The sequence below is a fragment of the Lacerta agilis genome, chromosome 5 (genome assembly GCF_009819535.1).
Source record: "Lacerta agilis isolate rLacAgi1 chromosome 5, rLacAgi1.pri, whole genome shotgun sequence".
Classification (NCBI taxonomy): domain Eukaryota; kingdom Metazoa; phylum Chordata; class Lepidosauria; order Squamata; family Lacertidae; genus Lacerta; species Lacerta agilis.
Genome location: NC_046316.1, coordinates 32536423 through 32661108, shown reverse-complemented (window position 1 = coordinate 32661108; position 124686 = coordinate 32536423). Strand labels below are relative to the sequence as shown.

Genomic DNA, 124686 nt, shown 5'->3' with positions numbered 1-124686 from the left:
CATGCGGTGCTCTGGTTCGCCAGAAGCAGCTTTGTCATTCTGGCCACATGACCCGGAAGCTGTACGCCGGCTCCCTCGGCCAGTAACACGAGATGAGCGCCACAACCCCAGAGTCTTCCGCAACTGGACCTAATGGTCAGGGGTCCCTTTACCTTTACCTTTATGTCACAGTTACTGAAAGACTGGCACCTTGAGACTAAGCACAACTGGAAATAATTTTTGAAATACACATTGATATGAACCCCTACTTGTTGGAATGCAGGATTTGTGCATGTATTAGAATGCTGCCCTCCATGGTAGAACACCTGCTTCATACCTAGGAGGCTCCATGTTCTGCCTGTAGCATCTCCAGGTGGGATCAGGAAAGAGCCCATTGTGAAACCCTGGAGAACATCTGCCAGTCAGTGCAGAGTAGTGGCGGGGAAGTGGATGTGATCAGCAGGCTTGGGCCTTATCTTCACCAACTGTCAGTCACCTGATGTCACAATGATGTGAGGTGATCCAGCGGACTGTCATGGCTTGCAAAGCTCTGTGTGTAGCACTATGCCAATTCCAGCAACCAGCTGATGGCGAGGCTTCCCAAAGAGTGCCAATCTCTGCTAATCTCTTTGTTCTAGCACTGTCTGAACATGTGTACCGGTACATCTTAGGGTGTTAACTTTATTAGAGTAATATTCTCAAGACTGAAATGGTGTGAATAGTTTTCCTTTACTTGTACTGCAGAACTAACTTATGGGAAACCACTTTTTGTAACTTCACAGATCTACATGTTTGCAACTTGTACATTGTTCATACATGTTATTTTCCCTGCACTTGATAGTGCAGTGCATAGACTGACGGATTAGCAGTGAAGTTCTATCAATTGTGTTGCGCCCATGCTCTGATTTTGTCATTTTCCCAACTGCTGCACTGAAATGAAATTTGCAGCTGGAAATGGAGATCATGCAAGCCAGAATGTTTCATAATTCATGAATTAAAAACCATTAAAAACCGTTTTACTCTGCGGTGTGATTTTTTAAAACCATTCCGGTTATTTCTTTTCCCATGAGGAATTCTGTTAATACTCAGGATATACCCATCATCTGTCACCACTTCATATGTCTCACTGGGATACCCTCTGAAGGAAATTATTTCACCCTTGGTGGAAGGGGGAAAAAGAAAGGGCAGAGCTCGGTTGGGACTGTAAAACTCCTGGACACTTCTTTTCCACAGAAGACTATATCTTTAATAGCAATGGTTCCCAAACTCCACCCAATACCTATGGATCAATTGAAAATTGCTGAAGGTCTTTAGGGACCACTTAATGATTTTTTAAAATGCTGTTGAACAATAATAATGTGCAGGGAAATATGCTAAACTTGCTACTGCTGGTACCTAAATGAAGCTCACAGAACGCTGGGGTTACATGAAGCAGATATTGGGAGCTACTTTGGGAATGATTAAAAAACAACAACTCTGCAAGCTGCCCTGGGCAATGATGTATCGAGAGGGCAGGGTACATATCTTAAAATCATCATCATCATCATCATCATCATCATCATCATCATTATTTTGTTGCCCCCTGCAATCCCAGCATTCCATGGAAAACAAACTTTAGGTATGTGGAATATAGCAAAAATAAGCAGCACTAAAAACCAAAGATGCCTTGAGTTAAGCAAATAAAAGAATAAAAGATAGATGGCTTACAACATTCATAGTAGCCTCTGGGTGTGCAGTTCTTCTTTTCATAAATATTCCTGAAGTAACAAGGACTTGAACCAATCCTGCCCCCATTGTGAAAAGCCACATCCTTGATGTGAATGGAAGCAAATCCATCTTTCAGTGTGGTGTACAAGACTGGGCTCCACAAAGCTAGATTAACATTACTGTAAAGAACATGTGCTTAAACCTATATCATGTATTGGAGAATAAATTGGCAGATAGTCCGGGTTAAATAGCTTGCCACTCTTCACCAAGAACAAACAACACGTTCCTGGAAGGATAAGGAACATCCTGTCCTGTTGATATCATTGGTTCAGTCTTGCCCAACTCCCAATATCACCTTACGCAAACTTCTCAAAAGGTATTTTAACTGAGTTCCGTGTGGCAACTTTCAAGTCAAGTCGTCAAAGGACTGCAGTCAAGGTGTAACAGTTCATTTAGTACAGCAGTTAAGAGTACAATGATCAATCTGCAGGTAGCTGATTCAAATCTCATCTGTGTGGCCTGAGGAACATTAATTTTCACATGGAGTTAATAGGTAAAGATAAAGGCAAAAGACCCCTGGACAGTTAAGTCCACTCAAAGGCGACTATGGGGTATGGCACTCATCTTGCTTTTCAGGCCAAGGGAGCCGTCTTTTGTCCACAGAAAGCTTTTGTGGGTCACATGGCCAGCATAACCAAACCAATATTGGCACACAGAGGACAAGTGAAAGAGCACAAGAAACCACCCTTTACCTTCCCGTTGCAGTGGTACCTATTTATCTACTTGCGCTGGTATGCCTTCAAACTGCTAGGTTGGCAGGAGCTGGGACAGAGCAACAGGAGCTCACCCCATTGCGTGGATTCGAACTGCTGACCTTCTGATCAGCAAGCCCAAGAGGCTCAGTGGTTGAAACCAAAGTGCCACCCGCGTCCCAGACATATGGAGCTAATGTTGGATTGATGAAAAATAACACTTTGCAAATGTGGTTGACATGCACAACGGACCTTCTGAGAAAGCTGATCACATGGCAAAAGCAACCACACCGAGAGGCAGCCACCTCCCAATCACTTCATGGGGTGAATCTGCTTCTAGAATTTTCCAGAGAGTTATGGAGGTCACTGGTTCTCCACAGGACTGTAACCAATACAGCAACTACTGGTAACCTCGTGTATATTGCATAATGTATAACTCAAAACTACCCAAGAGCAGTGTTTTTAAAAAAGTCATTTACCATTAATAAATCAGGATATGCACAAGCCGAACTTACCCATATATATGCCCTTTCCTTTTGCTGCTGCTGTGCCCTTTAGCACGTAAAAGATGCCAGGATCCAGCCCTTAATGATGCCTTTCAATTACATGCACACCCACAAACTACATGCAATCAATGGAGGAGGAAGCTGCTTGAGCATCTGGGGCGTCGCGCCCAGGGGCAGGGCGCACCGGAGGACCTCCGGAGTCTGCCTTCCTCCTCCCATTCAGCCACCCTACAGCCGTGAGCGGACTGTTTGGGCAGCGTGAAGGCTGTGCACACCCAAGCCACTGCATCTCTCTCAGGAGAGATGTGCGGCTGGATGTACTGCAGGCCCCATGGTGAGTGCCACCCGCCATTTTGTCACCCGGGGTGGGCCACAGTGATGACACCCGGGGTGGGCCACATCTACCGCACCCCCCTTCCTCTGCCCCTGCATGCAATGGCTTCATTTAATGAAAGAATTCAAAGCCATGCTCCTCTATTGCCCCATATCTTCTGACTTATATTAAGTCACCTTTTAAAAAGAATATAATGGCATGATACCATTTCACTACCGTATTTTAAAAGTCATTTCATTGATACTAGCAGATGGTGAAAAAGAGAAGAATGGATTTACAAAAAGTGTTAAGGTTTATTAATTTTTATTTTAACAAAGAATCTTGTAATTATCATTCCCACTAATAGCTGCCTCAGCTGGTGAATGCCAGCAGGATTCAGAGTCCACATGGGGCAACTGAGAAGAAGAGAAGAAGAAGAAGAAGAAGAAGAGTTTTTGATTTGATATCCTGCTTTATCACTACCCGAAGGAGTCTCAAAGCGGCTAACATTCTCCTTTCCCTTCCTCCCCCACAACAAACACTTTGTGAGGTGAGCGGGGCTGAGAGACTTCAAAGAAGTGTGACTAGCCCAAGGTCACCCAGCAGCTGCAAGTGGAGGAGCGGAGACGCGAACCGGGTTCACCAGTTTACGAGTATACCGCTCTTAACCACTACACCATGCTGCAAGAAGCATGTGGGTGGATGAAACATGGCTTCCAAAAGAACACAAAAGCTTTAGAATAGGGCAGTTGATGAGCTTTGTTGTTTTTTGGGGAGGATTCAGCAGCATTCCCATGGTGATGATTGTCAACAGGCAGTGCATGTGTGTCTGTTCTGATATATTTCTTTTTTTTTTTTTAAAGAAAGGTCTCCTGGTACCCGATTCTGATCTAGAAATGGTCATAACTCTGCCAATACTGTAGCAGCAAAATCAGCAATTGCAAACTTTTAGAAGAAAACCACAGCATTGTTTATATAACAATGGCTTGATGAAATATGAAAAATTGTAATGTTTTTAAAACTCACATTTTGAAGGGTAAAAATGGAGATTGTGCCTATTAGTGGTCCTTATTTATTATGGCGTGGAATGACACATATTTGAGGAATAAGAATAAGAATAGATATAATTTAGCTATATTGTTAAACAGATATGAGTGGTTAAGATAATTATCTATATAATATTTTTCTCTTTGTTGTAGTTTGTTATTAGTTGTTTCTTTATCCTTCTTTTCTTTCTTTTTATATTGTGAGTATTTATTATCAAAGTATTATGGTGTAAATGGTTAAAATAATAAAGATACTTGGAAGCAGAAATAAATTTGAATTATTTTCTGATAATGAAATGAGAACCAGATTTTATTTGTACTGCACAGCCTCTTTCATGGCATAGACTCTTGTTATGATTTTTACCTTAGTTCCTTTAAGGTTCCACAGGACCACCTTTCTGGAAATTCTTCAAGTTTGAAAGTGAATACACAGGGAAGGTAATTGATTTCTGAATATCTGCTGGTGACTGATGTATGCATGCAATAGATGTGTTTTTAAGTAGTTACTTGCAGCTCAGAGTATCACTTGACATGCAGACTGAACTTCTGCACCAGGCAAAATAGAAATGAAACAAACCCTCTTGAGCCTGGCAAGCAGGAACATCAGGACCAGGTGTCCTGGCTTGTCCACCGACCTGTTGCAGGTCAGCGACTAATGGAAGATGGTCATAATAGGCCGTGAGCTGATGTTGCAACTCTACAAGCGACCAGACTCACTTCAAATGGCTGCCTCCAAGAGAAGAACTATCCATTTTTCTGGCAAGGAGAGCGTCCAGAAGAACTACATATTCAAAGAGCAGGCTTTGCAGTGAGGCAGTCCCTTCTGTCTACAATAGAACCACTGGCTGAGGGCTCAGAATGTTTGCTTTCCCTCCACCTCTCAGCCACCTTCAGCCCAGTTCATATCCTGAGCATCTACACTCCCACCATGTCACTCCCACTATGTGCTCCGACGTACAAACCAAGGACCAGTTCTATGAGGAACCAGACCAAACTGTCAGGAGGGTCCTACACTGTGAACACCTATTTCTTCTGGGAGACTTCAATGCCAGAGTTGGGAACAATCATCACACATGGAACAACTGCATAGGCCACTTTGGTACTGGCAGCATGAATGAGAATGGTCAAAGGCTGCTTGAGCTGTGCTCGTATCACAGCCTCTGCATCAAGACATGCTTTGGGGTGACAGAGAGAAGGCAGAACTGCTTCGACTCTGTCTTTAACCCAAAGTCAAAACAAAATTAAAAAAAAAAAAATCCTTCCAGTAGCACCTTAGAGACCAACTAAGTTTGTTCTTAGTTGGTCTCTAAGGTGCTACTGGAAGGAATTGTTTTATTTTTTATTTTGTTTTGACTATGGCAGACCAACATGGCTACCTACCTGTAACTTTAACCCAAAGGAAAGGGATGCCCAACCTGGGATGATGACCTAATGAATGATGTAAGGAGGTAGCTGCAGCCCAAGATAGGAAAAGAGGTGGTGAGGAAACACCTAGCTACTTTATTTTTTTATTTTTTAAAAAATATTTTTATTCATTTTATAAGAGAAACAAACAAAACAGATACAAAAACAAACCACACACAAATGAATCTTATATGATCTTAACATTTTTTCACTATCATCTTAGGGTGACTTCCCCCGATCCCTCCTTCTGAATTTCATTTCCAGTCTTCATTGGCAGTTTCATACATTAACAGATCATCCATTATTATTTACTTAATTATTAACAAATCATCCATTGTTATTTACTTAAAACATTTTAATTTATATCTCACCTACACCCTACTTATTACCAAAAACTTATAACCACTTCCCTAGGGAATATAAAATTTAAACATTACAATATTTTTTCAAATAAATTTTAAATTTCTTCTAATCTTCCTGCACTGTATCCTCATCTTGGTCAGGTAGTCTCACTGTCAGCTCGGCAAGTTCCATATAGTCTATCATCTTCATTTGCTATTCGTCTACAGTAGGCATCGCTTGAGTCTTCCAGTTCTTAGCTATTAATATCCTTGCTGCTGTCATGGCATACAAAAAGAAAGTAATATCCTTTTTGGGGATTTTTTCCTCTATGATTCCCAATAGAAAGGCTTCTGGTTTCTTAATAAAGGTGTCTTTCAACACTTTTTTCATTTCATTATAAATCCTTTCCCAGAAGTCCTTAATCTTGGGGCACGTCCACCACATGTGATAAAAAGTACCTTCTTTCTCTTTACATTTCCAACATTTGTTATCTGATGTATGATACAATTTTGCAAATTTTACCAGTGTTAAATACCATCTATACATCATTTTCATAATATTTTCCCTTAACGCTGTACATGCAGTAAACTTGTAACCTTTTTTTCCACAACCTCTCCCAATCTTTAAGCATAATATTGTGTCCCACATCCTTAGCTCAGTCAATCATTACCGACTTGTTCATTTTTTGTATGCCACTCCAGTAATAAGTTGTACATTCTGGAAAGTTTCTTACAGTTAGGCTCCAACAATTCCATTTCCAATCCTGATTTGTCTGTCTGAAAACCTGCATTTTTGTTATCAGCTTTGAACATTTCATTAATCTGGTGATACTGTAACCAATCATTTAACTTATCTTTAAGTTATTCATATGACTTTAATTTAAATTTATTGTCATCTTCCAACAGCAAGTCACTATATTTCAACCACTTAGTTTCCATATTTAGCTTTTTGTAAGCCTTAGCTTCCAATGGTGAAATCCACCTAGGTGTTTTCCTTTCTAACAGATCCTTATATCTTATCCAAACATTGAACAATGATTTTCTAATTTTATGGTTCTTAAATCCTCTGTGGGCCTTTACCTTATCATACCATATGTAAGCATGTCAGATAAACTTGGACAATACCTTTTGCCGTTCTTTGAAGCAATTCACATTATCAATGATAGGCAATACTTGAAACAAAAATAACATCTTTGGCAATACACTCATTTTCACTGCAGAAATTCGGCCCAACTTTAGATTTGACCATATCTCCAAATCTCTCTTAATTTCATTCCACAACTTATAATAATTATCTTTATATAAATTCAGATTTTTCAGAGTCAAATTCACACCAAGATACTTCACCTTTTTAACAAAATTCAAACCAGTGGTATCTCTAGTCTGGTTACCTCATCTGTTGAAAAATTTGTACACAGAACTTTGGTTTTACTCTTATTCAATTTCAGGCCTGCAAATTGTCTGACTTCTTGTATCAAATCCAGCACTTTACTAGCACTGGTTTCTGGATCCTGAAGTGTCAGCACCAAATCATCCACGAAGGCTTTTAACTTATACTGTATAGACTGTACTACAATACCTTTTACTTCACCACTCTTCCTTAACATATTCAAAAGTACCTCCAGGACAGAAATAAAAAGCGGGGGGGGGGGGGGGGAGGGCACCCTTGCCTGGTTCCTTTTTCAATTCTAAGTTCCTCTGAAACCGCATTGTTAACAATAATTTTTGCTTGTTGCTCAGAATATATCGCATCTATACCACTTAAAAAAGATTTGTCTGACCTCCATATTACGCAAATTCATCTTCATGAAACTTCAGGAAACATTATTGAAGGCCTTCTCCGCATTAATAAACATCAAAATAGCTTTACGGTCCTTTTTTATTCTAGCATTTCCAAAATATCAATAACATTTCTAACATTATCTTTCATATGTCTCCCAGGTAGAAAACCTGCCTGGTCTTTGTTTATGTATTCCTTGAGGACTAACTTCAACCTTCTAGCCAGAATATTTGCAAAAAAATTGTAATCCACATTCAATAATGAAATTGGTCGATAATTTTTGACTTGCGATCTATCTGTGTCTGGTTTAGGAATTAGAGTAATAAAAGCATCTTTCCAGGTCTCAGGTGCTTGGCTCCCCCTCAGTATCTTATTGCACACATCTATCAATGGTTGAATCAGCCAATCCTTCAATGTCTTATAATACTTGGATGTTAGCCCATCAGGTCCTGGGGCCTTACCAATTTCCATCTGGCTTATAGCCATTTCAACCTCTTGTCTCGATATCAGATCATTGAGTAGGGTCTTTTTCTCTGTGGGAATTTTCTGCAAACCTTTAGAGTTCAAAAACTGTTGTAACTTAGCATTATCTTCATTTTCCTTCTTATATAGCTGTTTGTAATATTTCTGAAAATTTTTCCTGATCTCTGCAGGATTCTCAATGGATTTCCCATCAACTACAATATGTTTAACTGTGTTTTCTTTCTGTCTCTTCTTGAGTTGCCAAGCCAGCAATTTGCCACATTTATTTGCAGATTCAAAGGTCTTTTGTTTCATCAATTTTATCTTCCATTCAATCTCCTAATTAATAATTTGTGAATACTGATTGTAAAACTTTAATCTCCTTTTGAATCTGTTGGTTTTGGGGGTTACATCTAAGTATTTTCTCTTTCTCCTTCAATTGAGACAGAATCTTTTCCTTTTTCTCATTCTGGGCCTTCTTCCAAATTGAATTTTGTTGGATTAGGAAACCTCTCGTAACTGCTTTACTTGCACCCCAAACGACCCTCAAGTCTGTAACCTTATTCATATTTAAATCAAAATTGTATTTTAAGGTCTTTTGGGCCTTCTTAACAATCTGTTCATTCCTAAATAAAGCATTATTCATTCTCCATCTGAAGGATCCCTGCAGAGATAGTATTAATTCCAAAAAGACAGCATTATGATCAGAACAAGTCTTTGGAAGTATTTCAGCTTTGGTTGTCCTTAGAACAAGATTTTTGGTAACCCAAATGTAGGCCAGGCGACTAAAAGATTAGTTTGGCTCTGAGAAATACGTAAAGTCCTTTTCTGTTGGATATTTTAATCTCCAAATATCCAACAAATCTAGATTGTCCACTATATCAAAAAAGGTTTTAGGTAGTCTTCCATCATTAGAAATCTTTTGTCTCTGAGTTCTGTCCATCAAAGTGGAGACTACTCCATTTAAGTCTCCCCGCAAAATTATTTTGTAATCCAAACAGTCCAGCAACCTTGTTTCAAGGTTCTTGAAAAAGCCAGCTTTACCAACATTGGGTGCATAAATTCCCACCACTAAAAGATTTTCACCTTGCGCTGTGATTTCCACTGCAATATATCTTCCTTCCTCATCCTTGAAAGTCAATTTTGGAGCAAATTTCTCTTTAACATAGATCACCACACCTCTTTTCTTCACCGTGTCTGAAGATATAAATTCTTGTTGCAACCTTTTATTTTGTAAAATTTTCCTGTGACTTCTTATAACATGAGTCTCTTGTAAACAGATCACATCCAATTTCTGTTTCAACAAGACATGACCTATTCGGTTCCTTTTAGGACATAAATTGAGTCATTTCACATTCCAAGAAAGCACTCTCAGCGCCATCTTGGTAAAGTCAATAACAAAGGAATATATAAAAGCTTACTCTGCTGCTCCTGCTCCTGCTCCCAATTCTGGTCCTGGCAACTTGAATTCTAATTCAAAGTCTTTCACGTTTTTCTCAATGAATTTTCTTTTTTCTTCAGGTCTCCTGATTCTTTGTTTTCTTCCCAAATATTTGAAGGAGAGGCCTTAAGGATATTCCCAGTGAAAGAAGATGTTCTTCCTTTTAAGTGCGTCAGCAAGGTCTGAGTATTGTTTTCGCAATTCCAAAAACTGTTTAGGAATTTCTTTAAAAACGATTGGGTGGTCTTGAATTTTAAGACTCTTGGTGTAAAGGAGACTAAGGATTTTATCTCTTTGTTCCTTCATATTGAAGATCACCTTGCAGTCATTTACAAATTTAGGCTCCTTTTTCTTCTAGCTCCAAACCTGAAAGCACTCACAATCCAGGAGGCCAACTCCTCCTCTTGAAGTTTCCAATAAGTAGCCAATTCTTTAATCAAGCAGTCCTTCATATTATCACTTTCAATTTCAGGCACAGCTCTCAATCTCAAATGTGTCTCCTTTTGTCTCATTTGCAGAAAAGCAATATCATTCAATGATGCTTCCTGTATTCTGTCCATATCCAGTACTCTCACGTCTTCAAGAACCTTTACCCTTGTGTCCACCTCTTTTACTCCAGTTTTGCCTCAAGAACCTCCTTTTTCAAAGTTCCTAATTCCTTTTTAAAGTCCTCCAAATTTGCATTAGTTTTTTTTTCAGCCCTTCTGTATTTGCTCACACTCCCTGCCTTATTTCAGAAAGCAAATTCAAAACTGCCTCCTCAAAGGAGGGTGCTTTAGATCCTCTTCTCTCTTGTCCTTTCATAACTAGCAGATAACTTTCAAGGTCATAGCTGTGCCTCTTTGTAAAGCAGGAAATTGCAGAGTAAACAACTCCTATCCTGAACAGATGCCTGTTGAAACAATTGACCTTTTAAAGTCTCTAAAGTTCTTTAGACAAAGTTTCTAAAAGAACTTCTTCAAAATGAGGAATGTGGAAGGAATGAGGAAGGAAACTGATTATTTAAATGGTGCTGAAAGTCTCTCAATTCAGGCAATTGCAGCAACCTTGTAACCTTGTAGCTCCAGACATAGAAAATGAAAGTACAAAGTATCCAGTCTGATTGTTACGCAACAATGGAGTCTCACTGCTGCTGACTATTGAGCCCACTTCCAAGGTGAGGATGGGCTTCAAAGCAATTTTCCAGCTCTTCACAGGGGTTTCAGATTGTCAAATATATCCCCCCTTACCCTGCCTAACAGGGTGGTTTGCAGGTGTGCCCTAGGGAAGTTTAAAAGGCACTTTGACAGTCTTTTGGCTTTGGCTCAATGGTGACTGCCATCCGATTTTTTTCAGAGGATGACCTCCTCTGAAAAAATGACCTCCATTTTTAAGTCCCTTCCGTGGCCGGATTATATCAATTAAAGTCCAAATCTTGGTTACTCACGGTTTCAAAATAATCCTTTTGTAATGGAGAATTGGCTGTTAGCATCCAAAGGACTAAAGAGCTGGGAAGGAAACGTTGAAATCCACGGCGCCCACGTCTCCAACCGCTCTCACTCTCAGCACACTCGTAAAAGCTTTACTGGGGAGAGGGGGAGTCGCGACAGGCACCCGCTGGATCACCAGGTCCCCAAAACACTCGATTTGGGGTTTTTTCCAGGGGTCAGCAGCACTCTTGCAGTTTCCCCTTCCTTCAAAGCGCTGGGATTCCCTCAGCCGAGGAAATTCCCATCCTTAAATGGTGGTGCAACCAACCAGAAGTAAAAACACATAGCTACTTAAAATGAATTCAGATCTCCAGGGCCTGATGAGCTGGAAGTGACACCAATACCAATAAAGGTCCTAGAACAGATAATTCAACTGTTGGACTGTGAGCACTAAGAAAAGGCTTTTGTGATTACTAAGACACAGCATGTGTTTCTCAAAAATAAGTCGTGCCAAACAAATCTAATTTCTTTTTCTGATGGAGTTTTTGATGGAGTTACAAGCTTGATGGAACAAAAGAATACTATGGACATTGTGCAAGGTATCTGATCAAAGCCCCCCATTGATATTCTTGCAGAGAATCTGGTAAAATGAGTACAGTTGTACCTTGGTTTTCAAACAGCCTAGTTCTCAAAGGTTTTGGCTCCTAATCGCCGTAAACCTGAAAGTGACTGTTCTGATTTGTGAACTATTTTTGGAAGCCGAACATCTGACAGGGCTTCCATGGCTTCTGGTTGATTCCAGGAGCTTCCTGCAGCCAATTAGAAGCTGCGCTTTGGTTTCTGAACATTTTGGAAGTTGAACAGACTTCCAGAACAGATTCCGTTTGACTTCCAAGGTACAGCTGTACTGAAAAAGGTTGCTGTTAGGCGATTTTGTAGCTGGTTGACTGACCAAACCCAAAGAGTGCTCACTAACAGTTCCTTATAATCCTGGAAAAAAGTGATCAGTCGGGTGCTGTACCGTGCTGTCCAGGGACCATTGTTATTCAACATCTTTATAAATGACTTGGATGATGGTACTGAGGGGATGTTTATCAAATTTGAAGATGGCACCAAACTGGAAGGGGTATCCAATGCCACTAAAGACAGAATTGGGATTTGAGTTGCTATTAACAGATTGGAAAACTGGCCAAAACTAATGAAATGAATTTCAGTAGGGGCAAATGTCATGTCCTGCACAAATATAAAACAGAGAAAACCTGGCTTACCAGTAGTACGTATGAGAAGGATTTAGGAGACATAGTATGCCATGTGTTGAACATGAGTCAATAGTGTGATGCAGTAACAAAAAAAGCTGAGGCTATTCTAGTCTGCATCGACAGAAGTACAGTGTCCAGGTCAAGGGAAATAATAGTCCAGCTCTATTATGCCTTGGTCAGAGTACACCTGAAATACTGTGTCCAGTTCTGGGCACCACAATTTAAGAAAGATATTGACAAATGCTTTGGAGGGTAGGACCTGAACCAATGGCTTCAAGTTACAAGAAAGGAGATTCCAGCTAAACCCCAGGAAGATCTTTCTGATGGAAAGAGCTGTTTGGCAGTGGAATGGACTCCTTTGGAAGGTGGTGGACCTTCCTTGCAGGTTTTTAAGTAAGGATTGGATGGCCATCTATTGTGGATTCCTTACTTGAGATTCTTGCATTGCAGAGGGTTGAACTAGATGAGGGTTGGACTCTATTATTCTGTGTGTGCACCTTGACATATCTAAAGGGTGTCCCATGGATGATGGAGCAAGCAAAAGGATTCAAATTATTAGAAAGGAGATTCCAACTAAACATCAAGAAGAACTTTCTGACCGTAAGAGCTGTTCAACAGTGGAACAGAGTCCCACGAGATGTGGTGGATTATCCTTCCTTGGAGATTGTTAAGCAGAGGTTGGATGGGCATTTGTCATGGATTCATGCGTTGCAGGGGATTGGACTAGTTGACTCTTGGGGTTCCTTCAACTCTACAAATATAATAATTATATATGCGCTTCAGCCATCTAGAGTGAGTCATTGCCTGATTTTTTTAAAAGGAGGGAGCTACCAGGGTAGGTGTAGACCATGGGTAGGCATACTAAGGCATGGGGGCTAGATCTGGCCCAATCGCCTTCTAAATCCGGTCCGCGGATGGTCTGGGAATCAGTGTGTTTTTACATAAGTAGAAATATGTGCTTTTATTTAAAATGCATATCTGAATTATTTGTGGGGCATAGGAATTTGTTCATCCCCCCTCCCCCAAAATAGTCCGGCTCCCCATAAGGTCTGAGGGACAGTGGATCAGCCCCCTGCTGAAAAAGTTTGCTGACCCTTGATATAGACACTGCCAGCTCAATTCCCCAATGTAATTATGTGTGTTGTCTGCAGCTTTTCCTTGGCGGAGGAGTTCAGTCTGATGAAATGTGGTAGGAGAACCTGAAGGCATTGCATTTGTTAAGCTTGATTAAAGGATGATCTGATAACTGAGCAGCAAAGGTGGTGCAATGAAGATAGGGCAGAACTGCTTCCAGTGCCAAGCTCCATTATAAGGTTTGAAGAGAAAGCAGCTAATTATTTCAGCTTAATCAACACTCTAATTGATACTTTAACAAGCACTGCTACCTACATCTAGCCTACACAGTTGAGCTATTGACATGATACTAGATAGATGAAAGCAATCATTCACAATATTAAGGCTGGTGTACTGATTCGCCGTACTTGTAAATCAAATGTGAGAAATACCGAACTCATGATTTATGTTGGTTCTTAAAAATACTTCTACCTTGCTTTACATATTGCATTTACGTATCTGGTATGCAGGCTGAGACCCTACCTGCCTACGGACTGTCTCACCAGAGTGGTGTATGCTCTGGTTATCTCCCGCTTGCAATGCGCTCTACGCGGGACTACCTTTGAAGGTGACTTGGAACGTCCAACTAATCCAGAATGTGGCAGCTAGACTGGTGACTGGGAGCGGCCACCGAGACCACATAAAACTGGTCTTGAAAGACCTACATTGGCTCCCAGTACGAGCTCAATTCAAAGTGTTGGTGTTGACCTTTAAAGGCTCCATGGAGGAGATGATCTCTGAACTGCCAGATCCAATTCTGTTCTTGTATTGCACTGGGCAGAGAACAGGGCATTTTAGGCTTTCACAATGGAGAGCCCACTGCATATACATGTCTGTTAAACACAGGCTGTTCCTTTTTCTTTGCACTTTTGATGAAATGGCTAAGTACGACCTTTCTGCTTCAAAACTGGCCAGGAGAAAATATGTTATGTTGGTCATTCTGAGGGCAGCACAATGGGTATGTTAGCAGGATTCTTAAACACATGTTGGCAATGCCAATACATACATATTTATTTGTACAGTTGCTGTTGTATATTAAATTCAAGAGACATCTTGCTTATAGTACAGTGATGTTCCATGGAACCTATGGACACCTATGGAGAAGCATCTTGAAAAACAATCCCTGCATTTGGGTTCCTGCATTGCAAAATCCTGGATTGCAAACCAGGATCAAGCCTAGTTTGCAGTCAGAGTTTAGGTTCAGTTTCTCAGTCTGGATGTAACAGGAAGCTATAGTTTAACAACCCTGGGATGTAATGTCTTAAGGCCCCTCAGACAAGAGGAGAAGAGAACTTGTTGGCTGAACACTCCTTCTTTGTCTGATAAATCATAGTTCTATAACCAAAACAGTTTGAAATTCACCTCACCTCTGACTGTCACTTTATGTTTTATTGGTTCTTAGTACAGCCCAGAGTCACAGACTGTGTTACTCAAGTGAATTTATGATTATTACACCATTGAGGAAATATATGCAGCACTAGAAAGCTTTAAGTAGGTCAGAAACAAGGCAGGGCCTTTTCTGTTGTCTTGTGCAGATTATAATGCACCATCCCCAGTAGGGTTGCCAGGTCAAGATAATCCCAGATCCTGAGATTTCAGGGCCCAAACCTGAGACCCAGTGGAGTTGTTATAGGCGTGGCCCTTGTTGTGTCACAGAGATGGACCCCAGTGATCTCATGAAACATAGCACATTAATCATGGTCTCTGAGAGCATGTCATTCATTTAAAAAGCAAACAGTCTAACAAATGAGAAAGTATGACACTGGTTGGAAATCAAGACAGAAACCTTAACTGAAGGGGGTGTTCCCAGCTACTGCTGCTCCACGAAGTACTAAAGATGCTTGCTATGAAGGGGTTGAATAAGAGCGGTACTGGAGAAGTAAGTATAAGGTGCATTTTCAGCTCTGCGGCTGGCAACGCAATTCAATTGCTTTTTGTCTCAATTTGCTCAGTACAAACAGCTGAAAGTCTGTAAATTTTGATAACAGCCCTGATTTGCAATGGGCATTGAAAAATTTCAATTGCAACTGTATTTCTGTCTTTAATTCAGATTTTAGTTTGGAAAAATCCTCCATTTCTTTAAACACTCTGCTCCCTCTTCCATCATGGCATTGATTTCTATATCCGAAAGGATTTATTGGTGATTTCTCTGCTTCAGATTAAACAAACTAAATAATAAACACCTCCTTTAGTCAAGACCAGGGGTAGTCAACCTTATGCTGGAAATGTAGGGATAGGGAGGGCACTTGATTTCATGTGTGGTGGTTATGTACTGTAAAGGGCTTCTGGGATATGGTATAGAATGTTTAAGATAACGTTTCCTTAAAAAAAAAAAAAAAAAAAAAAAAAAAAAAAAGCCTTCCTGCTAGGCTTAACAGCAGAAGAGACCTAAGACACCTAAAAAGACTATGTATGCAAAAACAACTGCAAAAATGTTGTTAGCCCAGATGTGGAAGGAAGAGAATGTCCCAACAAAAGAAGAGAGGATTAACAAACTGATGGACTATGCCAAAATGGCAAAGGTGACCATGAAGATCAGACACCAAGATGACAAAAAAATTAATCAAGAAAGGGAAAAATTTGTAAATACCTTAAAAACTACTGTATTTAATTAGGAATATGAGCAGGATTGATATAACATTTATGAAGTAAAATGAACTAAAGTAGTAAATAAGGAGATGAAATAGAATGGGTAAATATAATTACATGCAAGAAATGAGAGTAAAATATGTGGACAGGGGGGGCCGGCGAAGTCTGAGGGGTTTGTATAATCTCAGTACTGTATATATGAAAAATGTTTGGAGTGTATGGAAACAATGCTAACATAAAAAAGTGTGTGTGTGTGTGGAATCAAATCTGATCTTCCCAAATTCTGTCATGAAGAGTTGGGTTGTTAAAGCCTTGCTAACATCTGTGGTGTTGACAACATGAAATATGCTTTTAGGAAGCTTTTAAGAAACAAGATATTGGGTAGTAGTCAACTAGGCATTATTCAGAGTAGACTCATTGGCATTAATGAACACGACCAAGCTGGATGCTACCCCGCTCCCCATAACAGAGTTAGGAAGACCAGCTCTAATTCACAATGTGTCACACTTACTTATAAATTGGCACCTTGAGACTAAACACCATTTACTGTGAAATGATTTTTGAAATTTGCATTGATGTAGTCCCTAGTTGTTGGAATGCAAGATTCGACCTTGTATTAGAATGTTGTCCTTGGTGGACCAGAGCTGAAGTTTCCACTCACCATAACTGCAAAGAGAAGCATGGAAGCAATAAGGAAGACAAAGGGGGCACACAATTCTTCTGCAGTGCTGCCACAGTCAGTTTAAGTGAAAATTTAAAAGTGACACCCACTCCCACCCTCCTTCTCTTCTACAGCCCTTCCTTTAAACCCCCTCAGCCATTTACCACAAGCACAATTGCTCTTGAGAACCTTCCTCCAACCTATATTCCCCATCTTTCCTCCCAATGCCTTATCTTTATTCTCTTCAGTGCTAAAAACACCACCTTCCAGATGTACTTGACCCCTCTCAATTCCTCCTCATTTTACTCATTCCCTCAATCCCATTTTACTCTGGGGTGTACTTATTCTAACTGTTTATCTTATGAAACTCTTTCCTTGAATCTATGCACTCTTTTCAATTGCCATTGCAATTCATCTTCTGACATGGTGAGTAAAGCATAGTACTCCAAAGACTTCCAAGAAAGCTCAGCAGTCGCAGAATAGGAGGAGAGGTCCTCTTGTGGATTAGTAACTATTAAGAAACAGGAAGTAGAAAGTAGGAATAAATGGATTCAAAAGGATCTCTCCAAACCAACAGAAAATGGAAAATGCAATTCAATCCAAGCAAGTATAAACTGATACACACTGGGGCAGATAAAATCTTAATTTCACATAGTGTATAGGCTCATGAGGTCTGTACTGGCAGTGATTGACCAGGAATCAGATCATGGGGTCATAGTAGAGAGCTTGACAAAGATGTTGTGGCTGCTGTGGAAAAGGTGAATTCCATGCTGGGAATCATTAGCAAAGGGGCTGTAGATAAAGCTCCAATATTATAATTATCTAAGAAGGCATTGAGGTGTTAGACCAATGCTTGGAGGCAGTGGCAGGCTGGATGTGGATCAATTTTTAAAACTAACTTCCGAAAGAACATAAATGTTATGTGTTTCAAGTTCTCCTGTCTGTTGTTGTTGTTCAGTCGTTCAGTCGTGTCCGACTCTTTGTGACCCCATGGACCAGAGCACGCCAGGCACGCCTATCCTTCACTGCCTCTCGAAGTTTGGCCAAACTCATGTTAGTAGCTTCGAGAACACTGTCCAACCATCTCATCCTCTGTCGTCCCCTTCTCCTTGTGCCCTCCATCTTTCCCAACATCAGGGTCTTTTCTAGGGAGTCTTCTCTTCTCATGAGGTGGCCAAAGTACTGGAGCCTCAACTTCAGGATCTGTCCTTCTAGTGAGCACTCAGGGCTGATTTCTTTCAGAATGGATAGGTTTGATCTTCTTGCAGTCCATGGGACTCTCAAGAGTCTCCTCCAGCACCATAATTCAAAAGCATCAATTCTTCGGCGATCAGCCTTCTTGATGGTCCAGCTCTCACTTCCGTACATTACTACTGGGAAGACCATAGCTTTAACTATACGGACCTTTGTTGGCAAGGTGATGTCTTTGCTTTTTAAGATGCTGTCTAGGTTTGTCATTGCTTTTCTCCCAAGAAGCAGGCGTCTTCTAATTTCGTGACTGCTGTCACCATCTGCAGTGATCATGGAACCCAAGAAAGTGAAATCTCTCACTGCCTCCATTTCTTCCCCTTCTATTTGCCAGGAGGTGATGGGACCAGTGGCCATGATCTTAGTTTTTTTGATGTTGAGCTTCAGACCATATCTTGCGCTTTCCTCTTTCACCCTCATTAAAAGGTTCTTTAATTCCTCCTCACTTTCTGCCATCAAGGTAGTATCATCAGCATATCTGAGGTTGTTGATATTTTTTCCGGCAATCTTAATTCCGGTTTGGGATTCATCCAGTCCAGCCTTTCGCATGATGAATTCTGCATATAAGTTAAATAAGCAGGGAGACAATATACAGCCTTGTCGTACTCCTTTCCCAATTTTGAACCAATCAGTTGTTCCATATCCAGTTCTAACTGTAGCTTCTTGTCCCCCATAGAGATTTCTCAGGAGACAAATGAGGTGATCCGGCACTCCCATTTCTTTAAGAACTTGCCATAGTTTGCTGTGGTCAACACAGTCAAATGCTTTTGCGTAGTCAATGAAGCAGAAGTAGATGTTTTTCTGGAACTCTCTAGCTTTCTCCATGATCCAGCGCATGTTTGCAATTTGGTCTCTGGTTCCTCTGCCCCTTCGAAATCCAGCTTGCACTTCTGGGAGTTCTCGGTCCACATACTGCTTAAGCCTGCCTTGTAGAATTTTAAGCATAACCTTGCTAGCATGTGAAATGAGTGCAATTGTGCGGTAGTTGGAGCATTCTTTGGCACTGCCCTTCTTTGGGATTGGGATGTAGACTGATCTTCTCCAATCCTCTGGCCACTGCTGAGTTTTCCAAACTTGTTGGCATATTGAGTGTAGCACCTTAACAGCATCATCTTTTAAAATTTTAAATAGTTCAGCTGGAATATCATCACTTCCACTGGCCTTGTTGTTAGCGAGGCTTTCTAAGGCCCATTTGACTTCACTCTCCAGGATTTCTGGCTCAAGGTCAGCAACCACATTACCTGGGGTGTATGAGATCTCCATATCTTTCTGGTATAATTCTTCTGTGTATTCTTGCCACCTCTTCTTGATGTCTTCTGCTTCTGTTAGGTCCTTTCCACTTTTGTCCTTAATTGTGGTAATCTTTGTACGAAATGTTCCTTTCATATCTCCAATTTTCTTGAACAAATCTCTGGTTTTTCCCATTCTGTTATTTTCCTCTATTTTTTTGCATTGCTCGTTTAGAAAGGCCCTCTTATCTCTCCTTGCTATTCTTTGGAAATCTGCATTCAATTTCCTGTATCTTTCACGATCTCCCTCGCATTTTGCTTGCCTTCTCTCCCCCGCTATTTGTAAGGCCTCATTGGACAGCCACTTTGCTTTCTTGCATTTCTTTTTCATTGGGATGGTTTTCGTTGCTGTCTCCTGTATAATGTTACGAGCCTCCATCCACAGTTCTTCAGGCACTCTATCCACCAAATCTAAATCCTTAAACCTGTTCTTCACTTCAACTGTGTATTCATAAGGAATTTGATTTAGATTGTATCTTACTGGCCCAGTGGTTTTTCCTACTTTCTTCAGTTTAAGCTGGAATTTTGCTATAAGAAGCTGATGATCTGAGCCACAGTCAGCTCCAGGTCTTGTTTTTGCTGAGTGTATAGAGCTTCTCCATCTTTGGCTGCAGAGAATATAATCAATCTGATTTCGATGTTGCCCATCTGGTGATGTCCATGTGTAGAGTCGTCTCTTGTGTTGTTGGAAAAGAGTGTTTGTGATGACCAGCTTGTTCTCTTGACAGAACTCTATTAGCCTTTGCCCTGCTTCATTTTGAACTCCAAGGCCAAACTTGCCAGTTGTTCCTTTTATCTCTTGACTCCCTACTTTAGCATTCCAATCCCCTATAATGAGAAGAACATCCTTCTTTGGTGTCATTTCTATAAGGTGTTGTAAGTCTTCATAGAATTGATCAATTTCAGTTTCTTCAGCACTGGTAGTTGGTGCATAAACTTGGATTACTGTGATGTTAAAAGGTCTGCCTTGGATTCGCATCGAGATCATTCTATCATTTTTGAAATTACATCCCAGTACAGCTTTCGCCACTCTTTTGTTGACTATGAGGGCCACTCCATTTCTTTTACGGGATTCCTGCCCACAGTAGTAGATATGATAGTCATCCGAACTGAATTCGCCCATTCCTGTCCATTTTAGTTCACTGATGCCTAGGATGTCAATGTTTATTCTTGCCATCTCACTTTTTACCACATCCAGCTTACCAAGGTTCATGGTTCTTACATTCCAGGTTCCTATGCAATACTTTTCTTTACAGCATTGGACTTTCCTTTCGCTTCCAGGCATATCCGCAACCAGGCGTCCTTTCGGCTTTGGCCCAGCCGCTTCATCAGCTCTGGATCTACTTGTACTTGTCCTCCGCTCTTCCCCAGTAGCATGTTGGACGCCTTCCGACCTGAGGGGCTCATCTTCCAGCGTCATATCTTTTATATGCCTGTTGTCTTTGTCCATGGAGTTTTCTTGGCAGGGATACTGGAGTGGGTTGCCAGTTCCTACTCCAGGTGGATCACGTTTGGTCCAAACTCTCTACTATGACCTGTCCATCTTGACCTGTCCATAGCTTCCCTGAGTAATTCAAGCCCCTTCGCCACGACAAGGCAGTGATCCATGAAGGGTCCTGTCTAGAAAGTGCAAAAATGTACTACCATTCCTACCATTTAGGCGAAAAGTGAAATGGGCAACTTGCAAGATGAATTATGAGGTGGCTCGCAACTTTAATTGTAACTATACAGTATGTGCAAAATCTTTTACTTAGGAGGATCCTAGACAGGGAAGTTCCTGTTGCCTTTTGAATCTTAACAGTAATGCTGCCTTCTGCTTTAGTTTGGATACATTTCCGCACTTCAAGCCTCAAGCAAGTTGATGCTATCTGATGCCACAAGATGGAGCTGTGGCCCTTATGAGTGATAATTTGTAACTCATTTTTAACATCTTTAGCTGGGAGATGCTGTTCTTGCAACATAAAGAGTAAGTGAAAGAAACCATGCCTCCTTTTAAGTACAGTGGTACCTCGGGTTACAGATGCTTCAGGTTACAGACTCTGCTAACCCAGAAATAGTACCTCAGGTTAAGAACTTTGCTTCAGGATGAGAACAGAAATCGCTCGGCGGCAGTGGGAGGCCGCATTAGCTAAAGTGGTACCTCAGGTTAAGAACAGTTTCAGGTTAAGAACGGACCTTCAGAACGAATTAAGTTCTTAACCCGAGGTACCACTGTACTGTATCTTAAAACAAGATTCCCAGTATCTAGCCTGCCCTGCAACTTCGCTTCCTTTGCAGCAATAATTTTGTTTGCTTAAGGAAAAGACCTTGTGGGTTCCTGTGTGAAGATGCAGAAACATACATTTACAGTGGTACCTTGGTTCTCAAATGCCTTGGTACTCAAACAACTTGGAACCCAAAAACTGCAGAAGTGTTCCGGTTTGTGAACTTTTTTCAAAAGCTGAACATGCTCTGTTTTGAGTGTTACACTTCTGATTTGAGTGTCACACTTCCATTGTGAGTGCCACACAGTGTTATGCTGAGGTTTGTCTGTTTTTGCTATTTATTCTGCATTTTTGTTTTTTGCATCTCTTTTTTGTTTGGTTTTTGTGACTATGTGGAACTCAGCTCAGCTACTGATTGATTGATTGATTGATTGTGTGACTGCACTGTCAGCATCCAGAGGGAGTTGGGAGGCCAGCTGGCTAGCCCGCAGCTGGATCATGCCCTTCCAGCCGACATGCTGGATGATCCCCAATCTCTGGTGCAACATAAGGCAGCTACCCAAACTTCAAAAGCCTGGGCACACTATATTAGTAGAGCTTGCTGCACAACAGAAGTGGCATAATGAGGCTTGTGAAAGCATATTTACAAGCAGATTTATTGAGCATAAATCAGGACAAGGAAAAACATGTTGTCCCTCCTTCATCTCCTCAGAGAGAGTCTCAAAAGCAAAAGCAAAAGCTATACACAGCAGAAGTTCCCAGCAATCTGGGCTGGTGTGTAAACAGACATGTGACACACAGCAGTTCCATGTCTGCAACTTAAGGTGGAATGGAATTTCCTAACATACACTACATTGTTTATTGCTTTCATTTTATGGATCAATGGTCTCATTAGATAGTAAAATTCATGTTAAATTGGTGTTTTGGGGATTGTTTTTTAAAAGTCTGGAATCGGTTAATCCATTTTGCATTATTTTCTATGGGAATGTGTGCCTTGGTTTTGGAACACTTTGGTTTTGGAACAGACTTCTGGAATGGATTAAGTTTCAGAACCAAGGTACCACCGTACCAGACATAGTAGCTACCACCAGTACAGCAAGCATTTTTCACAGGAAGCCTTTTGAAAAGCAAGTTTTAAGACTTCAGCCTCATTCAGGCCTGCTGGCATAGTGTAATCATTTAGGGCACACCTGATAGTTGACAGCTGAACATATGAAGCCTATGAGGAGTCATTTGAGAAACACTGAGATAGTATGGTTCCCCACCTCCCCAGGCAGAACTTCCATATGTGGTGGCAAATTTGCATGTTATGCTTGGCAAGGCAGTCTCTTCACCCATCCCTCAACAGGACCATATTTGCACCACTCACTTCCATTGTGACACAGCTAGGCCCATATGCCTTACTTTCCAGAGGACACTCCTCTGTTTGAAAAGCTGCCTGGGCCAAGTCCAGTTTAAAGATTAAGAATAGACAGTAGGAGTCTTGGCATCATGCCCCATCAACGCATAGCATGTGGACAGGAGAATGAGCAGGCCCATGGTTCTGTCTTCCCTACTATGGTGACATAGATTTCTATTTAGATTAAGAACAGAAGTAGAGCCTGCTGGATCAGGCCAGGGGCTCATCTAAGGCAAGCACCATCTTTTTACAGTGGCCAACCAGATGCCCATAGGAAACCCCAAAGAAGGATCTCAGCACAACAGCAATCACCAGCACTGAATATAATATAATTATATAGGTGCACCAATAGCTCTAAATATAGTAATTATTTCAAGATTTTCATGTAGACACATGGGCAAGTACTTGCAAACTGGAATTCTCTTTGGATCTTTTTTGGTGATGAGTAAATGGCCACTTGTTGCTTGCTTCCCATAAGCATTCTGCAGCCAGTTTAAAAATGGCCATTTTTGGAATGCTATAACTAGAGTTTATACTAAGGTATCTTAGTATAAACTCTAGTTTATACTAAGGTATCTGAAGAAGTGTGCATGCACACGAAAGCTCATACCAAGAACAAACTCAGTTGGTCTCTAAGGTGCTACTGGAAAGAATTTCCTATTTTGTTTCGACTATGGCAGACCAACACGGCTACCCACCTGTAACTAGAGTTTATACTAGTTACACTAGAGTTTGAGAACCAAGTATACTAGAGCCAGTATTACCACAAACTCCAGTCTTACGGGCTGTAGCTGCCTCTTCAATCTTCTCCTCTTGCTGGTTTATTTTTTGCAATGAAAATTAACATTGTCCCAAAATATAGAGCTGCAGTAACAACATGCCCAAGCCTTGCCTTATTTTGCTTTTAATAGCAGTTGTTATCTTTTAGCAAGCATTCTTTATTTCAGAATATCCATTTTTACCTGCCTGACCTCTTACAGGTTAAGTGCTTGGTCACAATGTCTTAAAGCAAAGCTGTGTTGCACTGATTTTTAGCTACTACAAATAACAACAAAGTGTAAAATGAAAATGAAACATACTTTAAAGCCAATGGAAGGAAGATCATTGTTGCAGTTAATATCCCAACAAACTGTAGAACCTTGAAGAAGAAGAAAAACTACAGACACTTGCTTTTTCCACTGCAGAGATTACATAACACACGCACACACACACACACACACACAGAGAGAGAGAGAGAGAAAGAGTCACTGAGCTCAGCACAGAGCGTCCCTTGACATGACACTCCTCAGGCCAGCTCTGTTCATACATGCATTAATGATACATATTATATCTCATCTTTTTTTCTATGTTGGAGCTTGAGATGTGTATGTGGTTATCTCATCCAGGTTCTGACCTGGTTGTTGCATCACACACCTTCATGCACCTTGTGAGCACAAGTTGACAAGCATCATTTGTAATCTGCTCCCACCCATCTTTTTCATTTTTCTACTTTTATTAAGAGTCCTTCTGGTTTAAAGTGATGGTCCATCTAGTCTAGTATTATGTTTCCACTGTGGGTAAGTCAGATGCTTCTGGCGACTTTACAATTGGGAAATGAAGGAATCAGGTCCCTCCCTCCCTCCCTCTGGGAGATAGATTCTAAGTATGAATATTCCAATTTCATTAACGTGACTACTAACTCTGTGAAGTTGTTGAACATCATTTTCAAAATCATCTCTGTGCTAGAGATGCAGGATGCAAACTGTTGCACTAATGGATCCACTACCAACCGCATAATCTGCTCTGGATGGCTGGAGGGCCTTCCAGAAGGAAGAGAGAGAAAAAAGAGAGAGAACAAATGCTTGGGGAGAATCTGCCTTTAACTACAGTTTTAGGTTTTACATAATCATTTAAATTATATCACTAGTAGCTAATTGATTTGAATATGTTGTCTGATCATCTGTGGCAAAATAGCATGGCTTGTGATTCCAGATATGTAGATATTTCTGTTTGTTCTGAGTTAAAGTGGTACCTCAGGTTAAGAACAGTTTCAGGTTAAGAACGGGCCTCTGAAACGAATTAAGTTCATAACCAGAGGTACCACTGTATTGAAGTAGAAAGACAAAGAGTTGTAGCCAACACTGCACAAATGGAGTTCCACTCATGCAAAACGTCTTGCCTTGACTTACCTATTCCCACCAAATCAGTTCCAGATGGTCCTGCAACACTCTGGAGCAGCTTTTGAGGGTGCACAGGAGGCTGCAGGAAGAAGGAGAGGACATGGAATTCCATTTTGCAAGTAGAGGTCTGTTGCATGATGTAAACGTGGTGTTTCCCCTTCGCAGTAACACCCGGCAAAATCAGTGTGGTATTTACCGTCTTTATTACACATATATACAAGCAGGGGCGTGGCAAGGGGGGGCATAGGGGGCGGTCCGCCCCAGGTTCCATAGTCGAGGGGGTGACAAATTATCAAGGAACAATTACTGCCCTACTAGGGTGGTTCATAAAAAACTTTTTTTTTTAAATGCCTGCTCCAAAGGTCTTATCTTACTATACTAGGGATTATATAGCTATATATGAAATTTCATGCATATCGGTTAATATCTTGACCCCCTCCACCAAAATAGCTGTTTACTTGGCTGTTTTCCTGTGTCATGAAGGCTGAAATTTCAGTTCAGTGGAGCACTTCCTGTTTCCAACCCTAACCCTGTGGAAAGCCATCTAATTAGACTTTATTTTGATTTTGAGATTTTTTAGGAGGTAATGTAATTATTGTTTGATTTTATACCAATGCTATGTACCTGATGTTAGCCACCCTGAGCCCGACTTCGGCCAGGGAGGGCGGGATATAAATAATAGTTTTTTATTATCATTACTTGTTATTATTCCTTTGTAAGAAAATATGAAATAATGTAAAACCATTTTTGCAAGGGGGGAGACAAGAATTTTTTTGCACTGGGTACCATCTGACCTTCCTATTCCTCTGGGGGGGTGGTGACAATTTTTTTTTGGCCCCGGGTACCTTGCTACGCACCTGTAAACAAGAAACAGCTACAGTTCAGAATTATGCGTCCAAACCCGTTGAGTCAGATTCGGGGAGTGGCTTCCTACAATTCCTGCGCCAACAAAGTAGGCATGGGAATCGCGCGAGATGTCTTTGATCCTTATGTTTCATTATCCTCCTTGCCTGTGCTGATTTGAAAGCCCCCTTCCATCCTGAGTCTGAGCTTCCTTCCTGAGCTTCTGGGTGGATGCAAGGCTCTTCAGCATCCCTGAGCCCCTGCTCTCCCTGGCTACTCTCTGCCCCCTCTTCCGCTTCCTCTGTTTCTGGTCGGTTGCAAGGCTCTCCAGCATCCCTGAGCCCCTGTTCCACCTCCTCTGTTCATTGCTCTTCCGAATCCTCCCTGACACATGATTGGAACAGCAATGTTGGATGCAAACTAAAGTCTTCCTAATGTTTCTTTGGGGTATTGTATTTCCTTCTAATTGGTGAATAAGTAGCAACCTGTCACTTACATAAGTGGCTGTTGAAAGGTGGTTGTTGTTGCTGCTATAATGATAGCCACATCCCAAATTTTCAAAGGGCCATGAGCTAAAAAGTGTTGCCTAAACCATTTGTGCTTCAATAACCTTTTGTGCCTATCTCTCGGATGGTGTTTTTGGAGCATAATTACAGTTGCAGGAAAACAGTTTATATGACTTGCCACAAGGTGTGTGCAATTCTAATGTGCATGTTTTAACAAACATTTATAGAGAACTAAGGTAAAAACCATAACAGGAGTCTATGTCATGACAGAGCTTGAATTGGAAGATGGAAGGAAATCCACTTAATAGTCTGTATTCCATTAGTTCCCTACTCCTCACCCAGCCCCCGTACATTAAAAAAGCCAACAGTATATAATTGCTGACTCTTCCCATAATCTCATAAATAAATGTTCAGATATTCAAACTGGCTCTCTGAACCAATCTCTGATTAAAACACCAACATTTTGAAGAACACTTTCTCTCCCTTAGAACAGCAGAACATAAGCAATGGAAGCAAATCTGTAGAATTACAAAGAGAAAAATGAAACAGTAATGGGATCACCCCAATCAGCCATAAGGAATTTAAACCGGAAGTTCATACTCTGCACCATTTCCAATAGATCCTCCACAGGGTCCAAGTTGGCATCATTTACTCAGATGCAGAGACAGGTGTGCTGGGACTCTGAGAGAAAGAAAGCAACTCCCTCTCCAGAGGGCAATTTGACTTATGACATCTGTGCAGTACAAATACAATCAGGTTCTCATTTCATTATGAGAAAATAATTCATTTTTATTTCTGCTTCCAAGTATCTTTATTATTTTAGCCATTTAAACCATACTTTGATAATAAATACTCACAATATAAAAAGGAAGAAAAGGATGGGAAAGAAACAAATAATAACAAACTACATCAAAGAGGAAAACATTACATAGATAATTATCTTAACCACTCATATCTGTTTAACAATATAGCTAAATCACACCTATTCTTATTCGCCAAATACGTGTCATTCCAAGCCATGATAAATAAGGACAGCTACTAATAGGCACAGCCTCCTCTCTTTTACAAAATGTGAGTTCTAAAAACGTTACGATTTTTCATATTTCATACAATGCTGTAGTTTTCTTCTAAGAGTTTGCAATTGCTGATTTTGCTGCTATTGGCAGAGTTAGGACCATTTCCAGATCAGAATCAGGTACCAGGAGACCTTTCTTTTTTTAAAAAAGAAATAGATCAGAACAGACACAAACGCACTGCCTGTTGACCATCATCACCACAGCAAATGCTGCTGCATGTGTGTTGAGCTGCAGTTTTTTTCTGTGGAAAGTAGGAGTGTTGGGATTCACTATTCCATTTTCACTCCTCTTCTTCAGTTTTCCAGCCTTCTCTGTACAACAAACACTCCACATGCTGTGGCTGTATTCCCTCCTCATTTGGCTGGTATTTTTTTTTTTTTTGAGGGGGTGGGGGCTATTTCCCCTACTTGTGCTCCCCTATTCTAAAGCTTTTGTGTTCTTTTGGAAGCCACGTTTTCCCCACCCACATGCTTCTATCTTCTCAGTTGCCCCATGTGGACTACAAATACTGTTGGTACTCACAAAAAGGTGACTTAATATCAGTCAGAAGGTATGCGGAAATAGAGGAGCATAGCTTCCGATTCTTGCATTAAATGAAGCCATTGCATGTAGTTTCTGGGTGTGCACATAATTGAAAAGCATTGTTAAGTGCTGGATCCTGGAATCTTTTGCATGCTGAACAGGAAAGGACATATATATGGGTAACTTTGGCTTGTGCATATCCTGATTTATTAATTAATGGTAAGTGACTTAAAAAAACCAAAAAAACCACCTCTCTTGGGTAGTTTTGAGTTATACATTATACACAAGGTTACCAGTAGCTGCTGTATTGATTACAGTCCTGTGGAGAACCAGTGACCTCCATAACTCTTTGGAAAATTCTAGAAGCAGATTCACCCCATGGAGTGATTGGGAGGTGGCTGCCTCTCGGTGTGGTTGCTTTTGCCATGTGATCAGCTTTCTCAGAAGGTCCATTGTGCATGCCAACCACAGCTGCAAAGTGTTATTTTTCATCAATCCAACATTAACTCCATATGTCTGGGATGCGGGTGGTACTGTGATCTAAACCACTGAGCCTCTTGGGCTTGCTGATCAGAAGGTCAGCAGTTTGAATCTGCACAGTGGGGTGAGCTCCCATTGCTCTGTCCCACCTCCTGCCAACCTAGCAGTTTGAAAGCATACCAGCGCAAGTAGATAAATAGGTACCACTAGGTAAATGATGTTTCCATGTGCTCTGGAGCTTGTCCTCCGTGCACCAGTAGCAGTTTAGTCATGCTGGCTACATGACCCAGAAAGCTTTCTGTGGACAAAAGACAGCTCCCTCGACCTGAAAAGCGAGATGAGCCTTTGACTGGACTTAACTGTCCAGGGGTCCTTTGCCTTTACCTTTATGTTAACTCCATATGTTTACAGTGTGAAAAATAATGTTCCTCAGTCCACCCAGCCACCTGCAGGTTGATCATTGTACTCTTAACTGCTGTACTAAATGATCTGTTACACCTTGACTAATCTTTTGTTGAAATGAGACTGCAGTCCTATGCCCACTTGCCTTGAAAGATGCCACACAGAACTCAGTGGAAATACCTTTTGAGAAGTTTGTGTAAGGTGATATTGGGAGTTGGGCAAGACTGAACCAATGATATCAATTAGACAGGATGTTCCTTATCCTTCCAGGATTGCATTGTCTGTTCTTGGTGAAGAGTGGCAAGCTATTTGAGCCGCATGACCTGCCAATTTATTCTCCAGTACATTATATAGGTTTAAGCACATGTTCAGTCTTGTACACCACACTGAAAGATGGATTTGCTTCCATTCACATCAAGGATGTGGCTTTTCATAATAAAGTTACTGCAACTATTTATCAAGAAGAATGCTACATTCTGGAGGAGAGGAAGATACAACTGAAGGAAATAACAGAAGGAAAAGAAGTTTAACTGAACATAAAGGAGATAATAGAAGAAGAAGAAACTGGACTGGGGGAATGTTGGGGGGGGAGACCTGTGGGGGATGGGAAAGGTAATGGGAAGGGTGATAATGGACAGGAGGGGGTGGGGTAAAGTATGAATTAAGAGGGATACTATAAAGGCTGACCACGGCACTCCGACACCATAGGGAAAACAGTTTATGAGAATGGAAGAAATATTTAGGTATTTGTTAAGATGTGTTGTTTTTTATATATATATTTGAAATTGGAATCAGAAGAAATATAGGCTACAGCATAACAAAGTTAAGGGAAGAAAGGAGAAAAAAGTTGAGATGTGGAACTTGATGTTTTATTTGATAAGAATAAGATTTAAAATTTAAGATATGTTGATTATGTTTGTTAAACTAAGATTAGATGTAAGAAAGTAGATTTTACAATGTTACAAAGTTACTAAAGAAGATTAGAAATGAACGCAAAAGAGAGGATGTGAGGAAGTCCCAAGCGTAGGTTTATAAAGAGGATAAGGATGAGTAAATAATTGTTTTGTTTGTGTGTATTTTGTGTAGTTTTTGTAGTGTATGTATTTGTATTTTGTGTATTTTTATTATTAAAATCCAATAAATTCTTATTTAAAAAAGAAAAGAAAAGAAAGCATACCAGCGCAAGTAGATAAATAGGTACCACTGTGACGGGAAGGTAAAGGGTGGTTCCTTGTGCTCTGTCACTTGTCCTCTGTGTGCCAATATTGGTTTGGTTATGCTGGCCACCCAGAAAGCTTTCTGTGGACAAAAGACAGTTCCCTCGGCCTGAAAAGCAAATGATTGCTGCACCCCTAAAACCGAAGGTGAAAAGGCGGGGGAAGTCAAGCGTCAAGATTCAGAAGTAGAATTTTTTTTTTTTGTAAGATATACAAATAAGAAGAAGAATCCTGACATTATGTGTATTTGTATTTGTTTTTGTATTTGTAGGTGTGGGGTTGGGTTTGTGTTATATTATGAAAATGCTAATAAATTCTGTTTAAAAAAAAAAAAATGATTGCTGCACCCCATAGTTGCCTTTGACTGGACTTAACTGTCCAGGGGTCCTTTACATTTTTGTTGTTGTTGTTCAGTCATTCACTCATGTCCGACTCTTCGTGACCCCATGGACCAGAGCACACCAGGCATCCCTATCCTCCACAGCCTCCCGCAGTTTGGCCAAACTCATGCCAGTCGCTTAGAGAACACTGTCCAACCATCTCATCCTCTGTCGTCCCCTTCTCCTTGTGCCCTCCATCTTTCCCAACATCAGGGTCTTTTCCAGGGAGTCTTCTCTTCTCATGAGGTGGCCAAAGTACTGGAGCCTCAACTTCAGGATCTGCCCTTCCAGTGAGCACTCAGGGCTGATTTCTTTAAGGATGGATAAGTTTGATCTTTTTGCAGTCCATGGGACTCTCAAGAGTCTCCTCCAGCACCATAATTCAAAAGCATCAATTCTTTGGCGATCAGTCTTCTTTATGGTCCAGCTCTCACCTCCATACATTACTACTGGGAAAACCATAGCTTTAACTATACGGACCTTTGTCGGCAAGGTGATGTCTCTGCTTTTTAAGTTGCTGTCTAGGTTTGTCATTGCTTTCCTCCCAAGAAGCAGGCGTCTTTTAATATCGTGACTGCTGTCACCATCTGCAGTGATCATGGAGCCCAAGAAAGTAAAATCTCTCACTGCTTCCATTTCTTCCCCTTCTATTTGCCAGGAGGTGATGGGGCCAGTGGCCTTTACATTTACCTTTCCTATTAACTCCATATGATTACGGTGTGAAAAATAATGTGCCTCAGGCCACCCAGATGAGCTTTGAATCAGCTACCTGCAGACTGATCATTGTACTCCTAACCACTGTACTAAATGATCTGTTACACCTTGACTAATCTTTTGTTGAGCTGAGACTGCAGTCCTATGCCCACTTGCCTTGAAAGATGTCACACGGAACTCAGTGGAAATACCTTTTGAGAAGTTTGCGTAAGGTGATATTGGGAGTTGCCAAGATTGAACCAATGATATCAATTAAAGAGGATGTTTTTTTCCTTCCAGGAAAGTGTTGACTATTCTTGGTGAAGAGTGGCAAGCTATTTAAGCCACGCTATCTGCCATTTCATTCTCCAGTACATGATAAAGATTTAAGCACATATTCTTTAATCTAGCTTTGTGGAGACCAGTCTTGTACTCCACGCTGAAAGATGGTTTTGCTTCCATTCACATCAAGGATGTGGCTCTTCATAATGGGGGCAGGCTTGGTCCAAGCCCTTGTTACTTCAGGAATATTTATGAAAAGAAGAACTGTACACCCAGAAGCTACTATGGATGTTGTAAGCCATCTATCATTTATTCTTTTATTTGCTTAACTCAAGGCATTTTTGGTTATTAGTGCTGCTTAATTGTGCTATATTCCAAAAACCCAAAGTTTGTTTTTCATGGAATGTTGGGATTGCAGGGGGCAAGGAAATAATGATGTGGTGGTGTGGTGGTGGTGATAATTATTTTTAAAACATGTACCCTGCCCACTCAATACATCATTGCTCAGGGCAGCTTGCAGAGGGTTTTTTTTTAAGCATTCCCAAAGTAGCTCCCAACATCTGCTTCATGCAACCCCAGTGCTCTGTGAGCTTCATTTAGCATCTTTCCCTATTCATTATTATTGCTAAACAGCATGAAGAAGAATCATTAAGTGGTCCACAAAGACCTTCAGCATTTTTCAAGTGGTCGAAGAGGATTGGATGGAGTTTGCTATCTATTGCTATTAAAGATCTAGTCTTCTGTGGAAAAGAAGTGTCCAGGAGTTTTACAGAGAACTTTCTGACAAGCAGTGAAAGAGCAGGCACAGAAGAAGAGGGGGGAGAAGCATTTAGCCACAGGAATTTGACCTCTATGCACACACAGAGAGATGAAGAGACTCAGAGAACAGGAATTCAGCTGCAAGGCTCAGACACAGAAATAGAGTGAGTGCAATCACCCCAATCGTGTAGACTCACAAGATTAGCTGAGAAGCATGAAAATTACAGAAAGAGGAGGTGGGGGGGTTTTCTGTTGGGGGAGAAGGGGGCAGTGCTCAGTCCCGGCAACTGTGGCATCGGAGGTAAACTGAAATTAGTGGAGCTCCAACCAGGGCTTTTTGTTGAAACAATAAATCTTAATTAATTAACTGCCAGAGTTGTCTCGTGTGTGGGGAAGAGACCCAAGCCTTACACCAACCAAACCCTGCCCTTTCTTTTCTCTGCTTCCACCAAGGGTGAACTGATTTCCTTCAGAGGATATCCCAGTGAGACATATGAAGTGGTGACAGATGATGGGTACATCTTGAGTATTAACAGAATTCCTCATGGGAAACGAAATAACCGGAAATCGGGTGAGTGTGTCTTTTGAGGTATATATTATGTCTACATGCAAATACTGTGAAGACTTTTAATTTTTTTGTTAGAAAAACCATAATTTCTTGCTATGGAAATTTTTTACTTGTTGCAAGAAAACCTTATGCCAAATGAATCTAATTTCTTTTTCTGATGGAGTTTTTGATGGAGTTACAAGCTTGGTGGAACAAAGGAATGCTATGGACATTGTTTTTGACAAAGTCCCCCTCGATATTGTTGCAGAGAAGCTGGTAAAATGAGTACAGTTTTGGCTCCCGAACGCCGTAAATCTGAAAGTGACTGTTCCGGTTTGCAAACATTCGACAGGGCTTCCACGACTTCCGACAGTGCTTTCACGACTTCTGATTGGCTGCAGGAGCTTCCTGCAGCCAATCAGTAGCTGCACTTTGGCTTCCGAATGTTTTGGAAGTCAAACGGACTTCCAGAACAGATTCCGTTCGACTTCCAAGGTACGACTGTACTGGATAAGGTAACTGTTAGGCTATTTTGTAGCTGGTTGACTGACCAAACCCAAAGAGTGCTCACTAACAGTTCCTTATTATCCTGGAAAAAAGTGATAAGTGGTTCATTGTGCTGTCCAGGGTCCATTGTTATTCAACATCTTTATAAATGACTTGGATGAAGGTACTGAGGGGATGTTCATCAAATTTGAAGACGACACCAAACTGGGAGGGGTATCCAATGCCACTAAAGTAGTACGTATGAAAAGGATTTAGGAGACATAGTATGCCATGTGCTGAACATGAGTCAATAGTGTGATGCAGTAACAAAAAAAGCTGAGGCTATTCTAGTCTGCATCGACAGTAGTACAGTGTTCAGGTCAAGGGAAATACTAGTCCAGCTCTATTATGCCTTGGTCAGAGTACACCTGAAATACTGTGTCCAGTTCTGGGCACCACAATTTAAGAAAGATATTGACAAATGCTTTGGAGGGTAGGACCTGAACCAATGGCTTCAAGTTACAAGAAAGGAGATTCCAGCTAAACACCAGAAAGAACTTTCTGATGGAAAGAGCTGTTTGACAGTGGAATGGACTCCTTTGGAAGGTGGTGGACCTTCCTTGCAGGTTTTAAAGTAAGGATTGGATGGCCATCTATTGTGGATTCCTTACTTGAGATTCTTGCATTGCAGAGGGTTGGACTAGATGAGGATTGGACTCTATTATTCTGTGTGTGCAGAGGAGGATGGCAAAGATGATAAAGGGTCTGGAAAACAAGCCTTATGAGGAACAGTTGAGGGAATTTCTGTTGGTTTAGCTTGGTAACGAGGAAACTGAGAGGAGATATGATAGTCATCTTGACATATCTAAAGGGCTGTCCCATGGATGATGGAACAAGCCAAGGGATTCAAATTATAAGAAAGGAGATTCCGACTAAACTTCAGGAAGAACTTTCTGACCATAAGAGCTGTTCAACAGTGGAACAGAGTCCCATGAGATAGACCATAGAATCATAGAATCATAGAGTTGGAAGAGACCACAAGGGCCATCCAGTCCAACCCCCTGCCAAGCAATCTATCCTTCCTTGGAGATTGTTAAGCAGAGGTCAGTTGGGCATCTGTCATGGATGCATGCATTGCAGGGGCTTGGACTAGTTGACTCTTTTGGTTCCTTCAACTCTACAAATCTATGATTCTATATGCGCTTCAGCCATCTAGAGTGAGTCATTGCCTGATTTTTTTTTATTTTTTTTTTAAGGAAGAAGCTACCAGGGTAGATGTAGACACTGCCAGCTCAATTCCCCAATGTAATTATGTGTGTTGACTGCAGCCTTTCCTTGTGGGAGGAGTTCAGTCCGATGAAATATGGTTGGAGGTGTTGCATTTGTTAAGCTTGATTAAAGGATGATCTGATAACTGAGCAGCAAAGGTGGTGCAATGAAGGAAGGGCAGATGCACTGAGATTCCTGCTTCTAGTGCCAAGCTCCATTATAAGTCAAAACAAAAATCATAAAAATAAAGCATTGTCCAGTAGCACTTTAAAGACCAAGTAAGTTTGTTCTGGTATAAGCTTTTGTGTGCATGCACACTTCTTCAGATACATGCACATGAAAGCTTATACCAGAACAAACATAGTTGGTCTATAAGGTGTTACTGGACAATTTTTATTTTTTAAATTTTTATTTCAACTGCTTCAGACAAACATGGCTGCCCACCTGAATCTCCATTATGAGGTTCGCAAAGCTGACAGATACCATCAGACATAAGCCAAAAAATATAATAAAAAATCAATGGAAATATCTTAACGATTACTTGAGTAAACAAGGAGTGAATGAGAGATTTTGGTTATGTTTAGAATAAGTGTAAGTAAATATGAGAAGGTTCGGAAGAGACCCGAAATTTTGTATATAATGAATGTTGATAGTTTAAAAATGACAGATGGAATGATGTAGAAATCAGAAAACGAATCGTTGTATAAGCAGTGGAAGTACATTTGGAAGAATAAATATGCTTTCTTTTTTCTCCTTCCCTTTCCTTTTTCCTTCCTTCCTCCTTTTTCACGTCTTTCTTTTTTCTTTCTTTCTTTCCTTTTTCTTTCTTATACTTTTCTATATTTCTTCCCCCCCCCTTTTCTTCTCTTAATACACCCTGTTTCCTTTTCCTCTTCGTTAACTGGAAAACTTTTATAAATTTTATAAGCAACATAAATTATGGAATATGTTTTCTTCGTTTGGGTTTGGTTGTTGCTATTGTTCTTCATTATTGTTCTTCATTTGTATGTATTTGTATTTTAATAATTATAATAAAGTTTAAAAAAAGAATTCAACACAATGAATTTTGTTTGCAGGATAGATCCTTGAAAATGGGGTACTTATATTTAACAGTTGTTCTTCATTTGAGTGAGGAAGTGTTACACTGGAGGAGTATGTGTATACAAGTATAAGTTTTATTTTAAAGTGCTATGTATATATGACAACATCTGCCATTTATCATAAACTTTGATTTTGTAGCATAGAAATAAGATGTAGATATTGTGATAGTATTGGTTTAATTCTGAAAATTCTTCTATCAAGACAAAAACATTTTTATTGTGTACTGAATGGTCATGTTCAGTTCTTATTTTTTCAACTGTTAATTTTCATATTTTATTTTGAAGAGTATGATTTCATAATGTGATTTACAGACCATTAAACACATATATTTTAAATAAAAAAAATTATAAGGTTCAAAGAGCAAGCAGTAACTCATTTCAACTTAATCAACGCTTTAGAATCAATACTTTAGAAGCACTGCTAACTACGACTGTCCTACAAGGTTGAGCTATTCACATGATACCAGATAGATGAAAGCAATCATTCACAATATTAAGTCTGGTGTTCTGATTCCTCATACAGTACTTGTTAATCAAATGTGACAAATACCGAACTGATGATTTATGTTGGTTCTTAAAAATACCTCTACCTTGCTTTCCATGTTGCATTTAGAAGATACTCGTTGCAGACTCAAATTCCACACATGTGAAATTGCTGGCCTGCTCTGCATCCCAAGTTTATAGTAGGTGATACACACTAGTGGCCAGTGAGGCAGAACAAGCAGGGCATTATTGCTCTCCTGGCTTCTTAACATCACCGTCACTGGTGATTATTTGGAAGGAGAGCAGAGGTGCAATGTGAGGAGAGCTTGGTCAGGTGAGGCTGTACTGTCAAGCTGCCCGTGCCTTGCCCTTCCCTTCTGCATCTTATTGGATGGCTTCTTAACATCACCATCACTGGTGATTATTTGGAAGGAGAGCAGAGGTGCAATGTGAGGAGAGCTTGGTCAGGTGAGGCTTTACTAGGTCAAGCTGCCCGTGCCTTGCCCTTCCCTTCTGCATCTTATAATAATAATAATAATATTTATTATTTGTACCCCGCCTATCTGGCTGGATTTCCCCAGCCACTCTGGGCGGCTTCCAACAAAAATCAGATACAAAAATATCACACATTAAAAACTTCCCTGAAAAGGGCTGCCTTCAGGTTTTTTCTGAATGTCAGGTAGTTGTTTATCTCCTTGACCTATGATGGGAGGGTGTTCCACAGGGCAGGTGCCACTACCGAGAAGGCCATCTGCCTGGTTCCCTGTAGCTTTGCTTCTCGCAGTGAGGGAACCGCCAGAAGGCCCTTGGATGGAGACACTGAAATGACTTATTCTAACTATGCTTAAAACTATTCACTTTTAGGTCCCAGGCCCGCAGTGTTCATGCAGCATGGTTTGTTAGGTTCTAGCAGTAACTGGGTGTTTGATATGGACTACAACAGCCTGGGCTTTATATTGGCTGATGCTGGTTATGATGTTTGGCTCGGAAACACCAGAGGTAACACCTGGTCCAACAAACACATCAACTATACTGAGAAGCATCAAGAATTCTGGCTATTCAGGTAGAGTGAGCTTTCTAAACATAATTTCTTGTTTCTGGTTCCTAGTTTTCCATTTGGGGAAAACTTTAATCAGTCATTCTCTTCCTATTGGAGCCATGTTTTTCCACCTCCTCTTATAATATATGATATGGAGGTATAGCAATACATTTCCAAGTAAGTAAAATTGGTAGTTGTTCCATTAAACAAACAAACAACTTGTTTGTTCCTGGGGGGAATATGGCCTTCGTGGACTCCATAGAATAGATGATAGGAGATCAGCTTAACTTCAGGTGCAATTAGACTTGATCTGGAAAGACTCAATTTTGGTCCTTCTGAATCTCTGTAAAGTTACTGGGCTAGAATTTGAAGCTCCTCAGACAGACATGGGTCGGAGGGAAAACAGAGCCCTCTCCTGCCCACAGCATAAATAGTGTTCCTCCTGAAACTGACATTTTAAAAATATTTTTGTTCTTGTATTGCACTGGGCAGAGAACAGGGCATTTTAGGCTTACGCAATGTAGATCCCACTGCATATACATGTCTGTTATACATAGGCTGTTCCTTTTTCTTTGCAGTTTTGATGAAATGGCTAAATACGACCTTCCTGCTTCAATAAACTTTGTCCTGAACAAAACTGGTCAGGAGAAAATATTTTATGTTGGTCATTCCCAGGGCACCACAATGGGTAGGTCAGCAAGATTCTTAAACACCTGTTGGCAATTCTAATAGCTACATATCTATTTGTGCAGTTGCTGTTATATGTTAAATTCAAGAGACATCTTGCTCATAGTACAGTGATGTTCTGTGGAACCTATGGACACCTATGGAGAAGCATCTTGAAAAACAATCCATGCATTTGGGTTTCCTGCATTCCTTCTCAGTGATATTTCCCATATAGGTGATGATTCAAATTGGTTAAGGGGCTTATAAAAAAAATGGTTTGTCTTGACTGAAAAACTGTTAAATTCATGGATTGCAAACCAGGATCAAGCCTAGTTTGCAGTCAGAGTTTAGGTAACAGTTTCCCAGTGTGTACTTGATTGCTTTTACATTATGCGAAAACTGGGTTTAAGATTTTGTTACTGGTTTTTTTCAAGACTGCATTGCTAACTCTATTCATTTCTCTCCTTTCCCCCCACCCCTCAGCATTCGTTGCATTTTCAACCATGCCACACCTAGCCAAGAAGATCAAAATGTTCTTTGCATTGGCACCAGTAGCCACTGTAAAGTATTTGACCAACACGGCTTTGACCAAACTTGCAATGGTTCCTGAACCTAAGCTCAAAGTATGTATTTCAGAAAAAAAATATTGCTTCAAACAACAGAATGCAAATATTGCTGGATGTAGCTAAGTACCGTACATTTCCATCTATATGACGGCCATATGTCCCCTATTTTGGGGGGTAAAAAAAATGAGGGCCTGGCTGTTCTCCCTTGCTGTGTATGTCAAGGGTTCCAGTTTCTGCTGTGGACCGAAAAAGAAAGGTGTTGGTGCTCTATAGTCATGGATACTGTTAGCATTTGGTGCCCATACTAAAGAATTTGGCGCAATTCTTTACAGTTCCTAATAAATTTGCCATGAGAATGTTGTCAGAATTGTGGCAGATCACACCTGTGGGTACCTCAGTTGCCGTTAAAGCAATAATTCTGAGCAGTTACATGGGAATGTATTTATTACAGTATTGCTTTCTTTACAGTACAGTAAGACTGTGCTCCAGGGATATTTCTTAACGTCAAAACCAAGTACAGTCAAAACCTTTTGGGTTCAATGGCAGGTGGGATTGCCAAAGCCCTTTCCAATGCAACCCTCCCCTTTTCACCTTTATTTGTTTGTTTGTTTGTTTGTTGCGGACTTACTTACTAACAAAGAATGGCTGTAGGGGAAGAGAGCCAAGCTGATCATATTTACAGGCACATACACCCACTTTTTAGGGCTCAGAGACATTCGCTGATCGTGTTTTCTTGGGTTTCCTGTGTTGTCTTGGGTCTTCTGTGTTGTCTATGTCTTCCACCCTGCTGCTTTTAGCTCTGTAATCCATAAAACAACATTGGAGCATAGTCAGTTTTATCCCCATGTTAGAGTCACGCTTGGATGCTATGCTACAGTCATGTCCTTTTCAGATTGGAGGAATAGCTACTTCTTCGTCTTCTCAGCCTGGGGTTGAAGTCAGGAGGCATGACACTAAATTAAGTCACTAGGCATACAATAGAGCAGTAAGACACTTTTGCTGAAATTACTGGGGAATTAAACAATTTAAAGCACATCTATTTAGCTACTGGACATTTGGCAAAATGTTTGCATAAGTCATGTCCTTTGTATATTGGGCTCCTACTGAAATAGTATTCATTTTGTGGGAACCATTATAATCTAGCTTGTCCCTGAACCACTTTAGGAGGATGCCAGCTGCATGTGGTGTACATGACCAGATGCACATGAACTGCATCATCATTTCTCTCAGATGGCTCTAATTACAATGTCATAACCTCCAACATTTATCCTATAAAAAATAGGGATGACTTCTTATTTTATTTTATTTTATTTTAATTATACCCCACCCATCTGACACGGTTGCCTCACCCACTCTGGGTGGCTTCCAACATATATAAAAACATAATAAAACATTAAACATTTAAAAACTTCCCTATACAGGGCTGCTTTCAGATTTCTTTTGAAGGTTGTATAGCGACATCTCCTTTTCTTGGGGGGCCACGAAACTCCAATGAAATTTCTCCAATGAAAATAGGGACATCCTAAGGAACAGTGGAGCAATCTGGGATTAAATCAGAAACCAGGATGGCTTTTGTAAATCTGGGATATCTTCTGGAAAATAGGGACACTTGGAGGGTTCAGAGGGTCATTCTGTCTGACTGTGCATGTGGGATTTGAATGGGTATTCTATCCTAAATGTCTGAGTGGAAGATTCCCATAACAGGTGGTTTTTTTTGGGGGGGGGGGGTAATATTTTGTTGCTACTTGATACAAGTATCCCTAGGAAAACAGAGAATTGACTAACAAAATGACCTATGTACTAATGTTCTTATTTTGGTAGGAAATGTTTGGAACTAAGCAGTTTTTGACTCAAGACAGAAATCTGAAATGGCTTGCTACTTACTTGTGTAACCGTTTCCCAATGGATTATCTTTGTGGCAGTGTTTGCTCCATGTTGACTGGCTTTAATATGCTAAATATCAATGCGGTAAGATTTCTGATTACTTAATAGGAGAGTGATCTAAAAAAAAAAACCTAACTTAATTAGACTTAGATAAAACACAGAAGGTACCTGTACATTTTGCCCCATAATTTTGTGTCTATGATGGATGGAGCCTTATTTTTTAAAGGAAAGCTCTGAGTCTTGAGCATTAGTAAAAGCCTGTGTTGGTGCCATGGTGTCTCCTGCACCAGGAACAGTGGTATAGCATGGGGTGCCAGTGCCTGAGGCAAGGCAAGAATTGTGCCCCCTAGCCCCTGGACTGTGTGCTGTGCTTGCCCTATGGAAAGTGTTAAGTGGAGTGGAATGTAGTTACTATGTAAACTATGGATTCCTGTCAGTCAGTCAGTTTTATTACGGCAAAAGCCAGCAGCACAGAAAACCATAAATCCAAACAGAATAAAATTGGCAACACCACCACCAAAAATAAAACAATTACACAGAGGAACCTTACAATGTGTTATTCAATAAAAGAGATTTGCGCTTCTCGATAGCTAAAGTGCAGAATTTGGCCACATCATACGATACTAGACTTAAGGAATCTTCTAGAAGATATTTTTGTAAAATTTCAGGGAAGGATTCCAAATAATGTTGTAAGGGTATAAATTTTGTTAAAAGGGGTAAAATAAATCGAGCATGTTCTTCACTATAGAATTCACAAAATAAAAGGATGTGAGTAAAGGATTCTATCTTGTTGGACATGCAGGGGCAGAGACACGCAGGCATTGGAACCCTCATAAATTTGCCATACAGCACTGCTGAGGGCATTGTCTCGAAACGGACTCTAGAGAAGGCCCATCTATAGGCTTCGTTAGTGATGTTAGTTAAATAAGGGGCCGCTGCAAAGTTAGGCCAAGATTTTAGACATCGATAGTTCTCTGGGAGTAAGGCAACTTCTTGTTGAAATTTGACATCGTGGAATCAACCCTGGCGATCAATGGGGTGACAGATGTCGCAGCCAGATCGCCCTCACATCCATTCTCTTTATATATGCATATGGAAAAATAATAAAATCTTTAAAAAAAAAAAAAAGAAATTTGACATCGTGAAGTCTCTGAGTGATAGTAATTTTTGCCTTATTTAAAGTTCCGTTAAGAAGATTTTCTGGGTTTAGGCCAATTTGTTTGATCTTATTAGTTATTTGCATAAGCCAGGGGGGATAGGGGACTGTGGCCAGGAGGTGAGGTAACAATCCCTTTGGGTTGTAATGAATTTTCAACCAGAGGGATATTGCTTGCTCCCATACCTTTCATCCCACTCTGGGGAGTCCTGCCTCTTGCCTTAACACTGCATTAGGTGTACTCTTTGGGGTACCAAATAAAGATCTTAAAAATTTTGATTGTGCAATTTTGAGGGTCTTGAAGTTGGCAGAAAGGCTAATTTGAGAGCCATACAAAAGTTGGGCTAGGGATTTTGCCTGGAAAACTTTTAGAGCCACCGGGAGGAAGCCGGCGCCTTTCCTTCTGAATAGTCTAAGTATGGCATTTGCGCTTCTTTCTGCTGAGATAGCCGATATGGTCAAGTATGTTGTCAATTTGGCATTATAAGAAAAAGTTATGCCTAAATATTGGAAGGTCTTAGTTTGTTCTATGTCATTTCCCTTCATACTCCAATTGTCTTTCTTAAAGGAGCGGTTGAAATGTACAATTTCAGTTTTGGCAAAGTTAATTGTTAACAGTTCAGTGTTGCATTGGTCGCTAAACTTCCCTAAGGCACGTTTCAAGCTCACTTTAGTTTGCGAGAGAAGGATGGCGTCATCCGCATACATTAAAACTGGTACTTTTCTGCCACTGGAAAACACAGGGGGATGGGTATCGATTTCATGGCAACATGTGATTAGAGAATTGACATAGATGTTGGACAGATACGGGGCAAATAAACATCCTTGTTTAACTCCTCTTTGCACTGGGATTTCTCTGGAGAGTCTGCCATCCTGTGTGAATCTTATCTGGAGGGTATTGTTTTCATGAAGTTTAATCATCAGAAGTAACAGCCATCTGTTAATGCCCATATTGGCCAATTTTTCCCAGAACCTACCCCTAGTTACAGAATCAAATGCTGCCTTTAAGTCCACAAAGGCTGCATACAATGATTTCCCCCCCAATGTTTCATATATTTATAAACAAAATAGTCTAACACTATGCTGCTTATTAGTATAACACAAGGCTGCTTATTAGTTTCTGCCCTTTCTTGCTTCCTTTCCAGACAATTTTCCTCCAAATTTATTCATTATTTACACCCTACATTTCACCAGGTGGTCACAGGGTGGGATACTTTTTTTTAACACTTTTTGATATGTGCTATAAGCTGCCCACAGTGGCTGGGGAATCCCAGCCAGATGGACGGGGTATAAATAATAAAATTATTATTATTACAACAACAACAATAAACAGCAATCAACAACAGGCAATCATTTAATCACACAGTTAGGTCCAATATTTGTATATGGGTTTGTGTGCATATGCTTATAAAATGGAACTGAACAATTTTGTGTGCATTGAAAGATGGTGCACATCAGCCCAGGAATCATGACATGAAGTGAGAAGCCATGAAGTGCACATCAAGGCCAGGTTTGCTACTCAAGCAGGATAGGGTGAATTCATCTCCTATAGGAGGAACATACACAATGCAATGCCCATTGCATCAATCATTGTTAGTAACCGTACCTGTGCTGGTTCTAGTTGTACTGTGTGATGAAAAGCATTATAGTTAGACTGTAATCCTGTGCATAGGTACATGGGAGGAAGCCTGGTTGAACACAGTACAATTTAATTCTTAGTAAATGTGCATAGAATAACACTGCAAGTAATTTGATATATAAAATGCAAAAAAATTATGCATTTAAGTTGTGTAGTTACTATGTAAACACAGATTCCTGTGTGATATCCCAATGTTGAGCTCAGATGCACTGCCTTTGTTCAAACAAACCAAATGGAAAGGAAGTGGCTGTTGCAATTTGTGATAAAATCAGCTAATCACTTTGTTCTTTCTTACAGAGTCGAATCGATGTATATTTATCACACTGCCCAGCTGGGACATCTATCCAGAACATGTTTCACTGGATTCAGGTAGCACCAAAATCCTTTATTCTGTTTAAAAACAGTTTTCCTTATTGATTGAAGAATGGGCTATCAGGACAGGCTTTTACAAAAACTTTTAACAATGAAATGAATAAATACAATGGAAAGAAAAAAATCTTAATAACTCAGCCTCTCTTTTTACATACTCCTGAAATATGTTTTGTTTTTATGAGAAAGGATTTAAAGCTGAGAGTGTTTTATTGTGTTTAAAATGTTTCCAAACAGGTGTATTTCAAAAGCTACAGCTGCAATAATTTCCCCAATGGATTTGTTTTCATTGGCAAGATGGTCCCTCTGCATGTAGATGGACAAAAACTACATTTCTGTGGTATTTTACTGATTTGTGTCTCAATGAAGACCCCAGTGCTACTGGAAGCTTTGCCACACTGCCTTTTGCTGATGGGAGTTGTAGTCCAAAGCATCAGGATGGCTCCAGTCTAGCAAAGGCTGTGTTTTCATATCATTGGGCAGGCAAGGCAGTGCTATGATTTGGGAGCACATGGTCTTGAATGCAGTAGCTTCTGCACATCTCTGTGAGAACAGAACAACCTGACAAAGAGGTACAAGTCACAGACTTGTAGCACTAAATAACATGGATTTGTAGAAGGGCATTGGAAACTGACTTGTTCATGAGAGTCATTTATGATGGATTGTAATGCTTATTTGTAAATGGTTTAAAAGAATAAAAGGAGAATTCCCTCCATTCCTTGATCCAAGTTTAGGGCAAATACTCTTTGGTGCCCCAGCAGAAATATAAAATGACAAAACATGGAAATATAGGCTGTTAGACCTTTAAAATATCTCCCTTTAAGTTTCTTCCAAAGCCATCTTCTTTCCCTTAGCATAGAAAAGGAGCATAAGTTTGGTAAGTTATAAATGGTTTACTTACAAACTCTTCAGAGGTCAGAGTCATCTGCTTTCCCATAGAGCAGCAAGAAAAGATAGACACTTTAATTTATTTGTATAGAAACACAAAGATTGCTTGCTAAAGCCACACGGTAGAAGAAAGGAGCATCTACCTAAGATGTTCTTTCTGATCAGATTCACATGGTGGAACAGAGAATGAATAATGACTTTCGTATCCCTTCCTTCCAAAGTGAGGGTGAATGACCTAGTTAAGCCTGGCTGGACTGTCATAAACCCTTCATGCATTCACTAGAGCTAAACATGCTGCTTATTTGAGGCTCATATATCCCACAGTTGCGTTGTTTCTTCCTAGCCACTGCTTCCCTTGAACCTGCTCTCTATTTTGGATCAATTGTGTGGAATAATCTTTAGGGAGGGAGTTGGTGTTTTCTAACTCTGATTCGGTGACTTAGCCTGCAGTTCTAGGCACACTTCCCTGGGAATAATTTTGAGAGTGTCACAAGTGGGGAACCTTTTTTGCTCCACAGGCCCGATTCTTATCAGGATCAGTTTCACACATAAAGTTTAACAACAGGGTGGGGCATCCAAGCTGTTAATAACCTATTAGAACAATCAAGGATGTCAAAGCTCTTTGCAAGGTGCTCCTTCTGGATTCCAATGCAAACCTCTTCCTGATTCACTTTAGTAACACTTCCAATGCAAACTCCTTCCTTAATCAATCAGGAAGGGGTTTGCATGGAATCCTCCCAAGCAGAGCAGAATTTAAATGAGTGACATCAGCTGATGGGCAAGTGGGTGTCTTTGTGGGAAAGTGTTTGGGTGAGACAAGATCCCCTGGCACACTAAGTTGGACTGTGGAGTTGAAATTCCTGATCCCTGCTCAGTATTCTGATTTCTGAGCAATGGGTTACCTGCGCTATTTATCCAAAGACCCCGCTTAATCCAGCTGCCCAGAGGCAGAGAGGGAATTCATATTAGACAGGAAGACAAATTTGTAGCCCAAACCTATGTGTGTTTACTTAAGTCCCCCTAAGTTAAATGACAGTTACTTCCAAGTAAGTGCAAAACAGACAACTCATATCTAATAGTACACATGTAAAATATTCTCAAGATATCAAAGATGTAGAAGGTTGAGCAGTACCAAAAATAAGGTCTACTGCTTTCAGGTGGCTTTGTGTAGCTTTCTTTGTATTTTGACATTAACTTTTGTTCTTCTCACTAAAGATGAAGTTAGACATTATTGCATAGCCTTAATCATAGCATGGTTTTGACACATTCTACATCCCTGTTTATGCCGGTGCCACTGTCTGTTCCTATAGCACACTTCTATATCACCTGCTTTCCGCATTTGGTTTTTCAAAGCATGGCACACCTCTTTTTCAGATTGTGAAGGCTGGAAAGTTGAAAGGCTTTGACTGGGGAAGCAAGGAAGCAAACATGGCTCACCACAACCAGGTAAGAATTTCTCACAAATTGAGTATTTCTCTCTAGGTTTGTTTCTATGAGGGTAGATACTGGTAAGGCTTGGCCACAGTTACTCATGGCAAAGGCTGCTGTTCGTATAACACATGGTGGATAATGTGAAGTTCCAAGGTAAAATTAAAAAGTCAAGGGTAACAAACTTAAAGTTTATAATCAGGTTCTACATACACAAAATCAAACGGATGTTGTGCCCAAAAATATTTTAGCTTAATTGTTTACGTAAATCCATAGATTGAGCATGTATCAAAAGAATCCATCTACAGGGTGTGAAGAACCATGCAACAATCAGAATATAAAGAAACTATTTGATAGAACATGAGATATTCTTGTACTTCTTCAATCGTATAACACATGGTGGATAATATGAAGTTCCAAGGTAAAATTAAAAAGTCACGGGTAACAAACTTAAACGAAGTTTATAATCAGGCTCTGCATACATAAAATCAAACGGGTGTTGTGCCCATAAATATGTTAACTTATTTGTTTATGTAAATCCAAAGAATATTTCTTAAAGCAACGGAGGTGTCCGCCATGTCTTCCATTCCCCAAAGGGACACAAGCCCTGTATGGGTGCCTGGGACCACATGGGTTCTTGCCACCAATCTGCAGTGGGAGGGGCGGGCACCTGACTTTTGTCACAGTATGCTCACCAAATCAGATCCAAATAGCACATTTGCTTATGCGAGGTCAAAAGCCAATATGTTCAGTTGATAAGGCTTTGCAAAAAAATAATAATAATAAAATGGCAACCATCTGTTAAAGCAATGCATACAACATAGAACCATATCTCAGAAATAGGAACATATGCAAATAAACAAACAAAAAAAACAAATAAATGGGAAAACTTGCCAAAATAAAATTTGACAATGTAGTGGTCATGGGTGGTTTCAATGAATTTATGTAAGAGGATCTGCTATTACTTTACCAACAATAGCTATTGCATTGATAATCAGGTTTCTAGCTCCATTTCATAGAAATTCCATGGATTATGTCAATACAATGACAATAATAACTGGAATGGCAAGAAATGTGGCATAATTTCCAATAAAAGTACATCTGTAACTTGTTGCATAGGAGTCACCCATTTTATGTTCTCCTGAAAGTCCACCAGGTGCTACTGTTCTTAATCTATAGATCCCTCTCAATATATATATATATATATAAATATTGTCCAGTAGCACCTTATAGACAAACTAAGTTTGTTCTTGGTACAGTATAAGCTTTCATGTGCATGCACACTGTGTATCTGAAGAAGTGTGCATGCACATGAAAGCTTATACCAATAACAATCTTAAGGTAAAGGTAAAGGGACCCCTGAATCGTGTGTGACTCTGGGGTTGCGGCGCTCATCTCATGTTACTGGCCGAAGGAGCCGGCGTACAGCTTCTGGGTCATGTGGCCAGCATGACTAAGCCACTTCTGGCGAACCACAGCGCCCCCGCGTCCCTTAGTTGGTCTCTAATGTGCTACTGGACAATGTTTTTTAATTTTTTTCATCTGCGTCAGACCAACACAGCTACCTACCCAAATATAGAGCCCTCTTATTTCCTTCCTTTTAAATTGTGTCTATAATTGTTTCTCTGAACCATGTATGTTCTCAAAGCACCAATATTTTAGATTTAGCATCACGTTGCTCCTCTATACAGTGTTTAAGCAATGACACGTTGAGTTTTTTGGTCCTTATGCAACTTTTGCATTCCCTTGTCCAAATCTTAATCTTTCTTGTGGTCATGCCAATGTATAAGGGCATTATCTTCATTAATCACTCCCTTGAGTAATTAATGCTTCATTAAGATGGTAAATTTGATTAAAATCAGGATTGCACAAGGAATTTTACCACCATTACAACTCCCACATGGGAATTATTTGGCCCAGCTTGATAATATCTATGGTGTTAAAGAGGGTTTGGATTTACTTTAGGATATGCCAAAATATCTCTTAAATTAGATGCACATTTACTATAGGGAGTGGTCTCCAGCTTCCCTTGAAAATATCTAATTTCTATATCCAAAAGATTTATCTCTTTTTCTCTCTCCTCCAAGCAGCTGAGAGCCAGTGTAGTGTAGTGGTTAAGAGCGGTAGACTCGTTATCTGGGGAACCGGGTTCGCGTCTCCGCTCCTCCACATGCAGCTGCTGGGTGACCTTGGGCTAGTCACACTTCTTTGAAGTCTCTCAGCCTCACTCACCTCACAGAGTGTTTGTTGTGGGGGAGGAAGGGAAAGGAGAATGTTAGCCGCTTTGAGACTCCTTCGGGTAGTGAAAAGCGGGATATCAAATCCGAACTCTTCTTCTTCTTCTTCTTCTTCTTCTTCTTCTTCTTCTTCTTCTTCTTCTTTATTCTCAGGCTGGAACAGAACTAAACTGAAGGGCTGAGCCAGCCTGCTTATATAGTATTCAGTAACATGCAACAGTAACAACTCTCTCTAGCTACCCAGTCTGTGAACGGCACTCTCTCTTTTTGTAATTCATTTTATTAAAATTTCCAAATTAATAATTCAATCAAATCATATTAAATATACAAAAGTATACATATGCAAATCATATAGTCCAAATATTCTGCCAAATTATAAAAAAAAATTGGGACTCCCCACGCTTCAAGTTTTGGAAGGCTCATCATCATCTCAATTCCACTGCATGTCTTATTCTTTCCGATGTTCTCCAGTTCTATCTGTTGTTATCCTTCATTCTTTCGCAGCCTCTGAGTTGTTCCCACAAGCGATTTAAAAATAATAATATGTTTCTGTGTGGATTTTATATCAGTCTGATTCTCTTCCATCTCCTCACAGCCGGTATTTCTGTCGAGTCAATCCAAAAGCCCTTTCGTTATTTGCAACTGCCATCTTATCCAATTCCATTGACATCAAAACTAAAAGTCCTGCTCATTATTTTTCCTGTGCTGGTTACATCAGACATTAGCCTTTCCAGAGAAGAGAGAAGGTATAATCACATATAAAGGCTCCCTCCCACTATGACTAACAATCTTTGGTCTGGTTTCAACTTTCAATATGGTGGATTTCCAATTTTTAACTGCAACACTCCAGAAAGCCATCCAAAATTTATAACAAACAGTTAATGAGATCTTTCATCTATCCATATCAACAAATTAAAGAATCTTTTATCTTCTTCCAAGCCATTCACAAATCCAACATCTTAGTTATATAATGTTTTTATTTCCACACATATTTCCATAAAGAGTTATTTATAACTCTTAAAACCATATTATATCCACAGTTTTCCAAATTTCCATTCTCGCTTGCTGTACGCAATAAGGCAGTTTTTCCGTTGTTTTTTTTTTGCCAATAATATAATGAATCAAAGTACAATAGAAAAAAGTAAAAGTTCATCCCTTTCATTTCTGCTGTCCGATGTTATGCTTTCTCCGTCCTTTTTTAGCTCCTCAGTGGCTGATTTATTTAGCAGATTAAAATCTCCTTCCACGCTTGAAGCGTGTCCAAAATTTAACTCCAATTTTTTATCCTAAGTAATGGAACTTGAGTCGCTCATAAGATACAGTGTCTGGGAGGTCTGAGCTCTCTTGGGGGCTTTCCATCCAGTGGCCCCCACCTCCTCCTTCTTTCCGAATTTGGAGCTGGGTTATCGGGCCACTGCGGATGAGGCAGCTTCTTCCCGTACCCCGGGAAGATTTTGGGAGGCTGATTACTCCTATCTCAGTATTTAATTACCCCATGGGAGATGGAGCTGGGTGGGATTTTCAGCCATATTCCACGGCAGCTCAAGCGGAAGTCCCCAAAAGATTTATCTCAAATCTAATATGGGGATGTAAATTTGTTGACAAATCTGCCATATGCCAGGTGTCTATCTTCACTCCCCTGTCATATAATGAAGATCATTTTTTTAATAAAGCAATACATCACACCAATGAGGATTGCTTGCATTCATTCAGTGTGCATGTTCTTTCAAATTTATCCCTCTATAGATTAGCTAACTGAGATATAAGTCTAGTTCTTACAGCCATACCTACTTGAAATTTGCCAGAACAGTCTGTCTTGAAACTGCAATCATGTTTCTTCAGTGCTAACAAAACTGGTGCAGTAGGAAGAATCACAGTGATGACAGTTGGCAGTAATGAGTCGAAGACACTGAGTTGGTTTCTAGGTAACGCTAAGCCAAACGAAACCAAAGCTTGCCATGAATGCTGGTGTGGAAGAGCTTCCTGAGAGGAGATCATGGCCACTTCACACTTCCCTTGACTCTCCTGCTGCTGCTCTCCTCCAAGCTAATCTGTAGTTTGCTTTAGCATGTTGCTCAGTTCTAGGCATGTGGCTTGTCTTTCTCCAGACACTCCATGAGTTGTAAATTCGAGAACAAACTTTGGTTCCATCTTGTGGTTTGTTTGGAGTGAGACAAACCATGAGCCTGGGTTTGTCCTTAATGCTAAAGCAGCAGTAGTGAGACCAGGGGAGGGTCAAAGTGTCTGTGCTCTCCTCTTAGGCAGAGTGCACATTCATGCTCAGTCATAGTTTGGCTTAATGCTACATGAAAACCATCCAATTCTTTTGGAACAATCAGTAAATCTGTCCAATTCTTTTGGAACAATCAGTGCTGGATTTACAGCCAGGCAGAGAGGGCTGCAGCCCAGGGTCTCAGTCCCTTTCCATTAAAAACAAACAAACAAACAAACAGATGTTACTATCTTGGCCCAGTTGCTTAGTAACAGTAAGGACAAGAACAAAGTTTAGGTTCTCAAAAAAGCATAGAATCATCAAATTATAGAGTCAAACCCTCTACAATGCATGACCTTTTTTTGCCCAGCACAAGGCTTGAACCCACAACCCTGAGATGTAGATTGACCAGGCAATGTGCAAAATTTCCTCTTTATAGATTATGTGCACTTTCTTGCACAACCTCTGATGAATGTGCACAATGCCCAGTTGTTACGCACATTAACTGTTCAATCTCCACACCCCTCAACTTAGATATATGTTTGTGTTTTGCCAGTGTACCTGTGTATTTGTGTGTGTGTGTTGATCAGGAAGTATTTGTAGACTGTTTTCAAACTTTTATTTCTCTCCTCTCTTTTAGTCAACACCACCTTTCTACAACGTACAACTGATGACTCTTCCAACAGCTGTCTGGAGTGGTGGTAACGACTGGATTGCAGACTCAAAGGACATTGCCCTCTTGCTGCCTCAGATCCCAAACTTAGTTTACCACAAGAATATTCCTGAATGGCAACATCTGGATTTTATCATGGGCTATGATGCCCCACAGCGCATGTACATAAAGATAATGGATTTAATGCAGAATTATAAGTGAATGTGAAGTATTCCTTCAGAACCCATCACTGTCAATCTATGTTGATGAAAAGAACTACAATATTTCTTAAGATTTTGTTTCTCATACAGGTTTATCACAATCTCAGTGATAAGAAAGGTTTGCTTAGAAACCTTGCGTTTTCTAATTCTGTCAGTGACCATGGGTGTTCCTCTGTTGTTTTAGGAGTGGCTGAGATTCTTTGTTACTCTTTCTTCATCATGCTGTGTAGCAGATTCTTGTTCTAGCACAGCATGCCTATTGAGGGTAGAAAAAGTACTTGTGGTGATGTCCAAGTCTTTTCCTTTGAGGAACTGGTCCAATTTCAGTTGTTTCTCAGCCTTGGGATCTATCTCCTCTGGGGTAGAGTGCGGCTATTTCTTAGCTCCCTCAGCAGTTTCTGGTCTACTCTCTCTCTCCTCCTCTCCGCCACTGAGTTGTAAACTTTAATATGATTAGTTTCTTTCTAGATTGGAATCCTCCCTTAGTTACTGGTAGCAGTTGTATTCCTGGTATTTTCTAGTTAGTTTTTCTTATCTCTAATTAGTCACTTTGGATAGAGAAAATGTGAGAAAGTACTAACTACAGAGGAGCCTCTGTTGGGATATGTCACTCCCAAATTTCATAAGAAAATTCACCCTGGAAAGCATTCCCTACCTACCCCTTCTCTTCCCCCACCTCTCTCTCTCCCCCTCAAACTCACAATGCCTGTGATAGCTGTGTCTCACACCAAATGTAACTGACCTGTAGAAAATACTCTATAAATGGAAATGACACCAAGTACATCCTCCTCCTGTCCCTGACCTTGGAGTGATCTATAAATAGCTGCTGCAGAGTTGGCTGAGAAAAGTGTTTTGTTGTGAAACCTGATCACCTCAGCAGTGGACAGTGTGTGAAAGCACAAGTAGGATTCTTAAAAAGAAGGGAGAACAGGGAGAGAGGTGATAAAGGAGTGAAAGTGACACCTGGAATTGAGGGAGGCAAATTGCAACTGAAGTTTTAACTGGGGAAATAAGAGTGAGGAAAGTAAAGATAAATTTAAAGGAAGAGGAAAAATAAGTAAATGTGGCAACGTAGAAAGCTCAATCAGCGACAGGAATCTCAACAACAACACCAGGACAAGGGGAAAGAGGGTCTGTCCAAGACCCAGAAACCAAAATTGACCTTGCAGAATTAATTACAGATAAGAGAAATAACATAATAGAACATATTAAAAATCTGGAGGAATAAATGGATAGGATGGGGGGGAATTGAAAGTAATACAAAGTCAGTGGAAGGGCTGGCAGTACAAATTAAAGAGCTCTCAACTAAAACAATTGATGAAGAGATAAGGGGGAAATAATAATGGACTTGGCAGCTTGGATGGAGATGGAGAAAGAAGAGTTGGAGAAATATGTAAATAAAATCTTCAGGATAAAATTAAGATTTGCTAAAGCGGAAAAATTATGTGATCCTAAACTCCCACATAATCACAGGATTCTACAGTCAAATTATGAGAAGAAGTTATACATAGACAACCAAAGAGTGATAATTTTGAAAGAAATTCCAGCACGACTATTGAGGAAAAGGAATAACTATAAGTTCCTGATTGATGCATTAAAAAATAAAAAATTCCGCTAGAAATTGGTATATCCAGAAGGTATTTCATTTACATACAGTGGGGAAAAACAAAGATGCAGACATTGAATTGAAAAAAACAACAACAACTATAGGCCAATTTCTCTGCTAAATAACAATTATAGACTTTTTGCCAGCATAATGGTGGAACATTTAAAACTTATTTTAAAAGAGGTATGAATAATGCAGAATATTATTGTAATTTCGAGGAGATAGTGATCTGACCTTGGTGAACTCTTCCTGTCTATCTCTTCCTGACTCTGGTTATCTATGTTTTATTACCTTCTCTATCCATTGTAAAAAGCTATTTTTTGTGGCCTGTTGGTAAATAGCATTGGTCAGTAAAAGTCTTTGATGTATGGCCTGGTTTTTGTCTTTGATGTACTGACATAACAGGACACAACATCTATAAAATATCTTGGTTTTGGGGCATCACAGTCAGAAGTTTGGCATAGACTGTTGACCGCAGTGCTGTGCATCGAAGGCTACCTGGAGGTCACCTCACCACTTCTTCAGGGCTTCTCAGTGGCATATTGAAGTGCTGCTTGATAATGTATATTTTGCTTGCTGTTTGGAATAAAATCTGTAAACTTCTCACTCCCTTGCATTTGTATTGCTTCTGAATCTAATTTTAAAAGAACCATCTTGCATTTTGCAAGTCAACAGATTTGATACATTCAGATCAGGCTGGGTTTTTGCCAGGCTGATAGATGAAAGACAATACGAGAAATATATTGGATGTAATATAATGTTTGAAGGTGAGGAATGAAAAGCAGGAGGCAATGTTTGTTGATGCAGATAAGGCATTTGACAAAGTCTCCTGGACATATATGAAAAATAATAATCAAAATGATGGACTTTGGACAGACCTTTATGAATGGAATAGACAATATATTCAGAACAAGTGATGTTGATAGTTAATAATGTTATAATTGAAAAATGTAAAAAAACTAAGGGAACGAGACAGGGTTGTTCCCTGTCTCCTTTACTGTTTATTGACTTTGGAAACATTAGTGAGAAATATAAGAATGGATGAAAATATAAAAGGAATCACAGTAGGGTGCAAATCATATAAACTGAAAGCATTTGCAGATGACCTGGTAATAACTCAACTCAACTCAGTTTATTACAGCAAAAGCCAACAATATATTACAGTATAATTCCAAACCAGTGATCAGGAATATCGCTACAAGGCGTCAAAATCCTAAGGATTAGAATAAAACAAAAAGCAATATCGCAAAAGAAATTTATAGTATATTTTCCAATAGAAGCGATTTATGTTTTTTGATGGCTAAGGTACAAAACTTGGCCACAGCATAGGATACTGAGCTCAAGGAGTCTTCCAAAAGGAATTTGCGTAGGATTTCAGGGGTAAATTCCAGATAATATTGCAAGGGTTTAAATTTTGATAAAAGGGGTAATATAAGTCGAGACCGTTCTTCATTGTAAAGTTCACATAATAGAAGAATGTGAGTAACAGATTCCACCTTATTGGTCATGCATAGACATAGGCGCTTGTGGATTGGTATCTGCAGGAATTTGCCGTGTAGTACAGCAGTAGCAGTGCCTCAAATCAGGCTCTGGAAAAAGCCCATCTATAAGATTCATAAGTAATATTAGATAAATAAGGGGCAGCTGAAAAATTGGGCCAAGATTTTAGACACCTATAGTTCTCAGGGAGTAAGGCATCTTCTTTTTGCAGTTCGATATCAAGAAGCCTCTGAGTAATAGTTGATTTTGCCTTATTCAGGGATCCACTAAAGAGGACTTCGGGATTTAGGCCAATTTGTTTGATTTTGTTAACAATTTGCGTAAGCCAAGGTGGATAAGGGACTGCAGCCAGAAAGTGAGATAACATTCCCTTTGGGTTATAATGAATTTTCAACCATAGGAATATTGCCTGTTCCCAGACTCTTAATTCAACTCTGGGAAATCTTGCCTCTTGTCTTAATATTACATTGATTGGAAATTTTGATTGGACTGTTTCGAGAATCTTAAGGTTGGCAGAGAGACCAATTTGTGAGCCATACAAAAGTTGGGCCAAAGATTTTGCTTGAAAAACTTTCAAGGCCATAGGAAGGAAGCCAGCCCCTTTCCTTCTAAATAGTCTGAAGATGGCATTTGCACTTCTCTCTGCTGAAGTGGCTGATGCTGTCAGATGTACTGAAAATTTGGCATTGTAAGAGAAGGTTATGCCTAAATATTGGAAGTTCTTAATTTGATCTATGACATTTCCCTTCATATTCCAATTGTTTTTCCTGAAAGAGCGGTCAAAATAAACAATTTTAGTTTTGGAGAAATTAATTGTTAACAATTCAAAGTTACATTGGTCATTAAATTTCTCTAAAGCTCGTTTCAAGCCAACTTTGGTTTGGGAAAGAAGTACAGCATCATCAGCATACATTAGAATTTGCACTTTCCTGCTACTAGAAAACACAGGAGCGTGAGTGTCAATTACATGAAAGCATGTAATCAAAGAGTTAACATAGATGTTAAATAAAAATGGAGCCAGTAAGCATCCTTGTCTGACCCCTTTTTGGACTGGAATTCCTTTAGAAAGACTACCATCCTGTGCAAATCTTATCTGGAGGGTATTATTTTCATGTAATTTAATCAATAGAAGTAATAACCTTCTGTTATTACCCATGTCGGTTAAAATCAGAGTTATGAAAATGGAAAATAGCGAAGAACACAGAGACTTTAATGAGGACAATATCTCTAGCCACCTGGAACATGGGAGTGCCCATTTGAATTTTTTTATAATTGGAATATATAATTGGTGGTATTGTTATTATTGTAATTTGGAATGATTTGATTCGATTTGTCATTAATTGGAAGTTTTTTTTATTGAGAATGAATAAAAATTATTTTAAAAAAAGAATGAGAGAAATTTGTAGAATACCTTAAAAACCACAGTAGTTACTTAGAAACATTAGCAGGATATACATAAGCAATAAACCTTCATCTTGAAAGCAACACAATGCGTCACACTTACTTATAAATTGGCACCTTGAGACTAAACACCATTTACTGTGAAATGATTTTTTAAATTTGCATTGATGTAGTCCCTAGTTGTTGGAATGCAAGATTCGACCTTGTATTAGAATGTTGTCCTTGGTGGACCAGGGCTGAAGTTTCCACTCACCATGGAAGCATGGAAGCAATAAGGAAGACAAAGGGGGCACATAATTCTTCTGCAGTGCTGCCACAGTCAGTTTAAGTGAAAATTTCCACTGCAGGGGCCTAAAAGTGACACCCACCCCCACCCTCCTTCTCTTCTATATCTCTTCCTGTAAACTCCCCTCGGCCATTTACCACAAGCACATTTGCTCTCAAGAACAATAGCAATTATTAAGAAACAGGAAGTAAAGAGTAGGAATAAATGGATTCAAAAGGATCTCTCAAAAATGATAGCATGCTATCTGATGCCACAAGATGGAGCTGTAGCCCTTCTGAGTGATACTTTGTAACTCGTTTATTACATCTTTAACTGGGAGATGCTGTTCTTGCAACATAAAGAGAATGTGAAAGAAACCATCCCTTCTTTTAATTACAGTGGTACCTCAGGTTACAGATGCTTCAGGTTACGGACGCTTCAGGTTACAAACTCTGCTAACCCAGAAATAGTACCTCAGGTTAAGAATTTGCTCAAACCTGTCAACCCTGAATTTTTTTGTGGGAAACTCCCTTATTCCAAGCTGTTTCCCGCTGCTATCCCTGATCGTTGATATCCCTTAAATTTCCCGGATTTCGGAGCCTCTGTTTTCTGCCTAGCTCACGGGCGATGAAGAGTTAAAGGCCCCGGCGAAGAAATCCCACCTCCTGCATTTAAGGATTGGATGCTGCAAGCCAGGGGAGCAGAACAACAAAAAAAATACCCGGCCGAGCCTTCATTGGCTGCCGCGGCTGCCATTTGCTGGTCCCTCCCAGAGCTCCTTTGCGAAGAGGCTGCCCCACCGGAGCTTTGAACTGCTGCGCGTGGAGGCAGAAGAGGCAGTGAGTGTGTAGCTGGGAGCTCGGGCCGAGCAGGAGCAAGTGAAAAAAAGCCTCGAGCGCATGTGCAAAATATACGTCTGAATAGAGAGCGGAGCCTGAAACTGCGCATGTTTACTCGTGTGCAAAAGGGCTGGCATGGAAGGACCCTCTTTTTTTGGGGGTGGGACAAAAGTGGGGCTGCGACGGGGCTTCTCCCCCCTCCCACACACTCACACGCACCCAGCCACAGGTGTGTGTGTGTGTGTGTGTGTGTGTGTGGCTAGTTAATGCAAGCTGATGGGTTTTTTGAACACTGGACACCATTTTGTAGCACGTGTAGTTTAGATCAGCAATGTTCAGTCAAACACTTGTTTTGTTTTACAGTGGAAAGTCTAGTAGCCCTGCTCCCTCAGTTGAGCTTGAATGAAGATAGGCTGAGAGAGTAACTCATTGACTACCAGCTGACAGATAGCAAGCAAGAAGAAAAAAATTGACAGATTCTGGGGCCTGCTAGGGAAGGATGTGAGGTTCAGTGAACTGCCAAGATTAATGAAGGCTTTACTCTGTATTCCCCACAGCAATGCCAGTTCTGAAAGGGTGTTTAGTATGGCGAGAAAGATAGTTACAGAGAATAGGATGTCATTAGACAACAGCACTGTTTCTGCTTTGCTTGCATGTAAAATCAACCACTCTGGCCCAGCCCACAAATACAATCCTTCCAAAAGAGTGTTAAAGGATGCCAAGCCTGCAACACATTTGTATAATAAGTCATTAATGGATGCCAGAGAGCCAAAAGAGTGAACCTGATCAATCCCCCCATGAAGAATTGACGCTTTTGAATTGTGGTGCTGGAGTCCCGTGGACTGCAAGATGATCATCAAACTGATCCATTCTTCTTTTTTTTCTTTTTTTAAAAAATATTTTTTATTAAAGATTTTCTTGATTTACAGAGGTGTGTACAATGTCTCTCTCATATTTCCCCCCTCTAACATTTTAACAAATCAGTTTCAGTTTTTGAGACCTTGGGAAGAAAAGGGGGGAAGAGGAGGGTAGGATGGGGAGATGGATGGTGGTGCTGTCCATTCTGAAGGACATTGGCCCTGGCTGCTCACCGGAAGGAGAGATCCTGAAGCATCGCATGAGAAGAGAAGACTCCCTGGAAAAGAGACCCTGAGGTGGGGAAAGATGATGGCGTGTAGCCTGATGTAAATTAATTTGTAGCCTGGGGGGGATTACCACGGCGTGGGCTGTCCCTGAGAACCGTAGACTGTCCCTGGGACAGGTGAGGGTGCTGATCCCTTATTTTCAAATCCGAAAGTTGACAGATAGTTGACTTTGCTTCAGGATGAGAACAGAAATCGCTCGGCGGCAGTGGGAGGCCGCATTAGCTAAAGTGGCACCTCAGGTTAAGAACAGTTTCAGGTTAAGAACGGACCTTCAGAACGAATTAAGTTCTTAACCCGAGGTACCACTGTACTGTATCTTAAAACAAGATTCCCAGTATCTAGCCTGCCCTGCAACTTCGCTTCCTTTGCAGCAATAATTTTGTTTGCTTAAGGAAAAGACCTTGTGGGTTCCTGTGTGAAGATGCAGAAACATACATTTACAGTGGTACCTTGGTTCTCAAATGCCTTGGTACTTAAACAACTTGGAACCCAAAAACTGCAGAAGTGTTCCGGTTTGTGAACTTTTTTCTAAAGCTGAACATGCTCTGTTTTGAGTGTTACACTTCTGATTTGAGTGTCACACTTCCGTTGTGAGTGCCACACTGAGTGTTATGCTGAGGTCTGCCTGTTTTTGCTATTTATTCTGCATTTTTGTTTTTGCAGCTCTTTTTTATGGTTTTTGTGACTGTGTGGAACTCAGCTCAGCTACTGATTGATTGATTGATTGATGATTGTGTGACTGCACTGTCAGCATCCAGAGGGAGTTGGGAGGCCAACTGGCTATCCCCCAGCTGGATCATGCCCTTCCAGCTGACATGCTGGATGATCCCCAATCTCTGGTGCGACATAAGGCAGCTACCCAGACTTCAAAAGCCTGGGCTCACTATATTAGTAGAGCTCGCTGCACAACGGAAGTGGCATAATGAGGCTTGTGAAAGCATATTTACAAGCAGATTTATTGAGCATAAATCAGGACAAGGACAAACATGTTGTCCCTCCTTCATCTCCTCAGAGAGAGTCTCAAAAGCAAAAGCAAAAGCTATACACAGCAGAAGTTCCCAGCAATCTGGGCTGGTGTGTAAACAGACATGTGACACACAGCAGTTCCATGTCTGCAACTTAAGGTGGAATGGAATTTCCTAACATACACTACATTGTTTATTGCTTTCATTTTATGGATCAATGGTCTCATTAGATAGTAAAATTCAGGTTATATTGTTGTTTTGGGGGTTGTTTTTTAAAAGTCTGGAATCGGTTAATCCATTTTGCATTATTTTCTATGGGAATGTGTGCCTTGGTTTTGGAACACTTTGGTTTTGGAACAGACTTCTGGAATGGATTAAGTTTCGGAACCAAGGTACCACCGTACCAGACATAGTAGCTACCAGGGCCGGCATGTCCATTAAGGCGAACCAGGCAGTTGCCTAGGGCGCCAAAATGGAGGGGGTGCTGGCCAGTCTGCCCCCCACCCCCACCGCCTGCCCAGGGGCGCCCTTCCCATTGGGCTGACTGGCGCAGTGCACCATGGCGCCTGCCCAGCAGGGGGCTCATTCAGGAGGCACATGGAGCCACCTGAGCGTCCGCTTCGCCCACTTCGCTCCTTTCCGAGCAGCGGAGATTGAAGCGAGGCAGCAGCAGTGGCAGCGGAGCTGCCTCCGTCGAGGGGTGGCTTCTTGGGGTGCAGATCGCTGCGCCTCTGACTAAGGCCCCTCAGCCGCCAGGCTGGCTCTGGTTCGCCCACAGCCCCCGCTTAGCTGCCTTCCTCTGCTCCAGAGCCACGTGCTGCTCTCACCCTCTTTCGCTGCCACAATGCAGCAGCTCCCTGCATCCATTACCCGCCAGGTCCTGGGGGCTGGGTGGCTCATGGAGCAGCGCTGCCTGCCTGCCTCAGTGGTGGACGGATGGAGAAGAAGAGGGGGGGGGGAGTGGGAATGGGGCGAGGAGGAGGAGGAAGGAGGAAGCTGCCTGGTCCTTCTCTAATAGCCACATGCACGAAATAACTTTCAGCATTGTTTTTAGCGGTTGGAGTTGCCTAACAAGACTGTTCTTCTGGTGCAGCCCTGTATGTGTTTTCTTGGAAGGTGGAGACCGTGGAGTACATCCTTTTGAGATTTACTCCCAGGTAAACGTGCATGTAAATTTCAGTCTCAGCAAGTCAGCTGCGCACTGCATTGTTTTGGGATCCCTCTTAATATTTCAATCAGGACCAATAACCCCAGAAAGATGGCACTGCATTATGCTTGCTGACATGGAACTGATCTGAGTCAGCTGCTTTCTATAAAAACTGCTGTGTTAACAGTTGTTAGGGATCATCGTGTAAAGAAACTGTACCCCTGTACTTATCTGTGCCATTCAGATTGGCTTGGGATACTGTTACCACTTAAAAAAAACACACAACCCCACCAGCCCTGTATCTTTAGCAGCAACCTGAAACAAAAATTTAACAGGTGACATGGAGTGATGGGGGAAGCTTTATATGCTAAATTTCTGTGAGCTAAGAGGCTAAGAGACTGGGTCTATGAGTGGCTTTGAACACTGCTCACCTTGATCCTCTAACCACTAGACCACACTACAGAGGCCCACCAGACTGGCAGATGGAACTTCACTGCTAACAAAACAGAGTCCATCGCTGCAACAGGTTGGCCTAGTGGGCACAGGGCAGGCTGCATGGCACTCACAGCTCTGTGGAACAGGCAGGGAAGGAGCATCACTGCTTATTTCACAGTTGAGTATAGCAATGCTCTCTGTGCCAAATAAATAAGCTTTTACTCATTCATCATTTCCCTTCTAAAGACCTTTTTATCTCTCCAGGCTTTATTAACCTCTGCCTAACCCCCTGCACATAGATCGTTTTCAGTACTGCCTATTACTGTTTTTAAAGTAATTTGTATTAGTTCTTATAAACTGTCTTGGGAATTTTGAATGTAAGGGCAGGTGCATAAATATTTTAAATACAGTGGTACCTCTACTTAGGGACGTGATCCATTCTGGGGTGCCGTTTGCACCCCGAAAAGTCAGTAAGTAGAGCGCTGCTTCTGTGCATGCATGTGATGCAATGGAGTGCTCCTGCGCATGCGCGAAGTATGCAGAACGATGGGGGGCGCCAGAAGGTGATGTTTTCCCCACCCACATGCTTCTTGCTTCTCAGTTGCCCCATGTGGACTACAAATCTTGCTGGCACCCACAAAAAGGTGACTTAATATAAGTCAGAAGATATGGTGCAACAAAGGAGCATGGCTTCTAATTCTTGCATCAAATGAAGCCATTGCATGCGGTTTATGGGTGTGCATGTAATTGAAAGGCATTATTAAGGGCTGGATCCTGGCATCTTTTGCATGCTAAAGGGCACAGCAGGAGCAAAAGGAAATGGCATATATATGGGTAAGTCCTGCTTGTGCATATTCTGATTTAATAATGTGCATATCCTGATTTATTAATGGTAAGTAACTGTTTTAAAACACCTCTCTTGGGTAGTTTTGAGTTATACATTATACAACATACATGAGGCTACCAGTAGTTGCTGTATTGATTACACTCATGTGGAGAACCAGTGACCGCCATAACTCTTTAGAAAATTCTATATATTTTTTTGCAAATATGTTTTTATTTTCCATCAACAAACAAAATACAAATATGTTCATCAAATAAAGTTTTACAATATTACACAAACTCTGCCGAGTTCTTGACTTCCTTCCCTCCCTTCTCTGGTTTTCTAGTATTCTATTATTCCCACGCTTTCTCTTCTTTCTCACATGTTTTGTTGTCTTATTGTTATAAATTTTAACTATACAATTCTGTCCTGTTGCAAGAATTCCATCATACCTGTAAGTGTTTACATATCTTTACAATCTCTTATATAATCCAAGAATTTACCCCATTCAAATTGAAACCTTTGATCTTTTTGCTCTCTTATTTTCCCTGTTAATTTCGCCAGTTCGGCATATTCCAATAGTTTCCTTCTCCACTCATTTACCGTTTATTTATTTATTATGAGTAAATGAACTCTTTAGAAAATTCTAGAAGCAGATTCACCCCATGGAGTGATTGGGAGGTGGCTTCCTCTCTGTGTGGTTGCAGTTGTCATGTGATCAGCTTTCTCAGAAGGTCCATTGTGTATGTCAACTACAGCTGCAAAGTGTTATTTTTCATCAATCCAACATTAGTTCCATATGTCTGGGACGCGGGTGGCACTTTGGTTTAAACCACTGAGCCTCTTGGGCTTGCTGAATGGAAGGTCAGCAGTTTGAATCCGCACAATGGGGTGAGCTCCTGTTGCTCTGTCCCAGCTCCTGCCAACCTAGCAGTTTGAAAGCATACCAGCTGAAGTAGGTAAATGGTGTTTCCATGTGCTCTGGAGCTTGTCCTCCGTGCGCCAGTAGCAGTTTAGTCATGCTGCCTACATGACCCAGAAAGCTTTCTGTGGACAAAAGACAGCTCCCTCGACCTGAAAAGCGAGATGCGCCTTTGACTGTCCAGGGGTCCTTTGCCTTTACCTTTATGTTAACTCCATATGTTTACAGTGTGAAAAATAATGTTCCTCATCCACCCAGATGAGCTTTGAATCAGCTACCTGCAGGTTGATCATTGTACTCTTAACTGCTGTAGTAAATGATCTGTTACACCTTGACTAATCTTTTGTTGAATTGAGACTGCAGTCCTATGCCCACTTGCCTTGAAAGATGCCACACAGAACTCAGTGGAAATACCTTTTGAGAAGTTTGCGTAAGGTGATATTGGGAGTTGGGCAAGACTGAACCAATGATATCAATTAGAAAGGATGTTCCTTATCCTTCCAGGAATGTGTTGTTTGTTTTTAGTGAAGAGTGGCAAGCTATTTAACCCGACAATTTATTCTCCAGTACATGATATAGGTTTAAGCACATGTTCTTTACAGTAATGTTAATCTAGCTTTGTGGAGCCCAGTCTTGTACACCACACTGAAAGATGGATTTGCTTCCATTCACATCAAGGATGTGGCTTTTCATAATGGGGGCAGGCTTGGTTCAAATCCTTGTTACTTCAGGAATATTTATGAAAAGAAGAACTGCACACCCAGAAGCTACTATGAATGTTGTAAGCCATCTATCTTTTATTCTTTCATTCGCTTAACTCAAGGCATCTTTGGTTTTTAGCGCTGCTTATTTTTGCTATATTCCACGTAACTAAAGTTTGTTTTTCATGGAATGTTGGGATTGCAGGGGGCAACAAAATGATGATGTTGTTGTTGTTGATGATGATGACGATTTTAAAATATGTACCCTGCCTTTTCAATACATCATTGCTCAGGGCAGCTTGCAGCGTTGTTTTTTTTTTTTTAAGCATTCCCAAAGTAGCTCCCAACATCTGCTTCATGTAACCCCAGCGCTCTGTGAGCTTCATTTAGGTATCAGCAGTAGCAAGTTTAGCATCTTTACCTACGCATTATTATTGTTCAACAGCATGAAGAAAAATCATTAATTGGTCCACAAAGACCTTCAGCAATTTTCACGTGATCCAAAGGTACTGGGTGGAGTTTGGGAACTATTGCTATTAAAGATATAATCTTCTGTGGAAAAGAAGTGTCCAGGAGTTTTACAGTCCCAACCGAGCTCTGCCCTTTCTTTTTTCCCCTTCCACCAAGGGTGAAATAATTTCCTTCAGAGGATATCCCAGTGAGACATATGAAGTGGTGACAGATGATGGTTATATCCTGAGTATTAACAGAATTCCTCATGGGAAAAGAAATAATCAGAAATCGGGTAAGTGTGTTTTTGGAGGTATCTGTTTTGTATTCATGCATATAATGTAAGGACTTTTAAAATTATTATCAGAAAAATGATAATTTCTTGCTTTGGACTTGTGGGCTTATAGCCGAATAAAGTATTATCTATCTATCTTGCTTTGGAATTTTTTTACTTATTGCCAGAAAACCCCAACAATCTGTTTGGTTATGGGTGATTATTAATATGATTTTAATAATCATATGTAATTGTCCTATATTTGCTGTAAAATTCCAAAAAAGGGCCATAGATTAGGTTAGACACATTTTAGTCCTTTCTTGAGCTATTAGGTCCTCTGCATGGAGAATATGGAGAAATGCTATTGGGTGACAGAGAAACGGCAGAACTGCTTCGCCTCTGTCTTCTTTTCTTTTTTTCTTTTAATATTTTAAAATTAATTTTCACATTTAAACATTATCATCATATAAACCATAACAAACAACTTCAATACAAATAAAAATAGAAAATAGAAAATAAAACATCTTCACACCATATTAAATCCATATTTTGGGATTACTCAAATCCCTTGACTTCCCTCCATTTCCTCTCCTGGTTCTTTTATAATATATTATATATGTCTATGATTTATTAAATTTATTAAAATTTCCAATTTTAAACATTCGTAATATTACAAGTGTTTTTAAAACCCTACTATTGTATTAACCTCTTTTACAATGCCTTTGTAAATATGCAATAAACATTTTCCATTCTTTTTTTATATTTGTTGTCTTCTTGATTTCTTAGTCTTCCAGTTAATTTAGCCATTTCAGTATATTCCATTAATTTAAATTGCCAATAGCATCCCAAATCATTTCCTGGGTTGCATAGACTCCTTGTACACCAACCTTCAATTTAATCTAAAAGGTAATCCAATCTTTGTTGCTAAAAATTGACACAGTATTCACTCTTGGATATTATCTCCAATGTCTCCAACTTCTTCAAGAGAATATTAATCCCTTCCTCAATTAATGAGGTAAGTCTCTTAGTTTCATCTATCTCCAAGTTCAATATTAAATATTTCCAAGTTCATCTTGAAGTTAGTTGGAAAGGTAGGCACTTCTGGCTGGTACAGAGGCTTCGCACTACAGAGCTGCGCTGGTGCCTAGATCGCTGGCTTTTCTCTCAGCTCCCCCCCCCCCCGCACTTTTGGGTGCAGAGACCAAAGACTAGAGCCTGAGCCACCATTCGCGATTTGCAGGACTCCTCGGCACCTCAAACTTTCTTTTGAGACATTTGGGGGGGCACCTCGCCTTGGCACTTCCCCCCTGGTCCTCCATAGAGCCAAGTTTGATGAAGCTGTCAAACCTGTAATCCATCCGCCATTCGTGCCAAACGAGATGTCCCTTGCCTCTGTCTCTAAGTCAAAGGAAAATGATCCCCAACCTGGTGATGACATACTATGGTGTAAGGAGAAAGCTGCAGCCCAAGATAGGAAAAGGAAACACCTAGCTACTTTAAATGAATTCAGATCTGCAGGGCCTGGTGAGCTGCGCCCCAAAATACCTCTGCCTTGCTTTCCATATTGCATTTAGAAGATAATCATTCCAGATTCAAATTCGAGACATGTGAAAGTGCTGGCCTGCTCTGTGTCCCAAGTTTATACTTGGTGAAATGCACTAGTGGCCAGTGAGGACACATGTGGGGCATCGTTGCCCTCCTGGCTTCTTAACACCTCTGTCACTGGTGATTATTGGGTGACAGAGAAACGGCAGAAGGAGAGGGTGAGGAGAGCTTGGCCAAGCAAGGCTGCATCTTATTAGATGGAGACAATGGAATTACTTATAGTAACTATGTTTAAAACAAGGAACTAGGCAGAGGGCCTTCTTGATAGTGGCGCCCACCCTGTGGAACACCTTCCCATCAGATGTCAAGGAAATAAACAACTATCAGACTTTTAGAAGACATCTGAAGGCAGCCCTGTTTAGGGATGTTTTTAATGTCTGATGTTTTATTGTTATTTTAACTATGCTGAGAGCTGCCCAGAGGGCCTGGAGAAAACCAGCCAGATGGGCGTATAAGTTCTTCTTCTTCTTTTTCTTCTTCTACTTCTTCTTCTTCTCTTTCAGGTCCCAGGCCCGCAGTGTTCATGCAGCATGGTTTGCTTGGTTCTAGCAGTAACTGGGTGTTTAATATGGACTACAACAGCCTAGGCTTTATATTGGCTGATGCTGGTTATGATGTTTGGCTCGGAAACACCAGAGGTAACACCTGGTCCAACAAACACATCAACTATACTGAGAAGCATCAAGAATTCTGGCTATTCAGGTAGAGTGAGCTTTCTAAACCTAATTTCTTGTTTCTGGTTCCTAGTTTTCCGTTTGGGGAAAACTTTAATCAGTCATTCTCTTCCTATTGGAGCCATGTTTTTCCACCTCCTCTTATAATATATGATAAGGAGGTATAGAAATACATTTCAAAGTAAATTAGATTGGTAGTTGTTCCTTTAAACAAACAAACAACTTGTTTGTTCCTGGGGGGAATATGGCCTTGGTGAACTCCATAGATGTTAGCAGATCAGCTTAACTTTAGGTGCAATTAGACTTGATCTGGAAAGACTCAATATCGGTCCTTCTGAATCTCTGTAAACTTACTGGGCTGGAATTTGAAGCTCCTCAGACAGACATGGGTTGGAGGAAAAGCAGAGCCCTCTCCTGCCCACAGCATAAATACTGTTCCTCCTGAAACTGACATTTTATAAATCTTTTTTGCTTTCCCCATTGCAGCCATGTGGTTGCTCTTAACTATGTGGTGGGCATTTTCAGTTTGCAGTGAACAGCTCATAGTGTGGCCTTGACTGCTAGTGAACAGTGCAAATGGAAATATATAAGGAAGATGAGTCGTGGCTTAATTCAGATAACTCTGTTTCACAAATGTTCACAGACTTGGTGACTTGATGGATCCATGGAGGAGATGATCTCTGATCTGCCAGATCCAAGTCTGTTCTTGTATTGAACTGGGCAGAGAACAGGGCATTTTAGGAATCCACAATGGAGATCCCACTGCATATACATGTCTGTTAAACATAGGCTGTTCCTTTTTCTTTGCAGTTTTGATGAAATGGCTAAATACGACCTTCCTGCTTCAATAAACTTTGTCCTGAACAAAACTGGTCAGGATAAAATATTTTATGTTGGTCATTCCCAGGGCAGCACAATGGGTAGGTTAGCAAGTTTCTTAAACACATGTAGGCAATTCTAATAGCTACATATCTATTTGTGCAGTTGCTGTTGTATATTAAATTCAAGGTTTCCTGCATTTTCCTTCTTAATGATATTTCCCATACAGGTGATGTTTCAAATTGGTTAAGGGGTTTATAAAAAATGGTTTTCTGGACTGAGAAATTGTTAAAATCCTGCATTTCAAACCAGGATCAAGCCTAGTTTGCAGCCAGAGATTAGGTAACAGTTTCCCAGGTAGCTACCGGTATAATCTACCTCACCTCTGACTTTCACTTCATGTTTTATTGGTTCTTAGTAGAGCCCAGAGTGGCTAGGGAAACCCAGCAAGATGGGTGGGGTATAAATAATAAAATAATAATTATTATTTTTATTAGCCACAGAGTGAATTTATGATTATTATACCACTGAGGAAATATATGCAGCACTAAATAGTTTTAAGTAGGTCAGAAACAAGGCAGGGCCTTTTCTGTTGTCTTGTGCAGATTATAATGCACCATCCCTAGTAGGACTCCTATGTCAAAATGATCCCAGATCCTGAGATTTCAGGGCCCAAACCTGAGACCTAGTGGAGTTGGTATGGGGTGGCTGTTGTTGGTGTCAGATGGAAGGAGGATTCAGTTTGTGCCGTAGAACCCCCTACAGCCCACCTAGAATCCTGAAATGCCCACTAGTGGGCGGTAGGGACCAGGTTGACAACCCAGTTCTAGTCCAGGGGTCAGCAACCTTTTTCAGCCGTGGGCTGGTCCACCATCCTTTAGACCATGTGGTGGGCCGGACTATATTTTTTTGGGGGGAATGAACAAATTCCTATGCCCCACAAATAACTCAGAGATGCATTTTAAATAAAAGCACACATTCTACTCATGTAAAAACATGAGGCAGGCCCCACAAAAAACCCAGAGATGCATTTTAAATAAAAGGACACATTCTACTCATGTAATTACACGCTGATTCCTGGACCATCCATGGGCCGGATTGAGAAGGCGATTGGGTCGCATCTGTCCCCCGGGCCTTACGTTGCCAACCCCTGATCTATACTCTCTAGTTTCCACTTCTGTTAATTTTTGTATTTGCCTCCTCTGACTTATTTGAAAGCCATCAAAGAATTGCTGTGGGGTTTTTTGTGGGGGGGGGGGGAGGGAGGAATTCTTCATGTGCTCTGCAGCAATACACCTTGTGTCAACCACACATGCACACTCTTAAGGCTCTTCTCCTCTTGAGCCCAGCCATTTCCTTTTCTTCCTCTGCACTCCTTCCCACCACAAAGCCCTGGAGATGGAAATTAATGAGGAGAGGGTAGGAATGAAGGAGGGAAGACCCCCCCCCCCGGTCCAGTGAGTCAATGTTTCAATTTACAGCCAGCTTTTGCTGAGCTGAAGCTTGCAATCCCCATGGAGGGGACCGGGCAAACTTGGAGACTAGGTCAGCCCTAGAGCCCTGGCAACCCTAATACCTACAGAGTTCTGGTTTGCTGCTTCTCTTTTAAGCTTCAAGCCTTTCCATTCTGTCAGTTTTTCACAGTGATTTCATGCTCCTATTCCAATTCATTCACACTTTGCAAAACAATATGTGAGCTGAAACACAACCATCTTTCCAAATTCACCCTTCTCCAGATTTTGAAATGAAGTTCTGCATCCAAGAAATGTGTACAAAATGTATATACTAGAGTAAGAATGCATGAGTGGAAATAGCATACAAAAAAGCATTATATTTGGAAAAAGTGCTTCGCAAAACTGTGGGTACTAGGTAAGATTGCAGGCAAACAATGCACGCTACAATAAAATTGCTCTAAAATGTTGATGATTTTCATAATCACTTAAAAAACTGTTGTGGAAACATGGAGAACTCAACTTGAGATTTGCTCATCCTGAGTTTTAGCTGCTATTATTGCTGTTGTGGTTTATTTCACAAATCTTGCAAGTGACTTTGAACTTCAGATTTAATTATGAATAAATAAAAGTTTATTTTGACTTGAAGCGTGGCCATAATTGGTCCTCCAGAGGACATACAACACCAAGTACTTGATTGCTTTTGCATTATGCAAAAATTGGGTTTAAAATTTTGTTATTGTGTTTTTTCAAGACTGCATTGCTAACTCTATTCATTTCTCTCCTTTCCCCCCACCCCTCAGCATTCGTTGCATTTTCAACCATGCCACACCTAGCCAAGAAGATCAAAATGTTCTTTGCATTGGCACCAGTAGCCACTGTAAAGTATTTGACCAACACGGCTTTCACCAAACTTGCAATGGTTCCTGAACCTAAGCTCAAAGTATGTATTTCAGAAAAAAATATTGTTTCAAACAACAGAATGCAAATATTGCAGGATGTAGCTAAGTACAGTATTTGGGTATATCCGTTTCATTTTATCTGAGGCCATTCATAATGCTCTTAGACATCTAAAGAACTCAAGCTAGCCAATGCTGCAACTTGATAGCAGGGTGTTGCTTTGGCTGTTCTGTGCCAGGACTTTTTTAGGGTTAAAAAAACGAGGGGCTGGCTTTTCTCCCTTGCTGTACATGTCATGGGTTCCAGTTTCTGCTGTGGGCAGAAAAAGAAAGGTGTTGATGCTCTATACTAGTGGATACTGTTTGCATTCGGTGCCCATATTAAAGAATTTGACGCATAAATAAATAATGAAATTGCCATGAGAAGCTTGTCAGTATGGTGGCAGATCACACCTGTGGGTAACTCAGTTGCTTTTAAAGCAATAATGCTGAGCAGTTACATGGAAATGTATTTATTACAGTATTGCTTTTTTATAGTACAGTAAGACTATGCTCCAGGGATCTTCTTGCTTAAAGCCAAAATCAAGTAGTGTCAAAACCTACTGGGTTCAATGGCAGCTGGGATTTGCCAAAGCCCTTTCCCCCTGCAACCCTTCCCCCTTTCCTCCTTTCTTTCCTCCTTCCTTCCTTCCTTCCTTCCTTCCTTCCTTCCTTCCTTCCTTTCTTTCTTTCTTAGTTGCGGACTTACTTACTTACTAACAAGGAATGGCTGTAGGGGAAGAGAGCCAAGATGATCATATTACAGGCACATGCGCCCATTTTTAGGACTCAGAGACACTCGATGATCATGTTTGGAGGCAGTTTGCTTGGGTCTCTTCTGTTGTCTATGTCTTCCACCCTGCTGCTTTTAGCTCTGTAATCCATAAAACAACATTGGAGCATGATCAGTTTTATCCCCATGTTATAGTCACCCTTGGCTACTATGTTACACTCCTGTCCTTTTCAGATTGGGGGAATAGCTATGGTACTTTTCGTATTCTTAGCCTAGGTTCAAGTCAGGAGACATGGCACTAAATTAAGTCACTAGGCATACAATAGAGCAGTAAGGCACTTTTGCTGAAATTACTGGGGAATTAAATGATTTCAAGCACATCTATTTAGCTACTGGACATTTGGCAAAATGTTTGCATAAGTCATGTCCTTTGTATATTTGGGCTCCTACTGAAATAGTATTCATGTTGTGGGAACCATTATAATCTAGCTTGTTCCTGAACCACTTTAGAAGGACGCCAAAAGTCTAGAAATCAACAAAGATGATGGACTATGCGGAATTACCAAAGCTGACGGGCAAAATCCGAAACCAGAGTGACAAAGCGTTCCAGAGAGACTAGAGTAAATTTATTCAGTATATAGACAGTTATTGTAAACATGTAAAGAAACTTGCAGGACTTCGATAAATCTTGCAATGCTCATTGGAAGCAACCTTCTACTTGTGCTTTAAGACTAAAATAACCAAGAAAAAAATGTAGAATTGAGATGGGATAAATGTGTGGAAATATGATGCAGTTATACAAAAACGAGGCGGCAGGATGGAGGAAAGTCGAGTGGCTCGGTGGAGCTATGAATTAGTAAAAGGAAATAAGATGTTATAATAATGTTAAAAATGGGAAAAAATTAAAATATTATAAAATAAAATAAAGAAATCAATGCCCTTAGAGGCTATGTTTGCATAACTCTTGTCTTTTGCATATTTGGGCTCCTACCTAAATAGTGTTCATGTTGTGGGAACCATTACCATCTAGCTTGTTTCTGAACCACTTTAGAAGGTTTCGTTTCGTTTCGTTCCATTCCATTGATGCCCTAACCATCTGACTCGGTTGCCCCAGCCACTCTGGGCAGCATCCAACATATATAAAAACATAACAAAACATTAAACATTAAAAAACTTCCCTATATAAGCCTGCATTCAGATGGCTTCTAGAGGTTGTATAGTGACTTATCTCCTTTTCTTGGGAGCTGCAAAACTCCATACCCTTCATTATTTCTCTGGTGAAAATAGGCACATCCTAAGGAACAGTTGAGATGAGATGGTTGGACAGTGTTCTCGAAGCGACTGGCATGAGTTTGGCCAAACTGCGGGAGGCAGTGGAGGATAGGGGTGCCTGGCGTGCTCTGGTCCATGGGGTCACGAAGAGTCGGACACGACTGAACGACTGAACAACAACAAATGAACAGTGGAACATTCTGGGATCAAATCAAAAACCAGGATGGCTTCTGTAAATCTGGGATAGCCTCTGGAAAATAGGGACACTTGGAGGGTCCAGTGGGTCATTCTGTCTGACTGTGCATGTGGGTTTTGAATGGGTATTCTATCCTAAATGTCTGAGTGGAAGATTCTCATAACATATTTTTTTTTTTGGGGGGGGGTAATATATTGCTACTCGATAAAAGTATCCATAGGAAAACAGAGAATATACTAACAAAATGACCTATGTACTAATGTTTTTGTTTTGGCAGGAAATGTTTGGAACTAAGCAGTTTTTGACTCAAGGCAGAAATCTGAAATGGTGTGCTACTTACTTGTGTAACCGTTTCCCAATGGATTATCTTTGTGGCAGTGTTATCTTCATGTTGACTGGCTTTAATGTGCTAAACTTCAATGCGGTAAGATTTCTGACTACTTAATAGGAGTGTGATCTAAAAAATATATATGCAGGTGTATGGAGGCTTCTCTGAAGTGATTGCTACTTGTGCCTTCCATAACTTAATTACACTTAGACAAAACATAGAAGGTACCTGCACACTTTGCCCCATAATTTTGTTTCTATGATGGATATAAATTTATTTTTTAAAGGAAAGCTCAGAGTTTGGGGCACTAGTGAAAATCTGTGTGGATGCTGTGGTGACTCCTGCACTAGGAGCAGTGGCATAGCATGGGTTGCCAGTGCCTGGGGCAAGGCAAGTATTGTGCCCCCTAGCTCCTGGACTGTGTGCTGTGCTTGCCACATGGAAAGAGTTAAGTGGAGTGGCCAGAGGGATACCTCTCCACCACCCGAGAAGTAGCCCCACAGGCAGGGCTGCTCTGCCTACTGGGCCTCATGACTGTGCTCAAGTACAGCAGCACACATGTGAAACCACTGTCCATCCACCCTCAAGGCCTCCCTGCGCATTGACCTGCATCTTTTTGCCTTTGCTATGGGGTTGTTTAAACGGGGACTACACAGAGTGGGATGGGAAGGAGGGAAACGGATAGAATACATTTGCGCATTGAACTGCTTAACAACATCTGTGGCCTCCAGGAGACTGCAGTGGAGAGGTCACTTCCTGGTTTTCATGGAAATACCATTTGCAACAGAGCATAATTTCTGCACCCCTGTGGTCCCCCCCCCCACAATATGCCACTCAACGGAGTGTCTAAATCCCCTTCTTATGTACAAAGCTAAAGCTCCAGAACACATTCCCCTACCTCAAAAATATTGACCGTATAAAGGTTCCTGTAAAAAAAAAAAAAAAAGCACGAAGACTTCAGTAGACCTCATGGTCTCATATATATTTCTTCCTATTCTGGGATTTTGTCTCCGGTGTAAGCACCACATAATGGCTAACTATTTATTTAAGTATTTATATACTGCTATATCAGCAAAATATATCAAAGCAGTTAACAAAAGTAAAAATAAGATTAAAACCATATAATAAAAGAATAAAAAGTGAAAAACAAGTTAAAAGCAGTGATCAGTAACCCATGGTGGTGGGTGTACCGGCAGAATAGAGAGGTTTTCAGCAGGGATTTAAAAGTTGGCCTAGAAGGTTCTTGCTGAGTCTCAATTGGTAGAGTATTCCGCAGGACTGGGCTGATGACATTAAAGGCCCAGGTTCTCACTGTTGTCAAGTGAGTCTCACCAACTTGAAGAATGACCAGATGATCTCTGTTCATGCAAACTAGTAGCATCTCTCTAAGCAAACTAGTAACATCTCACTATGTTTGTGTTGATTTTGTGGCTGATCTTTATGAGGCTGCTTATTAGTTTTTGCCCATTCTTGCTTCCTTTCCAGCCAATGTTCCTTCAAATTTATTCATTATTTACATCTTATATTTCACCAGGTGGTCACAGGTTGGGATACCTTTTTTAAACACTTTTTTATATGTGCTATAAGCTACCCAGAGTGGCCGGGGAATCCCAGCCAGATGGACAGGGTATAAATATTATTATTATTATTATTATTATTATTATTATTATTATTATTATTATTACAACAACAATAAACAGCAATCAACAACAGGCAATCATTTAATCACACAGTTAGGTCCAATATTTGTATATGGGTTTGTGTGCATATGCTTATAAAATGGAACTGAACATTTGTGTGCATTGAAAGATGGTGCACATCAGCCCAGGAATCATGACATGAAGTGAGAAGCCATGCAGTGCACACCAAGGCCAGGTTTGCTACTCAAGCAGGATAGGGTGAATTCATCTCCTATAGGAGGAACATACACAATGCAATGCCCATTGCATCAATCATTGTTAGTAATCGGACCTGTATTGGTTCTAGTTGTACTGTATGATGAAAACATTATAATTAGACTGTAATCCTGTGCAAAGGTACATGGGAGGAAGCCTGGTTGAACACAGTACAATTTACTTCTTATTAAATGAGCATAGAATAGCACTGTAAGTAATTTGATATATAAAATGTAAAAAAAAAAATGCATTTATGTTGTGTAGTTACTATGTAAACATGGATTCCTGTGTGATATCCCGGTGTTTAGCTCTGGTGCACTGCTTTTGTTCTAACAATCCAAATCGAAGGGAAGTGGCTGTTGCAGTTTGTGATAAATTCAGATAATCAGTTTGCTCTTTCTTACAGAGTCGAATCGATGTATATTTATCACACTGCCCAGCTGGGACATCTATCCAGAACATGTTTCACTGGATTCAGGTAGCACCAAAATCCTCTAATCTGTTTTTTAAAAGCTTTTTGTCTTGAATGAAGAATGGGCAATCAGGACAGGCTTTTATAAAGACTTTTAAGAATGAAATTAATAAATATAAAGGAAAGAAAAAAATCTTAATAACTCAGCCTCTCTTTTTACATACTCCAGAAATATGTTTTGTTTTTATGAGAAAGGATTTAAAGCAGAGAGTGTTTTATTGTGTTTTTAAAAAGCTACAGATTTCAAAAGCTACAGATACATTAATTTCCCCAATGGATTTTATTTATTTATTGGCAAAATAGTCCCCCTGCAGGTAGATGAACAAATACTACATTTCTGTGGTATTTTACTGATTTGTGACTCAATGACGAACCCAGTGCTACTGGAAGCTTTGCCCGCCTGTTTGGACTACAACTCCCATCAGCCAGGCCACACTGCCTTTTGCTGATGGGAGTTGTAGTCCAAAGCATCAGGATGGCTCCAGTCTAGCAAAGGCTGTGTTTTCATATCATTGGGCAGGCAAGGCAGTGCTATGATTTGGGAGCACATGGTCTTGAATGCAGTAGCTTCTGCACATCTCTGTGAGAACAGAACAACCTGACAAAGAGGTACAAGTCACAGACTTGTAGCACTAAATAACATGGATTTGTAGAAGGGCATTGGAAACTGACTTGTTCATGAGAGTCATTTATGATGGATTGTAATGCTTATTTGTAAATGGTTTAAAAGAATAAAAGGAGAATTCCCTCCATTCCTTGATCCAAGTTTAGGGCAAATACTCTTTGGTGCCCCAGCAGAAATATAAAATGACAAAACATGGAAATATAGGCTGTTAGACCTTTAAAATATCTCCCTTTAAGTTTCTTCCAAAGCCATCTTCTTTCCCTTAGCATAGAAAAGGAGCATAAGTTTGGTAAGTTATAAATGGTTTACTTACAAACTCTTCAGAGGTCAGAGTCATCTGCTTTCCCATAGAGCAGCAAGAAAAGATAGACACTTTAATTTATTTGTATAGAAACACAAAGATTGCTTGCTAAAGCCACACGGTAGAAGAAAGGAGCATCTACCTAAGATGTTCTTTCTGATCAGATTCACATGGTGGAACAGAGAATGAATAATGACTTTCGTATCCCTTCCTTCCAAAGTGAGGGTGAATGACCTAGTTAAGCCTGGCTGGACTGTCATAAACCCTTCATGCATTCACTAGAGCTAAACATGCTGCTTATTTGAGGCTCATATATCCCACAGTTGCGTTGTTTCTTCCTAGCCACTGCTTCCCTTGAACCTGCTCTCTATTTTGGATCAATTGTGTGGAATAATCTTTAGGGAGGGAGTTGGTGTTTTCTAACTCTGATTCGGTGACTTAGCCTGCAGTTCTAGGCACACTTCCCTGGGAATAATTTTGAGAGTGTCACAAGTGGGGAACCTTTTTTGCTCCACAGGCCTGATTCTTATCAGGATCAGTTTCACACATAAAGTTTAACAACAGGGTGGGGCATCCAAGCTGTTAATAACCTATTAGAACAATCAAGGATGTCAAAGCTCTTTGCAAGGTGCTCCTTCTGGATTCCAATGCAAACCTCTTCCTGATTCACTTTAGTAACACTTCCAATGCAAACTCCTTCCTTAATCAATCAGGAAGGGGTTTGCATGGAATCCTCCCAAGCAGAGCAGAATTTAAATGAGTGACATCAGCTGATGGGCAAGTGGGTGTCTTTGTGGGAAAGTGTTTGGGTGAGAAAGGATCCCCTGGCACACTAAGTTGGACTGTGGAGTTGAAATTCCTGATCCCTGCTCAGTATTCTGATTTCTGAGCAATGGGTTACCTGGGCTACTTATCCAACCACCCAGCTTAATCCAGCTGCCCAGAGGCTGAGAGAATTCATATTAGATAAGAAGAGAAATTTGCAGCCCAAACCTTTGTGTGTTTACTTAAGTCCCCCTAAGCTAAATGAGAGTTGCTTCCAAGTAGGCTCCAATAATTTGGCCACCTCATGAGAAGAGAAGACTTCCAGGAAAAGACCCTGATGTTGGGAAAGATGGAGGGCACAAGGAGAAGGGGATGACAGAAGAAGAGATGGTTGGACAGTATTCTCGAAGCTACCAACATGAGTCTGACCAAACTGTGGGAGGCAGTGGAAGACAGGAGTGCCTGGCGTGCTTTTGTCCATTGGATCACAAAGACTTGGACATGACTAAACAACTAAACAACAACAACAGGTGTAAAACAGACAACTCCTATCTAGTAGGACACATGTCAAACATTCTCAAGTTATCAGATAAACTGAGGAGACGTAGAAGGTTGAGCAGTCCAAAAAAACAGGTCTTCTGCTTTCAGATGGCTTTGTGCAGCTTTCTTTGTATGTTTACATTAACTTTTGTTCATCTCGCTAAATATGAAGTTATACATTATTGCATAGTATTAATCATAGCATAGTTTTAGACATGTTCAACATCCCTGTTTATGCCGGTGCCACTGTCTGTTCCTATAGCACACTTCTATATCACCTGCTTTCCCCATTTATTTTTTCAAAGTATGGTACACCTCTTTTTCAGATTATGAAGGCTGGAAAGTTGAAAGGCTTTGACTGGGGAAGCAAGGAAGCAAACATGGCTCACCACAACCAGGTAAGAATTTCTCACAAATTGAGTATTTCTTTCTGGGTGTGTTTATATGAGGGTAGATACTGGTAAGGCTTGGCCACAGTTACTCATGGCAAATGCTGCTGTTCGTATAACACATGGTGGATAATATGAAGTTCCAAGGTAAAATTAAAAAGTCAAGGGTAACAAACTTAAACGAAGTTTATAATAAAGCTTTACATACACAAAATCAAATGGTTGTTGTGCCCATAAATATGTTAGGTTAATTGTTTACATAAATCCATAGACTGAGCATGTATCAAAAGAATCCATCTACAAGGTGTGAAGAACCATGCAACAATCAGAATAAAAAGAAAGTCTTTAGATAGCATATGAGATATTCTTTTTATTATTATTAAAGATTTTCTTGGTTTACAAAAGTGTGTACAATGTCTCTCACATTTTTCCATGTAACATTTTTACAGATCAATTTTGGTTGTTGAGACATTAGGCAGAGAAGGGGGAAGGAGGTGGGTGGGATGGGGGGAGGGTGGGGTGGGGAGGCGATGTTTCTATTTTCCTTAATATATGTAGGATTTGGTGTCAGCATCATTTGTGTTGGTTCTCTGTTGTTCGCTTATGTTTCTTTGGCAGTGAGAGGTCGCGATTGGCATAGGGTGTGCTTGTTCATTTGTGGTTGGCTGTGGTGATCTTTGGTTTCCTGTGTGAGTGGGGTGGGTGGGTGTTTTGGATCAGTCTTGGATTTTGTAGTCTTGGTTTATTAATGAGATTGGGCGGTAAGATTCTACTTTGAGGCTGTCCTTTAATGGTTTTGGGATGGAGACTATTTTGGAGAGGGTCCAAGTTTTAGGAATGGGCCCTCCTTTCATGATGTCATTAAACAGGCGTGTCATGTAGGGCATCAGGGGTTCTTTGAATTTCTTATAGAATTCTGCTGTGAAGCCATCTGGGCCTGGGGCTTTGTGTGGTTTTAAGTTTTTGATGATTGTGTCTATTTCCTCTGGGGTGATAGGACTGTCCATGAGTTCCTGTTCCTCGCTAGTTAGGGTAGGCATGTTCATTTCTGTTAGGAATTCTCTGATTTTCTTCTCGGGTGGGTTACGGGAGGTGTATAGGTTGGAGTAGAATTCTGCAAATTCTGAAGTTAATTCTTTGGGGGAGAATGTTGTGTTGCCATCTTTTTTGGTGATGCAGTGTATTCTTGCTTTGAGTGCTTTTTCCCTACATCTATTTGCCAATAGTCTGGAGTTTTTCCCTCCATATTCATAGAAGCGCTGCTTAGAATATAAAATGTTTATCATTGTTTTGTTGATTTCTTGGGAGTCTATTTCTTTTCTTTTTTGTTCTATAAGTTGAAGGAGTTTTTTAGATCCTGTTTGTTTGTAGCGTGATGAGAGTGTGGTGATATCTTTTTCTAAATTATTAATTTTTGAGGAGGTTTGTTTTTTAAGGAGTGTTTTCTCTTTTATGCATACTCCTCTGGTAACCGCTTTCATTGCGTCCCATAGGAGGGGGGTTTTATGTTGTCTACGTCATTTTCCTTGAAGTAGTTTTGGTGAGATTCTCTCTAATTTGTTTGTTTGTGGTTAGGGTGGGACTGAAGGACCATGATGGGGTGGTTTGTGTTTCTTCTCCTATTTTAACCGTGACTTCTACTGGGGTGTGGTCTGTGATTTTGATGCTGCCTATGTTTGTTGATTCCACTAAAGGGATCAGGCCTTGTGTGAGTAAGATACTGTCCCCATGGCGTCCCGATTGGAATGTATGGCTGGTGTCTCCTGGGTTTTGTTCACCCCAGATGTCATAAAGACCCCTATTTTTTAGCATTTTCAGTAACATGAGATATTCTTGTACTTCTTCAATCCTATTCTTTAAATAGCTGAAGTGCCTACATAAGATGTTAATGTTCTTCAATTAGGCTTTCACAATAACAGAAATGCCAAATTTGTTTTTAAGTTTTCCGAGCTTTGTGCAGACAGGCGGAGTCCCCCCAAACCCCAGGCAACCCCTGAGTGAAATAATGACACAAGACAACGTGTTATGGGATTAAAATTGGCCACAACTTTATTAAGATTCAGATGTAGGGAGACCTTGGCTCAGGAACTGGGCATTTTTCCTACCCAGCCCCCAGTCAGGGATCTGGGCAACGTCAGGGTTATCCAGAATGTGTGGGGATTGGGCTGGCTCTGGAGAACATATATTCAAGCAGAGAGCCTGCCCCCTGTTTGCCGCCACTGGTGGGGGAGAGCAATGACAACCTCTTGGTGTATGGCCAATGCCTCCCCCCAATACCCTTTAACGAGGAACCCTGTTATCACTGCCACACTGGGGCCGTGGAGTCACTGCCCCATGCCCCCCCCCATTTAGGAAGATGACTAAAAGATTTCGCCCAAGGCCTGAAACCTCCAAAGTTGTGATGAATTGCTACGGGAAAGGCGAAACCTGCCAATGCAGGGAAATTCCTTTCCGGCCCTTCAACAGCGGCCTTGACATAGCAGCGCCTGCGTGCCTGTGAAGAAGAGGTTAACCTGCAAAATAAGCGTTAATTGAGGGAGTGGAGGGTGGGAGAAGCTCTGGAGCTGACTGCTGCTTCCCAGGTAAGCTATACCCTCTATTGTGTGGGCTGGGTAGTCCCTCCCCTTACCTGGCCAATCCATTGGCAACACCTCCTCCAGGTGGGATTGGACGGTTAACTGGGATAGGTGGAGGCCCCAGGTATCCCTTCTGGGGGAGGGCGCAGCCAGCAGAACTACCAGGTGTCGCCCAGGAATTCAGGGGGCTGCGCACGACCACGCAAACGTCATCCCCCCCCCCATTTGATGTGGAGAGCAGTCATTATCAGTCAACTATTTTGTTATATAGCATCCTTTATGCAGAGAACCTTTCATTTAAAATTATTGTTATAGATTTAGGGGAGGGATATCCCTAAACCTGAGAAATGAAAAAATAAATAAATGCTAGGATTTTGATTAAATGGGGTATGGATTAAAGTACAAGTTGCAGAGCTGTGCCAGACAGAAAATTCCTGACTGGCAGGCTTAGTGAAGACCAAACCTATTAACATGACAAAAGGTGTTGATGGGCCATTGGGGAGAGAAATCCTTTTGCCTATGGAATGAGATGTTGCCAAGGTGATAGTGTGTATTTGAGGGGACAGGAAAAGGGCGTTTTTGAGCAAGGGTTGCTGGGGGGAAGAAGCTGGTAGAAGAGCAGAAATCCATCTTGGCCTGGCAGGCAGGAAGCTGTCTGTGCTGCTTCCTCTTGAAATGACCATGCCATAAGATCTGGCCTCCCTCCAGGCAGACTGAAGGCATAAATAGATGAATAAAGCATATTTCTTAAAGCCACAGAAGTGTCTGCCATGTCTTCCATTCCCCAAAGGGACACAAACCTTGTATGGGTGCCTGGGACCCCATGGGCTCTTGCCACCACTCGGCAGTGGAGGGGCGGGCACCTGACTTTTGTCACAGTACGCTCACCAAATCAGATCCAAATATGACCTTTGCTTATGTGAAGTCAAAAGCCAATAACTTCAGTTGATACAGGATCAACTCATGTAAGAGGATCTGCTATTACTTTACCAATTATAGCAACTGCATGCATAATCAGGTTTCTAGCTCCATTTCATAGAAATTTCATGCATTAAGTAAATATAGTGACAACAATAATAACTGAAATGGCAAGAAATGTGGCATAATTTCCATTAAAAGTACATATTTAACTTGTTGCATAACAGACACCCATCTTATGTTCTCCTTAAGTCCACCAGGTGGTACTGTCCTTAATCTATAGATCTCTCTGATTTCCTTCCTTTTAAATTGTGTCTATAATGGTTTCTCTGAACCATGTATGTTCTCAAAGCACCAATATTTTAGATTTAGCATCACGTTGCTCCTCTATACAGTGTTTAAGCAATGACACGTTGAGTTTTTTTGCACTCCCCTGTCCAGATCTTAATCTTTCTTGTGGTCATGCCACACTAATCACTCCCTTGAGTGTTGTGGGTATATGCTTCATTAAGATGGTAAATTTGATTAAAATCAGGATTGCACAAGGAACTCATTTTACCACCATTACAACTCCCACATGGGAATTATGTGGCCCAGCTTGATAATATCTATGGTGTTAAAGAGGTTTTGGATTTACTTTAGGATATGCCAAAATATCTCTTAAATTAGATGCACATTTTTAAAAAAATAAAGCAATACATCACACCAATGAGGATTGCTTCCATTCATTCAGTGTGTATGTTCTTTCAAATTTATCCCTCTATATAGATGAAAGATACTCGGAGCCCAGTGTGATTTTCACGCTCTTTATTCAGCTCATAGTAGTGAGGAATGTAGTTCCCCCAAAACGTTTGCTTTATATACACTATTTACACAATGGGCCCCACGTGATTGGCTAATTCCGGGATACTCCTGTATGCCAATCAGAGTGCGGATTCACTTCCACCTGGAGCTGGATTGGGTGGCACCTGCAGACCAATCAGACTCCTGCAATCTCAATCCTATTGTTCTGGGACCAGTCAGACTGCTGCAATCTCAATCCTATTGTTCTGGGACCAATCAGACTGCTGCAATCTCAATCCTATTGTTCTAGGACCAATCAGACTGCTGCAGTTTGGATCCTATTCAACTCAGTACATAACAATAGATTAGCTAACTAAGATATAAATCTGGTTCTTACAGCCATAACTACTTGAAATTTTTCCAGAACAGTCTGTCTTGAAACTGCAATCATGTTTCTTCAGTGCTAACAAAACTGGGGCGGTAGGAAGAATCACAGTGATGACAGTTGGCAGTAATGAGTCGAAGACACTGAGCTGGTTTCTAGGTAACGCTAAGCCAAACGAAACCAAAGCTTGCCATGAATGCTGGTGTGGAAGAGCTTCCTGAGAGGAGATCATGGCCACTTCACACTTCCCTTGACTCTCCTGCTGCTGCTCTCCTGCAAGCTAATCCATAGTTTGCTTTAGCATGTTGCTCAGTTCTAGGCATGTGGCTTGTCTTTCTCCAGACACTCCATGAGTTGTAAATTTGAGAACAAACTTTGGTTCCATCTTGTGGTTTGTTTGGAGTGAGACAAACCATGAGCCTGGGTTTGTCCTTAATGCTAAAGCAACCTCCACACCCCTCAACTTAGATATATGTTTGTGTTTTGCCTGTGTATGTGTGTGTGTGTTGATCAGGAAGTCTTTGTAAACTGTTTTCAAACTTTTATTTCTTTCCTCTCTTTTAGTCAACACCACCTTTCTACAATTTACAACTGATGACTCTTCCAACAGCTGTCTGGAGTGGTGGTAACGACTGGGTTGCAGACTCAAAGGACATTGCCCTCTTGTTGCCTCAGATCCCAAACTTAGTTTACCACAAGAATATTCCTGAATGGCAACATCTGGATTTTGTCGCAGGCTGTGATGCCCCACAGCGCATGTACATAGAGATAATGGATTTAATGCAGAATTATAAGTGAACGTGAAGTATTCCTTCAGAACCCATCACTGCCAATCTATGTTGATGAAAAGAACTACAATATTTCTTAAGATTCTGTTTCTCATACAGGTTTATCACAATCTCAGTTATAAGAAAGGTTTGCTTAGAAACCTTGCGTTTTCTAATTCTGTCAGTGAACATGGGTGTTCCTCTGTTGTTTTAGGAGTGGCTGAGATTCTTTGTTACTCTTTCTTCATCATGCTGTGTAGCAGATTCTTGTTCTAGCACAGCATGCCTATTGAGGGTAGAAAAAGTACTTGTGGTGATGTCCAAGTCTTTTCCTTTGAGGACCTGGTCCAATTTCAGTTGTTTCTCAGCCTTGGGATCTATCTGCTCTGGGGTAGAGTGCGGCTATTTCTTAGCTCCCTCAGCAGTTTCTGGTCTAATCTCTCTCTCCTCCTCTCCACCACTGAGTTGTAAACTTTAATTTGATTAGTTTCTTTCTAGATTGGAATCCTCCTTTAGTTAGCAGTTGTATTCCTGGTAGTTTTTAGATAGTTTTTCTTATCTCTGTTTATTCACTTTTGATGGAGAAAAGGGGAGAAAGCACTAATTACAGAGGAGCCTCTGTTGGGAGATGTTACTCCCATATTTCTTAAGAAAATTCACCCTGGAAAGCATTGCCTACCTTCCACTTCTCTCCCCCAACTCTCTTTCTCCCCCTCAAACTCACAATGCCTCCAATAGCAGTGTCTCACACCAAATGTAACTGTCCTATAGAAAATACTCTATAAACTGAAAACAGAAATGCTATACTTATGTTCCTTTGTTATCCGTAAAAATATTTCCATAAAACACAATTTTTAAGTACATTGGTACCTTGGTTTAAGAACATCTTAGTTTAAGAACAACTTGGATTAAGAACGCTGCAAACCCGGAAGTAGGTGTTTTGGTTTGTAAACTTTGCCTTGGAATAAGAACATGTTCCGCTTCCTGTTGAGTGTGTTTGATTTGTAAATTGAGCCTCCTGCTGCTATGGGAAAGCATGCCTTGGTCTAAGAATGCTTTGGTTTAAGAACAGACTTTCAGAATGAATTAAGATTGTAAACCAAGGTACCACTGTACAAACAACATTGCTAGGTTGTCTATGTGTAGTTTAGTAATCCCTCAGGGAATTAAATATTCACTCTGCTCTGAAGTATTTAAATCCATACATCTTTAATGGGGGTGTTGAGACACAACTTAAGTTGCATTCTCATCACAGTAGTCCTGATGAAGGGAAAAGCCTTTAAGTCAGTAAACTTGCATAATACGGTATATCTGAAAGTAAATCTGATCTTCCCAAATTCTGTCATGGAGAGTGGGGTTGTTAAAGCCTTGCTAACACCTGTGGCAACATGAAATCTGCTTTTAGGAAGCTTTTTAGAAAGAAGATATTGGGGAGTAGTCAACTAGGTTTTACTCGGAGTAGACTCATTGACATTAATGAACACGACCAAGTTGGATGCTACCCCACTCCCCATAACAGAGTTCTAATTCAGCTCTAATTCAGAGTGCTCCAAAGCAATAAACCTTTGTCTTGAAAGCAACACGATGTGTCACACTTACAATGGTACCCCGGGCTACAGATGCTTCAGGTTACAGACTCCACTAACCCAGAAATAGTAGGCCTACCTCGGGTTAAGAACTTTGCTTCAGGATGAGAACAGAAATCGCGCAGTGGCGGCGCGGCAGCAGCGGGATGCCCCATTAGCTAAAGTGGTACCTCAGGTTAAGAACAGTTTCAGGTTAATAACGGACCTCCAGAATGAATTATGTTCTTAACCCAAGGTACCACTGTACTTAAAAACTGGCACCTTGAGATTAAACACCATTTACTTGGAAATGATTTTACTTGGAAATTATATATATATATATATATATATATATATATATATATATATATATATATATATATATATATATATATATATATATATATATATATTCTTATCAGGTAAAATTTATACCATCTTACTATCTAATTCATATGGTAAAACTAAAAGAGGGGGGAACAGGAAAGAGAAAGGCAAAAGAAAAAAGAAAATGGGGAAAGTATAGAAAGAGAAAAGGGGGGGAGGGAGGACACATAGAAAAGAGAGAAAAGAAAGAAAGAAAACCTCACAAATATTCTAAAATCCCTGTATTACATTTCACAATATGGACACTTCAGAGCAACATACTTAATCCTTAAACTCTGGTTTCTCTTCAGATCATATACTTTTCACCTTTTACTAAGTAGCTTTCATTGCAAGGGTGAAATCATTAGTTAAAGATCCTAGACAGAGGAGTTTTTGTTGCTTTTTGAATCTGATAGTGCTGCCACTTTTTGCTTTCATTTGGATACCTTTCTGGAACAAGTTACTATTTAAAGTGAATTGATGCTATTTGCCATCAAAAGATGCAGCTGTGGCACTTACAAATGGTGCTTTGTAACTGCTCTGTAACATCTTTAGATGGAGGATGCTGCTTTTGCAACATGTATCAAAGAGAGAGAGAGAGAGAAAGAAACCTTTTGCTCATGCCTGAAAGCAAGATTTCCAATATCTAGCCAACCCCCTAACGTAGCTTCTTTTGCAGAAAACAAATGTGTTTGCTTAAGCAGAATGGCAATAATTTGTGGGTTCTTATGTGGAGATGAAAAAGCATGCAACCATCAGCTCTAGCCGCTGCATCCACCAGTGCAATCATGTTACACAGAAGACCTTTTAGAAAGCAAAATTTAAGCCTGGGGCCTCTTTCACAAATGCCTGTATAGTGTGCATCATGTTAGGTACACCAGGTAGGTGGCAGCTGAGGGTGTAAACAGGGTCTATAGGAAAGCACTGAGATTTGGGATGTATCTCCTCCCACCTGCCGAACATGATGGCTCATTCACAAGTTATGCTTGGTGCGGCAGTTACTTCACCCATAACCATCAGAAGGGCCACATTTTCAGCATTTGTTCCCATTCTGACACAATCAGACGCGTGCGTGTCCATGTGTCTTACTTTCTAGGGGGCAGTCCTCTGTTTGAAAGGCTGCCTGGTCCAGGTCTGCTATAAAGATTGAGAACAAAGCACAGGGGTCTTTGCATGGACCTTGGACAGCAGACTGAGGAGGCACATGAACCACAGTCGTCGTCATCATCACCATCATCACCACCACCACCATCATCATCATCATTTTATCTCTGGGCAGCTTCCAAAATATATAAAAACATAATAAACCTTACACATCTAAAAGCTTCCCTGTACAGGGCTGTCTTCACAATGATTATATGTACCCCCCCATAGGGACGCGGGTGGCACTGTGGGTTAAACCACAGAGCCTAGGGCTTGCCGATCAGACGGTCAGTGGTTCACGGGGTGAGCTCCCATTGCTCGGTCCCTGCTCCTGCCAACCTAGCAGTTCGAAAGCACGTCAAAGTGCAAGTAGATAAATAGGTACCACTCCGGTGGGAAGGTAAACGGTGTTTCCGTGCACTGCTCTGGTTCACTGGAAGTGGCTTTGTCATGCTGGCCACATGACCCGTAAGTTGTACACCGGCTCCCTCAGCCAGTAAAGCGAGATGAGCGCTGCACCCCTAGAGTCATCTGTGACTGGACCTAAGGGTCAGGGGTCCCTTGACCTTTACCCTTCCCCCAATATTATACTGTTTTCACTTATTTATACAAGAAACATCAATCAATATTCAACGATCCCCCCACAGAAGCTCCACATGTCCATTTAATTACATTTAACTTCTAAGTCATTTCAGTTTTTCAATGAAGATATCATTCCACTGGGTTCTGGGAGGCCTATCACCATGTTCTATCAGTGTTGCATAAGTAATAAAACTCTTCCAAGTTTATTGTAAAGGAGTGATTTTCTTGTCCATTGGACTCTCTCAGATATGGGTTTCCAGTTTGTCCATTGATATCAACTCCCAGAGTCACGAGAGGCACATCATTTAGATTCTTCTAATACCTTTCAATAGTAAGCTGTGCTGCAGTCATCAGGTGAGCAATGAGATCCTTGTTGTTGAACAGTTATTGTTGAACAGTTTCTAATATAATAGAAATGCTGTTTTAGGATCCAAAGGGATGCACAATTCTTCAGATACACTGAAACAGAAGTCACCAGAATCTTATATATAGTGGGAGGGTCAATCACAAACTTAGTTGGTCTCTAATGTGCTACTGGACAATTTTATTTATTTATTTTTTAATTTCAACTTAGCTGATATGTCATTTTATTCAATGGGTATATATACAACCAGTGTGTAACTTTAAGTTCATTTTACTGGATTCTTTAGTGAAACAGCTTTAAAGGGAGCTTTTACCCAGATTCTCTTCCACAAAGTATTGTCTAATGGCTCACCTAAATTGTTTCCCCATCACATCTTTAGAATTGGTCAGCAGAGTGGAACCAGGAGTTTTTGGACTCCAACTCCCATCAGTCAACATGGCCAATGATCAGGGATGATGGGACTAGGAGTCCAACAGCATCTGGGGTGGGGGCACAGGTTCCCCATATCTGATCCAGGATTTAGGGACACACTGTGCTGGTCCCATGGGTTACCCGAGAGGTGAGGTCCAAGTCCGGTCTGTGGTCCAAAGAGTCAACGTAGAGACGGTCCAATGTAGCTGAAGCTGGGTTCAGGGCAGGAAGCCAGGCAAGGTTGGGAACAGGAACGCAGGCAGGAAACTAGGGCAGGGCAGGACAGGAAAAGGAACATAGGCAGGAAACCAAGGCAGGTCAGAGGCAGGAACACCACCAGGATCTAGCAACCAGCAATGTTGCTCCTGCAACCTGGGGTGGGGTTCTGACTGCCTTTTATCTTAGACAGGGTAACGGTTGGTCCCAATCCCCTGGCAACTCATCACCCCGTCTCAGCTGAAGGCGAGCACTCCTCCTGTGAGTACTCAGGTCTCTCCTATCAGCCCTGAGTCTCTGTAGTTCGGGAGATGCCGGTGGGTTACTGGACCCAGGAGACGCTGCTGGGTTACTTGACCCAGGAGCCGCCTCAGCCTCAGCTGGTAGTGGGCCAGCTGCTGGTGACGACCTGGCTGATGTCAACAAGGTATTCCCCGCATCTGGAACCAGGGAAGACTCAGGCCCCAGACTCGGCTCAGCTGGTGCTTGTTGCAGGAGGGCTGTGCAGACTGAGGGTCCTCAGAATCAGGCCCCAGACTTGGTTCAGCTGATGTCCGAGGCAGAGGATCCAGTGCAGGCTGAGACTCCTCTGGTTCCAAGTCTGAGCCTGAGTCCTAGCCCATCACACACACCATCTGAACACGAATGTAGTTAATAGAACTAGCAATTTCATTAAGTTGTTGAATATTTGTAAAACATCTTGGATCCATTCCAGTCTGGCTTCTGACCAGGTCATGGCACTAAAACTGCCTTGGGCACCCTTGTTGATGACATCTATCAGGTGAGAGTTGCAGATAGTGTGACCCTGCTTGTCCTCCTTCTTCTCTATATTGCTTTCAGTACTGTGGACCACAGTGTCCTTCTCAAGTATCTCAGAGAGGTGGGAGCTGGAGACCCTATACATCATTGGTTTTGCTCTTACCTTTAGGGCTGCTTCCAGAATGTAGTCATGGGAGGTTCCAGTTCAGCACTATGGGAGTTGTACTGTGGTACCACAGCGTACCATATTGTACCGTGTTTCCCCGAAAATAAGACATACTCATAAAATAAGCCGTAGCAGGATTTCTATGCATTTGCGCAATATAAGCCATACCACAAAAATAAGACATAGTGATGCGGCGCCTCCCTTAAGACGGCCTGGATAGGTATGGCTATGCAGCGTACCGACGCGGAGTGGTTAAAATAAGACATCCCCCCAAAATAAGCCATAGTGTGTTTTCTTGAGGAAAAAAAATAGAAGACAGTGTCTTATTTTCGGGGAAACACGGTACCTCATGCTATTTAACAACTTTAGGAAGCCTCTGTGATTTGGCATGAGGTGTCATCAATATGCAGATGACACCCAGCTCTAGCTCTCTGTCTCATCTGAATAAGAAGAGGCAGTTGAGGTGTTAGACCAGTTCTTGGAGGTAGTGATGAGTTGGATGTGGCCAACAAAATGAATTCTGAAATGGGAGAGGCGTTATGTGTCTTGGAGGATTTTTCAGATTAGAAGTGCTTAATCCTTGACACATCCTTAATTCCCTATAGCCCCGAGGAAAGTGAGAAACAGCACTTACAACAGACAAGGCAGAGTTTATTCCCTTCGGGGGAATCATTTTCATTCATTATTAGTTTCTTATCCCTCAGGATTAGCGCTGTGTGCAGTAGCAAGGAGTGCCCTGCATATTTAATTGTGTCCAATAGATGGCAGTGATGCTTAATTTCCACAGTCCCTTCAAAATTTAAAGTTTTGAACCATTTGTGGTGCCTCGTCCCGGTAATTTATTCCAACAGTCGTGTCATGGATGATGCAATATACCCCTAGACGCAGTTGTGCCAATAACAAGTGTAGAGGACGGAGAGATATCAGGCTCTTCACAATTCCCCCTCATTTATGGTCTTTAACCATAAGAATCATAGAATCATAGAGTTGGAAGAGACCACAAGGGCCATCCAGTCCAAGAGTGGGGACAGTTCTGGAAGACTGAACTGTCAGAGGACATTGGTTCTTAAAGGGGTGGCATGAACTTGACTGTAAACCAGTGCTTACTACAGTAGAGCACTACTGCTACTGCTACTATTATGATTTGTTTTATTTTGTCGCTGTTTACATTTTTAGCCCACCTTCCCTCCAAGGTGCTCAAGGTAGTGTTCATGGTTCTCCCCCCTCCCCACCAGATTCTCACAACAACTCCATAAGGTTGTTTAGGCAGCAGGATTGTGACTGCTCCAAGGTTACCCAGGAAGCTTCATGGCTGAGTAAGGATTTGAACAGTGGTCTCCCAGGTCCTCGTCCAACAGCCTATCACCACTACACCACACTGACTAAATTATCCTTTAAAATCCCATCCATGTCTACTAAGAAGTAATTCCTATTATGTTCACTGGAACTTACTCCCAATTAAGTGTGCATAGGATTGCCGCTTGAGTGTTATATATGAATGACTTGCATGGGTTGCATGCATAGATGGGGGAGAAATCCAATTCAGTTCCTATTTAAAGGTCAATCAACCTGGTTTGCACTTTCCAAAACAATACATGAACTGAAACACAGCCATCCTTCAGAATTCACACTTCTCTGAATTTTGCAATGCAGTTCTCTAGCCGCCTAATGTGTACCAAAAAATGCAAAACTGGGGTAAAATGTTGATACAAATGCATACATGAATGAAAACATGCAAAAATACACTGTAGCAGGGGAAATGGCTTTGCAGAAATGCATATGCAGTGGTACCTCTAGTTGCGGACACGATCCGTTCTGGGGTGCTGTTCGCACACCGAAAAGTCTGCAACTAGAGCGCCGCTTCTGCGCAAGCGCGGAGTGTGATAGAGCGCTTCTGCGCATGTGCGAAGTATACACTTCTGGGTTTGCCATGTTCGCATGCCGAAAAGACGCAACATGAACCTAATGCAACACGAGGTGTGACTGTATTGGGCAAAGTTGCATACAATTAGGAGAAATTCACACTAAAATGCCGGTGAGTTTTCATGAGGACTATTTTCTTTAAAAATCACAAACAGACGTGGAAATGAAGTGTGCCGAACTTAAGACTGGAAAAATGGGGGAAAGAAAAAAAAATGGACACAATTGCCTAGCAGCCCTAGATATGTGCTGATCCCTATTCCAGATGGGTGGGGTATAAATAAATATATTATTATTATTATTATTATTATTATTATTATTATTATTATTAGCGGATAGGAATTGAAATTCAGCAATAGCTGGAGGGCACCTCGTTGGCTCCCCCTGCTCTAGTACATGCCAACAGTTGAGAAGCCAGAAGTTAGGTTTCCAGGTTTTGTTGATAGACTCCCGTGCTTTCAATCCGTGTCACAAATCTGAGAATGTGATTCACTTCTTTCCCAGTTTCTGAAACACACCCTCGTCAGACTCTACTGATTTCATTTGCCTGGAGGTTGTGCACGTGCTCCTCTTTTATTTCCCTATGCCTTTGCATCCTGCAGAATGTCATTTCTTTCACAAACTAGCTAAGATAGGCAACAGGCTATACAGGCTTGTGTCCACTGGAAAAATCCAATGGAATGTGCAGAAGAGGGGGCGTGGCCAAGGACAGCTCAACCAATGGGAAACGTGTGAAATAAGCAACGGGGAAATTCCTTTGACACGTTTTGCTTTCTTTAACTTTGAGAAAGAAAGGAAACTGCACGGGTTAATTAACGGAATTTCCTCCCCCTTCTTATGTGATGTCATTTGAAGGAGTGGATGAAAGAAGGCTGGTTAAAAGGAGTCCGGTTGCAGCTCCAACAGCAGACAGACAAGGCAGCGGCAGCAGCAGCACAAGGCAGCATGAACTCCAGTGTTCAGAACAGAGAGCTGCTCAGTTGTGATGGGCTGGAGGACAGGGAAGGCATGCTGGCTTTGCAGCCGGTCTGGGACTTCATCGTAACACAGGAGGCTTTGCTCAAGTCACCCTTCTTCCCAGTGCTGTTCAACTTTACGCTATACACAGCTTTTTGCCTGCCGTTCATTGCTCTGGACTTCTTAAGCACTCGAGTCCCAGCCTTGGGAAAGTACAAAATCCAGCCCCAGAGTTCTCCCACTCTGAGTATGATGGCGCTTTGCATGACTCAAAACGTCTACCACCACCTGGTCTGCATTTTCCCAGTGACTGTTGCTCATTGGTACTGGAGACCAGTGAGGTTGCCAGTGAATGCTCCTGCCTTGCCGAGGCTCTTGCTGGACATAACGCTCTGCCTGCTGCTCTTTGACTTCCTGTACTTCCTGTGGCATCTGCTCCATCACCGGGTGCCATGGCTCTACAAGACCTTCCACAAGGTCCACCACAAGCACATCTCTACGTTTGCTCTCACCACCCAGTACGCCAGCATGTGGGAACTGCTTTGGCTGGGGTTTTTTGCGGGGATCAGCCCGATGCTGCTGAAGTGTCATCCTTTGACGGAGATGACATTCTTCGTTGCCAACATCTGGTTTGCGGTGGAGGATCATTCTGGCTATGACCTGCCGTGGTCGACCCACAGACTGGTTCCATTTGGTCTGTATGGAGGAGCACCACACCATGATCTCCATCACTTGAAATTCAAATTCAACTATGCCCCATACTTTACCCACTGGGATCGTCTCTTTGGAACACTTAGCCATGCTGTCGGGGGAAATGACATGTCAGAGAAGCTGGACAGAAGCTGAGTTCAGTCATCCTCCCCAGATTAACCATTTGGAAACAAACCCACACCATTGCACTGCACTTATTTATATTAATGTATTTATGGAACAGTTTTTGTGAAGTATGCATAACCCTATGGTTGTTTGGAATAAGCAATTTTAATGAAGCCACCGGAGAGAGGCTATCACTGTGAGTCCATTTTCTTTTGGCTATCCAAGCTTTTATAAGGCTAATGTGTATGCTCAATGTGTATGTAAGAGAGTTTTTGCTTGCTGAAATGAGAAGATGTGTTGTGAGAGTCAAAATAATGCTTATTATGATTCCTATGGAATATATCTTGGCTTCATATTGGAAATAAAATATGGACACAGAAAGAGAAAAGAAGAAGAAGAAAAAGTGTCTAACCTGATAACATTTCTGATGACTGGCAATAGATCTAACAGATATGTGATTTGTTATAATTTGTTCAGTCAGGATTATTTATGTTTTATTGTTTTATACTGGAAAAAATAAATATTTATATTGTTCCATTTCCCCCCACTTTTGTGTTTATTTCCCACACTATTTTTCAAAAGCAATGGAATAGATTTTTCTGGGTGACCAATTTGAGAGCCCAATCTTATGCATGCCAACCCAAAAGTGATCTTTATTTACAGTGGTACCTCTGGTTACGTACTTAATTTGTTCTGCAGGTCCATTCTTAACCTGAAACTGTTCTTAACTTAACCTGAAACTGTTCTTAACTTTAGCTAATGGGACCTCCCGCTGCCACTGCGCCGCCAGAGCACAATTTCTGTTCTTATCCTGAAGCAAAGTTCTTAACCTGAAGCGATATTTCTGGGTTAGCAGAGTGTGTAACCTGAAGCGTATGTAACCCGAGGTAGCACTGTATTTCCATTTGACTTACTCCCAAATACGTGAGTCTAAGATTTCTGTCGTAGATCCACACTATACATTTAAAGCATATTCAACACACATTTAAAGCACATGGCTTCCTCCAAAGAATCATGGGAACTGTAGTTTCCACCTCACAGAATTACCATATCTAGCACTCTTAACAAACTACAGCTCCCAGAATTCTTTGAAATAAGTCATATTAAATGTATAGTCTGCATACACAGCAGAAAGAGGTGATACCATTCTCAAGTGGCAAGGTGGACCACACCACTTTAGACTGCATGGGTTCCACATGTGAAAAAGCTTCCTAAAATTAAAACAAAAACACAACCTATTATAACCAGCCCACTTCTTGCCATGTTGATCTTCTACCTGCAGGTACAGGAGGGCATTAAATCATGTGATATCCATCCTCCCCCCATAGTCTGAATTTGAAGAGCCCAACTACCCCTTTAAAACCTTATTGTGTCATTCTGCTACATGCGAAGATCAGTGCTCACAATGTAATCCTATGCATGTGTACTCAGAAGTAACCCCCATGAATTTTCAGTGGGGCACACTCTTGGATCAGTGCATGAAGAAAAGCACTGAAGAAAATCCTAAACTGTGATTTCTGCCATCCCCTCCAGCTATTCACACTGCCTTTAAAGTTCATTCGTAGGGATATGGACTACACCAGTGGCAGGATCTGAAAAATATTCTTTTTAGGAAGGAAAAAAGAGTAAAAGCTCCTTCCTAAACATCCCCCTTCCTAAACATTTGTGCTGGCCTATTTGCATACAATACTGATGTACCGCTGTTGCAGTGATGCTTATATAGCTGCTTATAATCTGTCCTAAGCATTGTGGTGCAGCCAAATTAGCATTTTTCTATAGGGACAGTTCCTTTTTAACTTCCAGGATCCACCCCTCTCATATCTATCATCTATCTATCTATCTATCTATCTATCTATCTATCTATCTATCTATCTATCTATCTATCTATCATCTATCTATCTATCTATCTATCATCCATCAACTACCATCTATCATCATTATCTATCTATCTATCTATCTATCTATCATCTATCTATCAACTATCATCTATCATCATTATTATCTATATCTATCTATCTATCTATCTATCTATCTATCTATCTATCTATCTATCTATCTATCTATCTATCTATAGATCATCTATCATCTATCTAACTGAAATAATTCAAAACTGTAAAAGAAAAGGTGAAAAAGAAAGGACCAGCAATAGCAGAACATAACAGAGCATAGAAGAAAAATTAATGGAAACTTCCAGTGCCTCAGAGTTTCTCAGACATTGGGCTGAGATGCACACATGGAACTTGGGCCACTTTCAGTTGAGTCTCAGTGCCACAGCCTACAAATTGCTTCCTCACTTACCTGCACCATCCCCACTAGCCCTGTCTTTCAGCTGAACCAGTAACTGCTTGCATGCTGGTAAAGATGGCTGAGAGACAGAGAAGTTTGGGAGTGGAGTGGAAATGGAAGGATTTAATAATTTCCAAAGACAAATTAGATATTGGTAGAAAATGTCAGTAGCTGCCAGCTGCAGTATGGCAATATTTGCCTCCAGAATTCTGTGACTGTTGGGCTCTCAGTCATTTTCAACCTTTCCAAGTGGGCCCTGGGGGTAGAAGGTCTGAGAGCCCCTACAGTTTGGGAAACCTATGTGATCAGGCATCCTATAGAAATGATTAACAAATATTGTAATTAACTCGGCCCTTTAATTTCTATTTCTAATGAGATATTTGTGGGTGGTGGGGAGTCTATCTACATACTTATGGGTGGATATGTTTGTATGCCCCTCTTTGCAGCTGCTATTATTATTATTATTATTATTATTATTATTATTATTATTATTATTAAAATTATTATTAAAATTGGTATACCACCCTTCATCCAGCAGTTTTTATTATTAAACATTAGCTAGGGAGACATGGGTTTGCTATTTTCATATGAGTTCATGGCTAGCTCTGTGGGGATTTGACCACTGGAAGCAATGATCAGAATCCAGCACTGAAACCACCCACCAGCATTTTAACCCTCTGACATCTGGGACATGGCTCTGTTCCTGTGTGAGTCATGTGACCCATGCAAGAACGCCTAGCCTCAAAAACGCATTTTGGGGCAAAATGTGTGGGATCACAGCCTCACGCCATATCACGGAGCCCAAAAACACATGTTTTGGGGCTCTGTGGTCTCACACGAGGTCATGATCTGGCATATTTTCTCCCAGGCATTCATTTTTGGGCTCCAAGATCATGCGTTTTTGGATGCCCACAGTGCCCAAAACCCGGATGCCCCGATTTTATCAGGCCAGTTGATGGGTATGTTACTACACTGACTCATGCATGGGAAAGTGTCTAATGCATCCGTTCCTCTTCAAGAAAACAAGCCTTTATGTTTTGAAATTCACAAATCTAGGAACATAGGAAGCTGCCTTATACTGTGTCCGACCACAGGCCCATCTTGCTCCATGCTGTATCTAAATTGTGTAGCTGTTGTTCTCCTGGGTATCAGACAAGGGTCTTTCTCTGACTTACCTTGAGATGCCTGGGACTGAACATATCCTTACTGGACTCAGTGCATCTATACTGGAGATTACTGGGACTGGATCTGGGACCTTTGATCTCAAAGCATATGCCCTGCCACCGAGCCATAAATCAGATGATGAGACCTTTAGACACTCTCCTCATGTTTTAGTACACCAAGTTTCAGGACTGGCACCATATTGCAGCTATTGGGTGGTTTTTAACTGTTTTAGTGTTGTGGCTCACCCCTGACATGGATGGCACAATTTTCTCCATGTCACTACAAATGCCTTCCTTAAGTCTGGGTTGGTGTGACCTCCATGAGAATCCAAAGCACACCATGTGTGATTATATCTTCTGCATGGACAGCTCTAAAAGGTGCTGCAAAGTTTAAGTGGTGGCTGTAAAGTATAACTGGCCTGTAAAATTGCCTGGGTGGAGGCAGCATTTAAATAAAATAGTTGGGACCTGAGCCATTTGCAACATGGGTGCAGCGCCCATGTGAAAGGTCTCACCAGAGCCCCGTTTTCCAATCCCGAAAGCAGAGACTGCATTCAGAGTCGTACAAGGCACAGGAGACCTGCACACACAGCTTTCATATTCCCATCTGGCTTTCTCTGCCCAGGCCTTGCAAGTTTATTTTGTCTGAGGCATGAAGAGCGATGACTGGATACAAAGCACTGAAGGGCTAGTTGCACTTTTTTGTATTTGAGTAAAGGTGGAAGGCTAAGAGGGGCTAATAAAAACAAGTTTTCATAGCTGCAGATGAACTTTGTGGTAGAAATAAAGTGTGGCTTAGGGGGAACAGAGCGAAGTACAACACTGTTTGGATCTACTGGCTTCTTACACAGACTGTGTTGTCTCACAGGTCTGCCCCTCCCTTGCACTCTTCAGCAGAGGCCCTTCAACCATAATCAGAGGTTGGATTGGTTGGAGTGAAGGACAGAGCCTAGGGCAGGAAATGCAGTTGGTCCCTCTTTTGATGTGCTGCCAACATCTTTTTGTTCTGCCACAATTTTGACTTGGTTTACATTCCTCTTCCTGCGATTTTCAATATACAGTGGAACCTCTGGTTAAGAACTTAATTAATTCCGGAGGTCCGCTCTTAACCTGAAACTGTTCTTAACCTGAGGTACCACTTTAGCTAATGGGGCCTCCCGCTGCCGCTGCACGATTTCTATTCTCATTCTGAGGTAAAGTTCTTAACCCGAGGTACTACTTCCGAGTAAGCGGAGTCTGTAACCTGAAGCATTTGTAATCCGAAGCATTTGTAACCTGAGGTACCACTGTATGGGTTTTTGTTTTGTTTTGTTTAATCTCTTTTTTGTTTTGGTCTTTTTGTTTTATGGATTGCATATTGTTTTAATTGATAGTGTACAACTGAAAGGTAGGATATATGAGTGCAAATGGACTGTGGAAGCAATTGAGATAGCTATCTACTGATCTTCACAGCTGCTCTGTTGGTGACTTCCTAGATCTATGGAAGACTTCCTGGATGTGTGTAAAAGCAAGTTGGATCTTCTTCCACTGCATCATAGGTTTGTGCCTCACACACATACATATCACAGCCATGTGAGGAACAGCTTGCCACATGGAAGGTTGAAGTCTCCCTCAAAGCAGTGTCTTCTGGTTCAGCATGGAGCAGAATTGGGGAACCTGTGGCACTGCTGACGCTGCTGGACTATAACTTCCACCATCCCTGATCATTGGCCTTGCTGAATTAGGTTGGTGGGAGTTAGAGTCCTAAAACATCTGGAGGGTTCCACCGCCATGGCACAGAGTAAGTGAAGGAGGCACAGCTTTGATGGAAAGCTGACCAGTGGGTCTTCCCCTATGCCCAAGCCTCAGATCAAGGGGGAAATGATTCACATTATAAAATAGGTCAAACCACATAGGCATGGTACTTCTTGTTTGACATGCTTAAACCAGAAGCTGTCAGAGATTTAGCAATAGTTTATTCTATTTCTCTTTGTACAGTAGTAACTAGTCATTCACCAAATGTGAACACTTTCCGCAAAGCTGGTGGGTGTGCCGATGGCTTCGAGTTTTGATTCCTCCTGCTGTTGTTGCCTATATATCCCCACTTTTAACAAATCCAGTTGAATACCACAAATAAAAACACCTAGAGAGTTCAAACCATCTATATAACATTAAAGGCAACATGTTCGTTCTTGCTCTGCTTCCTTCTTTTGACAGTTTCGAGACCTGGAGCCTTGAAAATGCTTTGCCTGGTAATAGAAAATTGTTAGAATATTTCTTGCAGCTAGTACTTTTCACAGGGCTTTGAGCAGGATTAGATTTAGGGACTGACACCCAGGTCCAGCTGACCTGGGCAAAAAGTTCATATTTACTTTTAGAACTGACCTGGGCTACCAGGATTTCAATGGCATTTGAAAAATGGTTGTTTTTCACAGAGAAAAATACAATACAGCTGTGCATTCAAACACTGTACTTGTGATAATTCTAACGTTATCATAGTGTTACAAAAGTTGAGTTCCATCCCCCCCATACACACAATTTCTGCCAAGTGGTGGCAAGAGCCCCCAGGCACTCACCCGGGGTTTGTGCTTCGTCGGAGAATTGAAGACACGGTGGAGACTGCAGTCTCCAGCTAGCACAGCTGATAGTTATGGAACGTGGAAACTGTAGTCCAATAACATCTGCAGGGCTACAAGTTAGGCTGTGTCCAGGTGGTAGGCAGTCATGATGCTAACTCAGCAGTTGTGCACTAAATTAGTAATGCAGACAGCTAACCACATGGGCACGTACAAAACCTGTACATGGAACATAATGAAAGAAGTAATTTTCTACGTAATTTTAGATCAAATCACTCCTGATCTGCCTATGATCTCAATGGGTGTCTTTTGCCTAAATGCCACCCATTGTAAAGGGCACCAGGAAGTCAGAATCAGATTATATGGATCATCTCTACTGGAGCTTGTGGTCTGTTTGTCTAAGTAATCAGGATGTGCTGCTGAACAACATCTGAGCCACATCAGAGAGAGAGAGAGAGAGAGAGAGAGAGAGAGAGAGAGAGAAGCAGTTCAAATCCTGTTGAGAAAAAAAATATAAGAGGGAAGGGGCACAGTGAGCAGGGACATCAGGCACAGATGGTGGGTGACAACACTTCCTCCAGGTAACAATGGTGATTACATTTGATTTGAGGGAACTCAGCAGGGAAGGGGGAAATATTTCAGCTGCTATTTTTCTCTGCAGGATTCTTTTAATAGTATGGATGTCCATAAAGGAGGAAACACAACAAGACAAAGAAGATGAGATGCTAGCTTTTGTGTGTGCATCAGTCACAAGTGTCTGATTTTGTAGGTCCATTATAGAAGCATGTCTGAGTGTACAGGTGGGTCTCAGTTTAGAGCAGTGGAGGCTGGTCCATTTGGGCACGTGAGGGCACTGCCCCACCAACCTCAGTCAGGCCTGCCTGCCTGCCTGCCTCCATACAGACAGCCCAGGACTTGACAACACCTGTCAACTTCCCTTCATCCTTAGTTTCAGTGTTGCCCATGTAGAATTCAGCAGGGAGGAGGAGGATGACGACAAAACTAGAATTAGTTGTCTCTGCTTGCTATCAGCTCTGGTTCTACCTCCTGTTTTCTGCCCTACCAGTCACAATGGGCATCAACCACTAGTTCAGAGTATCTAAATGTATCTGTCTAAGGGCACAAGCAGAACTGTGAATGAGCCCTAACTTTCTTCCCTGGCTGTGGTTACCTCTAAGGGCTCATCCAGATTTCCTTTCGTGCTGCATGTGTCTGAGCGGTTTTTTTCCTGGCACTCGCAGAAAATCCAATTACCATTTGTTCCAGTTCAGCAGCAAAGCATGGGTTTTCTTGGGGAAAGCTCTGGGGCAAACAACAACAACAACAACTGTCCAGATATGGAGTTTTAAAGCCCAGACCTGTGTCTAGAAACATGGCAAAAAAGGAAGTCTGGATGAGCCCCGAATCTTATAGGAAGGTTGAATAAAGTACAAAAGCAAATGCTCTTGTGATCTATGGCTCACAAAATTTTCTGAAGCCTTTAATTATGAATTCCAGTTATCGCTTGATCTTTGCACCCTAAAGGTTTCTTCTAGTAGTGCCTGCTGCTTGCATTCACTTCCTCATGCCATATAAGGGCAGCAGGAATATTGTAATGTGATCCTGAGGTGAAAAGGTGCAGCTGGAGGGAAGACAGTCTCTCTAAGCAAAAATGTGGGAGTTTCTATAGAACCAGCCAGCAACAAAATAAAACTTCCTGTGGCGGCGTTCGTCTTTGAGAAAATTGGCACCCTTTCATATGACCTTTCAAAGACTCAGGAAGGAAGGAAGAAGAAATACTGAACAACCATTGCAGAGTTGTATCAAACTAGGACTTGGGAAACAAAATCGAAAATTCTTTCTAGTAGCACCTTAGAGACCAACTGAGTTTGTTCCTGGTATGAGCTTTCGTGTGCATGCACACTTCTTCAGATACACTGAAACAGAAGTCACCAGATCCTTAAATATAGTGGGGGAGTGGGGAGGGGTATTACTCAGAAGGGTGGTGGGAATGGGTGATAGGCTGATAAGTGTGGAAAACCTGTTGACGACTCTAAACGGCTGCAGTTAGTCTTGCAGGGAAATGCAAGGGGTGAGATGGCTAAAGATGGCTTTGTTATGTATAATGAGATAAGAATCCAATGTCTTTGTTCAAACCAGGTTTCTCCATGGTTTTAAGTTTGGTGATTAGTTGCAATTCAGCCACTTCTCTTTCCAGTCTATTTCTGAAATTTCTTTGTATTAAGACAGCTACTTTGAGATCTTTTATAGAATGTCCTGGGAGATTGAAGTGTTCTCCTACTGGTTTCTCTGTCTTGTGATTCCTGATATCAGATTTATGTCCATTTATCCTTTGGCGTAGGGTTTGGCCTGTTTGTCTATATTGACTATGGCAGACCAACACGGCTACCCACCTGTAACTAGGACTTGGGAGTTCAATTTCCCACTCTACCATTATGCTCACTGGGTGACCTTGAGCCACTCTCTATCTCACAGCCTAACCAACCACAGACGGTTGTTGTGAGGATAAAATGGAGAGCAGGGAGAACCAAGTGTGGCACCTTGATGTCCATGGAGGAAAGGGAATGAGCCTCCATCAATGTAATACATTTTAAAACATCATCATACTACTTTAAACAGCCATGCCTTCCCCCAAAGAAACCTGGGAACTGAAGTTTGTTGACACTGATTGTCAAACCACTCTGCTAATTGTAGGTGTGTGATGGGAATAGAGCTCTCATAGCAACTCTTAGCACTCTTAACAAACTACACTTCCCATGATTCTTTGGGAGAAGTCATGACTGTTCAAAGTGCTCAGAAACTGTGTTAAATGTGTGAGCATTAAAAGCCCATTTTGCAGATAGCAAACTCAGTCTTTTACAGCAAAATGCAGCAAAAGCAACTGTGGTTGGAAAGTAACATCTAAGGTTTGATTTATAAAGCAAATAACAAAACAACTCTCACAAAACTCTCGCATCCATCTTCTTCAGCAGAGGGGTAAAAGGGAGAGAGAGGGAGGAGACATTTAAATAGTTCCCATACTCATGCATCAATTAAGTAATTAAAGGCAACCCGCAACATTATGCAATGTGAGAATGAGACATTACAATACTGACAAAATGTACAGTGCAGATGTGGCCTGAATTTACATAAAGGAGTTTTTAAGACATACCTTAAATGAAAGAGTGGCCAATGATGATTTCTTAGTTGAACATTGAACCAGGTGGAGAAGAGGAAGAGGAAGAGGAAGAGGAAGAGGAAGAGGAAGAAGAAGAAGAAGAAGAAGAAGAAGAAGAAGAAGAAGAAGAAGAAGAAGAAGAAGAATTTATACCCCGCCCATCTGGCTGGGTTTCCCCAGCCACTCTGGGCAGCTCCCAACAGAAAATTAAAAACACTGTAAAACATCAAACATTAAAAACATCCCTAAACAGGGTTGCCTTCAGATATCTTCTAAAAGTCAAATGGCTTGTTTATTTCCTTGACATATGATGGGAGGGTGTTCCACAGGGCGGGCGCCACTACCGAGAAGGCCATCTACCTAGTTCCCTGTAACCTTGCAGTGAGGGAACTGCCAGAAGGCCCTCAGCACTGGACCTCAGTGTCTGGGCTGAACGATGGAGGTGGAGACGCTCCTTCAGGTATACTGGGCCGAGGCTGTTTAGGGCTTCAACACTTTGAATTGTGCTCAGAAACATATTGGGAGCCATTGTAGCTCTTTCAGGACCAGTGTCATATGGTCTCGGCAGCCACTCCCAGTCACAAATCTGGATTAATTGTAGTTTCTGGGTCACCTTCAAAGATAGCCCCACATAGAGTGCATTGCAGTAGTCCAAGTGGGAGTTAACTAGAGTATGCACCACTCTGGAAATACATAAATATATAAAAACCTGAAAAGTAAACGGTCTATTGAGGAGGTATTCTCACACAGTTCATTCTGTTCGTGGATGACTGCTGAAACACACAGGGCTCATCTAGACTTCATTTTGTGCAACCTTTCTAGGCACATGGCTGAGATTTAAAGCTTCATGTCTGAGCCTTGGTTGATTGATTGATTGTCCTGGCACTTTCTCCAGGAGAACCCACATTTAAATGCTATATCAGAGCAAACAGCAACCGGATTTTCTGCTGATTGCCATTTGCTTCAATTCAGTGATAAAACATGGATTTTCCCAGGGAAAGCGCCATGCCCAACACACACACACACACACACACACACACACACTGCTCAGACATGGAGCTTTAAATCTCAGTGCTGTGCCTGGAGAACACAGTGCAATAGGAAGTCTGGATGAGCCTATAGGCAATTTGTGATCATTTCTCAAAACTAGTGTCTTTGTATCTTAATTAATCCTCAATTTGTCCTGATGTAACAATGTCACTCATTGTTTGTACAAGAGCAAAGAGTGAAGTTATGAAGCGCAGCGGATCCGGGTGCCATAAAATGTGCTCAAAGGAATGTGTTCAGCAAACCCGAGGGCTCAAAATTGAATCAAAGATGTTGACAGATATGGGTGTTGCTTTCATTTAGGACATTTGGATGAGGCAGGAAATAGGAGTAGCTGTGAAGTAATTGACTGTACCTTCCAAACAAGGAGTGGCTCAGCCTCACTCCCACCTCTGAAGCCTCTGTGGACCCTTGGGCATAAGAGCCTTAGGCTGTTCATATCATAGTGGGACATGGATCACCCTTGGCAATTGCACAAGCACATGAAGCAACAGGGTGTGCAAGCATCATGGGGGCATGGAGCTGAAACAGCTACAACCTAAGAGGAAAAGGGTTTGATGAGGAGTAGAGCTTTGCATTAGCAGGACCAAAGTGCAAGACCAGATCTGAACATAATGCCATAATGAGAAAAATTGCTTTCCTCTCCGGTTTAAACAGTAGAGGCATTTTAATTGAGGAATTCACGTTTATAAGAGATGTTCTTCAGAGCAGGTTGTTATTGGAAGATGATAACGGTTTTAATGATGATGGCTCTTTCCCCATTGCTGCGTTTATTGCATTTCTTAGGAATGAGTCTTGGTTATGTGGTCAACCACTGTGACTGAATTTCCACGCTTATTTTTTTATCTGCTGTGTTCTCCTCAGTTTGCCTATGACATATTTACTTATTCATCATGTTTGTGGCTGACATCCCAAACCCTCAGTCCTTTCTGAGGCTGTGCCAAATAGGCTGTTTATTTTGTATACTGACTAATGCAACGAATGAACCACATGTGTGGCTGATGGCAAAAATCAAGCTACAAGGAACTGGGGGTTTCCCACCCAAAATTTTCTGGCATCTTCTTCCTCTGCAAGGCTTCTGGACTCAATAAAAAGCTCTGAGGGGGCTTCAACATAGGGCTCTGTCTGGCCATGGGCAGCTGCTTTATTCTCTTCAAAGTTCAGAGAAATTCTATAGGAGTACAGTATTGCCACACTGAGCACAAAACTTATTATGTAACTAATTTTCCCGTCTTTGCTCTTCATAATTTGTAGCTGCTGCTGAGCATTGGGAAACTTTGTGAGCTAGATTTTTGTGGTTTATTCTGCATAACAATACAGCAAAGGGAAGAAGTTCAACACTGACACCAGCTTAATGTTTGGGAACTACAGATAACCAGCTTCTAAGTTAGCCAGCAACCAGGCATATTTCCTCCTCATTTTACCTACTTGTAATGAGGGAGAAATGTACAGTATCTCTTGATAGTTCAGCTTTGTACTTTAATACAGTGTGTGTGTGTGTGTGTGTGTGTGTGGATGTGTGGATCATTTTTCTGATCAACATTTGCTCGCTGTCCTTGTTTTCCTACTTATAAGGAGAAAAATACTGGGGTCCATCTATATTTTCTCCAGTGAGAATTAAAAGAACTGGGCGGGAGCAGTTCTAATCAGAAAACTCTCTTGGGAAAGGCTTAAAAACCTTTCACCTTCGATCCGCTCAGATCAAATTCAAAGCCTTGCTGCAGCTGCATTAAAACAAAAGTTTAAAATGTGAGGAGACAGTGCACACATCTTCATGCTTAGCTTTGCCTTTAGCATCAAGTATTTTGCTGAATACTTTCAATCGGGTTGAGTTCAGTAAACTGTCTCCACATTTAACCACACACACTGACCTACTAGGAGCAATTATGTTGTGTTCAAAAGTGGTGTTTTCTACGTATTATTGGTTCTAAAATAACCTTTTGGGATTGTTGCTGCAGTTGATTTTAGAAATTTGGGTTCCATACCTAACCGTATATAGAAGAAAGAGATGCAGTAGACTGCTACCTAACTGTCAAGAAAGAGCCACAACAGTAATTTCTTAGTATCCTACCATCAAAATTGTCATCTCAAAGTTTTAGGAGATGGGTGACTATAGGATTGAAATAGTCTACCTTAAAAAAAAAATATGCTAGCAGTATTTGAGATGCTAGAATGTGTTGTTGCACTTGCAAAGTTGCCCATGCTGCTTCCTTCTTCCTGATCCCCATAGCTTGGAGCCTGCATCTTTGTGCAGTGTATCCAGGTAGAAGTAGAAATGGGTGACAACTAATGATCCTAAAGCAGGGATAGAGACTGAGTGGCCCTCCAGAGGTTACTGAACTCCAGCTCCCATCAACCTCTGCCAGTATGAACAATTGCCAAGGATGATGGGAGCTGTAGCTGAGCAACAGCTGGAAAGCCACAGACTCCCCATTCCTGTCCTAAAATATGGTCCTAGAAACCAGACAATATCCGAACAGGGTCACATGCTTCTGAATACCAGTTGCTGGAAATGGCAGGAGAGGATTGTGCTGTTGTACTTACGTCCTGCTTGCAAGGTTGCCATTGGCATGATGCAGTAGGACTGTTCCTATATTATTAAGGTATGTACTTATATCTGTGTGGAATACATTAATACTAGGAAAACTTGAGAGGGTGACATAAATGTTGCATTGATTATGACAGAAAACTGCAGTGCTGTTTAACTTCTCCCTTTCATTTTTCTTATTTTTTTCCATCACCACAGACCCTCAAGACAGCTTACAATTTTTTTAAAAAAATCTAGTGCAAAATTTCATTGAACCACAACTAAAACCACTCAACGCACCCCCCAGAGAGTTGTGATCATCGCACTATTTCCTTCTATATATCCTGTTTGCTAACCTTACAATAGTTCCCTCTACTGTGTATCTTAATATATAGCACACATCCTCAACCATCGGCCCTCCAGATATTTTGGACTACAATCCCCATCATCCCTGACCACTGGTCCTGTTAGCTAGGGATCATGGGAGTTGTAGGCCAAAACATCTGGAGGGCCGCAGGTTGGGGATGCCTGATATATAGCAACAAGTCTAGATCTGAAATGTCTGCATCCATTTATCATCTTTGTGGTGTCTGTCATCACTGCTTATTTACCCACAGCATTGCAAAACTTTGATTGCTAGCCATGATCCTTACAAGAAAATGGTCTTTAATAGGTTGACAGCATTACAACGTATGTTGCACAATTTGATGTGGTTTTATGAGTGGACCCAACCGGAAAGCCTTAGCCTCTTGGCCCCATGTCACTTGTTCAAATAATTTTTGGCATTTTTTTTTCTATGTTCATGTTGTGCTTTAAAAAAATCTTGATTATTGGGTATAATATTCCAGGCAAACCTTCTTAAGTCGAATGACTGTGGTTTTGCATTATGAGAGTGTCCCATGGTGAGCCTAGGGTTTTTGTTTACAACTTTGGTTTGTTGGGCTACCAAAACCAGGATATGAAACCATGGTTTGAGACTGCTCATTCTGAACTTCCTCTCCCCATGCACAAAGGAGGAAGGGAATAGAATTACAGGGGGAAATAACCCCCCTAGCACATTTGAGCTAAATTGCCCCCAGCCAGTTGTGTTCTAGAAGGGCTAATTCCAAGAAGAAGAAGAAGAAGAAGAAGAAGAAGAAGAAGAAGAAGAAGAAGAAGAAGAAGAAGAAGAAGAGTTTGGATTTGATATCCTGCTTTATCACTACCCTAAGGAGTCTCAAAGCGGCTAACAATCTCCTTTCCCTTCCTCCCCCACAACAAACACTCTGTGAGGTGAGTGAGGCTGAGAGAGTTCAGAGAAGTGTGACTAGCCCAAGGTCACCCAGCAGCTGCATGTGGAGGAGCGGGGAATCAAACCTGGTTCACCAGATTATGAGTCCACCGCTCTTAACCACTATAGCACACTGGCTTTCTGAACTTGAACTTGAAGAAGTACTTTGCAGGTGTGTGTTGATGTACATGTACCAAGCCAGCGTGGTAACAGAGTGAGAAGCTTGGTTGTGGTTTGGGGAAGGGCCATAGGTCAGTGGTAGATCACCTGTTTTTCATGCAGGTGGTTTCAAGTTCAATTCCTGGCATCTCCTGGTAGGGCTGGAAAAGATTCTCTATACCCTGGAGAGCCTTTGCGTGTCAGTGTAGATAATACTGAACTAGATGGACCAAGGATTTGATTCAGTGTAAAATAGCTTCCTATGTTTCCCTTATGACTGAACTTAGTCAGTGTGTATTTCACTTTTAAATTCATTTGTTTTTATTTTAGTGATTTGTATACTTCTTAATCACAGTCATCTCTAGGTGTTGCACATGAGATTCGACATAATGAAACTCAAAATGAGTTAAGACAATAAAATCAGAATTCAGCCGAAAGCCTGTTGGAATAATAATAAGAAGAATACATTTGAAGCAAGTGCCAGATGTTCAGCAGGGAAGGTGCTTTGAAGTGAATCAACTGACAGAACCAAAATGCCTGGCAATTCATGATTCAGGAGTAGAAATATATTTTGTTTGTTTCTCAGCCTGAGTCGGCTCATGATATTTGTCACACGGAGCCTTGTTCCAGCATTCTCTTTGATAGGAATGGGGAAACTGGGGCTCTCCAGAAATTATTTTGAACTCCCACTGAAGAATCTGAAGGAGTGTTCATGCACACGAAAGCTCATACCAAGAACAAACTTAGTTGGTCTCTAAGGTGCTACTGGAATGAATTTTTTAAATTTTTATTTTGTTTTAACATCTGGAGAACCACAGGTTCTTTGTCCCTGCTCACTGACATCACAAGGGATCTGGTTTCAGTATCTTCTCTGACATTACTGAGCATTCCTAGAGTGCCCACCTCATCTTTGGTTCCTATAAAAGCTTTCCCAAAGCAACTGGTTGGGTGGCTTATGCAGTTTGGTCAATTTTGCTCTCAGATGACTATTTGCCCTGTCTTTTGGATTCCTGAGTACCCATTACTTCTGATAATGATAAAAAGTAATTATTTAGGCTGAAAGTATTGCATAAACAATACATTGAAGTCAGAACTTATTTCTTTGCGACATTTTCTTGGTATAGCAAGCAACATTTTAGCTGATGTCAGATTACAAATGTATTTGGCTCTCTCTCTTGGTTCAGCTCATTACGAATGTTTTCCATTATATTCATAAAATAAGCTCTTCACTTCTGAGCTGCTAAGCCAAATCAAGTTAATCATTTCCAGTGGTTTACTTTTGTCTCTCTCTCAACATCCCACACTTCCGGTCCTGACAATGGCACAACACTGAATTTTGTTTCCTACTCTCATTATTTGAGCCTTCTTTTATGAATCATTGTCGTGTGATACCTGTGGAAGGAATAAAACACCTTTGTCAGCAAGAGCTGGTGTCAAGTGTATGGGATCATACAATGAAAAGACCTGCTCAAACAGATATTTTAAATGTAATGGTCCGAAATGTCTTAGATGCATAGACATAGCAGGTGACAGAATTTCCTGTTCCAGAAACCAGTTTGGAGCAGTGGGAATTGGAACAGTATCTGAAGCAGCCTTCAACAATCTTGTGCCCTTCAAACCCAGGGGATTGTGGGAGTCGTAGCCCAAAACATCTGCAGGACACTTGATTTGAATATGAGTGCTGGGATTTATAGCTCCATCAGGGGTAAACTTCGGTCACCAGGATTTTTTGGCTGGGGGATGTGCTTTATGCACGCCCAGTTGCCTTCACTAATTTACCTTAAATCAGGGTGTCAAGGCTCTGCCAAGGCTTCAGGAAAACAATTCCACCCTGGTTGCAGCAAGAGCAGAGAAAACAAGGAGAGTCCTTTTTAATGAGTTTTATTCAATCCTAGTAGCGAGAGACAAAAGAACGCAACAAGCCTTAACATGGCATTGCTCCAAACTGGGCTCCTCCACCCTCCTTCCTAGCAACAGCATCTTGCCTTATGGTGGCCACTCGTGATCAAATGTCTTTGAGTCCTTTGTCCCTGGACTCTTAACAGTCTGGAAGAAGGGGGGTCAGAAATACTTTCCAGTGACAACGTGTCATCTGGCTGCCCTGCTGCAGTCCCCCCCTCCCCGGCCCCTTCTTCTAACACTTCCCAACTTTTCTGATCATCTCTCTATGAGCTGTGACTTTCCTCAAAAACCTCAAAGCCTTGCTGTAAATCAAGGCTGTCTCCCTCTTCTCCTGAAACATCAAGAGAAGGGTGTGTGTGACCTAAACCATTCCTCCTTCTCCATCTCACCCTTTAGAGCCCGATCTCTGACATAGGGTTGTAGCAAGGACATTTTGAGGTAATAAAATATTGTAACACAAGCTAGTTCTTTGGGATCAGACGAGTAAACAAACAAACAAACAAAATCCGCCTTCCTGACATACACACTTTGTTCTCCCCACTTCATAACCTCATTCTGAAAGCTGCCTGGAAACGAAATCAACTCCAGAAAATGATGACTGATGCTGAGTTTGCACGCTGATTTAATGGTTGCATGGGTGACTGTTAGTTGTTTGTCTTCAACTGAAGATGAAAAGTCCCAGCAGAGTAAAGATGAGCTGAGAGGAGGGGCTGCCCTCAGCACAACCTCGTCAGGGTTGTAACAAGGTCATTCAATGTACTGACAGCAATTGGAATCCTGGTATATTTTCATCTCAGCATGGAATAGCTAAGCATTTTTTTCAAGATGGGAAACACATATATGTACAAAACACCAGTTATCAAGTCGCTCAGGGCTCAACCACAGTTATCTTTCACCCAGCTCTTTCTAGGCACAGGTCACACTTTCAACCTCTATTGTCAGAAAGCTTCTGGTTTCTTAACAAAAGTTATTTAAAGCAGTTTTTTTCAGTAGCTTCTTACTAGGAATTACAGGTACCAATATTCCAAAGGAGCACAAAATACTCCTTATGTATGGAACAACAGCTACTCGGATGCTATTAGCCCAGAGCTGGAAAGAAGACAAAATCCCTACCAGAGAAGAACAGCAAATCAATCTCATGGACTATGCTGAGATGGCAGAGCTGACTGGAAAACTCAGAAACCAAGAGGAGAAAAAGTTTATAAAAGAATGGGGAAAATTTTAAAAGTTACCCAGGAGACCACTGTAAGCAGATGGAAACAAGAGCAGGATTTTTACTCACTTGTAGTGGGAAAAAAATACTATGGACAATATGGTTTAATATAAAAAATGGAGTACAGATGAATATGCAGTTGTAGATGCTTAAAATAACTCCAAGGAAGGGATGGGGGGGGAGTGTCTCAAAATTCAGGAAATCTCTTTTTATAGATACGTTTCTTTACTAGTTTGTGTTTATTTGTATTTTGTATTTGTAAAACCAATAAAAATTATTTTTCAAATAAAATAAAACAAACCTCTATTGTCTGAGCACTTTTTAATTTTTTTGCCCTGTTACTTTCACCAGGAAAACCTGCTCTTTAACACTGAATCGGAACAAGCGGCAATTTGGGTTTTACACAGATGGCAGCTGTCAGCAATAAACAGCAGGTTTTCGTGTTGGGGCAGGAAAAAAAAATGCTCTCTCACACACATTTTTTAAAATACTGACCTGTACCTAGAAACATGGCACAAAAGGAAGTTTGGAAGAGCCCTCAGCAAGGCCCATACAACTTCTCATTGTAGTTATGCTCCATACCCATACCTATGGGAGTCAATGGGACACCAGCCCCTCTCAGAATATACATCTCTCCTTCCATTATTATTATTATTATTATTATTATTATTATTATTATTATATGTTGAGATTAGCCCCTTCACTAAGGTAAATTGTTCAAGCAGTGTCCCATCTGTTTGTCCTACAAAGGACGTGGAAGGGAATCTGCAAGACGGCTCTGGTTCCTGAATCAGTTAACCCCTACAGACTGAACACATGCTTGTATGTGCTGTTCAGTCAGCGTTGTTTATCCTCTTCCCTTGTGACATTCTGGAGGAAAGATAAAACCTGCTGCATTTCGGGGAGCTAATCCCATTGGGTTGTTTCTCATTTGCTTTGATCATTAGGATTATTTTGTCACCATTTTATTGGGTGTTTTTTTTAAAGGAACAGTTTTTAATGTGTGCACTCCTTTGGATGTTTATGGTAGCCCCTAAATCTTGGCAAATAAACTCTCTAAAGGACCTAGGGCATTCACATGAAAGAATAGCAATAAGTTGGAAAGTGGTGTGTTGAACCATCTGGTTGGGGTCGGCATCTGCCAACTTTTGAATGCCATTGGAGTCATTGACCTCTGCTTACTCAGCCTGTGGAGGAGTAGACAGCAGATGGGAAGCATTGCAATTGCCACCAAGAGTGTTTCCTCTTTCACACAAAAAAGTGACCTTCAGGGGTCTACTTCATCTGAAACTGATGCTCTTCTCAGGAAGCAAGCTGCTGCTGTCTTCCTTGGAAATTTACACACATTCTTTGCCTATGAGGTGTAGTAGACCTCAAACACGCCATTTCATGATATCATTATGTGGTTGATAACCGTCACACAGACAACCTTTGGGCTGTTAACTCTGGTTTTAAGAACGCATCCCAAGGAGCTGCTTTAGACCAAACCAGACTGTCTAGTTCAGCATAGTCTACGCTGACTTGATGATACTTGGCAGTTTCTCTCCAGGTTTTTCTGATGGGGTCTCGCCCTGTCCTACCTGGAAATTCCTGGCATTCAGCCTGTGACCTTCTGCAGGCAAAGCAGGTGTTCTGTCACTATAGCCCCTCATTAAAATCCCACTTCCCCAAACTGGAAGTTTGGAGTTTTGTTTTTCCAATTGCAGAGCTTTTAGTGTGAAACATACACTACTGTATCCTCCAGTTTTTCATAAAAATAGAGACACACTTGTATTGCCCCCATTCCTAACTCAAGCCTCCATTCCTTTCTGCACAATGCTATTTTTTGTGATGGCACAAAGTACCAACACCTCCTATTTTTTTGCTGACACACACAGCATTTTTAATCAACAGTTCCGGCACCTCATTTTTTAACCAATAAGATAAAGCACTGCTTATACAATATTTAACTGCTATGTGTGGTAGTCTTTTGCTCCCCAATATCCCACCCTCTGCCAGAAGCTAAGAGCAGGGCTGGTCCACGACATTTTGCCAGGACAAAATGAAATGGCACCCCACCCTCATTCCACATACAAAGGTTGTCTGGACTGATATTTGAGTTTGATTCCAACCTGGGTGGTTGAACAGAGCTTGACTCCAACACTGAGAGCTTGACTCCAACAGCTTGACTCCAACACTGGTGGTTGAAGGGACCAAGTTGAACAGATCCGGTAGTTGAACAGATCAGAGGAAAGCAGCATAGCTTACATGGCTCAGGGCAGTCTGCAAGGCACACACACAGTGTTGTACTCTACCTGAAGAAAAGTGCTTTGGGCAGCGGCTTCAGGAGGAATGACTGGCTGCTGCCACAGCTGTAGGATTTCGAGAGGACATTTGCACAAAGTCCTACCTAAATTGGCACTAAAGTCTACTGGGAAGATAACTTTGCCAATATGAAGTCTCTAGTCCACTTTGCTTTACTTATTATTCCTTCCTCTGCTGCCCCTTTCTCTCCTCAGGGCCATCAGGGCAGCCATATTGGATCCATCCGCTCCTCTCCAATCTCTCTTCCTCCTCTTCCTCCCCCCGCCCAGCCGGCTCATTTTATTGGTTTGCCAATATGAGAAGTAAAACAGTGTCAATAATCCTCCAAGCCAATGCTTTTCTTATGTGTATTTTATTTCTATTGTTCAATAAACAATTCCCAGAGCCAAAGCACAAAGTCATTTTTATAGTCATTTTTCTGTCAGCCATACTGACAGAAAATCTAGTATTTTAGTGCCTCAAGGACTTTCTCAACAATATATTTTAAAAAACTTTGCCACAGCTTGCTGATTGCAACCTGGGTGATGTCCAGGTTCCCACTCATGGCCGTGGCCAGATCAGACAAGAACAGGATTTATGTGCAAACAGCCCAATGACATGATGACTTTTATTGCAGATAATCTGTTTATTGAGGAAGTTTACATGTTAGGACAAACCCTACTGATGTTGAATAGATGAAACAATGGCAGAAAGGGGAAGAATTTATGATATGGAATAATTCATAGCAGCTGAATAAAAAAAAGGAGGACTATAAAGAGGTGACCATTCATGTGGAGCATGTGAACATCATGATCCATGCAACCTTTTCTTTTATAACTTGGGTGGGGAACCTTTATCAGACTGAGGGCCACGTTTCCTTCTGGGCAAGCTTCCAGGGGACACATGGGTATAAATGGGAAGAATAACAAATGTCAACTTGACCTTTCTACAGTAGGCTATTTTTACCACCCTCTATCCTTAATCCAGGCAAGGGTCATGGTCAGAGTTCAAGGACAAAAACACTCAATGAGGGAACAAAGGAAGGCGGTGAGGGATGTGGCCTAGGAAGGGGAAGGGTGGCTGAAGAGGAGGTGTAACCTGGGGCAAGTCCCAATGGCTAGACAGGGGCACAGAGGGCTGTGTTTGGCCTCCAGACCTGAGGATCCCAACCCCTGTTCTATAAGTGGCCTTAAGTCACTAGAAAGACTTTCGTATCCTTGGTCTTCTGAACTAATTTATGGGTTGAATGAAGAAAGAAGGATATTTTGGGTGGAAGATGCTATGGCAAACCCCATGCTGGTGAGCTCTGTGGAGCTTGTCAGCTTTAGAAAAGCTGTCTGGCAGTCTGCTGGTACTAGATTGTTGGATCTAGCAAGTTGAAACGGAGATGAGCAGATAACTTTATACATTAAAGTGAGCACCTAATACCAGACCTGGTATTGCCAATAGCAGCTTTTAAAGGATTGCTGACATACAATCCCAACTTGCAGCATCCATCAGTAACCTGGCAGTCACATTCTGCTCCAGCTGTAGCTTCCAGACAGTTTTTACGGTCAGCCCCAGATAGAGTGCATTGCGGTAGTCTAGATGTGGCTACCACAGTATGCACTATAGTAGTTAGGTTAGAGAGGGCCAACCTGGCAAGCTCCTTGCCAGTGGGGTTACCTGAATCTCAGGTAACAATGATGGTCCTAGAAGTATCTCCCAAAGCTATGAACATTTTCCTTCAGGAGGAATGCAACTCCACCCAGAACAGGCCATCTATTGACCTGGACCTGGAAATCGCTCACTTATCAGTGACTCTGTCTAATTAAGATTCAGGTTATTGGCTGTCACTCACTGCTGCTTCCAGACAGCAGAGCAGCCTCTCCTGATTTTGGTGGAAATGAGATACAGAGTTGGGTGTCAAAATGAAAATAACAAAACAGAAAAAGAAAAACTGGGAGGAAACAAGCAACCAGCCATTTTTCTGTTCCTTGCCCAGGCCCTTATATCTTTAAACCAGTATAAATGCTAGGCAGATGAACATAAGTCTCCAGTGCAACTGTCTGGTATCTGTCCTGCAAATAGGAATTGAACCCCTGTGATATAGTGCCTCTAGTACCAGAACTTCTGAGCTGATCAAAAAGTGCCAACAGGTCACATTCCCCCCATATCTCCCAAGAAAAAGAAGAGACCAACAGCATTGTCAGGAGGGCACTATCTCTCCCACTGCTGAATGGGACATTATTCAACTGATTTTGATGGCCTTGTCCCAAAGTTTGGTGGTAGCAAGCTGATGACTTCTCCATTTCTTCACCCAGCAGGTGTGACCATGCACAAAAGTATGTGATATTGCAAAACTCAGGAAAAAGTTCTTTCCTCAGATAGAAACTTCCACTGTATCCTCAGCCTTCCTCACACATTGGGAACAACAGGCTTTAATTAATTGCTTGTTATTGTTGGTTAAAAGCTTTCAAGCACCTCTCAGAATTTAAAAAGTCAATTATTGCAGCTTAGACAGCTATGATGATTTATTGCAGTTTACTTCTGTCCCATTGTTTGTCCTGGAGTTTTTCTGCTTCTGAAATGACTCACAGTTATCATCAGCACTCAACATGGCCACTGTCTATATTGTTTGCCTTTGATTAGATCCAAACTTTAAACCTATTTGTGGTTGCACCAGCTTGTTTAAACCATTTTGCTCCATTCTTGTGAAGCAGCCTGAATGATACTCTTTGGAGGCAGAGAGATATTAGCCAAAAGTAATTTTAAGGACAAAAGAGAGGGAATGCACAAGCAGAATTCCAGAGGGAAATGAGTGGTAGGCTCAACTAAGACTTACTGGAAGAAACAGATTGGCAGTCCCTGTGGGAAAACATCTGAAAACTGGCTGATTCCCAGTGAATTTTGTTTTCTCCATAAATGGACAGATACCAAGAAACAAAAAACTCTCACTTATCTTATTCTTTTTTCCATGCTCAGCCCTTATTGGACTTTCCCCCCAGTTGCACCTCCCCATTATGTTGGTGTGCGTGGTTGCATACCCTCCAATATTTATCCAATGAAAATAGGGATGTCTTATTCAATAATAATAATAATAATAATAATAATAATAATAATAATAATAGTAATACATCTTTTATTAAAAACATAATAAAACATTAAGAAATTACCCTGTACATGGCTGCCTTCAGATGTCTTCTAAAGGTTGTAAAGTTACTTATCTCCTTGGTTTGGGGGCCGCATAACTCCATACCCTCCAACATTTGAAATTGGGACATTCTAAGGAAAAGTGGGACATTCTGGGATCAAATAAGAAACCAGGATGACCTCTGTAAATCCGGGACTGTCCATGGAAAATAAGGACACTTGGAGGGTCTGTTTGTGTTTTGTTGTTGTTTGGTACTCCCAACCATCTTCTTTTTTTAATTAAAATTTATATATAAATATAAATATGCACATATTACTACAATACAATAATAAGGGGTTAAGAGTAGTAAGGAAAAGAGGGGATGGAACAAAAAGGAATAGTAACATTGTGATAGAAAATTAAATTAATGTGGCAGAGGTATTTCATCTGTCATTCCACAACTGAATACACAGGGTCCATCATTCAATAATTTGGTAATTATGATACATGACATTCCCATTATATATTAGCTTTATCAGCAGGGCCACCTGCCATGTTTTCTTCAGCCATTCTGCAGAAAAGGTTCTCTCTTCAACACAACTTTTGAAAGGTACAGGAGTTCCATCCTCTCCTGTATCAGGTCACCCCAAGTCAAAGAGGGGGAACCTGAGGCCCTTCAGAAGTAGTAGGACTCTTAAATATAAATTGTTAAGCATAAGGTGAGTGACAGGTGCCCATCCCAAGGCCTAGGTGCAGCAAATTTACTCAAAACAACAACAACCTTGGACTGCTTGCAGTTAGAAAAGTCACAGGAAAATGCACTGTGTGAGATGAACGAATAATTAATGGGAAGATGTATAAAGACCCCAGAAACAAATCAGGATGTATGCAGGACATATGCTTATTGTTATATAGTCACCACTGCAAACAAATCATCTTGAAGGCTCAGTAAAGACCAGATACAATCTAATCTTTGCATAATATTTGTGTAACAAATCAGGATGAATGCTCAATAAACAGGATGTTGAGAGGAGCACTTAGGTGTACCTTCTGAGATCAGAGTGTAAGATTTGGCTTGAAAATCTTATTTTTAACCTTCTAGAGAAGGCAATATCCTAAAGTGATATAACTGATTGAAAAGATATTAGCTACCAAGTTGTCATAGAGAAGTCTCCCCCAAACCTATTTTGAGCCAAAGCTCTTGGTCAGGGACAATGTAGTGATAAAAAGTCCGATTTTTTAAATTGAAAAATATTTAAATTTGGAAGTAATAAAAATTACCTGCTTGTTTATTTAATTATTAAGAAGCAGTAAAATGTAGGCACCATTAGTATATCTCAGTGGGAACGATCCAGCCCAGTCTGAACATTTTTGTTTTCATGGGTCTGAATGTCAGTTACACATGTGAGTTACATAACTGACCTCCTGAAATCACCTCCATGTGTGTAGTGTGTCTGTACATGACTGCAGGGCTGAGAGAGAACATGGAGATAATGGAGCCTTATTTGCCCCTACGGGTTCCCATTGTTGCGCCCGGTGAGAAAACATAGAAGCAGAAAAGACCTGAGGCTTCTGGCTTCAGAGAGAGAAAGATTTAATTTCTGCATGCAGAGGTACTTCGGTGTTTAGATAGCCAAGCAAGTACAAAAGTTAGTCAGTTTACCAGCAGTTCTTATACAGTTCTCTGGCTCTCTTCCCACCCCAGAAAACTTCCTCTTGTCCATATAAGGAACATTTCCTGTTGTACATTTCCTGTTATACATATAAGGCAAAGGACATATAAGGCAAAAGAACATTTAGCCCAGTGTTGGTTCCTGCGCACTTCCAGCAAGGCCATCCTATCTCTTGACCTAGACAACAGTTCCTCTCAATGAAGGACAGCTACAGTACTCTCTGCGTAAGGTCTACTGTTATCTCCAGACACTTAGTAAGGCAAAGCTTGCCAGAGAGAAGTACAATGCAGATCAAAGTTCACAGCTTTACAGAGCAGTTTCATACAGAAAAGCTTAACAGGGGCACTTTTATACTTAATACATTCACTGGACTAACAATACATTCAGGTAAATATATAGGTTAGCTAATTAACCCCTTCCATTCCCTCCTGTTCTCTTGGACCGCTGGAATTCTTTCTCCAGCGCGTCCCTGGGAAATGACTGATATTCTCTAGCAAGGGCAATGAGCTGAAGAATCCATGACACAACTTTATATGCATGCATTGCATTAAACAGAAAATACAAAGGCAAAATAACAATGGGGGACACAATATCAACAGATACAACAAATACAACTAAGGATCTTTTACTTCAAATATTCCTAACACTAATTACAGAAACTGTTCAACTGGTCACATTATCTGGTAACTGGTCAACACAAATTAAGGCAATATGATCACTCAGTCCTCCCATTCAGTGTTCTTTTCCTTCCCTTTCTTCTATTGGCATGCGCTTTGGCAGCAGGTTTGTTGCTTCTTGGCCTTTGTTGCTTCCCTGGATCTTCAGCTTCAAGGGATGTTTCAGCACACTGTGGCAGGTCCTGTCTCTACATGAGGAGGTGGACACCAGCCACTTTCACCACTGGCAGTGCTGCCAAAAAGACTGTGTAGGATCTTTGCCACTTAGGTTTCAGAGTCTCTGCATAGGGATAAAACTAGCATAGCAAAGCTACATGGCATTAGGGCACCTGCTAAAAGAATAGGAGATAGTTACAGAGATTATATCTGCCCTTGGAGGGTGGTGTCTTGGGCCCCTCCAGCCTTTCTTTTGCCTCACAGATTAACCTCACAGGTATCGATATTGATCACACCTCAGTCCTCCTCCCTGTGGGAGGCAAGCTAGAATAACCCAATCAAATAAGGACAGCCTCCCATACACTCACAAGATATTACTGACCATGCCGGATCACTATCTCCTCGAAATACAATATTCTTCCGCAATGATTATCTCATAGCTCCTTGGGCCCAGAGTAATAATTTAGTTCATTTTTCCAATCCATGCAAACACTCTAAACTTAGAATACACACAAATATAAACAAATACACAATACAATCATACACACTATCATCATTAGCATCACCACAATTTCAGACCAATTTAGCATAAACTCTGCTAATGTCAGGGAACAGAAAGATACAATTTCCCCCCAAATAAGATCCATTTCTTCAACATCACCTTCCAGACACACTACTAGAGCCATTGCAATTCTCACTATCTTGACATCCTTCAGAACATTCTCCTTTTTTTAAAAAAACTTTTACATAGCAACTAATCTTTTCCAATATAACATTGTACAAATGATCTAGGGTGTTTGGGTATAGCTATTCTCTTCTTACTGTTCTCTCTTTCCTAATGTTCCATTTCTCCATCCCAATTATATTACCAGTTCCAACAGCCATATCAAAAACTAACTTTCCCTCCTCTTCTGTTTCCTGCATCCAAGCACCAGCCATTGATCCTTAGTACCTAATTTTCTACTTACCACCTCACCAAGCCTATCAGGACCTAGTGTCCAAGAATTAACTTACCACCACCAACCTATTTTTGTTTTTTTTGTTTTTTTATAAGATTTTATTATTTTCCAATAAAAGAAAAAGATAACAAAATACAACATCAACACATAACATAAACATCAATAAAACCACAATACACATTAAACTTAATCAACAATAAACATAATCAACATTCAAAACAATAACAACAATAAAAACATAAAAATGACATATACAAACCTTAACCAATATCTTTCTTTGAATATTTCTTGTTTCTAACTTCTCTGTTTGGGGACTTCCCCCGTTCCCTCCACTGTCTTCAAAAAACATATACTTCTTCAAGGTAGCTTTATATATTATTCAATTCACTTTTACCCAAATTTTAATATACTTAGCTTTTACTTAGTCAAATATCTCAATAACTATGTATCTTATCTTAACAACCTATCTTAACATATATTGACACATACATCTTTCACATAACAACAATTCCTCTTACCATTCATATCTAACACATATCTACCAAAGCCGATGTTCTGTTTAATTCTGCTCAAATATTCAGTTTAACTGATTTAACTAAATAGTCTTTAAATTTTTTCCACTCCTGCGACGCCTTCCCCTCCCTCTGGTCTCGGACTCTGACGGTCAGTTCTGCGAGTTCCATATATTCCATCATCTTCATCTGCCATTCCTCCACCGTTGGTATCTCTTCACCTTTCCATGTTCTCGCCAATAAAATTCTAGCTGCTGTTGTGGCATACATAAAAAACACTCTATCCTGACTGGGTATCTCTTCATTGGTTATGCTCAGGAGAAATGCCTCTGGTTTCTTACAAAAGGTAACTTTCATTACCTTCTTGAGCTCATTGTAAATCTTATCCCAGAAAGCGCTTACCGCTGGGCACAACCACCACATATGAAAAAAGGTACCTTTCGCATGTTTACATTTCCAACATACATCTGACATTTTGGTATTCATCTTAGCAATCTTAACTGGTGTCAAGTACCATCTATAAACCATTTTCATTATGTTTTCTCTTAAACCATGACAAGCAGTAAATTTGATACCTTTTTGCCACAATCTCTCCCAGTCATCCATCATAATATTATGCCCTACATCTTTTGCCCAATCTATCATTGAGGATTTAACCAGTTCATCTTTTGTATGCCACTCTAGCAGAAGGTTGTACATTTTGGAAAGGTTTTTGAAGTTCGATTCTATCAGTTCTGTTTCCAGTTTTGATTTTTCTACTTGAAAACCAACTTTTTTGTCCATTTTAAATGTTTCATAAACCTGATAATAGTGCAGCCAGTCGGGGACCTGACTTTTTACTTGATCATAACTTTTTAGCTTAAAGGAGTCCCCTTCCTGCTGCAATATGTCCATATATCTTAACCAGTTTGCAGGCATATTCGGTCTCTTGTATGCCTTGGCCTCCACTGGAGAGATCCATCTAGGAGTCTTTCTCTCTAACAAATCTTTGTATCTAGTCCAAACCTGATATAGGGATTTTCTCACAATATGAGACTTAAAAGTTCTGTGGATTTTAACCTTGTCATACCAAAGGTATGCATGCCAACCAAACATATTATCATGTCCCTCCAAGTCCAACACATCAACATTCTCTAGTTTAAACCAATCCTTTAACCAGCAAAAGGCCGCAGCTTCAAAATAAAGCCTTAAGTCCGGCAGGGCAAAGCCTCCTCTGTCTTTAGAGTCTGTTAAAATCTTGAATTTTATTCTTGGCTTTTTGCCCTGCCATATAAATTTCGATAGGTCCTTTTGCCATTTTTTAAAACAGTCTAGTTTGTCCAAAATTGGTATGGCTTGGAATAAGAACAGCATCCTTGGTAGGACATTCATTTTAACCACTGCTATTCTTCCCATTAACGACAGTTTAAATCTTGTCCAGATCTCCATATCTTTTTTTATCTCCATCCACAATTTTTCATAATTATCCTTATACAGGTTCAAGTTCTTGTTTGTGAGATTGATACCTAGGTATTTTACAGATTTAACAAAATTGAGGCCTGTGGCTTCTTGAATTCTTTGGATCTGTTCTGCACTCAGATTTTTACCTAAAACTTTGGTTTTCTGCTTATTTAATTTAAAGCCAGCTACAAGTCCGAATTGTTCAATTAATTCCAAGGCTCTGGGGACACTGCCTTCTGGTTCTTGCAGGGATAGCACCAAGTCATCCGCGAAGGCACGTAATTTGTATTCCTTCTCTCCCACTTTAATTCCTTTTATCTGTTTATCTTTCCGAATCATATTCAGAAGGACTTCCAGGACCGTAATAAAAAGTAAAGGGGAGATAGGGCACCCTTGTCTTGTTCCTTTCTCTACTTCAATCTCCTCCGATATCACACTGTTTACAATAACTTTTGCTCTTTGTTCTGTGTAAATGGCCTTAATGCCATTTAAGAATTTTTCTCCAACTCCCATCTTTTCCAAATTCTTTTTCATAAATGTCCAGGATACTTTGTCAAAAGCTTTCTCTGCGTCAACAAACAATAGTGCTGCATCTGTGTTTATGTCTCTCTCCAGTTTTTCTAAAATGTCCACAATGATTCTCGTATTATTACTTATTTGCCTTCCTGGCAAGAAACCTGCTTGGTCTCTATGTATATAATCTTTCAACACTCTTTTCAATCTTGTAGCCAAAACATTTGCAAAGATTTTATAATCCACATTCAAAAGGGATATTGGACGATAATTTTTCATTAGAGTCTTATCAGTATCTGGTTTTAAGATCAGTGTGATAAAGGCTTCTTTCCACGTCTCTGGTGCCCTATCTCCTTCTAGTATTCTATTGCAAATTTCTCTTAACGGCTGTGATAGCCAGTCTTTCAATATCTTGTAATATTTTGCTGTTAATCCATCCGGTCCTGGAGCCTTCCCCAATTGCATGTTGTTTATTGCGTCTTCTATTTCTTGTGTCGTTATTGGGTGGTTGAGAATTGTTAGTTTTTCCTCTGGGACCTTTTGCAATCCATTCTTCTCCAAAAATCGGTCTATCTCTACTTCATCTATCTTCTCCTCCTTGTACAGTTGTTTATAGAATCTCTGAAAGCACCATCTGATTTCCTCCGGTTTCTCTACATTTTTTCCATTTACTACCAATTTACTGATGACATTTGCCTTTTGTCTTTTCTTTAATTGCCAAGCTAGTAGTTTTCCACATTTATTTGCAGATTCAAATGTTCTTTGTTTCATCATTTTCACTTTCCATTCGATGTCTTGATTCATGATATTCGCATATTGGGATTGCAAGTATTTGATTTCTTTTTGGATTTTAACACATCTGGGATGTCCTCTTAGTTCTTTTTCCTTTTCTTTGATTAATTTCAACAGTCTCTCCATCTCTGCACTTTGTTGTTTCTTCTTTTTTGCCTTTTCACTAATGAGGAATCCTCTCATTACCGCCTTACTTGCATCCCAGGCAATCCTTTTCTCCACATCTGAATTCCAATTAATTTGAAAATATTCTTTCATCTTTTTCGCCGCTCTTTCTACTAGCTTGGTATCTCTCATCAATGCATCATCCATTCTCCACCTGAAAGAATCCTTGGAAATCATTTTTAGGTTTACCTGTACCGGATTATGGTCTGAAAGCGTTTTAGGACCGATTTCTGCTTTTTGTAATTTTGGAGCCAATTCATTCGAGATCCAGATATAATCTATCCTCGACCATGACTGCTGAGATTCACTGAAGTACGTTGCCTCTGTTTCTGTGGGATTTTTTAGTCTCCAAGAATCTACCAAATTCAAATTGTCCACCATTTCAAAAAAAGTCTTTGGGAGTTTCCCATCATTTGTTAATTTTGTTCTTTGAGATCTGTCCATTAATGTGGAAACTGCCCCATTAAAGTCTCCAAGGCAAACTACCTTGTAGTCCAAATAATCCAACAGCAAATCATGGATTTTTTTGTAAAAAATCGACTTTCCATCATTTGGTGCATAAAGTCCCAGAATCAAAAATTTTTCGCCTTGTACATTAATTTCAATTGCGATGTATCTCCCTTCTTCATCTTTAAATAGCTGTCTTGGGCTATATTTCTCCTTTGCATAAATCACTACTCCTCTCTTCTTGACCTTATCCGATGATATGAACTCTTGGCCTAATTTTTTGTTCTGTAGCAATCTTCTGTGTCGCCGAACTATGTGGGTTTCCTGTAAACATATTATATCCAAATTCTTCTTTTCTATGCTGTAAAACACTCTGCGTCTCTTTGGTCTCTGATTTAATCCCCGAACGTTCCAAGTCATTAACTTGAGCGCCATTTCTTTGTTTATTCCTCTCCTCCAGTTGCCTGTCCTTTCTTATCTTGTTCTGGATCTTGGCTTGGTCCTGGTGGTCCCGGCGGTGGTGGAAATACTTCTGGAAACTTGTAAAGCTGAGCTGGATCCAATGGAGTTCCTTTGAAATGTTCCAGATGCTTGTCCAAAAACTTTTGCTTATCCGCCAAGGACCTTATTCTTATCTTTTTCCCTTCAAACGTGAATGCCAGGCCTTCTGGAAATTCCCAACTGAAGGAGATTTTTCTTCTTCTTAGCTCCGTCACCAGGTCGTTATAGGGAGCTCTTTTATCTAAAAAGAATCTGGGGATGTCCTTGTAAAAAATTACTTTATTCTGCTGTACCACCAGGTTGTTTCTGTAGTGTAAATCCAGAAAGTAGTCTCTGTCGTGTCTATCGTGTAGCACAATCAAACAGTCACTGACTGTTTTAGTGCTTTTCTTTCCTCTGGAACCTCTTGGTCCAAATCTGAAGGCCTTCACTATGCGTGCTGAGACGTTTACCTCTTCTAACTCCCAAAAAGTCGAAAATAGTTCCACAATATAGGCTTTCAGGTCTTCCCCCTCCAATTCTGGAAGACCCCTTATTCTTAAGTTTCCTTCTCTCTGATGTAGTTGCAGAAAAGCAAGAGACTCTTCCACAGTCCTCTGTCGTGTTCCAATATTTTCGATCTGCTCCAAATCCAAATTGTCCAATTTTTCCTCCACCTTTTTTATTTTTTCTCTGACCACTTTGATTTCCTCCGAGTCCTTTTTTAACGTGGTCACCTCCTGCCCAATTTTATTAATTTCGTCTCTGTTCTTTCTTACGTTTTCCTCAATTTGGCCAATCGATTTTTCTAACGTTTGGGTGGAGGCTTTAATATCGGCCTTAATATCCACTTGGAGCTTTTCTATTGCAGAGTTAACTGTTGTATTCACTGATGCACCAATAGCATTCACCGATTCTTGTGTTTGCTTCAACCCTTCGGTGACACTTTTCAGGCCTTCTGCAATTTCTGCCACACTTGCAGCCAATTTCTCCATTTGTTCCTGAAGAGTTAAGGAAACAGAGCCTTTCCTTTTTTCAGAGCCAGTTCCTTTAGATCTAAGTTCCATTCCTTGTGGGCTCTGTAACTGTAATCTCAAGGTCACTCCAGTTGCTATAGTAACAATCTCAGACATTCACAGCAGAAGACCAACAGTCCCAAAAGTAAACACCAGGTGGCCTGCAGCTAGCTTTCTGAGAACAAAGAGGCTGCTGAGCCAGGAGTCCACAATAGTCCATTAATCCAACTTTTAGGCAAAGAGTTCAGATTTTTCAGAATTGTAAATTCCTTAAAGCCAAGAAGAGTCTATTTTAAATAGCCCAAGCCAGTAACTGTTTTCTCACTTGCAGTGTAACCACCAAGTCTTTAAAGTAACTTGTATCTGGCTGTAAAAGAGTCAAAGTATCTCCACTGGTAAACAGTCACAGTAGCACTGGAACACCAACAAAGAAAAAATGGCAACAATATATCCCAGCCCGCTACTGACCCGGAATCCTAATCCAGAGGGTGAGGGGCTTCTTCTTTTGCCATATCAACTGTTTTTGGATCTTTAAACAAACTTTAAACAACTTTTAAATCACTTTTAAAAAGTTTGGCAGAGTTCGCAAAACTTTCCCGTTAGCCGCGGCTTTGATCCTTTAGCGCTACCAAGCTCGCGCAAACAGTTCAAAGGGAACAGGCTTCCTTTTGGAGTTTCCTCTGCAAGCAGTGCTCTTTAAACTTGTAAAATAATCCAAATTTTTGACTTACAGAGTTTCTTTGGAAGTTTCTATGTAGGAAGTGCCGGGTGCTCAGGTCTGGCGGGATCGCTGCTTTGATCCTCCGCAGGCAGCCGCTTCTTCAGTCCCGTGCTGGGGCTCCGCTCGCCCGATTCTCCCCCTTACGAGGGTAAATCAGGAGCGGAGACAGCACGTCTGGGACCCACGAAGCCGTCGGTCCACGGGACGCTCTTCCCGTGGCTTTAAGGGACCCGTGGCGCAGGCACGGAGCTCCCTATCGCCTAACGGAGGACGGAGCCGTCGGACTCCCGTCCGCCATTGACTCGGCACCTAACCGGAAGTCACCACCAACCTATTTTTGACCCTCAGGAGGACTTAAGGTGGAAACAGGGCAGTAGGGAACAAATTCTGACAGAGTTGGGTTGTCAGACAGAATAGAACTTGGCCTATCTCGCTTCAGAGCCATCGGTAGGTCACTCTCATCATCTCACACATGGCGGCCAGCTTAGCAAAATTGCTAACTCCTCACAACGGTGTTTCATTAGGACAATGGAGTTGAACCCTTGATGTGCTCATTCAAATAGTGACAATTTTCAGGCTTCTTTTAGGTAACAACGAATTATGGACAGGGCAATAGGAAAAACTCCTGTCTTTTTAAAACAATCTTTGAAGGGCTTACTATATATACCACCTCTGAAGCAGAGCCATCTTCAGGCCTCTCTCATTGTCTCACGCTTCCATGGCAACAACCTGGCGGTCCTCTCCATAGTTTGGACAATGGATTCACCCCCCTAGATGTCCTCTGCAACCTTGGCATGGAGGGTGGTGTATTGCCTTCAATATTGTTTCCTGCTGGGCAGGGGGTTGGACTAGATGACCCTTGGGGTCCCTTCCAACTCTATGATTCTATGATTCTGTGATATGTATACCTTCACTTTATCATCAATTTTCCTTCCAATCATTCCAAAATTTCTGCCCCCTTTTCCTCCTGTGGTTCAAACTTACTCCAAATCCTAACTTACACTGTCAGGGCTACACTGCCAGTTGCTAACCATGAGCCCCTTCCCATTCTACTTCAACATTCTCTTCTCCTTCATTACACATCCCACAAACCTACATCTACATTCCCAAATAACTTTCTGCCAAGAAGCCATTTCTTCTGTTTCAAAACCTTCCCTGAAAAACTTAAAACCTGGGATATAAAATAAAGCTTTTTCCCTAATCAACTTCTGTTGGAAACAATCAAACT

At 41.0% G+C, this 124686-nt stretch overlaps 3 protein-coding genes across 5 annotated transcripts; all 3 read left to right on the top strand.

The window, feature by feature from the left end:
• The first annotated feature begins 31571 nt into the window (after positions 1–31571).
• Positions 31572–51128, top strand: LOC117046809 (putative lysosomal acid lipase/cholesteryl ester hydrolase). Of its 2 annotated transcripts, XM_033149219.1 has the most exons (9): positions 31572–31755; positions 32675–32792; positions 36971–37169; positions 37724–37833; positions 38295–38434; positions 40199–40345; positions 43354–43425; positions 45688–45759; positions 50831–51128. In XM_033149219.1, the coding sequence occupies exons 1-9, from the start codon at positions 31627–31629 to the stop codon at positions 51062–51064; spliced, it is 1221 nt and encodes a 406-aa protein (XP_033005110.1). In that variant the 5' UTR covers positions 31572–31626; the 3' UTR covers positions 51065–51128. The 2 variants fall into 2 exon arrangements, with proteins under 2 accessions (XP_033005110.1, XP_033005111.1); XM_033149220.1 differs by lacking the exon at positions 40199–40345.
• Positions 51129–62741: 11613 nt separating this feature from the next.
• Positions 62742–82625, top strand: LOC117046806 (putative lysosomal acid lipase/cholesteryl ester hydrolase). 2 transcript variants are annotated; one of them, XM_033149215.1, is made up of 9 exons: positions 62742–62892; positions 63440–63557; positions 65645–65843; positions 66626–66735; positions 68889–69028; positions 71502–71648; positions 73854–73925; positions 76477–76548; positions 81766–82625. In XM_033149215.1, exons 1-9 carry the CDS (start codon positions 62764–62766, stop codon positions 81997–81999), a joined length of 1221 nt encoding a protein of 406 aa, XP_033005106.1. In that variant the 5' UTR covers positions 62742–62763; the 3' UTR covers positions 82000–82625. The 2 variants fall into 2 exon arrangements, with proteins under 2 accessions (XP_033005106.1, XP_033005107.1); XM_033149216.1 differs by lacking the exon at positions 71502–71648.
• Positions 82626–90369: 7744 nt separating this feature from the next.
• Positions 90370–91774, top strand: CH25H (cholesterol 25-hydroxylase). Its single transcript, XM_033149214.1, has one exon. It carries the CDS (start codon positions 90406–90408, stop codon positions 91261–91263), a length of 858 nt encoding a protein of 285 aa, XP_033005105.1. The 5' UTR covers positions 90370–90405; the 3' UTR covers positions 91264–91774.
• Positions 91775–124686: the final 32912 nt, after the last annotated feature.

What these genes read in the sequence shown, in the direction of transcription:
- LOC117046809 (XM_033149219.1), top strand. Translation starts at nt 31,627, where the DNA reads ATGGTTTTGCTTCCATTCACATCAAGGATGTGGCTCTTCATAATGGGG. An exon ending in CAAGAATTCTGGCTATTCAG is followed by an intron (nt 37,170 to 37,723) that starts GTAGAGTGAGCT and finishes TTTTCTTTGCAG; the next exon opens with TTTTGATGAAATGGCTAAAT. An exon ending in ACATGTTTCACTGGATTCAG is followed by an intron (nt 43,426 to 45,687) that starts GTAGCACCAAAA and finishes CCTCTTTTTCAG; the next exon opens with ATTGTGAAGGCTGGAAAGTT.
- LOC117046806 (XM_033149215.1), top strand. Translation starts at nt 62,764, where the DNA reads ATGGATTTGCTTCCATTCACATCAAGGATGTGGCTTTTCATAATGGGG. An exon ending in CAAGAATTCTGGCTATTCAG is followed by an intron (nt 65,844 to 66,625) that starts GTAGAGTGAGCT and finishes TTTTCTTTGCAG; the next exon opens with TTTTGATGAAATGGCTAAAT. An exon ending in ACATGGCTCACCACAACCAG is followed by an intron (nt 76,549 to 81,765) that starts GTAAGAATTTCT and finishes CCTCTCTTTTAG; the next exon opens with TCAACACCACCTTTCTACAA.
- CH25H (XM_033149214.1), top strand. Translation starts at nt 90,406, where the DNA reads ATGAACTCCAGTGTTCAGAACAGAGAGCTGCTCAGTTGTGATGGGCTG.